The 144,179-nt window shown below is 44.9% G+C and overlaps 4 protein-coding genes and 2 non-coding genes across 8 annotated transcripts; 2 read left to right on the top strand and 4 right to left on the bottom strand.

Moving 5' to 3' along the window:
• Positions 1 to 30,968: 30,968 nt before the first annotated feature.
• On the bottom strand, positions 30,969 to 65,799 carry LOC8023978 (ankyrin repeat and LEM domain-containing protein 2). The gene is made up of 17 exons (XM_029988596.4): positions 65,583 to 65,799; positions 63,763 to 63,982; positions 62,240 to 62,395; positions 61,623 to 61,786; positions 60,565 to 60,753; positions 57,319 to 57,441; positions 55,641 to 55,707; positions 54,886 to 55,196; positions 51,507 to 51,673; positions 49,774 to 49,900; positions 49,349 to 49,550; positions 46,631 to 46,800; positions 39,737 to 39,979; positions 38,889 to 39,049; positions 38,357 to 38,479; positions 36,708 to 36,854; positions 30,969 to 34,062 (listed from the first exon to the last, which is right to left on the bottom strand). The coding sequence occupies exons 1-17, from the start codon at positions 65,667 to 65,669 to the stop codon at positions 33,873 to 33,875; spliced, it is 2,847 nt and encodes a 948-aa protein (XP_029844456.3). The 5' UTR covers positions 65,670 to 65,799; the 3' UTR covers positions 30,969 to 33,872.
• Positions 65,800 to 65,929: 130 nt separating this feature from the next.
• On the top strand, positions 65,930 to 67,024 carry LOC8023982 (transmembrane protein 107). Its single transcript, XM_002403748.5, has one exon. The coding sequence runs from the start codon at positions 66,360 to 66,362 to the stop codon at positions 66,774 to 66,776; it is 417 nt and encodes a 138-aa protein (XP_002403792.3). The 5' UTR covers positions 65,930 to 66,359; the 3' UTR covers positions 66,777 to 67,024.
• A 1,079-nt stretch (positions 67,025 to 68,103) lies between these two features.
• LOC8023981 lies at positions 68,104 to 119,813 on the bottom strand. Of its 3 annotated transcripts, none has more exons than XM_040502014.2 (11): positions 119,560 to 119,813; positions 100,416 to 100,841; positions 85,867 to 86,168; positions 83,003 to 83,320; positions 81,672 to 81,838; positions 79,301 to 79,539; positions 77,662 to 77,823; positions 76,647 to 77,063; positions 75,246 to 75,556; positions 73,107 to 73,226; positions 68,104 to 71,149 (listed from the first exon to the last, which is right to left on the bottom strand). In XM_040502014.2, the coding sequence occupies exons 2-11, from the start codon at positions 100,573 to 100,575 to the stop codon at positions 70,679 to 70,681; spliced, it is 2,667 nt and encodes an 888-aa protein (XP_040357948.2). In that variant the 5' UTR covers positions 100,576 to 100,841; positions 119,560 to 119,813; the 3' UTR covers positions 68,104 to 70,678. The 3 variants fall into 3 exon arrangements, with proteins under 3 accessions (XP_040357948.2, XP_040069287.3, XP_042145819.1); XM_040213353.3 differs by having other exon boundaries at positions 73,107 to 73,166; XM_042289885.1 differs by lacking the exon at positions 119,560 to 119,813 and adding an exon at positions 116,838 to 116,910 and having other exon boundaries at positions 73,107 to 73,166.
• On the bottom strand, positions 110,148 to 110,231 carry Trnal-cag. Its single transcript has one exon. It is a non-coding gene; the product is annotated as a tRNA-Leu (tRNA).
• Positions 119,814 to 120,815: 1,002 nt separating the features above from the next.
• Positions 120,816 to 120,897, bottom strand: Trnal-uag. The gene has a single exon. It is a non-coding gene; the product is annotated as a tRNA-Leu (tRNA).
• An 8-nt stretch (positions 120,898 to 120,905) lies between these two features.
• Positions 120,906 to 140,279, top strand: LOC120842303 (protein arginine N-methyltransferase 9). The gene is made up of 11 exons (XM_040213352.3): positions 120,906 to 121,415; positions 123,140 to 123,266; positions 125,754 to 125,990; positions 127,812 to 127,979; positions 129,983 to 130,087; positions 130,428 to 130,511; positions 130,600 to 130,771; positions 134,409 to 134,574; positions 137,331 to 137,829; positions 138,362 to 138,518; positions 139,895 to 140,279. Exons 1-11 carry the CDS (start codon positions 121,247 to 121,249, stop codon positions 140,261 to 140,263), a joined length of 2,253 nt encoding a protein of 750 aa, XP_040069286.2. The 5' UTR covers positions 120,906 to 121,246; the 3' UTR covers positions 140,264 to 140,279.
• Positions 140,280 to 144,179: the final 3,900 nt, after the last annotated feature.

Below are 144,179 nucleotides of genomic sequence, written 5' to 3'. Positions count from 1 at the left end.
GCCGTTTGCTTATCTTTGTACAAAAACTCTTCGAGTCAGAATATGCTGAAAGGCATTTGCCATTATTTTGTTTTATCGTATTTGTAACATAAGCAATTATTGTTCCAGAGACACTTCGCCTCGCTGGAATGATGATCGCAGTTAAGAGATCATCCCGGGTGTCTGCGACATTCTGCCCAGGAGATGCGCTCAAATAAATAAATAAACATTTTTATCTATTTTTTTTTTGTTTTTGTTTTATAGCCCCGCTTCACGCGGACGCATATTTTTTGATGCTGAAACTTGATAAAGAACAGACAAATAATATTGTGTCATTTGATTTAGGTCAAACAATAAAAAAAGTGGGACTGGTAAGACGGCCACTCACCGCAGCGAAGTACTCTCTTACATACCGCATTTACACGATTGTAAGTCAAGCCCCCCCCCCCCCACACACACACACATTGCACATCAGTAAAAAAAAAAAACAACTCTGGTTGTTATTTTATAAGCCGTTTGCTTATCTTTGTACAAAAACTCTTCGAGTCAGAATATGCTGAAAGGCATTTGCCATTATTTTGTTTTATCGTATTTGTAACATAAGCAATTATTGTTCCAGAGACACTTCGCCTCGCTGGAATGATGATCGCAGTTATGAGATCATCCCGGGTGTCTGCGACATTCTGCCCAGGAGATGCGCTCAAATAAATAAATAAACATTTTTATCTATTTTTTTTTTGTTTTTGTTTTATAGCCCCGCTTCACGCGGACGCATATTTTTTGATGCTGAAACTTGATAAAGAACAGACAAATAATATTGTGTCATTTGATTTAGGTCAAACAATAAAAAAAGTGGGACTGGTAAGACGGCCACTCACCGCAGCGAAGTACTCTCTTACATACCGCATTTACACGATTGTAAGTCAAGCCCCCCCCCCCCCACACACACACACATTGCACATCAGTAAAAAAAAAAAACAACTCTGGTTGTTATTTTATAAGCCGTTTGCTTATCTTTGTACAAAAACTCTTCGAGTCAGAATATGCTGAAAGGCATTTGCCATTATTTTGTTTTATCGTATTTGTAACATAAGCAATTATTGTTCCAGAGACACTTCGCCTCGCTGGAATGATGATCGCAGTTAAGAGATCATCCCGGGTGTCTGCGACATTCTGCCCAGGAGATGCGCTCAAATAAATAAATAAACATTTTTATCTATTTTTTTTTTGTTTTTGTTTTATAGCCCCGCTTCACGCGGACGCATATTTTTTGATGCTGAAACTTGATAAAGAACAGACAAATAATATTGTGTCATTTGATTTAGGTCAAACAATAAAAAAAGTGGGACTGGTAAGACGGCCACTCACCGCAGCGAAGTACTCTCTTACATACCGCATTTACACGATTGTAAGTCAAGCCCCCCCCCCCCCACACACACACACATTGCACATCAGTAAAAAAAAAAACAACTCTGGTTGTTATTTTATAAGCCGTTTGCTTATCTTTGTACAAAAACTCTTCGAGTCAGAATATGCTGAAAGGCATTTGCCATTATTTTGTTTTATCGTATTTGTAACATAAGCAATTATTGTTCCAGAGACACTTCGCCTCGCTGGAATGATGATCGCAGTTATGAGATCATCCCGGGTGTCTGCGACATTCTGCCCAGGAGATGCGCTCAAATAAATAAATAAACATTTTTATCTATTTTTTTTTGTTTTTGTTTTATAGCCCCGCTTCACGCGGACGCATATTTTTTGATGCTGAAACTTGATAAAGAACAGACAAATAATATTGTGTCATTTGATTTAGGTCAAACAATAAAAAAAGTGGGACTGGTAAGACGGCCACTCACCGCAGCGAAGTACTCTCTTACATACCGCATTTACACGATTGTAAGTCAAGCCCCCCCCCCCCCCCACACACACACACATTGCACATCAGTAAAAAAAAAAACAACTCTGGTTGTTATTTTATAAGCCGTTTGCTTATCTTTGTACAAAAACTCCTCGAGTCAGAATATGCTGAAAGACATTTGCCCTTATTTTGTTTTATCGTATTTGTAACATAAGCAATTATTGTTCCAGAGACTCTTCGCCTCGCTGGAATGATGATCGCAGTTAAGAGATCATCCCGGGTGTCTGCGACATTCTGCCCAGGAGATGCGCTCAAATGAATAAATAAACATTTTTATCTATTTTTTTTGTTTTTGTTTTATAGCCCCGCTTCACGCAGACGCATATTTTTTGATGCTGAAACTTGATAAAGAACAGACAAATAAAATTGTGTCATTTGATTTAGGCCAAACAATAAAAAAAGTGGGACTGGTAAGACGGTCACTCACCGTAGCGAAGTACTCTCTTACATACCGCATTTACACGATTGTAAGTCAAGCCCCCCCCCCCCCCACACACACACACACATTGCACATCAGTAAAAAAAAAAAAACTCTGGTTGGTATTTTATAAGCCGTTTGCTTATCTTTGTACAAAAACTCTTCGAGTCAGAATATGCTGAAAGACATTTGCCCTTATTTTGTTTTATCGTATTTGTAACATAAGCAATTATTGTTCCAGAGACTCTTCGCCTCGCTGGAATGATGATCGCAGTTAAGAGATCATCCCGGGTGTCTGCGACATTCTGCCCAGGAGATGCGCTCAAATGAATAAATAAACATTTTTATCTATTTATTTTGTTTTTGTTTTATAGCCCCGCTTCACGCAGACGCATATTTTTTGATGCTGAAACTTGATAAAGAACAGACAAATAAAATTGTGTCATTTGATTTAGGCCAAACAATAAAAAAAGTGGGACTGGTAAGACGGTCACTCACCGTAGCGAAGTACTCTCTTACATACCGCATTTACACGATTGTAAGTCAAGCCCCCCCCCCCCCCCCACACACACACACACATTGCACATCAGTAAAAAAAAAAAAACTCTGGTTGGTATTTTATAAGCCGTTTGCTTATCTTTGTACAAAAACTCCTCGAGTCAGAATATGCTGAAAGACATTTGCCCTTATTTTGTTTTATCGTATTTGTAACATAAGCAATTATTGTTCCAGAGACTCTTCGCCTCGCTGGAATGATGATCGCAGTTAAGAGATCATCCCGGGTGTCTGCGACATTCTGCCCAGGAGATGCGCTCAAATGAATAAATAAACATTTTTATCTATTTATTTTGTTTTTGTTTTATAGCCCCGCTTCACGCAGACGCATATTTTTTGATGCTGAAACTTGATAAAGAACAGACAAATAAAATTGTGTCATTTGATTTAGGCCAAACAATAAAAAAAGTGGGACTGGTAAGACGGTCACTCACCGTAGCGAAGTACTCTCTTACATACCGCATTTACACGATTGTAAGTCAAGCCCCCCCCCCCCCACACACACACACACATTGCACATCAGTAAAAAAAAAAAAACTCTGGTTGGTATTTTATAAGCCGTTTGCTTATCTTTGTACAAAAACTCCTCGAGTCAGAATATGCTGAAAGACATTTGCCCTTATTTTGTTTTATCGTATTTGTAACATAAGCAATTATTGTTCCAGAGACTCTTCGCCTCGCTGGAATGATGATCGCAGTTAAGAGATCATCCCGGGTGTCTGCGACATTCTGCCCAGGAGATGCGCTCAAATGAATAAATAAACATTTTTATCTATTTATTTTGTTTTTGTTTTATAGCCCCGCTTCACGCAGACGCATATTTTTTGATGCTGAAACTTGATAAAGAACAGACAAATAAAATTGTGTCATTTGATTTAGGCCAAACAATAAAAAAAGTGGGACTGGTAAGACGGTCACTCACCGTAGCGAAGTACTCTCTTACATACCGCATTTACACGATTGTAAGTCAAGCCCCCCCCCCCCCCCCACACACACACACACATTGCACATCAGTAAAAAAAAAAAAAACTCTGGTTGGTATTTTATAAGCCGTTTGCTTATCTTTGTACAAAAACTCTTCGAGTCAGAATATGCTGAAAGACATTTGCCCTTATTTTGTTTTATCGTATTTGTAACATAAGCAATTATTGTTCCAGAGACACTTCGCCTCGCAGGAATGATGATCGCAGTTAAGAGATCATCCCGGGTGTCTGCGACATTCTGCCCAGGAGATGCGCTCAAATGAATAAATAAACATTTTTATCTATTTTTTTTTGTTTTTGTTTTATAGCCCCGCTTCACGCAGACGCATATTTTTTGATGCTGAAACTTGATAAAGAACAGACAAATAAAATTGTGTCATTTGATTTAGGCCAAACAATAAAAAAAGTGGGACTGGTAAGACGGTCACTCACCGTAGCGAAGTACTCTCTTACATACCGCATTTACACGATTGTAAATCAAGCCCCCCCCCCCCCCCCACACACACACACACATTGCACATCAGTAAAAAAAAAAAAAAAAACTCTGGTTGGTATTTTATAAGCCGTTTGCTTATCTTTGTACAAAAACTCTTCGAGACAGAATATGGTGAAAGACATTTGCCCTTATTTTATTTTATCGTATTTGTAACATAAGCAATTATTGTTCCAGAGACACTTCGCCTCGCTGGAATGATGATCGCAGTTAAGAGATCATCCCGGGTGTCTGCGACATTCTGCCCAGGAGATGCGCTCAAATGAATAAATAAACATTTTTATCTATTTTTTTTGTTTTTGTTTTATAGCCCCGCTTCACGCCGACGCATATTTTTTGATGCTGAAACTTGATAAAGAAGAGACAAATAATATTGTGTCATTTATTTAGGTCAAACAATAAAAAAAGTGGGACTGGTAAGACGGTCACTCACCGCAGCGAAGTACTCTTACATACCGCATTTACACGATTGTAAGTCAAGCCCCCCCCCCCCCCTCCACACACACACAATGCACATCAGTAAAAAAAAAAAAAAAAAAAAAAAAAACTCTGGATGGTATTTTATAAGCCGTTTGCTTACCTTTGTACAAAAACTCTTCGAGTCAGAATATGCTGAAAGGCATTTGACCTTATTTTGTTTTATTGTATTTGTAACATAAGCAATTATTGTTCCAGAGACACTTCGCCTCGCTGGAATGATGATCGCAGTTAAGAGATCATCCCGGGTGTCTGCGACATTCTGCCCAGGAGATGCGCTCAAATGAATAAATAAACATTTTTATCTATTTTTTTTGTTTTTGTTTTATAGCCCCGCTTCACGCAGACGCATATTTTTTGATGCTGAAACTTGATAAAGAACAGACAAATAATATTGTGTCAATTGATTTAGGTCAAACAATAAAAAAAGTGGGACTGGTAAGACGGTCACTCACCGTAGCGAAGTACTCTTACATACCGCATTTACACGATTGTAAGTCAAGCCCCCCCCCCCCCCCACACACACACATTGCACATCAGTAAAAAAAAAAAAAAAAAAAAACTCTGGTTGGTATTTTATAAGCCGTTTGCTTATCTTTGTACAAAAATTCTTCGAGTCAGAATATGCTGAAAGACATTTGCCCTCATTTTGTTTTATCGTATTTGTAACGTAAGCAATTATTGTTCCAGAGTCACTTCGCCTCGCTGGAATGATGATCGCAGTTAAGAGATCATCCCGGGTGTCTGCGACATTCTGCCCAGGAGATGCGCTCAAATGAATAAATAAACATTTTTATCTATTTTTTTCTTTTGTTTTTGTTTTATAGCCCCGCTTCACGCAGACGCATATTTTTTGATGCTGAAACTTGATAAAGAACAGACAAATAATATTGTGTCAATTGATTTAGGTCAAACAATAAAAAAAGTGGGACTGGTAAGACGGTCACTCACCGTAGCGAAGTACTCTTACATACCGCATTTACACGATTGTAAGTCAAGCCCCCCCCCCCCCCACACACACACACATTGCACATCAGTAAAAAAAAAAAAAAAAAAAAACTCTGGTTGGTATTTTATAAGCCGTTTGCTTATCTTTGTACAAAAATTCTTCGAGTCAGAATATGCTGAAAGACATTTGCCCTCATTTTGTTTTATCGTATTTGTAACGTAAGCAATTATTGTTCCAGAGACACTTCGCCTCGCTGGAATGATGATCGCAGTTAAGAGATCATCCCGGGTGTCTGCGACATTCTGCCCAGGAGATGCGCTCAAATAAATAAATAAACATTTTTATCTATTTTTTTCTTTTGTTTTTGTTTTATAGCCCCGCTTCACGCAGACGCATATTTTTTGATGCTGAAACTTGATAAAGAACAGACAAATAATATTGTGTCAATTGATTTAGGTCAAACAATAAAAAAAGTGGGACTGGTAAGACGGTCACTCACCGCAGCGAAGTACTCTCTTACATACCGCATTTACACGATTGTAAGTCAAGCCCCCCCCCCCCCACACACACACATTGCACATCAGTAAAAAAAAAAAAAAAAAAAACTCTGGTTGGTATTTTATAAGCCGTTTGCTTATCTTTGTACAAAAATTCTTCGAGTCAGAATATGCTGAAAGACATTTGCCCTCATTTTGTTTTATCGTATTTGTAACGTAAGCAATTATTGTTCCAGAGACACCTCGCCTCGCTGGAATGATGATCGCAGTTAAGAGATCATCCCGGGTGTCTGCGACATTCTGCCCAGGAGATGCGCTGAAATGAATAAATAAACATTTTTATCTATTTATTTTGTTTTTGTTTTATAGCCCCGCTTCACGCAGACGCATATTTTTTGATGCTGAAACTTGATAAAGAACAGACAAATAATATTGTGTCAATTGATTTAGGTCAAACAATAAAAAAAGTGGGACTGGTAAGACGGTCACTCACCGCAGCGAAGTACTCTTACATACCGCATTTACACGATTGTAAGTCAAGCCCCCCCCCCCCCCCCCCCCACACACACACATTGCACATCAGTAAAAAAAAAAAAAAAAAAAAAACTCTGGTTGGTATTTTATAAGCCGTTTGCTTATCTTTGTACAAAAATTCTTCGAGTCAGAATATGCTGAAAGACATTTGCCCTCATTTTGTTTTATCGTATTTGTAACGTAAGCAATTATTGTTCCAGAGACACTTCGCCTCGCTGGAATGATGATCGCAGTTATGAGATCATCCCGGGTGTCTGCGACATTCTGCCCAGGAGATGCGCTCAAATGAATAAATAAACATTTTTATCTATTTTTTTCTTTTGTTTTTGTTTTATAGCCCCGCTTCACGCAGACGCATATTTTTTGATGCTGAAACTTGATAAAGAACAGACAAATAATATTGTGTCAATTGATTTAGGTCAAACAATAAAAAAAGTGGGACTGGTAAGACGGTCACTCACCGCAGCGAAGTACTCTCTTACATACCGCATTTACACGATTGTAAGTCAAGCCCCCCCCCCCCCCCCACACACACACATTGCACATCAGTAAAAAAAAAAAAAAAAAAACTCTGGTTGGTATTTTATAAGCCGTTTGCTTATCTTTGTACAAAAATTCTTCGAGTCAGAATATGCTGAAAGACATTTGCCCTCATTTTGTTTTATCGTATTTGTAACGTAAGCAATTATTGTTCCAGAGACACTTCGCCTCGCTGGAATGATGATCGCAGTTATGAGATCATCCCGGGTGTCTGCGACATTCTGCCCAGGAGATGCGCTCAAATGAATAAATAAACATTTTTATCTATTTTTTTCTTTTGTTTTTGTTTTATAGCCCCGCTTCACGCAGACGCATATTTTTTGATGCTGAAACTTGATAAAGAACAGACAAATAATATTGTGTCAATTGATTTAGGTCAAACAATAAAAAAAGTGGGACTGGTAAGACGGTCACTCACCGCAGCGAAGTACTCTTACATACCGCATTTACACGATTGTAAGTCAAGCCCCCCCCCCCCCCCCCACACACACACATTGCACATCAGTAAAAAAAAAAAAAAAAAAAACTCTGGTTGGTATTTTATAAGCCGTTTGCTTATCTTTGTACAAAAATTCTTCGAGTCAGAATATGCTGAAAGACATTTGACCTTATTTTGTTTTATCGTATTTGTAACATAAGCAATTATTGTTCCAGAGACACTTCGCCTCGCTGGAATGATGATCGCAGTTAAGAGATCATCCCGGGTGTCTGCGACATTCTGCCCAGGAGATGCGCTCAAATAAATAAATAAACATTTTTATCTATTTTTTTCTTTTGTTTTTGTTTTATAGCCCCGCTTCACGCAGACGCATATTTTTTGATGCTGAAACTTGATAAAGAACAGACAAATAATATTGTGTCAATTGATTTAGGTCAAACAATAAAAAAAGTGGGACTGGTAAGACGGTCACTCACCGCAGCGAAGTACTCTTACATACCGCATTTACACGATTGTAAGTCGAGCCCCCCCCCCCACACACACACACACACATTGCACATCAGTAAAAAAAAAAAAAAAAAAAAACTCTGGTTGTTATTTTATAAGCCGTTTGCTTATCTTTGTACAAAAACTCTTCGAGTCAGAATATGCTGAAAGACATTTGACCTTATTTTGTTTTATCGTATTTGTAACGTAAGCAATTATTGTTCCAGAGACACTTCGCCTCGCTGGAATGATGATCGCAGTTATGAGATCATCCAGGGTATCTGCGACATTCTGCCCAGGAGATGCGCTCAAATAAATAAATAAACATTTTTATCTATTTTTTTTTTTTTGTTTTTGTTTTATAGCCCCGCTTCACGCAGACGCATATTTTTTGATGCTGAAACTTGATAAAGAACAGACAAATAATATTGTGTCAATTGATTTAGGTCAAACAATAAAAAAAGTGGGACTGGTAAGACGGTCACTCACCGCAGCGAAGTACTCTTACATACCGCATTTACACGATTGTAAGTCGAGCCCCCCCCCCCCCCCCCCACACACACACATTGCACATCAGTAAAAAAAAAAAAAAAAAAAAACTCTGGTTGGTATTTTATAAGCCGTTTGCTTATCTTTGTACAAAAATTCTTCGAGTCAGAATATGCTGAAAGACATTTGCCATTATTTTGTTTTATCGTATTTGTAACATAAGCAATTATTGTTCCAGAGACACTTCGCCTCGCTGGAATGATGATCGCAGTTAAGAGATCATCCCGGGTGTCTGCGACATTCTGCCCAGGAGATGCGCTCAAATAAATAAATAAACATTTTTATCTATTTTTTTCTTTTGTTTTTGTTTTATAGCCCCGCTTCACGCAGACGCATATTTTTTGATGCTGAAACTTGATAAAGAACAGACAAATAATATTGTGTCAATTGATTTAGGTCAAACAATAAAAAAAGTGGGACTGGTAAGACGGTCACTCACCGCAGCGAAGTACTCTTACATACCGCATTTACACGATTGTAAGTCGAGCCCCCCCCCCCCCCACACACACACACACACATTGCACATCAGTAAAAAAAAAAAAAAAAAAAACTCTGGTTGTTATTTTATAAGCCGTTTGCTTATCTTTGTACAAAAACTCTTCGAGTCAGAATATGCTGAAAGACATTTGACCTTATTTTGTTTTATCGTATTTGTAACATAAGCAATTATTGTTCCAGAGACACTTCGCCTCGCTGGAATGATGATCGCAGTTAAGAGATCATCCCGGGTGTCTGCGACATTCTGCCCAGGAGATGCGCTCAAATAAATAAATAAACATTTTTATCTATTTTTTTTTTTTGTTTTTGTTTTATAGCCCCGCTTCACGCAGACGCATATTTTTTGATGCTGAAACTTGATAAAGAACAGACAAATAATATTGTGTCAATTGATTTAGGTCAAACAATAAAAAAAGTGGGACTGGTAAGACGGTCACTCACCGCAGCGAAGTACTCTTACATACCGCATTTACACGATTGTAAGTCGAGCCCCCCCCCCCCCCCCCCCACACACACACATTGCACATCAGTAAAAAAAAAAAAAAAAAAAAACTCTGGTTGGTATTTTATAAGCCGTTTGCTTATCTTTGTACAAAAATTCTTCGAGTCAGAATATGCTGAAAGACATTTGCCCTCATTTTGTTTTATCGTATTTGTAACGTAAGCAATTATTGTTCCAGAGACACTTCGCCTCGCTGGAATGATGATCGCAGTTATGAGATCATCCCGGGTGTCTGCGACATTCTGCCCAGGAGATGCGCTCAAATAAATAAATAAACATTTTTATCTATTTTTTTTTTTGTTTTTGTTTTATAGCCCCGCTTCACGCAGACGCATATTTTTTGATGCTGAAACTTGATAAAGAACAGACAAATAATATTGTGTCAATTGATTTAGGTCAAACAATAAAAAAAGTGGGACTGGTAAGACGGTCACTCACCGTAGCGAAGTACTCTTACATACCGCATTTACACGATTGTAAGTCAAGCCCCCCCCCCCCCCACACACACACATTGCACATCAGTAAAAAAAAAAAAAAAAAAAAACTCTGGTTGGTATTTTATAAGCCGTTTGCTTATCTTTGTACAAAAATTCTTCGAGTCAGAATATGCTGAAAGACATTTGCCCTCATTTTGTTTTATCGTATTTGTAACGTAAGCAATTATTGTTCCAGAGACACTTCGCCTCGCTGGAATGATGATCGCAGTTAAGAGATCATCCCGGGTGTCTGCGACATTCTGCCCAGGAGATGCGCTCAAATAAATAAATAAACATTTTTATCTATTTTTTTTTTTTGTTTTTGTTTTATAGCCCCGCTTCACGCAGACGCATATTTTTTGATGCTGAAACTTGATAAAGAACAGACAAATAATATTGTGTCAATTGATTTAGGTCAAACAATAAAAAAAGTGGGACTGGTAAGACGGTCACTCACCGTAGCGAAGTACTCTTACATACCGCATTTACACGATTGTAAGTCAAGCCCCCCCCCCCCCCCCCCACACACACACACATTGCACATCAGTAAAAAAAAAAAAAAAAAAAACTCTGGTTGGTATTTTATAAGCCGTTTGCTTATCTTTGTACAAAAATTCTTCGAGTCAGAATATGCTGAAAGACATTTGCCCTCATTTTGTTTTATCGTATTTGTAACGTAAGCAATTATTGTTCCAGAGACACTTCGCCTCGCTGGAATGATGATCGCAGTTATGAGATCATCCTGGGGAGTCTGCGACATTCTGCCCAGGAGATGCGCTCAAATAAATAAATAAACATTTTTATCTATTTATTTTTGTTTTTGTTTTATAGCCCCGCTTCACGCAGACGCATATTTTTTGATGCTGAAACTTGATAAAGAACAGACAAATAATATTGTGTCATTTGATTTAGGTCAAACAATAAAAAAAGTGGGACTGGTAAGACGGTCACTCACCGTAGCGAAGTACTCTTACATACCGCATTTACACGATTGTAAGTCAAGCCCCCCCCCCCCCCACACACACACATTGCACATCAGTAAAAAAAAAACAAAAAAAAACTCTGGTTGGTATTTTATAAGCCGTTTGCTTATCTTTGTACAAAAATTCTTCGAGTCAGAATATGCTGAAAGACATTTGCCCTCATTTTGTTTTATCGTATTTGTAACGTAAGCAATTATTGTTCCAGAGACACTTCGCCTCGCTGGAATGATGATCGCAGTTATGAGATCATCCCGGGTGTCTGCGACATTCTGCCCAGGAGATGCGCTCAAATAAATAAATAAACATTTTTATCTATTTATTTTTGTTTTTGTTTTATAGCCCCGCTTCACGCAGACGCATATTTTTTGATGCTGAAACTTGATAAAGAACAGACAAATAATATTGTGTCATTTGATTTAGGTCAAACAATAAAAAAAGTGGGACTGGTAAGACGGTCACTCACCGTAGCGAAGTACTCTTACATACCGCATTTACACGATTGTAAGTCAAGCCCCCCCCCCCCCCACACACACACATTGCACATCAGTAAAAAAAAAAAAAAAAAAAACTCTGGTTGGTATTTTATAAGCCGTTTGCTTATCTTTGTACAAAAATTCTTCGAGTCAGAATATGCTGAAAGACATTTGCCCTCATTTTGTTTTATCGTATTTGTAACGTAAGCAATTATTGTTCCAGAGACACTTCGCCTCGCTGGAATGATGATCGCAGTTATGAGATCATCCTGGGGAGTCTGCGACATTCTGCCCAGGAGATGCGCTCAAATAAATAAATAAACATTTTTATCTATTTATTTTTGTTTTTGTTTTATAGCCCCGCTTCACGCAGACGCATATTTTTTGATGCTGAAACTTGATAAAGAACAGACAAATAATATTGTGTCAATTGATTTAGGTCAAACAATAAAAAAAGTGGGACTGGTAAGACGGTCACTCACCGTAGCGAAGTACTCTTACATACCGCATTTACACGATTGTAAGTCAAGCCCCCCCCCCCCCCCCCACACACACACATTGCACATCAGTAAAAAAAAAAAAAAAAAAAAACTCTGGTTGGTATTTTATAAGCCGTTTGCTTATCTTTGTACAAAAATTCTTCGAGTCAGAATATGCTGAAAGACATTTGCCCTCATTTTGTTTTATCGTATTTGTAACGTAAGCAATTATTGTTCCAGAGACACTTCGCCTCGCTGGAATGATGATCGCAGTTATGAGATCATCCCGGGTGTCTGCGACATTCTGCCCAGGAGATGCGCTCAAATAAATAAATAAACATTTTTATCTATTTATTTTTGTTTTTGTTTTATAGCCCCGCTTCACGCAGACGCATATTTTTTGATGCTGAAACTTGATAAAGAACAGACAAATAATATTGTGTCATTTGATTTAGGTCAAACAATAAAAAAAGTGGGACTGGTAAGACGGTCACTCACCGCAGCGAAGTACTCTCTTACATACCGCATTTACACGATTGTAAGTCAAGCCCCCCCCCCCCCCACACACACACATTGCACATCAGTAAAAAAAAAACAACAAAAAAAAACTCTGGTTGTTATTTTATAAGCCGTTTGCTTATCTTTGTACAAAAACTCTTCGAGTCAGAATATGCTGAAAGGCATTTGCCATTATTTTGTTTTATCGTATTTGTAACATAAGCAATTATTGTTCCAGAGACACTTCGCCTCGCAGGAATGATGATCGCAGTTAAGAGATCATCCCGGGTGTCTGCGACATTCTGCCCAGGAGATGCGCTCAAATGAATAAATAAACATTTTTATCTATTTATTTTTGTTTTTGTTTTATAGCCCCGCTTCACGCAGACGCATATTTTTTGATGCTGAAACTTGATAAAGAACAGACAAATAATATTGTGTCATTTGATTTAGGTCAAACAATAAAAAAAGTGGGACTGGTAAGACGGTCACTCACCGCAGCGAAGTACTCTCTTACATACCGCATTTACACGATTGTAAGTCAAGCCCCCCCCCTCCCCACACACACACACATTGCACAACAGTAAAAAAAAAAAAAACAAAAAAAAAACTCTGGTTGGTATTTTATAAGCCGTTTGCCTATCTTTGTACAAAAACTCTTCGAGTCAGAATATGCTGAAAGGCATTTGCCCTTATTTTGTTTTATCGTATTTGTAACATAAGCAATTATTGTTCCAGAGACACTTCGCCTCGCTGGAATGATGATCGCAGTTATGAGATCATCCTGGGGAGTCTGCGACATTCTGCCCAGGAGATGCGCTCAAATGAATAAATAAACATTTTTATCTATTTATTTTTGTTTTTGTTTTATAGCCCCGCTTCACGCAGACGCATATTTTTTGATGCTGAAACTTGATAAAGAACAGACAAATAATATTGTGTCATTTGATTTAGGTCAAACAATAAAAAAAGTGGGACTGGTAAGACGGTCACTCACCGCAGCGAAGTACTCTCTTACATACCGCATTTACACGATTGTAAGTCAAGCCCCCCCCCCTCCCCACACACACACACATTGCACATCAGTAAAAAAAAAAAAAAACAAAAAAAAAACTCTGGTTGGTATTTTATAAGCCGTTTGCCTATCTTTGTACAAAAACTCTTCGAGTCAGAATATGCTGAAAGGCATTTGCCCTTATTTTGTTTTATCGTATTTGTAACATAAGCAATTATTGTTCCAGAGACACTTCGCCTCGCTGGAATGATGATCGCAGTTATGAGATCATCCTGGGGAGTCTGCGACATTCTGCCCAGGAGATGCGCTCAAATGAATAAATAAACATTTTTATCTATTTATTTTTGTTTTTGTTTTATAGCCCCGCTTCACGCAGACGCATATTTTTTGATGCTGAAACTTGATAAAGAACAGACAAATAATATTGTGTCATTTGATTTAGGTCAAACAATAAAAAAAGTGGGACTGGTAAGACGGCCACTCGCCGCAGCGAAGTACTCTCTTACATACCGCATTTACACGATTGTAAGTCAAGCCCCCCCCCCCCCCCCACACACACACATTGCACATCAGTAAAAAAAAAAAAAACAAAAAAAAAAAAAAACTCTGGTTGTTATTTTATAAGCCGTTTGCTTATCTTTGTACAAAAACTCTTCGAGTCAGAATATGCTGAAAGGCATTTGCCCTTATTTTGTTTTATCGTATTTGTAACATAAGCAATTATTGTTCCAGAGACACTTCGCCTCGCTGGAATGATGATCGCAGTTATGAGATCATCCTGGGGAGTCTGCGACATTCTGCCCAGAAGATGCGCTCAAATGAATAAATAAACATTTTTATCTATTTATTTTTGTTTTTGTTTTATAGCCCCGCTTCACGCAGACGCATATTTTTTGATGCTGAAACTTGATAAAGAACAGACAAATAATATTGTGTCATTTGATTTAGGTCAAACAATAAAAAAAGTGGGACTGGTAAGACGGTCACTCACCGCAGCGAAGTACTCTCTTACATACCGCATTTACACGATTGTAAGTCAAGCCCCCCCCCCCCCCCACACACACACATTGCACATCAGTAAAAAAAAAACAACAAAAAAAAAATCTGGTTGGTATTTTATAAGCCCTTTGCTTATCTTTGTACAAAAACTCTTCGAGTCAGAATATGCTGAAAGGCATTTGCCATTATTTTGTTTTATCGTATTTGTAACATAAGCAATTATTGTTCCAGAGACACTTCGCCTCGCTGGAATGATGATCGCAGTTAAGAGATCATCCCGGGTGTCTGCGACATTCTGCCCAGGAGATGCGCTCAAATGAATAAATAAACATTTTTATCTATTTATTTTTGTTTTTATTTTATAGCCCCGCTTCACGCAGACGCATATTTTTTGATGCTGAAACTTGATAAAGAACAGACAAATAATATTGTGTCATTTGATTTAGGTCAAACAATAAAAAAAGTGGGACTGGTAAGACGGTCACTCACCGCAGCGAAGTACTCTCTTACATACCGCATTTACACGATTGTAAGTCAAGCCCCCCCCCCCCCCACACACACACATTGCACATCAGTAAAAAAAAAACAACAAAAAAAAAATCTGGTTGGTATTTTATAAGCCCTTTGCTTATCTTTGTACAAAAACTCTTCGAGTCAGAATATGCTGAAAGGCATTTGCCCTTATTTTGTTTTATCGTATTTGTAACATAAGCAATTATTGTTCCAGAGACACTTCGCCTCGCTGGAATGATGATCGCAGTTATGAGATCATCCCGGGTGTCTGCGACATTCTGCCCAGGAGATGCGCTCAAATGAATAAATAAACATTTTTATCTATTTATTTTTGTTTTTATTTTATAGCCCCGCTTCACGCAGACGCATATTTTTTGATGCTGAAACTTGATAAAGAACAGACAAATAATATTGTGTCATTTGATTTAGGTCAAACAATAAAAAAAGTGGGACTGGTAAGACGGTCACTCACCGCAGCGAAGTACTCTCTTACATACCGCATTTACACGATTGTAAGTCAAGCCCCCCCCCCCCCCCCCACACACACACATTGCACATCAGTAAAAAAAAAACAACAAAAAAAAAATCTGGTTGGTATTTTATAAGCCTTTTGCTTATCTTTGTACAAAAACTCTTCGAGTCAGAATATGCTGAAAGACATTTGACCTTATTTTGTTTTATCGTATTTGTAACATAAGCAATTATTGTTCCAGAGACACTTCGCCTCGCTGGAATGATGATCGCAGTTAAGAGATCATCCCGGGTGTCTGCGACATTCTGCCCAGGAGATGCGCTCAAATGAATAAATAAACATTTTTATCTATTTATTTTTGTTTTTGTTTTATAGCCCCGCTTCACGCAGACGCATATTTTTTGATGCTGAAACTTGATAAAGAACAGACAAATAATATTGTGTCATTTGATTTAGGTCAAACAATAAAAAAAGTGGGACTGGTAAGACGGTCACTCACCGCAGCGAAGTACTCTCTTACATACCGCATTTACACGATTGTAAGTCAAGCCCCCCCCCCCTCCCCACACACACACACATTGCACATCAGTAAAAAAAAAAAAAAACAAAAAAAAAACTCTGGTTGGTATTTTATAAGCCGTTTGCCTATCTTTGTACAAAAACTCTTCGAGTCAGAATATGCTGAAAGGCATTTGCCCTTATTTTGTTTTATCGTATTTGTAACATAAGCAATTATTGTTCCAGAGACACTTCGCCTCGCTGGAATGATGATCGCAGTTATGAGATCATCCTGGGGAGTCTGCGACATTCTGCCCAGGAGATGCGCTCAAATGAATAAATAAACATTTTTATCTATTTTTTTTTTGTTTTTGTTTTATAGCCCCGCTTCACGCAGACGCATATTTTTTGATGCTGAAACTTGATAAAGAACAGACAAATAATATTGTGTCAATTGATTTAGGTCAAACAATAAAAAAAGTGGGACTGGTAAGACGGTCACTCACCGCAGCGAAGTACTCTTACATACCGCATTTACACGATTGTAAGTCAAGCCGCCGCCCCCCCACCCCACACACACACACATTGCACATCAGTAAAAAAAAAAAAACAAAAAAAAAACTCTGGTTGGTATTTTATAAGCCGTTTGCCTATCTTTGTACAAAAACTCTTCGAGTCAGAATATGCTGAAAGACATTTGACCTTATTTTGTTTTATCGTATTTGTAACATAAGCAATTATTGTTCCAGAGACACTTCGCCTCGCTGGAATGATGATCGCAGTTATGAGATCATCCTGGGGAGTCTGCGACATTCTGCCCAGGAGATGCGCTCAAATGAATAAATAAACATTTTTATCTATTTATTTTTGTTTTTGTTTTATAGCCCCGCTTCACGCAGACGCATATTTTTTGATGCTGAAACTTGATAAAGAACAGACAAATAATATTGTGTCATTTGATTTAGGTCAAACAATAAAAAAAGTGGGACTGGTAAGACGGTCACTCACCGCAGCGAAGTACTCTCTTACATACCGCATTTACACGATTGTAAGTCAAGCCCCCCCCCCCCTCCCCCCACACACACACATTGCACATCAGTAAAAAAAAAACAACAAAAAAAAAACTCTGGTTGGTATTTTATAAGCCGTTTGCCTATCTTTGTACAAAAACTCTTCGAGTCAGAATATGCTGAAAGACATTTGACCTTATTTTGTTTTATCGTATTTGTAACATAAGCAATTATTGTTCCAGAGACACTTCGCCTCGCTGGAATGATGATCGCAGTTATGAGATCATCCTGGGGAGTCTGCGACATTCTGCCCAGGAGATGCGCTCAAATGAATAAATAAACATTTTTATCTATTTTTTTTTTGTTTTTGTTTTATAGCCCCGCTTCACGCAGACGCATATTTTTTGATGCTGAAACTTGATAAAGAACAGACAAATAATATTGTGTCAATTGATTTAGGTCAAACAATAAAAAAAGTGGGACTGGTAAGACGGTCACTCACCGCAGCGAAGTACTCTCTTACATACCGCATTTACACGATTGTAAGTCAAGCCCCCCCCCCCTCCCCACACACACACACATTGCACATCAGTAAAAAAAAAAAAAACAAAAAAAAAACTCTGGTTGGTATTTTATAAGCCGTTTGCCTATCTTTGTACAAAAACTCTTCGAGTCAGAATATGCTGAAAGACATTTGACCTTATTTTGTTTTATCGTATTTGTAACATAAGCAATTATTGTTCCAGAGACACTTCGCCTCGCTGGAATGATGATCGCAGTTATGAGATCATCCTGGGGAGTCTGCGACATTCTGCCCAGGAGATGCGCTCAAATGAATAAATAAACATTTTTATCTATTTATTTTTGTTTTTGTTTTATAGCCCCGCTTCACGCAGACGCATATTTTTTGATGCTGAAACTTGATAAAGAACAGACAAATAATATTGTGTCATTTGATTTAGGTCAAACAATAAAAAAAGTGGGACTGGTAAGACGGTCACTCACCGCAGCGAAGTACTCTCTTACATACCGCATTTACACGATTGTAAGTCAAGCCCCCCCCCCCCCTCCCCCCACACACACACATTGCACATCAGTAAAAAAAAAACAACAAAAAAAAAACTCTGGTTGGTATTTTATAAGCCGTTTGCCTATCTTTGTACAAAAACTCTTCGAGTCAGAATATGCTGAAAGACATTTGACCTTATTTTGTTTTATCGTATTTGTAACATAAGCAATTATTGTTCCAGAGACACTTCGCCTCGCTGGAATGATGATCGCAGTTATGAGATCATCCTGGGGAGTCTGCGACATTCTGCCCAGGAGATGCGCTCAAATGAATAAATAAACATTTTTATCTATTTTTTTTTTGTTTTTGTTTTATAGCCCCGCTTCACGCAGACGCATATTTTTTGATGCTGAAACTTGATAAAGAACAGACAAATAATATTGTGTCAATTGATTTAGGTCAAACAATAAAAAAAGTGGGACTGGTAAGACGGTCACTCACCGCAGCGAAGTACTCTCTTACATACCGCATTTACACGATTGTAAGTCAAGCCCCCCCCCCTCCCCACACACACACACATTGCACATCAGTAAAAAAAAAAAAAACAAAAAAAAAACTCTGGTTGGTATTTTATAAGCCGTTTGCCTATCTTTGTACAAAAACTCTTCGAGTCAGAATATGCTGAAAGACATTTGACCTTATTTTGTTTTATCGTATTTGTAACATAAGCAATTATTGTTCCAGAGACACTTCGCCTCGCTGGAATGATGATCGCAGTTATGAGATCATCCTGGGGAGTCTGCGACATTCTGCCCAGGAGATGCGCTCAAATGAATAAATAAACATTTTTATCTATTTTTTTTTTGTTTTTGTTTTATAGCCCCGCTTCACGCAGACGCATATTTTTTGATGCTGAAACTTGATAAAGAACAGACAAATAATATTGTGTCAATTGATTTAGGTCAAACAATAAAAAAAAGTGGGACTGGTAAGACGGTCACTCCCCGCAGCGAAGTACTCTTACATACCGCATTTAGACGATTGTAAGTCAAGCCCCCCCACACACACACACATTGCACATCAGTAAAACAAAAAAAAAAAAACGTATTCGCAGTAATGTGGCGGATGCGGATAAAAAATAAATCAGATTTGGCAGATTGCGGATCGGATTGCGCACATCAGCGGGTCTGGATCCACATTTTTTGCCGAGGCGGCCTAAGACGGCCCATAAACGTGTGCGACCGCACAGTGTAGAGTGAATAATAAGTAAATGATGGTAAGGAAGTGTATCATGGAATATATTGCGGGAGCAGACTACTCTTTTTAATAAAAGGTTGCCAGTTGGGAAGAAAATTGTTCTTTACGTCAAGAAATATTTGATTCTTACCAAAGATCGCTTTAGAATGTTTCATCTCGCCAAAAATGCTGTCCCTATAAAAAAAAAAAAATTAAAGAATGCAGGAGTGTCAGTCGTCCCGGGAAAGCGCCTTCTTGTTTAACAGGGAAAGAGCGCAAAACGTTCTTTGGGCAAAGAAAACCCAAAAACGTACAAGCCACAAGAAAGTAGAATAGCCTGCAAGTGGCTTGTTCGTTATACAGGTGGATAAAGGAGATTGAATTCGATCCTCTGGAGTGGTGCAACTTGCGCCCAGCACGAATCTCCGCACCTCATTCTTGGAGCGCAGTTCGTGCACGCCATCCCACTCCCAGCATAAAGTGCATCAGCGGAGAGAGGCTTCATATTAGCGGGTATTAATTTAAAAGAGGCGAATCGCCGATCTGTCCGTCCGTATTAAAAAAAAAAAAAAAATTTAATACAGCGTGCTGAAATTGAGCAAAAACTGAAAACCTTCTCTCTTTCATAACTTATTTTTCAGTACTCGTACATGATAAAGACACAAACTTTGCATAATGTGGAAGGCAATGAAAGGTTCTACCCGTGGTATTATTTTAAAAGCGATACTAAACATAGTCGACTCAAAAACGATATTCGCAGTTTAGGTCACAGTTGTTCGCGGAGGCATGTTTGGGGATTTTTACGAAGATTGGAGCGACGGATAATGAATAGTAGTTATAATGTCGTTTTACCTACTTGCGTATATATCACAATAAAAATATATAGACGCTCTCTTCTGAATACTTTGAGATTGAGAGTGATTCAAAAACGCCACCACACGACAGTCGTAAAAGCTCGTCGTTCTTTCCCACTTCTTCGAGTTTTTTTTTTTTTTTTTCTGAGAAACTATACATGTCAAGACATTAAAATAAAAAGGATGGTTATTTTTGGAACATGCGCCACGAGGTGTAAACATTTGAAGCAAAATTAAAAAAAAAATACCACTGCACCTCGTTGCCTGAATCCAAATGAAACCGCCTATATATATATATATATATATGTGTGTGTGTGTGTGCGTGTGTGTGTGTGTGTGTGTGTGTGTGTGTGTGTAGATATATTATATATAGATATATTTATAAATATAATATAATATATATAGATATATTTATATAGGTGAAGTAAGGTAAATATAAAAACAATGGACCGGGAAAAGTTAATAAGTCAAAGATACGTACTGTCGGCGTCACTGTAGGGCAGATTGCCCTACAGTGCAGGGAGAAAAAGGGGAAGACGCAAGAAATCAGGAATAGGTACACTGTGGTTCCGTATTTTCACGAGGTGTCCCACAATCTTAGAGCATGTGCAAAAAAATATGGCGTGGATGTCGTATTCAGCACGGATTTTAGGTTAGATAGATTGACACCTTTTGAAACGGCTCAGAGGGGCTGTCAGAAGGCGCATAGGGAAAAGTCGGTGCCGTGTAGCGTAGGCGTGGTGTATGAGGTTCCTTTGGCGTGTGGTTTTAAGTATGTAGGCCAAACCTCTCGGTGTTTAAACGATCGTTTAACAGAACACAAAAGGAATGTTAAAAATAATGCAGCAAATTCGGAGTTGGCTAAGCATCTGGAGGCGTGTAGAAACTGCACAACGGATTGGTCTGGAACGGATGTAGTTGTTAAGGAAAGGAACGATGTTAAAAGGGTGGTAAGAGAAACAATTAGGATTAGATCGTTGGGAAATTGCATTAGTCAACCTTCCATGCAAATAGGGAACCGCTGCAAGCAATTTTTACAATTTTAAGTGCTTTTTTTTTTTTTTTTTTTTTTTTTTTAGTTAGTCATTCTGAAAGGCTTTGTTGGTGTGTATTGTCTGTGGTGTGTACCGGTGTGTATTGTCTGTTTTCTACAATTTTGGAGGTGACCAGTTTTGAGTGGGATGTTGTTGTTGGCTGTTGTCCTGTTTATTGTGAGGACACAAAAGAGTTGCTTGGGGCTTTGTGAGGCATATCTTCTGCTAGAACCTTTTCACTTGGAAACGTTGGGAGTGTCCGCTTCTTTTGTGATATAGTGGAACCTGTAAAGTCACGGTGCGAAGGACAAGTCGAGACAAGTCGTATGTGATTGGTTGTTGACGACGAAAACGAACTATATAAGAGGGAGTTTTTGAAATAAACGTGTAGCTGAGTTTGAGACCTGTCTGTTTTTTCTGTTTCTTCTGCTCTTCAAAAAAACCCCCCAGTCTCAGGGTAAACGACGAAATGGTTGACTTCCACCAGCTAGCCTGTACTTTGACTCTTTTCTCGTTTATTACGACGTTTCGAGCGAATAACCTTCGAATCAGTAACTCCGACAGTACGCATCTTTGACTATATATATATATATATATATATATATATATATATATATATTCGCGACTCCAGCGACCTATAGGGGGCGCCACCACCAAACAAACATGGCGGCTGAGTCCAGGTCGCGTTGGCTCGGCCGCGCGGCCTGAATGGGTGGCGCATTCAATTTAACAAATTTTCTTTTGTTGAATGCCCAATTTTATGGGTATTTGAACTGAGACAGTTAAGTGTAGCCGGTGCGCATAAACTTGCCGAGCATAGTTTTGTTTTGCCGGTGTTTTTTTTTTTTTGTTCTTTTCATGTCAAACTTTCGTTTCGGAGACTTCGATCGAAACCGAAACTATGGGCTCCGGAGAAACGGTAATTGACTCTAATTAGTTTTGATCATCTAAGGAAAGCGGCGAGGGCTACAAAATTGTTCCACCGATAGTAATTTTTAGCGAACTCGCATGCCTCGACCATGCGACTTATCTGACCGCGAAATTGAGCTTTTGTGCCTGTCCGCGTTTCAAGATACAGCTCCAGTCGTTTGCTCGGTCAAGAACACAGGCTGCAGGAAAATTACAAAAATTAAACAAGCGCTTCTTAAGCCAAGGAGCATGCCAACTCGCTGGCGCTTCACTAAGCAGCTGATACTCGTATTTCAATTCAGGTTTTAGTAGCAGTCAAGAAGTCATTTTGACGAATATGCAGATTATGTAATATATTACGTACTATGTCCCACTAAAGCGATATTAGTATATTCTTCGGGTTGAAATATGAACTTAGTTAACTATTAGATGAACTGCTGAATAAAAGTATATTTGACAGACAGAGAGATACTACTTAAACTTAGCCAAATGGTTCTAGCCGGTAGAACGGAGACGAGTGCGGACAAACTGAAAATAGTCTTCATTGGAGATTCACGCAGAACCTCTCTGCATTGAACTTGACTTCGAATCCTGAACGGATAAAATGAGTATTTTTTGTGGCTGGTCAACCTGAGCAATGTAGACGTATATTGCTGCTGGCTTCGACAGGGGTTATAATATAAATATTGGAGGCGCGATAGATCCTAATGTCGTGACAGCGTCTATAACTTTGGGAGACGCGTCCCCCACCTTTTGAAAGCAGATAATTTCCCTCGTTAATCATATGCAGCGAGCAGGTTTTCTGAATCAAATAATTGCGAAATTAGCCCAACTCCTTCAATGTGGTCTTTTTCGGCGAAAAGCCGCCAAGATGAATAGCCAACGCACCGGCCGGCGTTAGTGCCTAAATTAACTTGAAGCTAATCGAGCACAACCAAACTCAAGGAAAGCAGCTATCGAACCTTCCCATTCACTTGACTGCAACATTGGTGTTCTCTCCAGTGAAACACTTCGTCTGTCGACCTCAGTCCACTGTTCTACATCCGTATAAGGAAACCACTTATCAGTTACCAAGCAGTCGTCACTTTGAATGTGATCAGAGACAGACCAGAAATCAAAACGTTTTTCCGCGATTCCTCCTCATCCAAAAAATTGAAAGCACGCGACCGTGTGTTGTGGAGCAAACGGGCTTTCAAACACGTGACGGAAAGAAACATTCTACTGAGGCTTCACCACACTAATGAACACTCAGGCAAACTTGAGAAATTTTTGGACCTTCGTCAAATTACATTGCTCGCCCCCGCGCCGACAGCACGTGTCCGCGAAAGCCATCAGAGACGCGGCGGGGCGCGGAGCGACCTGGACCGACTGGTTCCCGGTTTTCCCGCTTGGCGGCGTCCGTTTTGCTGGAGTCGCGAATATATATATATATATATATATATATATATATATATATATAGAGAGAGAGAGAGAGAGAGAGAGGTGAACTACGCGATGCGACATGAGCCTTCAGAGGTGGCCCCCACACATCAGATATACTTCCGGAGCCCCTGACTATGAATATGGCAAGCATAATTGTATACAAGTCTTCTGGAAGTATTATACCATCGCGACTCCAGCAAAACGGACGCCGCCAAGCGGGAAAACCGGGAACCAGCCGGTCCAGGTCGCTCCGCGCCCTTCCGCGTCTCTGGTGGCTTTCGCGGAGCCGTGTTGTCGGCGCGGTGGCGAACAATGTAATTTGACGAAGGTCCGAATATTTCTTAAGTTTGCCTGAGTAATCATTAGTGTGGTGAAGCCTCAGTAAATTGTTTTCTTTTATTACGTGTTTGAAAGCCCGTTTACTCCACAGCACACGGTCGCGTGCTTTCGATTTCTTGGATGGAAAGGAATCACGGAAAAACTTTTTGATTTCTTGTTCTGTCTCGAATCAGATTCAAAGTGACGACTGCTTGGTAACCGATACTGGAGGGAACATCAATGTTTCAGTCAAGTGAACGGGAAGGTTCGATAGCTGCTTTTCTTGAGTTTGGTTGTGTTCGGTTAGCTTCAAGTTTGAGCCACCCACGCCGGTCGGTGCGTTGGCTATTCATCTTGGCTGCTTTTCGCCGAAAAAGCCTCTGGACCACACTGAAGGAGTTGGGCTGATTTCGCAATTACTTGATTCACGAAAACTTGCTCGCTGCAAATGATGAATGAGGGAAATTATCTGTTTTCAAAAGGTGGGAGACAAGTCTCTCAACGTTAGATGCTGCCACGACATTTTGACCAATCGCACCTCCAATATTTATATTACCAGAACGTCGAAGCCAGCAGAAATATACGTCTACATTGATCAGGTGGACCGGCCACAAAAAAAAAAAAAAGAAGATACTAATTTTCTCCGTTCAGGATTCGAAGCAAAGTTCAATGCAGAGAGGTTCTGCGTGGATCTTCAATGAAGACTCTCTTCAGTTTGTCTCCGTGCTGCCGGCTATAGAACCATTTGGCTAAATTTAAGTAGTATGTCTTCGTCTGTCAAATATACTTTTTTTCAGCAGCTCACCTAATAGCTAGTCAACTAAGCTCATATTTCAACCCGAAGGATATACTAATATCGCTTTAGTGGGACCATAGTACGTAATATAATACATAACCCGCTCGTCAAAATGACCTCTGGATTGCTACTAAAACCTGAATTGAAATACGAGTATCAGCTGCTTAGTGGGGCGCCAGCGGGTTAACATGGTCCTTGGCTCAAGAAGTGGTTGCTTAATTTTCGTAATTTTCCTGCAGCCTGTGTTGATGGCCGAGCAGACGACTGGAGCTGTTTCGTAAACGCGGATACGCACAAAAGCTCGATTCCGCGGACAGATAAGTCGCATGGTCGAGGCATGCGAGTTAGCTGAAAAGTTACTCTCTGTGGAACAATTCTATGGTCATCGCAGCTTTCCTTAGACGATCAAAACTGATTAGTATATTACCGTTTCTCCGGAGCCCATAGTTTCGGTTTTGAACGAAATCTCCGAAACGAAAGTTTGACACGAAAAGAACAGAAAAACACCGGCAAAACAAAACTATGCTTTGCAAGTTTATCTGCACCAGCTACCATAGAGATCATATACTAAATCTAGAGGAAAAGGTCCGCCATTTTCCCATACATTCTGGCTGCCGCAAGCGGCGGACCATGCAGGCAGACACTCTGGGTCCCAAACACGGTTACATCATCAGAGCAGTTTCGTGAACTTCAACAATCCACGAACTTACCGGTGGAAAGATACTCGCGTTCTTTTCGAAGGTTTCTTTTTGCATAGCGCGCAGATGTACGGCCCCGCGTTAACGCTAAACTAAACCATATACCCGGCTTCGCTGGTGGGGCGCGGCTGGGCGCGGTTGAGGAATACGAAACTGCGCAACCACCAGATTTCCGAGATTTCGACAGAAGGGAAGTTAGTGCAGCGTAATGACTTTATTGCTTTTTATAAGCGTTAGAATAGCTCAGAATTTAGTTTACAACGTTAAATTATCACTGTTTATATTGCTGAGAGTTTTCACTCTCCGTGTTTACCATGGCAACGTTGCTTTCTTTCTCTCGTGTTCTGTCGCTCTCTTTTGCGATCGTTCACTCGGGACCCAGGATGTCGGCGCACGGGATTTGCCACTCCTCCTCACCCACCTTTACCCCCCTGCCAGCTACACTTCACCGTCTCAGTTCAAATACCTATAAAATTTGGCATTAAACAAAAGAAAATCTGTTAAATTGAACGCGCCACCTGTTCAGGCGGCCCGGCCGAGCCGCCGCGACCTGGACTCAGCCGCCATGTTTGTTTGGTGGTGGCGCCCCCTACAGGTCGCTGGAGTCGCGAATAGGCTTGTCAGACATGTTGGTGTTTTCTGCGCACGCCTCTTTGCACTATGGTGTTCGTGTTCATCGTGTCTTTGTGCGTGTTCTATCATCACTGAATCAATCGAACAAAAAAGGCCCAGTGACTTTTAAAGCTGCTTGATTAGTCCCATTAGCTCGTAACGTCGGCTGCGTCTGGACTTAAGCTGAAACTAAGTGTAGTCAGAATGAAGAATAAAAATGAAGATGATTGAAATCGTGGTTCACATCACGATTACAAAGTTGTGATCCAAATCACACCAGTTTTGGTGTGATCGAATTTTTCCCTCGTAAATAATCTGCTTACAGTTCGTCTCATTTCATGCCTTCTATGTGCGTTCGTTTTGTATCTAAGTAAAATAATCAGCAAGCAAGAAAGATTGCAACAGGCTGGTCGCGAGCAAAAAGCACTGCTCTTCTGACCAAATCGGAACATTGAGCTTTCTTTCACTTTCTTCGTCAATCACGTGGTGTTTTATTACAATGAAATTCCAACGCGAACGAAACGAGGTAATGGCTTATCGCGAGCCAATGAAAACGTAAAGAAATGCGATTACAAATGTTTTACTTACTAAAAACACGAAGGTTGTATTTTAATTATTAAAAATTGTAAATTAAAGTGTAACTTAAAGGTATACTACAACGAACTTTCGGCGCTCATTTTTTGGTCTATATGTGTTCAAAGGAGCAGTATCACATCGAACATACCAATATCTTGTTAAAAATGTCTCGAAAAGGAATTTGAAAACGAATTGAACGATTAGCAAAGCGCACCTGGTGGATGTCACTAACGCTTCGTTTGTAATGCTCGTCTAGGAAACTTGGCAGCTAGTGACGGAGGTTGTCTCGTCTCCGGCCACGACGAGAGAAGAGGGGAACGAGGAACTCCCCTCTTCCCGGGAACGCCTTTTGTGTGTCGCAGAAGTAGCTGTTGTCCCCCTACAAGATTATAGAAGATTAAGCCGTCACTCAAAATTCGTACAAAAGCGGCCGCTTCGGTGGCTGGAACGACTAGGCCATCCTATCGAGTCAGCATCGCCATAGCTTTGCTCGTCCTGAGACGACCTACGTCACGATTGCGTTGGATGTCACGTGGTCTCCGCTGGGCCTTCTCCGAGCGCTTGCCAGAGTGGGCCGTTTATAACGAAAAATACAGCCACCGGGCTCAAAGTACCAACGTGTGATTGTCTTTTAAGGATGTTGTGGATCATATTCAACCTATTTTTGAACACGGCGGGAATATTTAAAATTTCGTTGAAGTGTCCCTTTAAATGTACAGGGAGTTCCCGAGAAAAGAAAACCGTGTTTTCTGCCTGGATAAATATACAATGCGTTGCCAAAAAAAAAAAAAAAAATTTAAAGAGGCACTGACACCCCAAAGGTCGTATTTTTTTATCGTCTAAAACGATGCAAGTTGTAGTCATAAACACGCAAAAAGAAAAAAAAAAAAAAAAACGCATCGCGAAAAAAAAATTTCCCACGCGCGCGCGCGCCTTTTTATTGTTGGCGTTTTCCTCTCCCGCTCTTTGCCCCTCGCTTCTTTTGATTCGTGACGTCAAAAATCGTGAAATTTAGAAACTTTGTAGGCGACATTTCCATAACATTTAATAACGGCAATCGTAAAACATAAACGGCCTTTCTTTTTGAAATACCAAAAATCGGATTTTGGTGCGATGTCGCCATCTGGCACTGACGTCACATCGCACACTTTTGAACACCAAGTAAGAGGAGGAGAGGGAAGCTGCTTTTGTAAGAATTTTGAGCGACAGGTTAATCTTCTATAATCTTCTGGGGGGAGAATAGCGACGCCTGTACAAATCCGGGCGGTACAAAGGAGGGTCCTGATAAGAGGGGAGCTCCCTCTTCCCCTCTTCTTTGGCGGGCAACGGAAATGACGTCCTGTGCAAGGAGCTTTCTCTCTCCCTCGGAAAAGCATGCGCCTGGGCAGGCAGCACCGCCGCGCGGGTACTTTAATTTTAGCATTTGGAAATGTTTTTTTTTTTTTTTTTCCTTCACAAATACTGAATTTTCAAGTTTCGAATATTGAACGTAATGTCCCGGCATCGTTTTCAATAATTTCGGATAATAATAATAATAAAAACAAAAGATTTTGACGTGTCAGTGCCCCTTTAAAGGGCAACTCCGCTTCTTTTCCAGTAGTGCAAAACTATACAGTTCTCTTTGTTATCATCTACAAAACCCCCATGGCAAATATTACGACGGAATTCCGCCTAGAAGTTCATTAAAATCGCTGTCAAAGTTTGACAAGCACGAATCCGCTGGTTTTGGATGAGACGTGCAGGCCAGACAACACTGCCCGGCTGCATTTCCGCTTCCTCCAAATTCCTTCTCCCGGCACGTCCGCGACGTCATCAAACATGTACAGCTTCTCTTTTTTTTCTTTTTTTTTTTCATTTTTTTTTTTTTTTTTTTTTTTCCCGGGGAGAGCACGGGTGGCGCCAGCGCCGTGAAAGACGTGAGTGACGCGCTCGGCCGGCCCGGCGCTCGACTATTGATACTACTGATAAGCCGATCGCCTCGTTGAGCGCGGCTTGTGTTACATCGCATACTTTTGAACACCATATAAAAGGAGGAGAGGGAAGCTGCTTTTGTAAGAATTTTGAGTGACAGGTTAATCTTCTATAATCTTCTGGGAGGAGAATAGCGACGCCTGTGCTTATCCAGGAGGCACAAAGGAGGATCCTGATAAGAGGGGAGCTCCTTCTTCCCCTTGTATATCACGTGGGTGTACATGCTTAGTGATGCCGAATATACAATGTTGTCCGGCTTTGCCACCGTTTCGGTTTCGCTTTGTGATCATGGCTAGAGTAAAATTACACGAAAAATATTTTATTTTTCGCGAAACAAAAGATTGGGGATTGTTTTTGAATGCTTCAGAAAGCAAAATCGGCCACTATCTCAAAAATTTTGAAATTTAGCGGAGTTGCCCTTTAAAGGGATGCAGAACCGAAATCTAGATTCCACAAAACACGCGGCAAAAGCGTGCAAAGGGATGCTACAAACATAAAAACATCACTTATACAGCGATATATGGAACAAATGACTGTATCTTAAAAAAAAAAAAAAAAAAGGAGGCGCATTGGATTGATATGTTCTCGTCTTGTTTCTTTGAGGAGAGTCGAGAAGGAGAGGGAACGGCCTCGCGTCTTTTCCGCCTCGCCGCCTTGAGGGGACGAAACGAAGAGAGGACACGAGACGTCACGCGCCCCGTCGGCCTCGTTCAATCTCGACCTAATATCGCCTTACGAGTAGCGTTGTAGGGATCGTAGCGTCCCGCCTACAGCCCCTGCATTGCTTTCTGAAATCCAAATTTCGGTTCAAACCAAAACGAACATAGCCGCTCCGTGCTTCGACATCGTCCGTCGTCTGCTCGCATCCCTCCCCCCCCCCCCCCCCCCCCCCCCCCCCCCCCCCTTCACGTCTGTCACCGCACTTTTAATCACAGGTCCAAAACCTCAAACAATTCAAGGAAAAAAGTCGACTGCTATCGGGCTTTCTGTCTGAGGAAGACCGGTCTGCATATAATATTTATTAGCACAGTTTTTAGCACTACCTTGCACGTGTCCCATTCTGGGTGGAGGGCAGTATAGAACACAGTTTTGTTCGAGATTTTTACATTTTTAGAAGTGTTAGGATAAAGTGATGAGAAGGGTCTTTTACACTATATTTAGGACCATTAAACATGTTCCTATATGCCCACCAGGCTACACAAAAAAAAGATAGCATGTAAACTGTCCCATTTTCCCCCACTCATATTGGCTAGAGGAAGCACAGCCTCTGGCAGCAGACATCCACTACATTCCGTCCGTTCCATTAGCTCCTCCCACAAAAAGCCCTCCACTTGAGCAGAGCAAACGCTGGAAACGAGGAGTGGAAAGGAGGAAACCACTAATCATAGCGAGCAAAAAGCTTTGTGGGAGGGGCTCGACCTGCTCCCAAAATCACCAGTAGAGGCTGCGAAATACTTTTTGTTTAGAAGTTAAGGGGATAACAAAAGCTTATCTTTTCCGAGTATAAGGTTTTGATAATTGCATGAAACTGCGCGGAACCAGATATGCTCCAAAACAGATTCTCCTCCGCTCAACCAAAAAGAAAGAGAGTAAATGAGGGGGCAGTGGTGCTACCAAATCTATTTATTACCAAACCCATATTTTGCAAAAGGAATAGGTTGTTTGCAAATGACGTCAATTCGCCATTTTGTTGTTAGTTTGTTTTTTCAAACAAATTTACTACATTGAAGGGTTACATCGTAACCGGTTGAAATGATGTCACTGGTGCTCACGCATTTGAGGGGGCATGCAAATCCTTGGAATGCTCGAGTTTGGCACACGCCAGACAGCTCACAACAACAAAATGGTGGACCAAATTACGTCAGTGAAAACACCCTGTACAGGTACAGTTTTCAGCAATGTGCTCACGGTGTGGAGTCATACCATCAGTTTCTTTGTACGTTGGGGCAAGGACTGCGGGAAAGAGACCCCTTCTAAGCCTCACTTGCACACCCACTGTGTAAGGAAGCGAGTTTTCGATAAAAGCTAGAAATCCCCGAAGTGCCGCAAGCAAAAGCAGACAAGTTTCACAAGCCAGTCTTTGCCAGTTTTTGTTCGAACGAGACCATGCAAGCCATGGTACGCAAAATAAGCGACAGAATGGCTGATGAGCAATGCCGCTATTTAGCAGAAGTGCATCTACGATTATCCATGTCCCAATGAATGCGGACCAACGACTGCACACGCAGCCCAAACATTTCTTGATTGTGTCCGAGACACTACAGCAAACAAACGAAACACTGAAACACGCATTTGATTTGTATAAATTAAAATTTTTATTTCCATCTATTGTTCGATGCTCAGCAGTGTTTTCCAACCTCAAATACAAACAAAAAGATGACAACATGCATATCCAACATCGCTCGCAATCTGACAATGTTGAGGTTGCAGCAAAACTATTTCCACCCCCCAAGAGAGGGGGGGTGGTGGGGGGGGGGGGGGGGGGTTTCCTCCTACTCTACGAGACAACTTCAATCCTAGATCAAGCACTAAGTCTCATTATGCAAAAATACTATAACACAGGCGTCAGCCCAGGTCTGGTAGAAAACAAGTTTCATTTCTTCACAGCATGCCATCAAATCCAAGTGAAGCATTCACAACAGTGGTGTAGTCAATAACTTCTTCGGAAGGTGGTTGAAATCCTTATAATAGAGAGGGTGGGGTGGGGGTGGGGGAGGGGGGGAATCTCTGAACCCCCACCACCACACCTAAGCCGCTGATTCTCATTGTCCAAACTCCTCAGCAGCCAGCAATTTACTTTCCAAACTTTCTCCACAAACTCGTTCATAAGTTAATCCCGCTGCAGCTCTCAACGCATGCTTGGCTCAATAAAAAGATGCTCGAACATTCTTGCATTTGCAAGACGATTGAAATGGACATCCTGGACAAGGAAGGACACAACTTTCAGCTTGCCAATATGCAAGTGCCAGTAAACCTTGAATTACATTTCTAAGAAAGTTGAGGAAGAAGAAATTTCTGTTCACTTCTTGGGACTCTAATTTTTTCAGGAAAGCAAAGAAATTTTGTTTTTACGACATAACATGGGGACCAGATGGTCAAAATGTTCAGAGAAAGTTGCATGAACATACATTCTTCTAGGCAACAGAAGGCTGCAAGGCCACAAATTGAAACAAAACGACTACATGGGGACAAGGCAATCCTAGCAAGAGGATTTCAGACAGGACCTTTTCTGCCTCAATCAGATCCTTGTATGGGCCAGCACATGGGCATTAAACACTTTTTAAATATTCAAGGTACATGGTGTGTAAACAAGTGGGACAAACATTCTGCTGCAGTTGCCCTTCCAATATGGACAGCACTTTTTAGAAAGTTGTCAGTGGTACCGAAAACAGAGCATCTTTGCTCGACGTATCCGACGAATGAAGGAAAGTTTTGAGCCCAGCTGAAAGACCCTCTCACATCTTCCTCATCTGAACACAGAAGGTCCCAGATTAATTTTTTTTCCCCTCTTCATTTGTGCATTGGTCTTAGAGAGAGAAAGAACAGCATCAAAATAGCATGGTTGGAAGACTTGAGTTTTTGTATGCATACATGCAGGTCACGCAGCAGCCAACCAATAAATTACTAAACAGCCATAAAAGGTAAAATTTTCACACACGCACACACACAAAGACAAACCAAGAGTTAGGAGAGTCAACAAACTGCAAGAACAAAATCATCAGCTTGGAGGCGTCCTGCCATTTAGCGTCTGTGATTGCACCCCCTACATTCTCACAGGCACACCGAAGTCTCCCGCGATTCCTTCAGCTGCAACTGCACTTCGCAGCTGCGTATACAAACACTAAAAGGAAGGCGGCTGTAGAAGTTTCGGTGTTTATAAGTCATTCGCACAAACATTGTATTTTCAAGAAATAAATTGAAAATCTTTTTCCCACATATTAACCTCCGTTTCTTTTCAAAGAACAACTAATTAAGCAAATTTTGACGCATCATGTTGCTCCATATGTAAGTTAGTTAGGAAAATAAAAGCATTTCCACGGATCCTTTAAAACTTTCTACTTTTCCCGTAATCGCCTCCGTTTCTTTTCAAAGAACAACTAATTAAGCAAATTTTGACGCATCATGTTGCTCCATATGTAAGTTAGTTAGGAAAATAAAAGCATTTCCACGGATCCTTTAAAACTTTCTACTTTTCCCGTAATCGCCTCCGTTTCTTTTCAAAGAACAACTAATTAAGCAAATTTTGACGCATCATGTTGCTCCATATGCAAGTTAGTTAGGAAAATAAAAGCATTTCCACGGATCCTTTAAAACTTTCTACTTTTCCCGTAATCGCCTCCGTTTCTTTTCAAAGAACAACTAATTAAGCAAATTTTGACGCATCATGTTGCTCCATATGTAAGTTAGTTAGGAAAATAAAAGCATTTCCACGGATCCTTTAAAACTTTCTACTTTTCCCGTAATCGCCTCCGTTTCTTTTCAAAGAACAACTAATTAAGCAAATTTTGACGCATCATGTTGCTCCATATGTAAGTTAGTTAGGAAAATAAAAGCATTTCCACGGATCCTTTAAAACTTTCTACTTTTCCCGTAATCGCCTCCGTTTCTTTTCAAAGAACAACTAATTAAGCAAATTTTGACGCATCATGTTGCTCCATATGTAAGTTAGTTAGGAAAATAAAAGCATTTCCACGGATCCTTTAAAACTTTCTACTTTTCCCGTAATCGCCTCCGTTTCTTTTCAAAGAACAACTAATTAAGCAAATTTTGACGCATCATGTTGCTCCATATGTAAGTTAGTTAGGAAAATAAAAGCATTTCCACGGATCCTTTAAAACTTTCTACTTTTCCCGTAATCGCCTCCGTTTCTTTTCAAAGAACAACTAATTAAGCAAATTTTGACGCATCATGTTGCTCCATATGTAAGTTAGTTAGGAAAATAAAAGCATTTCCACGGATCCTTTAAAACTTTCTACTTTTCCCGTAATCGGGAAAGAGTCAAGAGGAAGCGGGGATTGATGCGGGCAGGTCTCTAACTGCACTTGTCGATTAAAAATATAAAAATTTCTGAGAAATGACTTGCACAGAAAACAAGCAAACAAACGAACGAAAGGAACATTTTCCAGAAACGAGAAAACATACAAACTAAGAACTAGGCAAACAAACATGCAAACATGCAGACTCGGCGCAGCCGGGCGACGTTGTCACAAGGGACCCAGACGTCCGAGGGAAGTGTTCCAGAGCGACTTGGGACGCATCGCTTTCGGACCGTCTCTGAGTGGTGTTCGATCCAAAGTAGGAGAAGCACTGCCGTTGCTCGTTGTCTGCGGTGAGTTGGTCGGCAGTCCCAGGTTATGACGGCTTCTGTACCTCGCTGCATAGGGACTTGGCCAACTGGAATGATGCAAATGCATGAAGGTAAGTTGACGTGCGGGGTACCCGATTTTAATTCAAACAGATCCTAACAAAAACAAAGAGGGGCGAGAGTTACACGAGTGCCACCTTGAACACATTAATCGAGCTCCGTCGGCATTAGGCGGGGAAATAACCATCGTGGTAAGCTGCTCAATCAACTAACATCTGTTCATCAACTTTTTAAGTATCAGTTTCGTTGTGGGCCTCGTCACAATTGCAGTAGCGACAGCAATCACTACTATAGTCGATGGCAGAGAGAGAGCGACACGGAATGGCGGCAGTATTCTCTCGCTGCATCAACCAGCACATAGAAAAGAGCGACCATGGGTGCAACGAACGTGACGAAGTTCCACCAATGCAGCAGTCATTTGCTCTTTGGCAGTGGTGGAGTGCAGAGGACGTCTAGGCCAGGGGTGCACAACTAAAAATTTAGGCGGGCCAAAATTGGTTTATTGAAAACTGTGCGGGCCGCACCTATTGCGACGTGCTGCACATTTTGGCTGCGGTCAGGCTTCCAATATCATGTGTCATCTGACTCGTTGCAGTCGACAGCACATCTCGCAATGTCATGTCCGCCATGGAAGATCGAGGGCAGTTCTTGTTGAGAGTCATCAGTGAAAAGGTTTGCTCACAGACATACGTGCTCCCTAAGTGTGACAACAATTTCTAGGCGTTGTCCACCAGGTTTCCGTCCTTGTTCTTGTTCAGGTTTTTGGAAAACTCGTGCAGCTGAAATTCGCAATGAACAGTCTTCAATGCAGGTGGACACTGGAGGTCGATAAGCTTCAGTTTCATCGTCGGATCACAGTCCTCCAATCCGACGATGCGACCCCTAACTGTCCCAACGAAAAGGGAGAGGGTTGATAGCGTCCGTGGTGAAAGATGGAAGGGATCTGTTGAGAATGAGCAACAAGTTTTTGCGTTTCGTGTACAGACATGTTGAGACAGATCCACACCATGGACAGGGACAGCTGCCATGGTGGCAGCTGTCCCTGTCCATGGTGTCTCAGTGGGATTAGTGAAGAGGGAAAATTTGAATTGAGAAATCGTAGTTACTTCGCCGAAGACAGAGAAGTAGGTCAGAGGGTTTCACTGCTGCTTGCCAAGCGGAGCTGGCGCTCAATGGATAGAATGGCATAGTAAGCGAGTTTCTGTGCTGCTGGGCCGCGGGCCGTATGTTGTGCACCCCTGGTCTAGGCCATGATTTCTTCGTTTGTTGAAGTACCGTATTTACTTGAATGTAACGCGAGTTTTTTTTCAAATTTCCCTTACCTAATTTGGGGGTTCGCGTTATAATCGAAACGCCTCAAAATTTGCCTTGGCGGTGTCGCAGCACAGGCCCTTTAAAATGTCTACGACAAATCTCGCGATCTTTCAATCTTGTACTGGCAACATACACACAATGGAAACAGCCAATCCAATCCTATTCTTGTTTGCGACTCGTTGCGCCCATGTTAGGGTTACGGGTTACCTTCACAACGCTTTCTCTTTCTGTTAGGGTTACCGTACCCATGTGCCCGTGTTGTCAGTGTTTTGTGAGCTTCTGCTACGTGCTTCCGCGACTGGACTCGAGCAAATGGCGGCACGACGAGCTCAGTACGACGCCCGCTTTAAAAGAAGTGCGATTATGATGGCTGAGGAAATCGGAAACTCTGCCGCGGCTCGACGGGTAGATGTGACAGAATCGACTATCCGTGGGTGGAGGCTCCAGCATGAAGTGCTCTCCAAGTGTGAACCCGGCCGAAAAGGCTTCCGCGGACCACGTTGTAGTACTTTTTAAGGTACTTTTTTCCCCTCACTTAACTCGCGTTACATTCGAGTTCTTTTTTTTTTTTTCTTTTTTTTGCGCTGTGGAAAGTCACCCCTCGCGTTACAATTGTGGTTGCGTTACATTCGAGTAAATACGGTACATCCAATACTTGTTCAAAAAGCACTTCAAAAAAAAAAAAAAGAAATTCTTTGAGGCATCTTTTCTCTTTTTTGAAGTCAAGTCCTCAATTGTAAATGACCGGTTAATTTACGCTAGCCATTGAAAAGGTAAGACGGCCATTGCCAGGAGTACCAGACGATGCCTGCAGTCGGCGTTCAGAAAACGGATGCCAACTTAGCTGCTCCCTTTGTGCGAGGAGCAGACTACGCTCCGACTGGAGATGGCGTGGCTAGAGACTATGGTGCCTAGAACGTGTCTCTGACTGGTTCGTTGATTGTGTCCTAACAAGTGGTCGCTCAATTTCCACATGACGACAAAGTCGAAGTCGTACAAGCGGCACATCGTCGCCAGCCGTGATCCTGGCAGTGTTACAGCAGCGCTAGGTACATGTGGCAGACGCTTGTTCCACTGCAGGTTGGTCTAAGACTTGGCAGCCCACCGAAGCTTCCAGCGGCTGGGAGTTACGGCACCGCAACGACAGAGAGTCGCTTCTTCCCACGCTTTTCTGCTGAATTTCTTCGCCGAACCGCCAGTCAGAGACACATTCCGGGTGCCGTACTAGAGACTGAGGCTGCCCACCATCTTCTCGGTTAGACCTCGGCACACCAACATCGCCGCACCCGCTGCGCTTGAAGTGGGCGGGCTTGTCTCGTTCCATTGTCTTCACGGCGCGGACGTGTCGTGACCGGCTTACCTGGACATTGTCTCTGCGGGGTGGGAGAGGACCAGCTGCAACCACTGATGAGTGCAGGGGTACACTTCGGGGTCCGGGACCTCGTGCTCCAACAGGTAAGGCTCCAGGGCCCTGACCACGTCCATGTCCACCTTGCTTGGCTGAGACCTGCACGCACCAAGGACCAACTTCATTCCGCTTCACATCCAATCGGGCCGCAGCCAATCCGACGGAGCCGATCGAGTGGTGCCAAAGTGCATCATTGCGGCGCTCGTCGTCGTATTCCACGATAAAGTCGTGGGGTACGCAAACATAACTTTATTATGTTTACAGATGTGCACGACCAGGACGAGTCGGCGCCGCATCTTCAACCGTTCTAAGTGACAAAGCAATGTTTATAGAGAACTGAGGCACATACATATGATGATGGTTTTTGATGCACATGAAAGGTTTGGCTTGTGCATATCTTAAAGGGATACTTCAACGAAATTCGAAATATTCCTGTTGTGTTCAAAAATAGGTTGAATATGATCCACAATATCCGTAAATGACAATCGCATGTTTGTATTTTGAGCCTGGTGGCTGTATTTTTCGTTATAAACGGCCCACTCTGGCAAGCGCTCGGAGAAGGCCCAGCGGAGACCACGTGACATCCAGCGCAATCGTGATGTAGGTCGTCTCAAGACGAGCAAAGCTACGGCGAGGCTGACGTCGAGAGGATGGCCTAGTCGTTCCAGCAATCGAAGCGGCTGCTTTTGTACGAATTTTGAGTGACGGGTTAATCTTTTATAATCTTGTAGGGGGACAATAGTGACTTCTGCGACATACAAAAGGCATTCTCGGGAAGAGGGGAGTTCCTCCTTCCCCTTTTCTCTCGTCGTGGCCGGAGGCGAGACACTCACTGTCACTAGCTGTCAAGGTTCCTAGACGGGCATTACAAGCGAGGCGTTAGCGACATCCACCAGGTGCTCTTTGCTAATCGTTTAATTCGTTTTAAAATTCCTTTCCGAGACTTTTTTAACAAGATATTAGTATGTTCAATGTGACACTGCTCCTTTGAACACATATAGACCAAAAAATGAGCGCCGAAATTTCGTTGTAGTATCCCTTTAATCTCCCCAGTTCCATCGTTTTTTATTTACGCATTCCTATCACAAATATAATGATGGTTTCTGATGCATTTGAAAGGCGTGTCCTTCGTCTATTTTAGCACCATTTTGCTTTTTTTTTAAACATACACCACCTAGCCCAACCTAATATGCCTTGCTACTGGGGAGAACCTAGGAATTGAGGTCGGCCCCTACCGATCTTGATCTTTAGAACCCGGCCAGGCTAGCAGTCGTGCCACACTCAAAAAACTAGCTTCAGTCGTGGAAACAATTCTGTCATGTACATGCTGAGACAGCGGACAGTTAGTAAACAGTTTCAACGGGCATCCGGTGTCTCTGTTGTAGACAATGTGCAGCCGGTGCAGTACCACCGCTAGCCTGCGGTCTTTAATGCACATTACGCAGTACACGACCACACACCGGTACGATGCTTATTAATATTGAAAGAGCAGGGGCAAAACAGTCGGCATGAACAAATTCGGCCAGCTTGGTGCCGCCTGTCCAAAGTCAATGTCAAGACAGCCTAAAAGAAAAAAAAAAAAAAGAAAAAAGAGTACCTACCCTTGCAAGAAAACGGTAGGCCCTTCTTCTGGCGTGCCTGCCTGCGAGCAGCTGTCGCTCGAAGAGCACGGACTGGTGGGCGGGGTGAAGAAACGGTCCTCGTCGCCGTCCGTGGAAGATGTCCTGCCACAGAAACGTGAAAGAGTTCCTCTCTATGGTCTGTTGCAATGCAAGAAGAACAGGTCAAGCTCCTCCTACCAAGCCCTCCACCCTTTCGCGTTTAGCAGAGAGAATGCTAGAGAGGAGGAAACCATCAATTACAGCAAGCAGAGAGCTGGGGGATGAGCTTTTCCTGCCATTTTTAACCTGCAACAGTCCACAAGTTCGTCGCTTCTAGACATTCCACGACAGTCCACGTTAAGCTTCGGCAGTCAAAAGAGTTGGGATGGCACGACACTCATTCTCTCACAATTTTTTTACTTTCAACGTATGTGAGGATTGAGACGCTAAACACCAGTGGGAGACCTGTTCCAGACACTGCAGCAACGTTCCCGGGTGTTCACAAACTCCGGCGGAATGTGAGTGGACTCACCGATCCGGATAAGAAGCCTTACGGTCCGCCACGAGCCGAGACCAGGTGCAGCAGCAGCGTGCCGGACCAGAATCCTCGTCGGAGTCGACGAGAGTGAAGAGGCACTGGAGCACGCACTGCAGGTGCCTCCTCAGGGCCCTGCCGTGCCGCCGCTTGGATGGCTAGACGACACAAAACCAGTTTGTGCCTTAAAAACAAAGTACAAGGTGTGCTAAAAAAAATGTTCATGGCGCTTAGTTGCAAAAATAGACTACCGTAAGATATCAGGGAAGTGCATGCCCACTACGCTTCCACACAAAGCTGGGTCAATCTAGACACGGGCACTCATTTGGTCAAATCGGTGAATCGGAATGGAGAAAGCACATTTTCGTTTGGTCAAATCAGTGAATAGAACCTGAGAAGGAGCATTTTTACGCGAACTCCCCGTCATTGCCGCCAGTGGTCTCTTGGCCACCAAAACGGGGTGAATATTCGTCTTAGAGGGGCTGGGTGCCTAACATATACTAATTTGCAGATTTCCCAAATTTGCCCAATGATAATGGCGGGCCCTTGTACAACGTGGGTGCTTCCACGCCATTTTTCAGCATGGATCGTCGAACAGCCAGTTTCTGTTGCAACGTAGCGGTGGTGGTCCAAATCGGATGACAAAGCTTCAGAACAAATGCTATAAGCGATTTTCAGAAAATTAACGAAATAATCGAGCCTGTTCCCGGTACTTTCCACTATTCGGCCCCTCATATTCGTGGGCTTTATCAGCAACAAATTGTGTTTGACAAAAACCATGATTCGTGGTCTTTGCTCGAAGGTTCTGCTGCAAAAGTGCGGCGGTCCCACGACGGCCCGCATACCTTGCGGCAACGCCAGTCGTCTGCCCTGGCGCCATCGTCGTTCTCGTCGTCCGTCGAGGAGGGCGAAGGGACCAGCGACCAGAGGGACAGCTGCGACCGGAGACCACGGCAGAGCCCCAGTCGCTCGTGGCTCACCAGACTGAGGCGCAGCGAAGCCCACACCTGCTTCGCCAGCTCGGGGTGCAGGCGGCTGAGCTGCGATGGTCCCTGTGCCTGTTCCAACTGGTCGAGCTCTTTGAGAACCTGAAAACAGTCCACAGAAACTTTTGGCTCCTCCAGCACTGAAAAACGCAGTCATTGGACAAGATGATTGTCCCGGGGCGACGACGTCTCTTGTCCGAAGCTAACTAACGTGACAAAACTATGCCTCAGAGGAGGGGGCTGTCAGATGTAATGGCCTGGAACCCCTAGCCACCCTTAAAGACGCTATACACATGCGCAAAGGATGCACTACCCATCTATAAGACACCTCATTCACCTTTGAAACATTCCTCATAGTTTAGCAGACGAGCATAGATTTCAAATCGTCATGACCCTGCAACTTGCATAGGTCAGGTTACCCCAGAGCAAAGGAAATCCCCCCAAAACAAAGCAGGGTGTATAATAAGCCTTTGCAAATGGGGGATTTTGAGTTTGAAGCGAATTCTTAGTGCTTTTGGCCTAATATTTTTGAATCTAATTATAGAATAGTCTTTCCAAGCCTTTTACTACTGTGCACCATGTTTAAACAAAAATGCAGTTGAACTCGTGAACAGGGTGTCGATCTGTAGCCGGAACTGAAACGGAACTGCTTATTTTGCCCCAAAAGGAACAGAACCCGAACCAAAGTGTTTGGCGCCATTTTGGAGCAGAACCTGAACCGGAGCAAAACAAAAGAACTGTTCCGATCAGGTTCGATAAAGTGTTCGGGAACGCATTCGCGCTACTATTCCGTGCACCGTGTGCCGGAAATTTCGAGAGACTTAGTGCTGCAGAGCAAAGTGTTCCCACTGATGCAGATATTTTTGTAAGCATATTTTACAAAGATGAAGGCCAATAACCGCTGTTACTGACTGTCACAAAATCGGCCTGACCTGATCAAAGCCGTCGCGCCCACGCGCCTGGCAAAAAAACCACCGCCACGCGCCGACGGGATGATGCACCGAGAAAACAATGCGTGGGAACAATGCAGCATCAAATTTGGGTTACTACGGCTGATTGAATGCCATTTCACTGAAACAAGCCTTAGAGAACAGGCTCGGTTTGGAGAAAGCGGAGCCTCAGTTTAGAGAAATGCCGTTTATTTGGCAGAAGTGTTCTCAACGTCAACAGAAGCAAGCCCTGTAAATGTAATTTAAATCAGACAAGTGGTTCAAACATTCACTTTTTTGGGTAGTGTCCCCCATTAAGGAGTCAATGTATTCTGCTTCACTGAACTCGGGCTAACCTATGTCCTGCTGGGAAATATTAGGACCGACCGATTGGAAGACCGTTTCAGGAAGTACTGGCGGCTGGCTGGCTCGAAATATTACGTATCTATAAGGCAACTAACTCTATGAAGGTGAAAATGACTGCGACTGCAGAGTATGTTGCCGACAATCACGTGTGAAGACGAGCGATAAAGGGAGCTTGAAAAACAAGTAGACAAGCCACGGTTCAGCTGCAACATAGTTGTCTTGTCAAGGAACTGAATCAAGGGGGGCTTATTTATGCAACTATGTTCGTTGCCAATGCCGCGAGACACAATCACGTTGTTGCTTAAGAACTTTCCGAACCAGAGCCAGCTCATCACCAAGCTCACAATGGAACTACTGTCTAGTCAATGTCATGAAAGCTACAAAACGACATCTAAGATGCTTGCTTTTGAATTGTGTCGAGCTATGCATACAAGAAGAAAACATGGATACAAGAGAAGATACAATTTGAAGCTTTCAAAGGTGAGAAATGTATTCACAGCTTCTATCCATAGTGTAAATTAATGTAGGTAGTTGTGGGCATGAGGCTCCCACACATGTGTTCCTTACTGAAAGTTATGCTTTAAGTTTCCCAAAGTTGCCTGCACTCAGCTCAATCAAAGCTTTACACTTTAATTTAGACAGTGTCCCTCCCTCTTTCTGATGTCTTTTCTGCGTTCTCGTGCCCCAGTCTGATTAATTACTCTGCTAAATATTCCTAAACTCACTTTGTTTATTTTCAAATTATGTTTACTTCTAAAAATTACATATGAACATTACATTTTTCACACTCCAAAAGAGCATCAGGCCACAATTTTTTAATACTCTTCTTTTGAAGAGTAATCTCAATTTATTTTGTTTACTCGCACTTAATTTTTCGTTTGTGCCCCAGTATCAAATTAATTATTTTTTGTGAAACATTTCCCAGCTCGTCTGCATTTAATTACTTCTTTACTTCTGCTAAAAATTACATTTGAACACACTACATTTTTTGAGCTCTAAAATAGCATCAACCCACAAATTTCAATACTCCTATTAATTAGCTCCACAAATGAATTTAGTAAGCACACATGTGCAAGCTGCACTTACTTGACTGTTGCTGTTATGCATTTTGGTGGCTCCCTTCACTTACAATAACGTTTTGGAGCAATTATTCTTTCTTTCTTTGCATCTACTCGCTCTAGAGAAAACTTAAAGAACACATGCAAAGGAAAAAAACACTTTTTTTAAACGGCTTAGATGGAAAAACGACGCCATAAAACGATTTTACAACGAAGAAAAAAAATTTTTAGAGCTATATTTACGGCGCAAAACGAATTTGTAGTTGGCGCCCACGGGCACCGCGGAAAAGTGGTCCGTATTTATCACGTGACTGGTCTTCATTATTCACGTGGTGCTTGCGTTCTTTCGGAAGCTTCCTATGGCCTCTAAAAGTAACTTATTCATCTTTGTTTGAAGTATAAAAAAAACTAAGATGAATAAGTAACTTTTAGAGCCCAAAGGAAACTCCTGAAAAAGCGCAAGCAGATGTGATAGACCTGCGCGCCGGTCAGACGATGGCGGCGGCGCCCCGAAGCAGACGAACTTGTGCAGCGGCGGCGACGGCGGCGTGGAGAAACGCGTTGAAGCGGCGTTCGCACAACGCTCAGCGTGCGGCAACGACGCAGCGCGGCGGCGCGCGGGCCTACCACGTGACCAGCGGCGGCTCCCGCGAGCGCCAACTACAAATTCGTATAGCGCCGTAAAAATAGCTCTAAAAAATTTTTTTCTTCGTTGTAAAATCATTTTATGACACCCTTTTTCCATCTAAGCTGTCTAAAAAAAATGTTTTTTTCCTTTGCATGTGTCCTTTAAGCACCCGTTGGTTGCCCCCCAAAACAAGAAGCCATCTTTCGAAACGTCAACCTCGTAGTTGTATATCATAATAATTGTACGTCCTAATAAGCTGCTTCCGGAGTAAAACATGTTTCCCAGTCATATAAATGTCTATAACTCCCGCTTTTCCTATAAACACATGTTTGTGTCAGCAAAAATGCAGTCGGTAAATCGATGCGAGACGCCTTCAGTCCAGCACTTTTCCACGGCGCTTGCCAGCCAACTCGTGCGACCTCACTGACGAGCGCTGGTGCCTTCAGCTCTAGGTGGCGTTGGCAGATCTGCTGTTCTGCCCCGGAGGAAGTCTGAGAACTTCCTGGGATTCTAGCATGGAAAACCCCAGGCCTTTCACGAATGTTCACAGGCCGCATGCTTCATCGCCAGCGTGGCAAAAGAAAACAGTTACTGAAGAAATGCTGCGCCGGCGTGGGGCTTCCACCTCATCCCCGCTGCTAACTTGGAAAGGTGCCCTCTTATGTTGTGCTCCTACCTCGTGGTTCCCTTGTTGCCGGGATGATTGTTGTCGGTGGGATTTTGTGCAACGCCACGAGAACGAGCTGGACTTCCTTTCTTGGGTAAAGCATGCGCATCAGCAAAATTAATATTGCCAGTGCATGTAACCGTTTTGGAGAGATACTCGTCCATTCTTCCAGTAGATATACAGTGTAGACCGCATATAACGTATGTCGCGGGAGTCGCGAAAATCCGCACTATAAGCGGTACCGCGCTATAACCAAAACATCAATTTTTCAGGCCAAAATACATGCCATGAGGTAACTTACCTTTGTAAAACAATTTATTTTATATTAGATGAAAAATAAAGCTTAGTTTGAGGAAAGTCTTTATTTCACCAGACTAGTACACTTCTCTCTCAAGTGTGTCACACATTTTGAAAGAAATGAGTGACTTTCGCCTGGCGCAGCCTTTTAACGGCGTCGCGAGTTGCGGACGGACGTTGCGAGCGTTCAGGATTGCTAACCCTAATCACTTTTCTCCGGAGATGAAAACGCGTGAAAATTCGCATCCTTTATACGGTACGCGCCAGTAATACCTTCAACTTGAGCACAGGCATGGAATGCTCCCAATAGACCCGTAGCTCTCAAGTTTTGAGCAGCGCTCCAGGCGAGCAAAATAGAATATTTGGCTCGCGTTTCGAACAGGCATGCATACGCTTCCCCACTAGAGTTTTTTATACTCCGTTTCATTATAAGTGCCAGCGTAGCAGAGGCTACAAGAGCGAGCTCCGGGCTTTCAGTATCCCTGCCAAGCACGCGCGCTCGTGCAGTACGAGCATCGTTTAGGGGAACATGCTTTAGCAAGAATAGCTTCGGCTTCGCTATCAAGTAAAGTGAAGCATACGGGCTCACGGGAGATATGAAAGAGATCAATAAAATAATGAAGCTGAAAGGAATGTTTAATGGGACGCTGAGGCCGCGAGCAGCGCAATTTTTTTTTTATTTTAGCTTTTTTTTTAGACGTTTTGTTATCGCACGTTTACAGATGCAGACAGATGCTTACATTCGAACGTGACACGTGCAAAATCGAACGTTACAGCGCCACCTGGATGGTGCTGCCAGCATAACATTATCGCGTCTTGCGGACGCTCTCGCGCCCTCTGCCCGAGAGCAACGGGTCTATAAGAAATCCGGGCGATGTTCAAAAACACAAGTGCTTAGAAAGCACCACTGTAGTCGAAGTATACAAACACGACGACACGGGCCTTTCTGCCGTCTTGAGAGTGCCGCCACAACATCGCCGAAGGAGTAGGTGGATCTTCCCTTCTAGTACGTGCTGGGTTATCACAGCGACACACAACGAAAATTCATAGTCAAGGATAGCGCTTTTATGCGGAACAATGAGCTTCCACCACGCCGTCTACGTCGACGATCACAACCGACGCCATGTTTGCGGATAAAAGCCGCCGGCCCGCGACCGGCATGCAACGCGCGCGAACACTTCTCCTCGACCTGCGATTGGTCTGTCGTTGTGCTTGTTTCCGACGCAGCACAGGGACGAACGACACATGCATGCGTCCCTCCATCGCTATGGCAACTGAAGCCACTCTCTTCGCTTCTCCCCGCTTCTTCGAGCAACCGCCTTGCCTTGCTCTAGGAGTGCCGCTTGCGCGGCTTGCGGCTCGCGCAGTTGCACAGGGAAGCGTGCTCGCTGCGCCGGTCGGTGCGGTCGGCGGGTTGTTTGAGAAACCGCACTATAACCAGTATTTCCCTTCGCGTGCCTGCATTTTAAGCGGTATGTAATTACATGGAGTTCTATGGGAGGCGAACCGGTGGTTTAAAAAAGCCGCGTTATACCCGGTCCTGCACTATAAACGGTTACGTTGTAAGTGGTCTATACTGTATTTCATTTTGTGTTTCGTGAACAAAAACAATAAATGAGGCCCTATTTTATACCATAGTAATCCACTTCATGGCAGTAAAAGTGTGCGAATATCCGGTTAAATTTTTCACCTTTTCATGAACCATAACATGAACCCGTATGATGAGCTTGTTTAAACTGGTTTGAACCGCCATTTTTTCTGTTCCAGAGGTAAACCTGAACCGAACCGAAAAAGGCTCCAGGTACACCTAGGCACTTCTTACGAGTTGTGAATGCAAAAGCATGAATGTCTTTCTTGCGCGCGTCCTCGTGAAGTTGCTGCGCCGCGCTGACATCGACCGTGAGGTCGGCAGCATGGCTGCAGGAACCGGCTGCAGGAATCGGTTGATGCGCGGCCGTGCCGCTGCCCAAGGGTGCCAGCTGATTTTTCTTGTTTCTGTGCTGGCGGCACGGGCTTGCAGTGCCATGGGGGTTGCTAATTGAAACGCGGCGGCCTCCTTCAGCTTCACTAACTTGTCGTTTTGTGTGGCTTCAAAGCTGGGATGTCTCAGATTGAGACTTCATGAATTTATCTGCCGTTTGGCGTGGCTGATGATGCCTGCTCGCTCCATGAGAAAAGGTAACGCTTTCGCATTAATATTTAAACTGTAACCTGAACCAAACCGAAAAGAGCTTCGTTTCGACGCCCTGCTCGTGACGGTTGTTCCGAACGTTCCACTTGTCCACTTCTAAGCTCAGTTAGCTTTAGTATAACTACATTTATGTAATGTGGCATGCAAACATCAAATTTGTAGCAGCTTAGGAAATTTATAAATATGCTGGCCATATGCAAGATCCTTTTTTCAAATTTGAAGTTTTACAAAAAAAAATTTGCAAATGATGAACATGGGTTGGTAAGACATTGCTGCATAACATATGCTTTTGCATAATTGAGGTTGGTTAGCCCTGTTGAGTGAACTTCTAATTGAGCACCTGTGCACTGCAGGGCAGCAACACTGCAGAGCACACTTATTGACCGCCATCAAACTTCGCAATAATGAATAACGCAGATTATCTTCAAGCAAATATCGAATAGCGTACTACTCAAAACTACCATTAGAAAATTTGAATATTCACACAACACTAGAGTATAATGAAGCAGAGACAGTGCAATCCCTAGACACATAGGGGAGATTGAAGAACCCAAAGACTGCTGAAACCTAGTTTTGTCCAAGAGATGAATCTGGCAGAGACCACTTTTAAGACCTACCTGGTCTACCAGTTGGCTGCTCAGATCTGCTTCAGGGCCAGGCCCCTCGTCATGGGACAGGGCCCAATCGTAGAGCACCCGGGACAAACGCTGTGCCGCCATGGGAAGGTCGCTGTCGTCTGCGGACTCCGACCTCGACTCTGTGTCGCCATTTGCATGGCCTCTCCCTGCTGCAATACAGGACAGGCCTGCTCAAAGCTAAGCTTCATAACTTCGCTGAGCTGCGACGTCTTAGGACCACAATTTAGGACCTCGCAGATGCACTCAAAAAGTTTTGAAGCCAGTAAAAATAAACCAATACAGTACAAGCTCTCTGGATAAAGACCTGATAATGCAAAGGTGAAGATGATTGTACAGGAACTGGCAGTTGAGGTACAGACATAGACATTGATAAATTTACTCTACAACATGGGTTTCGATGCATCGCAGACATTTACGACACCACACTCACGTGCGAAAATTTCAAGCATAAAAGAAAAATAAAATCCTTAGGCATCGTGCTGCCAAGAAATCAGAAATCAAGAAATCGCCATTTATGTTCCTTAAAGGGGTTATGACACGAAAATTAAACGGATAGCTTATTCTTGAAAAGGAATGCTCATAGGCTACTTAGTGTATACACCAAGTTACTCGATTTTTAAAGCTATAGTAATTGCAATAATCAATTTACGAATTTTTATCATTTTCATCTGGCTACCAGGTAACACTGCCCGAGCTAGTCACGCCATGGTGCCCATAAACCCCGTGACCATGAACGCTCTCTCATTCTAAGCGCCCCCATAACCGCCCAAGCTCTCCTCGCCGCGGTACGATCAAAACCACTCCTAACTCACCGTCGCTGGAGCTGGTCGCCAGCGGGTTGCAGTCAAAATGAACAGCTTCCAACACCTCTTGATAACAATCACTCTCATCGCTGCTGCGATCAATGTCGAACACTTTGACAAGGTGAGCGATGCTGTAGACGTAATCGTCACGGACCGCATGCTCAAAACGCGGAAGGTAAACGAGGAAGCTGAAGCTCGAGACGCCAAGAGAGCCAAGTCTGTGAGTGCGTGCAAAGGAACACCGCGCGGGAGGCTGGCTACGTAGCCAGCCTTTAGCTCCGCCCGGTCGGCCCCTCCGAGGGATCCGCACATAAATCGATTTATCCACGAAACTATCGAGCCAATTTTAATACAAATTTAGCAGGATTATAAGAACATACCATGGGTTTTAACAGTATTGTTATCTCATATCTTATTTTTGGCGTGTCATAACCCCTTTAAAGAAATGCCAGATTCTGTCACAGCTGTGTGCGTCGTCGGAAGCCTTAAGGCATCATACCGTGGAAAAAACAATATAAGATAACTACGCCTCTACATAAAGTGGCTAGAACAATGTTCGCTGCAGGCTGGCAACACTAGGTTCCTATCGGGGTTGCCTGGCCGCAAGGCACAAACCAGACATTAGATTTAATTTATGCTGTAACCAAAGCTCTGGGAATTCAAAGTCTTTCCATGCATACTAAACAAACAAAAGGTTTTCCATCAACTCTTAAAATATTTGTGAGGCAACCCCCTTAGAGGGGCAGTGCAACGATTTTTATGTGAAAAGAATTTGCAGCTTGTATTTTTTACTTTGTTTTTGCTTGGCAAAAGTGAGAGAAAATGCACCAACCTCCCCCAAATACCGCAATTCCACCATGTAATCACAAAAAAAAAAAAATGCAGATGTCCCGATCTGCAGTTACAAAGAACGGTTGTGGGTACCACAGCTTCGCATTACAAGGAGCATGCATCTGTGGTGCCATATAACGCAAGTCAACAAAACCGATCCCTCTCTGCTGCCACCCTCCCCATAGCGAAGACATTTGTCTGGATCGCTCGCTGCGAGCTTCAGCAATGCTAAGCGGGCATGGTGCTCCCTTGTGGCAAAACCGGACCTCTGAAAGTCGACAGTTATGAAGAGAGTGCTGCATGCCCCGAAGACAGAAATCAAAGGGAAACCTTGTAGTACCTCCTGCAATGTTGCACAAAAGACAGTGCGAATTGTCCAATTTTTAAAACCTAAAAAACTAGCACACGCAAAAAAAAAAATTCATTCCATTCTTCACTCTATGGGTAAGAGACTAATCCCTTTAAAAGCAGCAACAGAACTGGGAAGACCAAAAAAAAAAAATTGCCAGGCTTCGGCATTTCATTAAATATGGCGAAGGTGCAATGGCAAGAATATGGAATTTCTACCCTTCTGTGCAGTGGAAGAGGTGGGAGGGGGCAGACAGAGAGAGGAAGGCATTATCTAACAACTCCTAAATAAGAAAGCCTTAGTGCCGAATTTTCCTGCACCACCGAAAAGGGGCACCGTAAGGCACGGAGTAGAAGAGTGCTGCGTCAAGAGTTCGGATGCAACTCGTGCCGATGCATCAGTGAGCACGAGTTTTAGCCGAAAGCCAGCGCAGCACTCGTGTACAATCTGCGACCTACATGGGCCTTCTTTAGCGATACAGGAAAATTCAGCACCAAGGCTGTCTCATCCAGATATCACGCGAGCACGCCACTTCCCCGACTCCGCCCGACACAATGCCACTGGTCGCACGCAATATGTCAAACCAACAGCTGCACTCCGTCGCAGACACTTTCTTCCATGGCCCCGCTATGCCGCGACCAACACCGACACGAGCGAACGTGGTCCACGTGGGGTTCCCACAAAAGGTCGTCGCTTCGACAAAAAAAAACTCACCGAAAGCGGGGTTTGCTTTTCCTTCCATGTTGCGGGTCTTGGGAAAGCGAGGTGGGCTGGGATGCCTTGCCGACTGGCGTGGTGACTCCAGGTCCAGCCCGTCCAGAGCGCGACACAGCTGGCTCAGCGGACTCTGGCTGCCCCCCTCCTCGGAGACGGGTGATGGAGAGTTCCTCTCCCTGGAGCGCCACTCCGTCAGGACCTGGGGTCCGATTTCGGTTGAAGTGGGAGCATTTTCGGCTGTTGATTCGACGCGGCACTGCAGCTGGCCCGTAATTCACCAACGAGACATTTTGACCCATTCATTATTCATTCATACTACGGCAGACAACATTTTTGCCATAGCGTAAATGGCAAACGCAAAAAGCGAGCTGGCAGACAGTCTAGTATGCGGAGCAATAGGGACAAAACTGGGCATTGCCTACCTGCAGCCTTCTGGCTCGCAGGTGGTTCTCCAGCTTTTCCAGCCCCTCGGGAGTTGCCAGGTTGCACCAGCAGCCGAGAAACGGCCAGTACTCCGTCCACGGCACCTGCAGGTCTCTGGCGATGCTCCTGGTGTCCGAAGAAAAGAATCATAAAGAAAACTACCCTGGGTGACGTGCTAAGCTGAGCAGATAGGTGGTAAACCGTACGCGACACACCTGCCAGCCAGTCGAATGCACAGCGAATGCACAGAGTAAAACAAACGAGAGACCTCTCCTCATTTCTTCGCTGCTACAGTGAAACCAGTTTACAATGAACCCACACACAGCGAATTATTGTCGATATCGAACACGCAAAAGATTTAAATAAAAATGCATGTAAAAAGTACTTCTTATAACGAACAACATATTGGCTAAATCAAACTTTTTCCCCCCGGGAAGGCTTCCGAGAATGTGCAAAAAATCATCTTCAAGCCTGTCCCTTCCCTCCCAAAAAAGTAGGAAAGAAAGAAAATTTCAAAAGCTCACGTTGCAAACAAAATTAAGCAAAGAGAAGCGATTCGGAAGGGGAGAAATCTAAAGAATACAAACTCTGCATGCATGCAAAAACCAAAAAAATTTCCAGCGCATTGTTATAAGGCGGAAGCGAAGAAATGAGAAAGAAAGAGAAGCTATCGCCTTACAACGAGTGCATCGTGGAAGTTCGTGGTAAATGGTTTTTGCTATATCGAATTACTTGCTATATAGAACTGATCGTAGCGTTTCTCGCTGTTCGTTATAAACGGTTTTGACTGTACTTGACAGACGGCAGAGAAAACGGAGCAACGAGTGTGAAATGCAGCCGTGACAACGTTCCACTGCAAAGTCGCGATTAGGTGCCCACCCACGGAGACGAGAAAAGGGGAGGAATATTAGGGAGTGCTCTATCGACTACATGACGGGGGAACGAACACCGCAGATGAAGGACACGGCAAATTCCCTTTCTGCGGTGCGTTATACATAAGGGAACTCGCTACGAACTATCTTGTCACAAGTGCCGATACCACGGAACACGCAGTTCATCCGATTACTGTTAAACATTCAATGGGAGCTGGGGGTGGGCGACGTTTGAAATATTTTAATCTATTCATGCATATCTAGAAATACGGGATGAAAGATTTGCTGAGGAGGGCACTCATACAGCATTGTATGATACTCCGATTGCTAAAACCAGGCACAGATTTTGATGGGCGTTCTTCCATTCCAAACAAAAATATTTCATGACAATTCTGCAATAAACCACGGATTTCTCTTTTCTGCGGCAATGCGCAGCGTTTTCCCTACTAGTTGCCAAAAACAAAAGTAGGAGTCCTAGGTGAGCATACACCATCTTTTCACGTGTGGCCAAGCTACCTTTCTGAAAAGGTGCGACGCAACACATCAAGCATGCAGGAACGCTAAGCAATTTGTGACGTCAGTTAGTCCCATTGGAAGCAGGAAATGAAACTAGAACGACGCAAATGGCAACTAACGTTAATGTTCTTTGCGGGCATTCACGTCCTCACTTGAAAATACCAACCTCGCTAAACGTCCCACGCACGTGTGGCACTGCCACGACTGGTCCACAGAGCATACAGCAGTGCATGAGTTAGTTCGTACCGCCGTCTGTAAGGGTCGTCGCGCGTGCAGAAAGGAGTTCTCCCAACACTGTCGAGTTAACGCGGAGGACGGCTTAAAACATTACGACGATCGCTTACCGACCGACGCATTCCAGGCCTTTTTCGGAGTCTGCACGCCGCAAGTGGACAGGGCTGACATCCATGACACTACGACTCGGACCACTGGCACTTGGGCTCATGCCCGTCTGGATCAGGGAGTGGCAGCTGCCGAGCCGAGTCTTGTACTGGTGATACATCGTCTGTGCCTGTGTGGAGACAATTTCATTTCCGTTAGGCTAAGACTTCGGGGTCGGTCGCGGAGGAAATGCGTGAACAAAGTAAAGCATCTTTCCCTCCTTTGTTTTACTTTGTCACGGACGTCCTCCAACTAAGATCCTCGGCCACGTCATTCGGGTGGGATGAATGTTAGCTATCGTAGAGTCCGTGTCGGGGTATTTGAAGGGGTGGGTGATTCTTCAGTGTTTTTCTTTTTGGAATTTGGTATTGGCCCAAAAAATAGGGTGGGCGATGACTCGGGGATGGGTGATGACTGTTTTACCGAAAACCCACACTCGAGAAGTGTAAGTATGATGAATGCACCGCCCAAAGGCATTTTAGTGAAAAGATTTGATGCATTCTGTCCATTGGTTTAATTATAAGAACGTTTTTATGCCCGAAGAGTGCTCAGAAATGCCCTGTAGGTCACTGCAAGCAGACCCGTTACTAGTGCACAAGTTTCGTTAAAAATTGAAGCGATTTCCTGAGTTGCTCCAGCGACCCAGTCACAATTCTGAATGCTCCACTGTCCCAATATTTTGCTCCAAGCATGCTTGAAGCAATTCGGAAGACTGCTCTTTGAATCACTCGCAACGAACAGTCACACTCTTTCTCAGCCCACACTCCTTCAAGGACTGTTTGAAATATTCAATCTTTTCCTCAACAATCAGACTGGTCAAAAGTTGCAACGGTGAATACCATTTGTTTGTGGAGTAGCTAGGGCAAGCTTGCAACTGACATCTGTTTGCAGGGAAAGGTAATGCGGGGGGTTTACAATGTTGTTGCTTAGTCATTCATTCCTCGCTCCTTGCAAGGCCTCCAGGGAACTGGGAAACATTAATAGTATATCCTCATTATAATGGATCTGGTTTCAGCAGACATTTGGTTAAAATGAACAGACCTGTGAAGGCTGCTCCATCTTCCTATCTATGCCACTCACCCAACCTTGCCCATTAAAGATTCTGTTATAAGATGCAATTCGAATATAATGGACTACAGTTGAACCTCGATTTAGCGAAATCACCGGGACCCGCTAACTATTTCGTTAAATCGGGAACTTCGTAATATTGAGAAAGTCGTTCTTCGGGCATAGGCTGCACGGGGAATCCGAATTTGTTCGTTAAATTGAGTAATTCGTAAAATCTGGTTTTGTAAAATCGAGGTTCAAGTGTATATTGGAAAGTTTGCAAGTAGTTCCCCATTCTATTACAGCAAACTGTTCGAAAGTAGTCATTATATCTCCGACATTACGCGGCTTTGGTTTAGTACCGGTGATGTCAGTTTTGCGAACTGCTGTCGCTGCACTCTGTGCCTGGCAAGTCACGCATGACCTAAAGCAAGCAGTGATGACGATCTTCGGTACAGCTGAGTAAAAAATCACAACCTTTCCAAGTTCGCAGGTTTCAATAATCCAGTGCTTTTCCATTATCCAGTTTGTCAGGCTCCAGTCGTAATCTACATCAAAGTCTGTAGTAAGCACATATTAACTTGGAGCGGGTTGGTAAAGGCGATTTGAGAACAATGAAAACATAAAACATGTAGGCATGAAGACGGACAGTACATGAAAGAACTGCGCTGTCTGTCTTCGTCCCTACACATTCGATTCCTCAGCTTTTTTCAAATCTATATTTAGCAAGAGTATCTGCAATCTCAACTCCTTTTGCCACAAACCAAAATCTTTGTTACTACCAGGGGATGCTATAACGAGTTTACAAAGCTTTTTTTCTTGTTGGTCATTGTCACGAATCGCGTTTTTTTTTTGTAAGCTTTGTGTAAGAACTCTCGGGCACACCAGCAGTGCACGATGCATGGTGTCAACTTTCGGCCGTGCCTGTTCCCATGCGGGTGTTTATGAAACTGGGCGGAAGAACCCTCTCCCCAGGTGAGAGAGGACATGGGGGCGCTGGATGGTGTCTCCATTCTTCGAAAGTCGAAGCCGATCGAGAGCATTGGTTTGTTGTATTTGTTATTTTAGTTTTGCTTGTTGACCGAAGCATCTCAAATTGCGTTCACCGCCGCGCAGACGGGCAAAGTCTCTCGCGGATTGTTTCTCGGTACTGTACTTTTGTATTTTTAGTTGCTTTGCTAAAACGAAGAGCGGTGATTGGCGCTAAGAAGCTCACTGCTGATTGGTCAGATTACGAGCCCTGAAAATGCTGCTAGTCTCAATATAAAGACGTGGACTGGTGGGAAAAAGAGTGGTTCGTCTTTGGGGTTAAGAGTGCCCAGAGCTGGCCGGGACTCCGCTCGTCATTGCCTTGTTTTTGAGTCACGATTGTATTTTCTGTACGTATCTGTGACCCTAGTTTGCCTGCGGGCCTGAGCTTATTTTAGCCTTCGGGCGTGTTTGCACTGCGGTGCGTGCACGTGTAACGCGTCGGGTCGTCTTTGCAAACAGCGTGAAGATTCCAGACCCCGTGACGACTCCTCTTCATCGACCAGGGACTCCAAGACAGGCTTCGGCAGCGTCTGGACTACAGATAAGACTTTTATTCTATGTTGCGATTGGCTAGGACCAACGTGTTTGATCAATTTTAAGTTTGTCTTATCGAGGGTTGTTCGGGAATGTTTTTAGCGTTACTAACCGGGATGTTAGTGCATGTACTCCCGAGGGTTTTTGGATAGTTCGCTAAGTGATTTCTATGTTGTTCCTACTTTGTCGCCGCACGCCACCGACTGCTTGGTGTTAAGTCTTATTAAATTTGTGTTTTGTTTTTGACCATCCACGTGTCGTCGCCTCCTTACTTGACATTGCACCGGGCGTGGACCTATCGCCTGCCATCGGTCCAACCTAGAACTTCTATTCTCTTTTTTAAAGTAATTTTTGTTGGCCTCGGAGTGGGCTATTATTTTCATTTATTGAAGATTTTCCCCACTTCCGTGACAGCCATTAAACAGCAGAAACACAATGCCCTTTTTTTCCTTCTTCAGTTCGGGTGTTATATGGTTTCGCTTTGGTGTCAGTGCAATAGTAGCCCACTGCTGAGCATCGTTGTGCTTGACCTGTCGTAGCATTTGTTTTGAACAGCAAGAAAATGTTGTTTATCAAATTTTACCATGTCCTATCTGTACAAGTGCATGTTGCTTAGTTTTATTTTTTGTTTTCTTTTTTCCAAGAAGTTACTCTTCTATCGTATTCTCTACAGGGACTAAGAGTACCTCGAAGTAAACAAATCACGAAACCCAGCTTAAGCTGGCTCACCTCGGTCGGAGACATGGGACCAGCAGCTGCCACGATGGACATGGGTGCATCCCTTGCATTCCTGACGTTAAGGAATGGGCTCATATCCACACTGCCAGGGCTCCTGCTCTCGAGGATCGGGCTCAGGGCTGCGAAGCTGACCTGTGCACCCCTGTCACCAGGGCTCGTGGTACCTAAACTCGTTCCAGCTGGGCTTGTGCCCTCCAGCATGAAACGAATGCCCATGGGTGGGGCCTCGGGTGAAAAAGGTTCTCCGACCAGGGCAGGCACAGAGTTGTCTTCGGAGCGAATGATCGGCACGATGAAGTGGTCTGCGGATAACCAAAACAAGCTCTCAAATGTGCCCGTGCCTTCGGGTTGGTGGGAACCCTCTTATTGTGCCGTGCTATGCAGGGCGTTTCTTTAAGCTTTTAAAATATGTTAACAAAAAAACAAAACAACAAAACGAAAGCTACACTAATGCAATCTGTGCAGGCGAGGTATGCGACCAGGAAGACAAAATGAAGAGGCTAATCGTCACAATAATGCTGGTAATTGACCGAAATTTGCCGATTCACCTTTTAGTTAGCGAAAATAAACATGGTTCCAATTAGAAACTGGTCGAGCGTGATCGAAAACCACCAGATCTGTCAATTTTAGAAAAACCGAGAAGATGGGAAGCGTGGTAGCCAGCTGAAGTCAGTTTTGCGTGCGTCGCCTACGACAGAAAACTGTACCGAGAAACTGCACCCTTAAAAGAAAAGAACGACGAGCACCTTCGAACAGATTGTCCATCCGTTTCTTGACCTGTGCGCCTGCATCCGTTTTCCTCTCGCAGATCATCTACAAAAATGAGAAGACGTGGAATCAGCTGCAAGTCCGATCGATTTGTAATATGGACTTAACCAAGAAGCGAAATTAATCGCCGGTGTGTTGCTAGCACGTTTTAGAGTCCTCCATAGTCCCAAACAGGATTAGAATGGCAGATAGGAGCTTCAATCATCCTGCCCCCCGTGCGAAAGCCTCCTACCTTCGACGACGCTTTGGTGCCTTCAAGGCTCGAGTTTGCCCGCTCTGTAGTTCTCATCCTGTCTGCGACTATATTACGCTGGAAATCTAAACCCTCAAAATTTTCACTACTACAAAACGACCCGTTGGTAGGACTGCCAGCCCTTTTGCACAATTTTTAATGGTACAAAACGTCAAAAGGCATCCACCACCACAATCTTCTTCTCAAACTTCCGGTCAGTTTTTTCGAAATTAATTGGGCAAACTGCAGCTTCTGTTGTCACACCGCTAATACGTCGTACAATACATGACTTGCAACACTATCCGAGGCATGTTTCTTCCTCATATGACAATCTTTTCAAATTGATCATACAGAAGCTGTCTTTATAAAAATGCTCAAAGCATACATACACTAATCTCTCGTTATAATGAAATAGTTTTGTTTTAATTATCGCTTTTATCACATAATCCCGACTGATTGCATGCATTTCGAACCGGATTATTTGATGTGTATCAGCAGCCGACAACGCTTATTACGAAGGCCGAGGTGCCGAAAGCAGACGAGTCTACATGGAGGCACATCGAGACCCTTGTGTTCCCTCCCCCATCTCCGCAGAGGCAAACAGCAAACTAAGAAAACCACAAAAAAAAATAATTAGCAAACAGGTGAAGGCAGAGCGTGCAGAGCTCCACGTCTGATGTGCCGGAATGGGCAGGGACCATTGTCCACGTTACGACGCTACTCTCAGCGCCTGCGGCCGACACTGCCCGGCCCCTTGCGCACTTCGGGAGCGCTCGATGCATGTGCATGTGCGGGCGTACCTGCAGCGTACTGCGTGCACACGCGCGTCATATGTTGCAACACCGAAGCCGTAAAGGCGGGTCTCGACATGCAGGCACACGCAAAAAAGCCGACAACAGGGCACCACAGCCGAGGATATAACGTTCAAACCGTTTGTTACTACGACAGGCAACTCTGTGGTCACTGACAGGGTTAGAACGGCCAAGAGGAGTTTCAGTTGTTCCATCTCAAGTGAGAGCTTCCTACCTGCAATAACGCTTCAGCATCTTAACGAGCCACTAACATGCATGTGCAGCCGGAGTGCAACGAAAGGCAACGAGACTGGGCATTCGAAGAGGTGCCCTGCTGTTCTCGTTCTGTTAGTGAATACCCAACAGGGTAAGAAAACCCATCAGGCGTTCTCAGCCAGATTGGTATTCTCACAGGTACTCTCACCCCCAACAGGTATTCTCACAGGTACTCTCACCCCCAACAGGTATTCTCACCCCCAACAGGTATTCTCACCCCCAACAGGTATTCTCACAGGTACTCTCACCCCTAACAGGCATTCTCACAGGTACTCTCACCCTGACGGGTATTCTCACAAGTATTTTCATCCCAACAGGCACTCTCAGAAGCATTCTCAACTTGAAAGGTATTCTCACCTGTCGAGCAGTCTGTCCAAACTTGTTCAGTGCGTTGCGGTCGCACAGGGGTTGGGCCAGCAGGAGTTCCACGGCCCCAATGTGGCCAAACTTGCAGGCGAAATGCAGCGGAGTCTCGCAGCGCTGCAGCAACAAGAGACACTCAATAAATGGACATGTAACGGGGTCCGATTATAAAAGTTTGCAAGCAGCCACGCTTCAAAAGCTAGTCTGGACACTGTGGATGGAAAATGCTCTGTTTAGGTGCCAGTCTGGCAGCCGTGAACAAGCCTTGGCGAGGCTCAACTAAGAGACGATCTACACACACTAGCAGCAAGATGGCAATGCCCATGGGCTGTGCTCACAAGCATGTACTCTCCACACTTTTGTCGATTCAAGACAAAGAAAATCTGGATCTTTGGATGCTACAAAGAAATCCCCGATTGTTACATTGGCGTATTCTAAGGAAATAGAGTTTTGGATAATTCAAAATAAAGCAAGCTCGAACAAACACAATTGCTTCTTTGTTTTCAACCATCTCTCAGGCACTTGCCCATCCCCTGTTGCAATAGCTGATGATAAAAAAAGTCTAAATGCCTACTAAATTCAAACAAAAACCAGATATACCATAAAATACTGAGCAAGTGCCAACTAAAAATTTAGAGATAATCGCAAAAAAAATGGGGGATGGGTGCTTGTCCAGTCATCAATTTTACATATCAATGTACGTACTGTGCATATTTTCTCAGATCTTACAAATTTGGGAATATGTAGGCGGATGTGCAGTATTCTACGATATGAACTAAAAAAAAGGAACCCCATTCCTTCTGCAGTTCTTCACAAAATGTAACGAGTTCCCACCCCACCGATGAAAGACGGAACGGTGGTGTTCCTTCTATCCTCTTAAAAGGTCTTTCGTGACTGTTGTACCATACCAATACTGCTTTTGACAGATGCTGAAATCTTGGCATTGCTTCAGGGAAGCAGCGACAATGACACGAAGATGAGTATAACCTCAGTAACAAGAAAACCTAGGGAATTTATACATACAAAGCCTAGCATATTTTTAAGAAATTCACCTGCAGAACACCAGTCCATGACCTACTACAGAAAATTAAATGAGTAAAAATTAGCAGTCTACCCCTCTCTGTAGTTCAGCACAGGATGCAACATGTTATTCCCTTACATTAAACAAAGCAGTTCAAATTTTTCACAAGTTGAAGATTTCTTAGTAGTAAAATTCCCTAAAGCATGGTCTCACCCCCTCCCCAGAATAAAAACCCACTTAAAGGGATGGTGAACCGAAATTTGGATTACAGAAAACAATGCAGGAGCTGTAAGCGGGACACTACAATCACTACAACACTACTCGTAAAACACAATCTCGAATGGACAGCCTATTTTGGAAAAAAGAGGTCGAGATTGAACAATGTGGACGAGGTGCGTGACACTAAGGTACAGTTAAACCTCGATGTAACAAAGTCGGTAAAAATCGCAATTTACTTCGTTACATTGAAATTTCGCTAAATTGAAATTTGGCTTTAGCATGCAAAAATCAAATTCCGAAACATTTCACGGGTATGAAAACTCACCGAAAATGACATTTATTTAGGGGCAAAGTAGTCCGCGAGTTTTGCTTGCGCCTTGTCCGACAGTAGCAGCGGCGTCATACGGCGTTCGAGCGGCCAGAGCGCTTGCACGGCATCTTGCTGCCCATGCGACGCCGTGTACCTCCTCAGTACGTCCATTGCGTCGAGCACTTCCCGAGTGCTCGTGATCTTGGCAGTTTCTTCAGGATGGCGTCCAAAACGTTTGCTTTCTCATCCAAAGAAATAACTTTGCGTTTCCCTATGGCAGCAAGCACGTAAGTGAACCGCCGAGTTGAAAAATAAAGCTGTTTAGTTTAGGCGGTGCCAATGTTTCCAACCTACACAGCACTCTTGCCCGGGGCCTTATTGCCCGCACAGTTTACTTGCCCCCTTGCGCCCACAGTGTGCTTGCGCCTTTGCTTTACATCACGCTCGCAAGACGATAATCCAGCGATAATTGGTCTTCTCGGTCTTCTCCTAGATGGCCCTGCCCGTGCGGTCACGCTAGAGTTCCTGTATATGCTACCTACGGTAGCAGAGTTGCGCATTCAGCCTCGGCGCGTGGCCGTAACGCCGGATTTCCCGCACGAGCTGGATGCTTTGCTCCTCACGTGACTAAATTTGGCGAATAGCGGCGCTGCGCGCGCTGCCGTGCATGGGAAACAGGAGAGGAGGAAAAGGAGGCGGAAAGCAGGGAAACATACGCCGGGGCAAGAGAAACGTCGGCAGAGCGACCGTAAAGGTGGCTTTCTTGCACGCCAACGGATGCTTTGCTTTTCACGCGATGGATCTCGGCGAATAGCGGCGCTGGGAAAACAAATGCGCAACTCTGGCTCCCGTAGGGAGCCTATACAGGAACTCTAGGTCGCGCCATCACGTCACTCCCCCGCTGAAGTTGGCTCCCGCGCTACCCGCGGTACAGTGGACTATGATGATCAGTGAATGTCAGAGGTGATGCTGTTATGCCGTGTTAACTTTTTGCTCGGCATTTTATGGCCAGCCCCGCGGAATCCGCTTTGCCGCATGCCTCGCCGGCGCTACCGGCGCGGCATCCTCGGGCAGCCTAGGAACGTTGGAAGGCCTGTCCCCGTGAAGTAACCTATCAAGCGCTCGCGTTTGTGAATAATTTTTTTTTAACCACAATTTTTTTGCGAAGTTGTTTTTTAGAGTCTATTGATTTATTGCCTTCTATGGCAATGGCGCTTCGTTATATTGAAATAACAGCAAAATAGACTTTGTTATATAGAGACTAAAAATACATGGGGTCTATGGGCAAGAAATTATGAAAAATAAAAATACTTCGTTAAATCGAGGATTTCGTTACATTGAAGTTCGTTATATCGAGGTTCGACTGTATCTTGTTTCCTTCTCTCTTCGCTTCGCTCCCTAAAGGCGGCGAGGCATAAAAAATGTGAGGCCGTTTCCTCTCCTTAAAAAGACAAGACAAAAACATTTCTGTCAAAAGCACCTCCTTTTTTTGAAAAATACGGTCATCCGTTCGAGATATCGCTGTATGAGTTATGCTTTGGTGTTTGTAGCATCCCGTTGCACGCTTTTGCCGCAAATTTTGTGGAATCCAGACTTCGGTTCAGCATCCCTTTAAGGGGTGAAGCTGGTCTTGTGCTGCGATATTGATCTGGACAACCGAGAAATGCGAACAAGAGCCGACTGCATTCACCCCTTTGTCGGGCGTGTTCAGGTACAGGTCCAGAATGTAGGCCATGCGTCGAAGACGAACGTCCGGAGCGTCATCGGTGTACAGGAGCTCCAGCAACCTGAGGTCTTGCAGCGTCTCCAGAATCAGTTGCACCAGGATGGACTGGCCCTTCATCGAAGCCACGTGCAACGCGTTGTAGCGAAAGCCCTCCTGTGTATTGAAAAAAGACAAAAAGAAAGAAGAGCTCGTTTAGGCGCACATTACTATATTTCGTTTCACCTTAAAGTCCGAACTCGGCAAACGCTACGAGCCAATGAGACCAATCAAACAGCATCAAAAGCTGAAGTCACTCGGTGTCCTTTGTTGTGTCTATAGATTGCATTGTCAGCATCAGTTCTACCATTCTCATTAGTCTCCTGCCCTGTCGGAACAGCCAAAGTTTCTATGCGATTTGGTTTATGCCTGGCGAGTTTTCTGGGTCCCGATTATTTATCGTGCAACGTCATAATTAGCTAAATATTGAAATTTATAAATAAAGTAGATAAATTCACCCACCTTATATTCTTATTTTTTAATGTTTACTCCACTTTTCAATTTCTTATTTAAAGGCTTACCTATAGGACGATATGCAAGTTTTCCTCATTTATATTGACTTGTTTATTTTCTGGCCCGAGAGAGAGCGACAGATCCCCCGTTCGGCCTTTTAGTCAAAAAGTTTGGAGACCCCTGGCATACACATTGTAATATTCCAAGGAATTCCCCAACCTCATACGATAGCCACGGTGGCTTCTAGAGTGGGGTGTCTGGCATGTGGACTTTTTTTAACCTTTGACGACTGTCGTCCCCGTCGGGCACTCTAACCGAACCGAATGAAGCACTGTAAAGGTACACTAGCATTTCCCAGTTAGCTTTGTTTTGCATTCGGGGTTTTATTTTGTCCCACAGGGCAGCATGCAAATTTGACCTTTTCGTTACAAATGTGGTCGCACTACAATAGAGTAAACATGGCACGGTTCGCAAAAAAAACATGCATTCTGCACAAAAAAAAAAAAAAAAAAGCCGCGGCAGAGTACACACACCTGAACGATGGTCGGAGTGTCGCCACCACTGACGAGGTAACGTGGATTGGACCAGACCGTCTGCTGGAAAGCCGCGGCGTTGCCGGCTTCGATCATCTTCCGAAACAAAACCAGGTCTTGAGACTTTGGACCTCTGTATGGACTGCTTTTCTCGCCCATTAGGACTGGAATTGGGGGAAAAACGTTTTTGGTAACAAACTTTGTACCTTGAACACAATCAAAAACACTGGCGTCCTGCAAAGACTCCTTTAGGCCTAAAAGCGTGGCAGAAAACTGTCGAGGAATGCCCAAGAAATCTCTACAAAACCGGGGCACATGACAGTCTGTTGCAGGTTAGAAAAGGCGGGATAAACCCCACCCACAAAGCTCTCCGCTTGCCACCCCTGGTAGTTCAGTCCTTTCCAGCATTTTCTCCGCTAAAGTGGAAAGGGTAAAGGGCTTTGTAGAAAAGGGTTGTGCTGCTTTCAATGACCGACTATAGACTATAATGATGCCAAGCTGAGGGAGGCTAAAATTTGATTCGAAAGCTGTTTAGGCTCGTCACAGTTAACCGATGACCCCATATAATTAGAAGCAGAACTAAGACACCCTTGGAATGTATGTAGTACTGAGCAGACCTGCGGGCACTTCTGAGGTCTCCACGGGAACCGCTGCAAGTTGCATACTAAACTGTGCAGCTTCCTCCCTCGATGAGAAGGTCTTGAACCGCGCTCCGCGATACTTCTTGACGCACCGCAGCGCCAAGGTACGGTCCGCGAAGACGAGTGGCAGTTCTGTAACGAGGGGCATTACAGCAGCGATGAAGAAAAAGTATCTAAATGAAAGCATAAATGTCTTACTGTGGGAACCACCAATGAGTAAATATAAAATTCTTGGGAGGCAGACCTTTGGCTGCCACAAGAAACTTAGTTTGCATCTATTCCACTGAGAATGTCTGGAACAGCTCTTCATTTGTGCTACACTTTTTTCCTTCCCCACGAAAACTAAACCTTAAAAATTGCCTGAGCAACATGTTTTGATTTTTTTTTTTTTGCTTTGCTGTTGAAGCATTTCTAAATGTACAATATTCTGCTTGCCTGTCGATAGAGTTTATAGAAAATATTGTGTTATTTCATTTACTAAGCGGCATCGAGGCCTCGTCAGACAATTCGGTCTTGTCTTGGTGCCGCAGACATTGTGCAATGACTAAACAAGCAGAAAAAAAAAAATGCAGAAGATGTTGTCTGTGCGGTAGTTATATTTGCATCAGTGATTACTCAATTTCATACCTTTAGGAACCTTCACTCCTGGTTACTTTTTGAAAAGATCCAAACTTGACACGCTCGTTTGTTGTACGAGAGCAACAAGCACCATCTGCAGTTTGAACACCTACGTACAGCCGACAAGGAGCGACGCACGACCACTCAAACATTACCCTGTAGTTAGACTGCAAAACAACAAGAAACATGTACTATAGCTAGGATATTGCATTTTCAAAATTTTTTTGTAAATTTCTGAGTGTTTTTTGGATTTTAATTTTTGCCCAAAATTTAGAGTGTGTTGGAGGTACTGGTTAAGATTCCCAATTTTCCTAAATTCGGAATTTCGTAGCATTTCCTAGTTTACAAAAATAGGAATATATCATATCCTGGTGTAAACATGTGCCAGGTTAAAAAAAAACTTGTGTCAATTAATGTATCCTCACTTCCATTTGACATTGCCGCACTTGCCATTGGCAATACTAATCTGATCTACAACAAAACTTCCAAACAAGTGCTGCTATAATAAATGTTTACACCTTAAAACCCTAACCTCCCTGGAGGTAGTTGCTGGAAGCTCATTTTTATCCCATCCCATCACTGTACACCCCGTGGCTGCATGGGGTAGAGCGGAAAAGGATGTAACATAGGAGCCTTTATGCACCCCCCTTTTATGAAACCTTATGTTCTATAACTATGCTCCAACCAAACTTTATTAGAAATAGTTTTGCTTTTTTTTTTTTGTATTGGGACATTACAGGTTCTTGAATAAATCTAAGGCAATTTTGTCAAGTGTTTTTCTAAGTTTTTCGGAAAACACGGAACAATAGCCATGTCATGTGGATAAAAAAAAAAAAAACTAATTGAGTAAGTAAACACTAAGCAACGAACTTGACATATACCATCGTCATCGCATGTTGTCGTGCCTGCTCCGAGGGCAATCCCGTAGTACAGAACTGGCGGCGCTGCCTCTTTCGACGACGCGCCGTTGCATTTTGATGTCAGTGGTCGTTCAGAACCGGCAAAAGCTGCAGTGGCTGGCCCGTTGGCAGCGGAGTTGCCGTTTTCCTTCGTCATGCCCATGCTTGTCATCGTCGCATCTCGCACCACCTCTGCAGCTACCTGTTTTGGGAAGGAAACAGGCACAGCCAGACAAAAATTAACAATGTAAATAAATCTGAAAAAAAAAAAAAAAATCTTTCCAGACAAAAACTACAAGGGGAAACCTCACTGAATTCAAAGAGTGTTTCCATTGCACAAGCCTCCCAAATCAAACAAATAAATCGGTTGTAAAACACTTCAAAGGCTGTGTGCAAAGTGCACTGTGAATGATGGGAATGTCCTGCACCACAACATACACCACAATAGAGAGATATGGCAGCACAGTTGCGCAACTGCCCTCGCCTGCCGGCATCGACTTCATCGTCTGCTACAGTCGGTTCCTACAGCCAGTTCCCGAAATTCCTTTCAAGGCCGCGAAGGGCACTCCCCATTTTGCAACAAGTGGATTCAGGGTGGAGCCCATAGCCTTCACACAGTGATTCGAAATTGAGTTCAAATTGAGCTTTCACAATGTCAAGAAGCATCACGAGTACTTACATAGCGCACTATCTGTTCGCCACACTGCCGCGTGGGCGACTAAGTTGTACACGTGAATCACTATTTCAAAGAAATTATCCGATGACGACAAATTATAAATGCCTGGCAGCGGCAGCTGTTGGTCCAGTAAAAAGCATTCGTTTGTTTACTTGCCAGGCTTGTCAAACATATTAGTAACGCTACTTACGAAATGCAACGCTAAATGACATTCTTGAATGCAAGACAATGACAAATTACCCGATGAACGATGCGTTATACTTCGGCCGACATACAGCTGTGCCAGCCGAGGTCGCAGAAGCTGGCAGGAATATAATTCGATGGGTCCATATCACAAGAGCGAATGACATTTTAGCGAACGGCGACATTTGAGCGAATGGTCGTTTTAGCGAATAACGGGGGCGCGCGTTAACCCATCCGTCGCGCTGCGCTTTACGCCGCTTCGCGGCGACAGTCTGCGGCAACTCATTACAAAAATATGAACTCACTTGGCCCACCCGAAAACGCCGCTTCGCGGCGTCCGACTATTCGCTAAAGTGTCATTCGATGAAACTTGGGCGTTCGCTAAAACGTCATTCGATGAGTGCCTCCCCCCTCTGCCTATCAGCCCCTTTTGCGAACTATGCCATCTACGTTAAGGGCTTCTCTTGAGCTAGTTAGTTCACATTTGTTAAAGCTAAAGCGGACAGCTGAATTTTGACGAAGCGTGAAGTTAGAGGAATAGAGGTACAAGTGGACACAGCGGCGTTTTTATACACTCTTTTACCTTGGCGTGCTTCGACAAAATTCAGCACTCCATATTAAGCCGTGCCATCCAACGGCCGAAGACCTAGCACGCCGTTCCTAACACGTCAGAGCAAATTGAAGCTTACGTTGCTGTTTAACGACCAAAGCGGCTCGATGGCGAGCATGGGAGTTGGGCTGAAGGCATGTGCGACGAGGCGACCGCAAAGTTTTTGTTGCCAAATGCAAGCGCAGAAGGCGGTGGTAAGTAGGCGAGCGTAAGAACGTGCGTGTGGCTGCGCTTTTGAATTCACAAGTTTATCATCGTAAGGTGACAGCGCGTGAAACAGGTTCAAAGAAGTATGTACCTCGTCTGTGATAAACAAATTAGCGTATGACTTACCGCAGAAGAGTGCGTGCTGCAAGACGACTGTAGCTCAGATCGCAGCTCGAGAACGCAATGCAGGCAGAGAAGTCGGCCAAGTAGCATACAATAAAGCGACAAAGTCACTGAACTTAGGGATGCTCCCCGTGACGACGCGAACAGCTGACTTAACTCGATGAGCACACCGACCGAGTCGACTGAGTGTCCAGAATCACAGCATCACAAAGCGCACCCCCATTTTCTTCGGGACTGTTGTGACGGCTCAACTATAAGTTAGCATTTAATTTTTTTATTTTTATATTATATTATTTAGAATATTTGTTTAAAAATTATTCTGTAATGAACGGCGTTTTTATTTGAACATTTATTTTAGAATAGACGCGACGCGACGGTCAAGCTCGCACAAGATTGGCTGCAAGAGGCGCGGCCCCACCTCTATATCCATTTAAACTTTGGCGGCCTTTTGAAAGATTGACAGATGATTATCGTTCGTTCGTGGGATGTCGTTAGTCACGGCGGTCACGGCGGCTTCGAGGTCTTGTCTATCGTCATGCGCTCCAAACAGTTGCTGCATGTGGTCTTGAACGATCTGACGCCAACTTCCAAACGCACTCGCCATTGCTCGTTTCGTGTAAGCGGTAACGCTTCCACGGAGTTTATTTTACCTTGTTTACCATGGTTACCTTGGTTACCATGTTTTTCTGAGGGCTTGCGGTGCGCGTCTTGTCCTCGCCATTCACCGCACGGGCAAGCAGTTAATTCAACGCACTGCCTTTTGCCCATTCTCGAAAGGACATGAGAAACGATGCCTTAGTGCCCGCCCGATTTCTCACGCTGTCCGCACACTTCGTGCTCCTAGTGACGTTGCTATGGGCGCGCGAAGACAACATCCGAGCCTGCCTGCCGTGGGGCTTCAGCGACGCCGACTACGCCAGGAAGGACACCGAGATCGTCGTGGGACTTTCGCTGGCCATCCTGTTGGTCGTCTTCGAGCTCGTCGGATTCTTCTCCGGTATCTCCATGTTCTTTCCGAGTCAGGCGTTGCTCTCGATCGCAGCGCACTGCGCGGCCAGCATCGCGCTGGCGTACTACGTCGTCGAGAGCTGGGGATGCGCGGGCTACTGGTGGATCTTCGCGTTCTGCAGCGTACTGCCCGCGTTCGCCGAACTGTGTATTGTGGTGGGCGTGCTCGTGCTAGGAAGGACTCCGTAGTAAACAAGAAAAACAACAACAACGTCGCAATTCTTTTGTATATATATGTATATTGAACAATAAACGCGGACGTAGCGTTGTTTAACCCCTTCGTTGTGCTGTCGCATGTGTTATGCATGAATTAACCCTCTGCGGTAGGTGCCTTCATGCACCTTGTGCATTTTTAGGGTCATGGCAATTGCTATGCGGAGCGCAAGTTATTTCGTCTGCTTCTTTTGCAGGGGTCATGGTGACGTCAGAAAGACGCCGAGCTCTGATTGAAGGACAGTGGGTAGACCAGGGTGTAAGATAGACAGGTGGGGAAACGGCCCATAGAAACCTACCGCAGCGCCGTGACCCGATTGTGTACTCGTCTGCTTGCGGGTGGCTTGCGGGTACCCCCGATTTACGACAGATGGCGCTGCGGCGAGAAGAAAAAAATTGGAATCGAATTTGCATGGCACTTTATGGGAGAGTGCGCAAAATAAACTGAGAGCACGAAAGTCCTCCATTGAAAATCCACGAGAAACCTTCTCCGTCAGTTTAGCCGGTCGCCAGCGTTCGCCCACTCGGAGTGAAAGTTCGCGGTACTCCACATAGATGGCGCCACAGAAAGAGAGAAAACCGAGGGGGACACAATTCGGTCGCTCATTTGGCTCTCGTTTCACCACCTGTCTATCTTACACCCTGGGGTAGACCTCGAGGCAGCTTGCTTTGATGTCTACCTACTAGCCTTCTAACCAGAGCCAATCAGAGCTCGGCGTTCCGACATCACCAGAACGCCTGCAGAAGAAGCAGACGAACTTGCGCTCCGCTTGATGTTGGTGACCTGTAATAAGGTGGGGTCCAAGGAAGAGGGGTGTGGCTCGGTGAAACGATAAGGGCCGGCTACAGCCGAACCTGGGCGAGACGAACATTATGAATGAATAAAAAAACACGAGGACGAAGACCTGCACCTGGAGCCGCGATCACATTACCTATACCAAGGACACTCTGCAGACAATAGAGAGTTTTAGTGAACCGTATTTGCGCATCCGAGGCTATGTAGGAGCAAAGGGGGCTATGTCCTTAGCCCCCTTTGTTTCCCTTCTCCAGGGATTATTTTCGCCATCCTTTACATCCGCGTTGATACCTTCTGAAATTTTATTCTCGATGACAAGATCCGTTTTTCTCTCATCCTATTGTCATTTTGTTACGAAAGGGAGGGTATATCACCTGAATGCTTTGACTTTGTTATATCATATGGACTGCTACAAGGACTGTGACGAACGAAGTGATTCAATCATCTGTTATCTGAAAACAAAAAAACAAAAAAATCAAGAAAGAAACACTGGTGCGCATGCAGTTATTTCTAGCGTTGCAGATCTTCCATAGAAGTCTTTATTTTTCCATGTTGTAACAAAATTCCTCCGGAGTTTCTGGAACTAAAAGTTCACCCCTGGTACTCCGCGCAACACACTGAACCCGCACTTGTGCCAGCTGCTGCAGTCCTTCACGATGAAGAGTCTCGGTAGGCAGATGCTTCGAAGCTGTCGTGCGATTCACCGCAGAGCGTCATGACTAGAGCCTGGCAGAAATTGCTCATTAAAGGTTTACAGTATTCGTTCGCTAACTCTATGACGTGTATACTTTCACCCAGCGGTTTGTGACCGTTTTTTTTTCTTTAAACAAAGACTAGAAAAATCTTTTGAAAGTGCCACTGTCAGGTCAGGATGAACTCATTCAGTAGTTGTGACCTCAAAATTGCCCTCCCTCGAAAAGCTTCTGTTCACAATGTGAATTTTCTTTCACCCCGAAGTTTATACAAGAATTTTTTCTCCTATCTCAGCTCGGCCAGCATGAAATAATAGTAATAATAATAATAATTTACTCCTGGACTCAAACTTTAAAAAATATATAAAAAAAGGGTAATTTCCGCGACTAGGTGCTGTTCAAGGTTGCTATGCCATCAGGCGAATTTAAAATAAGGCTATATCTTTTTCAATCAGAAGTTAATCTCAGTGTACTACCGCCGGCAATACGAGCTGCGACAGCCCTCCATGCTTCTTTACTTTCCTGTCAATTTTTAAAGGAGGTTTGTTTCAAACGTGACTTGGAACGCGAAGCTAAGTTCTCAATCTTTGAACTCTTTGACAATAAGAGAGAGAATGGAGCTTGTCGCGACGGTCAGCGCAGCAGTCGTCCAGATCAGGTGCTCCGGCTCATAATCTCCGGGGGTGTGCATACAAATCTGGCTGTTTATAAGCGACGGCACCTTTGATAGCCGTTGCAACAAAAAAGAACTCAGAACAACAAATCATCAAACAAAACAAAACAAAAACAACAATACATACAAAATTTCCCACGAGCCTCCCCCAGAACGACATTAAAGATTTTTCTCGTTTTAAGGCATCTACGTAGTAACATCAGTCAAGCAAGCTTGGGTCGTAGCTTGATAGCAAATCATGTGACACCGCCAAATACAAAATATACACACAGTATATACAATAAACATGAACTTACGAGCTCAATCATTTCTGGCTTTCACTTCAAAGTTCTTTGAAACAGTGACAATTCGTTCGGGGCCCTTTTCCCCGCGGAAACAAAAGCTAGCACGAAAATAAAATGCCAGGAGTACTCCATAGTTGAGTATTACTATAATCATTTTCACCTGATGAACTGTAGTAAAAAAAAGTCAGGCTCCTCGCGGAGAATTAAGATATATGTAGTTGCATTTTAGATTAAGTTGGTGTTATCTTATCAAGACGTACAAGTTTCAAATGCCAAAAGCACCGCTTCTTCCCCCGACAACCCATTTTTGTAAGAACTATACTTCGCGCAGCGTATGAACTTTGCGCAAAACTTCCTTTTTTCTTGAGGTGAAAATGAGGATAGCTTAATTTTTCAAGCTTCGGAGCTTCACTAAAACGTTCCTATGATACAAAGTGTAGTTTCGCGCGCTCTCAGTGATGTCGTTCTAGCCATATCACAGAACCATGCCATCGTGCTGAGTTGGTCGTTTCCTGAATTTCATTAAAGTCGAACACCGTGCATGCTTCGGATGATGATACATGATCGCACTCCCCTCAAAGCAAGAGTGCAGCAGTTCGGTGAATAGTCGGGCGAGCGGTAAAAAACTCTAAAGCAGTCGATCCCAGAAAGGTTCGATCGGACTAAGAAAGAAATATGGCGACATTTATGGGGTTCTCTTTTTTCTTGCACCAGTCTGTACCAGCAATTTTAGAATAAGATAATGCTATAAGGTAGAAATCGCATCTCAAGCCACTTTTTCATTACAAAATAAATTTACAATATAAAATAGTTTTCTCCATTGGATCATCAGACTTTGGAAGTGTATAATCAAGTTTTCAAAAATACCTCTTGGCCTTTTTTGTTTTGTTTTGGTTTGATTGTAAATGCATTGATATAAAATACAGGGTTCAATGATTGGTCCTATGTCGAGGTCATTTAGGCAGAAATGTGATAAGATGACGACGGTATCTCGGTTTTGATCAACATTAAGAAGAGGAATTCAAATATACAAAGAAAAGGGGATGACGATGTGAATGCACAACTACCCTATTGGTGTCCCAATGTTGGTTGCAGAAAAGTCGCCCAGGCCAAAAATGCCCCGCCAGACCCAAAGCAACTTAAAAAAAAAAAAAATCGCTTTGTCATAGAGATGTCGCGTCCTTTGCGGCATGATCTCCTGCATCACAACACGAGCAGATGTTAGCATCTCACTGATGGTGACCAGTTGCAGACTTCCGAAGTCAAGCGCCTCCACTCTTCAGGCTCTCTGAGGTGCTTGTTGACTACTGGCGCGACGACACACAGCGCTACTCACGTCTGCTAACACGACTGGGAAGACGCCAGCCCCACGCTCTATACCACATCTACTTTTCCGAGGCTGAAGTCAGTTACAGACCCCGCGGAGCCCATGGTCACTGTTCTTCTTCAGACTCGTTAACGTGTGTGGTGACCACCAAGTCCGTCTCGGGTGGAGGCAACGTGTAATGCTGCAGCTGCAGCTCAAGCAGTTCATCATCCGGAGGCAGGGGCAGGAAAGGCGGCCATCCGAGCACCTGGGCGCTGAAGAACGATCCCGGAACGTCGTGACAGCCGTAATCATAGTAGTCCAACTCGAAGCCATCCTCAGTGCCACTCGTGCTCAGCTCTGACAGCGAGGCGGCCAAAGGAACGGAACTGTCCCTCAGGCCGCTGGTCGTCGCAGCTACCTTGAGGGTTCTGCGCGAGCAGCAGGAGCTCTGTCGTCCTTCCAGGGACTCGACTGAGTCCCCGGCGGGTTTCAGGAGCGACTTGAAGTGCCGATGGTCCCTGAGCGGCGGGCGGGGCGTGCTCAGCCGGCTCTGTGGTTGTGGGGATACCGTGGCCACAGGAACTCTCTTCTTGGGCTGCGTAGGTTCCCGCGCGAAGAGTTCAGTAAGTTATGCGCACCGGGACCGCACCTTGAAGATATCAGAACGCATTCGTGCTCTGACAAAGACGGGCGTATTGTGGTAGACTTATTGGCATATGTCTGTAGCTACAGTCGGTGACAGTTTAAGAGTTCAGGGAAGGCTCCTTCCAACTCTCTCCACTTTTGCAGAGCGAACGTAGGAGAGAAAGTTTCCCCCTCTCTAACGTTCGCCCTACTAAAGTGGAAAGAAATGGGAGGAGCATCCCCTGAACTCTTAACCTGTCACAGTCTACAATCGCCAAAGACAGCGGGATATTATATATATATATACAGAATGTTTCAGAAAACGGAGGCCAAATCGCTCCTGCAAAAACTACTTATCACAACAAAAAAAGGCTTCTGGCGTTTTGGTCCTGGGCCAGGGGCCCATTTAAGAAAATTATTAAAGACCCGGATAATTAACTTGCTAATTATTTGTGCGTAATTAACTTCTTTAATATTGTGTTTAAGGGCATGGTTTAAATTAGAAAATTGCTCAGCATCATCGAAAACCACTAAATCAACAAATTGCAGAACAATAGAAGGCACGCGAAGCTTTTTACGGCTTTCTGAAAAACCGCACAAATTCCACACGTGTTTAAGTTTCGGTTTGTTATCGGAGCGCATCTCCGCCCCGACGGCACCGCGCCCTGCGAAGAGATAGTGCAACCAACCTTTGCTGCACTGTCATCGCGCGACGCAGCAGAGTCTGGTTGCATTATCTCTCCACGCGGCGCGGTGCTGCCGGGGCCGAGATGCGCTCCGATAGCAAACCGAAACTTAAAAACCCGTCGAATTTGTGCGGTTTTTCAGAAGGCCGTAAAATGCTTCTCGTGCCTTCTATCGTTCTGCAATTTGTTGGTTTAGTGGTTTTGGATGGTGCTGAGCAATTTTCTAATTTAAACCATGCCCTTAAACACAATATTAAAAAAGTTAATTAGGCAAAAATAATTAATAAGTTAATTATCCCGGACTTTAATAATTTTCTTAAATGGGCCCCTGGCCTAGGACCACAACGCCACAAGCCTTTTTTCGTTGCGATGAGTAGTTTTCGCAGGAGCGATTTGGCCTGCGTTCTCTGAGACACCCTGTATATATATATATATATAATTTTAATTTAATAATTTTCCTAAATAGGCCCCTGGCCTAGGGCCAGAACTACACGTCTTTTTTTCTTTTTTTGCTGCGACGCGTAGTCTTTGCAATATCAAATTTGTCTACCTTTCGTGAAACACCCTGCATACTGTATTTACTAAAGTAATAGCCGTACTATTTATGAACAAGGCCCTTGCGTCTACTTTACCGCAGAACACATATACAGCCAATCATCGCGTTGCGCATAAATAACATAGCGAATAACCAAATAGAGAACACGATTCTCCATACAAAAGCAATCTTCACCGATGATATCTGCGGGCGAAGACGTTATCTCTGTCCTGTAAACCGCTAGAATCATGCTGCCGATCGCGGTGATTGGCAAGCCGCGCGCCCCGCGGAAAAGCGAACCCTCAGGTTTTCTTCATAAACAGTGCGACTATTACTCGAGTATATACGGTATATGTATATATATATATATAACCACTGGAAGGATGAGAACGGCACGGCGTCTCATTTAGATGTCCTGCCTCCAGCAAGCGGTCGTTACCTTCTATCGTGCTTTTGCTGCATACGCGCGCTCGAAGCTCAAGAAATGCCGAAGTGTTATTGAAGGCATGGAAGCTCACGCTGGCGGCGGTGTAACGTAAATTCCCCTCTGCCGTTTTCATTCTGTCGGTGACTGTATATCACGCTTGAGACTAGCTGAGGTCTGCGTTCTCTTGACTTCAAAACGTGACAGCTTTGAAAATCATCGAAGAATGAGATCAGAGTCATCTGACTGACACGAGATACCATTATTAATCAAGAGCACTCACCACTGGCGTAGACTCCACTGACGCAGTGCACACAGAGCCGACAGACTTGAAGAGGCACGCCTGGTCCATGAAGTCTTCGGGACTCTCGCCGGAGAACTTCTCAGGAGTCTTAAAGGGGCCCTGCAATCATATTTAAGCGTCTACCTTTTTTGCGGTTTCCACGTCTCTTGGGGTTGGGGCAAGCCAGCGGGCACGGAGAGAGTAACTAAATATCAGTGCGTCATATTTTAACCGGACGACGCGGAAACCTCCTCCACCGACGAGGGCGACCCGCGGTACCGAAAGCGCGCAAAATGTGACGTCTTTGGTCCTGGGCTTGCCACTGGTCAAAGCCGCTAAGAGCTTTTTTTTTAGTCGAGATACAAAATATAAGTGTCGTGAACCGTTTCAATTATGTATGAAAGTAGTTTTTGTTCACTATTTTAGGTCAGAAAAGAAACAAATCCAGTTTAGAAAGTACGGAAACGAGAAATGACCCGTCGACATACCCGCCACCAAGCAGCGGAAAAAAACGGCGCATACTAGAAAAGGCTAGTGGGATGAGGCTACGACAAACGAGGAGCGTAGAAAGGTCCCGGATGTACGCGGCGGCGCTGTGGTCGTGTGGTCGTATACTGGCTCAAGAATCCGACCGGTTCCGAGCGTTCCGAAGGCCTTCGGCGCGGGCCCTGCTGGCGATTCGGCCATTTGGCGGTGCGTCAGCGCGAAGTGGCTCTTGTTCTGAACTGATCTTTACCCCGTGTTTGCTGTCGTTTGTGGCCAATGAAATGTTAGGCCGAACTAGTGTTTAGTCGCGCTGCAAACGCAATACGAGCTGCCCTGGCCGTCCGCTTCATACAGCCTATCCAACACGTGCTTTAGTGGCGCCCTCTCGAGCCGTCGACACGGAGTGCGGCAGCCGTGTGCGCTCGATGAGCTCACTACTCCTCCTCTAGTTCAAGGCTACTCAAGGCAGGACCTACGACGTCATGAAGGAGGTTATTTTTTGCTTGTTTTTGTAATTCTAATTTGCCTATAACTTTTAAAATAAAGCGAAATTTGAGAAAAGAAAAGTTGGATTAAGTTACTACGTTCAGTACGCTCATGTTCAGTGCAAATTAAAAACCAGTCAAAAAGTCATTGCAGGGCCCCTTTAAAAGGATTTTAAAGTAGAAATGAAAAACTAAACTTCTTAGCTCTTTTGTTGTCCAAGACACCCCTGTCGTATCTAATATCTGTATTGTGTTTAATGTAAAACAAATGTCCCCATTTTATTAATATTATTATTATTATTATTATTATTACGATTAACATTAAGCGTTATCTGCTCAACTTGTAACAGAAATCGGACAGCTTTCCACTCGTACCCTATGGAGACAGCAGCGGGTCTCAAAGAATAACAATAAATATACATAGTGACAATCACAAAACAGCACCCGAATTTTGTAATTTCTCCAACTGACTAACTTCAATATGAAAGCGACTTGGCTTCCGGCTTTACTAAACTAATTTCATTTGTTTATACTGTCAACCCCTAATAAGGTTTTTACAGGAATGTGTGAGTAAAAAAACAAGAAAAACAACAATCACATGCACATTATTGTACAACCGAAAACAAAAGAAGGGCATCATAGAATAGAACGTAAGTAAAAGACGCGAATTCAAGCGAAGTTGGGTAACCAGAATGCGATTGATTTGGCCGACACTTATACAGCAATTAAACCGGAAGAGATATCGCTGTATAAGCAATTTATAGGAAAGACCGAACACATAGAAAGGTTATCAGCCAAGCATATATAAAGGTGACAGTTCAGACTTCCAATGCAAAGAATGCCTAAAAATGGAATCCAATAACCAGATAAAATATCGAGAAGAGAAAGGGCGTATCATAAAACACTACATTCTCTATAACTGTAACAAAGTTTACCACAGAGTCAAAGAAAGTTGTGGCGTGCCAGCAACGTATACCCTTTATAATTTTAACCAAGTCATTGACTGGTTAAGAAAGCTATTACGTATCTGAAGTACTATACTTTCTATAATTTCACAAAGTCATTGACAGAGGTTAAGAAAATTGTGGCGTATCAGCACTACACTCTATATCATTTTGTCGCATTCATTGACAAAGGAATATAAATGTATCAGACGGATATGTACAACCTCCATCGATGCAGCTTCATCCTCGAGCGAAACCTCCGAGATGGACGTGAGGGATCCAGCTACACCCAGGAGCCGAACCGTGGGGCGGTGGTCAAGCTCATCCGAACACAGCGACTCCGAGACCAAGCTACGGTCTTTGTGGCTAGGTTCCGACCAGCAGTTGCAGCAGCAGCGACTGCGGTAGGCGACAACCAGGACCGCCGTCGTCACCAGTACTGCACTCCCCAGGAAGGCGAGCATGACGTGGACGGATGAAGGGAGCAGGGACGCGCCAGGGTACGTCCTCCTGGAAGAACTGTCCAGCGTAGAGTCTGAAGGGCGTACAAGAACACGGGAAGGGTGTTAAGACAGCGCCCAACCAGACAATCAAAAACCGTTCCACGCTATGACTATGTAATTTTGCGGCACTTATTACCCCGGGGAAAGAGGTCGAGACACTGGGCTGTGGACGCGTGCGCGGCTTTTGGTATTTCCCTGAAGGCAACACATGCTCAGAACCCATTCTAAGGGACGGTAGAATTTGACGACAATGCGCAGAAGGGAATTGCTGGAACAGCCTATTATGGCTGCCGTCTACAATTCAAGGCAGTTCCACGTGATGACTATAATGGCTGTCGTATACAAGCAGGCGGCTTCCGTGCACCTCTGCGATGCCCGCTTTGTGGCGCGACCACACTTGCCTACACACCTCCTAGGGGGGGGGGGGGGGGGGGAGTGTACACCCTCCCCCCCTTGTTTTTCTGAAGGCATCCCTTAATTCGCAACGACTCCTCTATTCTCAATTCTCTCGCCCCCTCCTCCCCCCCTTTCCACCCTAAAGATTTAGATACAGCTTCTAATTTCAATTCCTGGGGAAACCCCTGCACGACCAAGTGCTTTCACCGGAACTAAGTGTAAGGCATTTATATCATAATACCCTTGTCACACGGGCACCCCTAACCGCAGAAAAGTCATCCTTAAATGCAGTTACGCTTATCACTATACTATACTCTCGAACAGATATTTCAGAAGAAGTGAAGAGTGCGCGTTCACAGCTTTGATGGGCGCTCAAGATGCCCAAGCACGCGTACGCCCATAGCTTTGACTACATAGCCACAGAAAATTGTCGAAGTGTAGTGTGGCAGTTGAGGTAAAGCGCAACTGCAGTTAAGTGTGCTCGTGTAACAAGGGTATATCTCATCGTAGGGCAGAAAAGGCCACTGACCGTTTTCGGCCAATGGTGTTTTCAAGAAGTCAGCGCAAGCCAAAACTAACGAACGCCTCAGAATTTTTGGAACGGAGATATCTAGGTGAGGAACTATAACGTTCCTCGAACTCAATTCGCTTTTGTCTTGTCCATATTTAAGACACCTATCTTTCGCGTTCTTTCTTTGTTGTTGATGTTAAACCATTTGTACTTACTATCTTCCCAGAAAGAAATCTTGAAAGTTGCCGAGTCACCGTCCGGAGGAGGGTGGCTGCGATTTGCTGGCGAAAAGTCAATCCTGATTGGCCCGGAGAGAGACGCAATCCTCAAGGGGCCTTCGTCCTCAACGGATGATTCCTCGTGAGGAAGGGAGGCGAGCAAAACACCGAGGGACGAGGTCCCGTCCCTCACAGAGATGGCTTCGAGCTCGCTTCCAAGGTGCACTTCTGTAAACTGTACCACTATCCTGGGCGCCGAGAAGGGCTTGAAGATCCAGGACACCGGTCCATCGCATGGGGCCGAGGCTGAGTAACGGATGGTTTCTTTCCTGAAGACTGACAGGGTGCAGCCACACAGACAGTACGTGGACGACAAGGGCGTCGTGGTCGTCGTATCGGGAGCTAATGTAGTTTCTGAGGTAAAGAAAAGGGGCAGATGTGTGCGAGTCAGCTTGACGCACCGAAAATATATTTCTAAACAAATTAAAAACAACGATGTGCAGAGATGGGGCTCTAAAAGGTGTTCGAGAGAACAGAATATAGGACCTGCGCAGGGAATTAGATCTAATCCATTCATGACACGTATTATTTTTATTTTTTCACATCCTGTATCTTTTTTAATACGCTTCTAATATTCAGAGTTCCTAACATCTATTCTAATATTCAGAGTTCCTAATTTTGCATCTCAGGCTGAACCTCAGCTCTCATTTCGCCGGTAGTTCAAGGGCCCAGTTTTGCCAGACAGTGGCTGAACAGTTGTGTGTCAGCTGTGACTGTCCGCCTTTGTTCCCTAAAACATGCTTTATTTTTCACTTTTCACGTTGCCCTGTCAGCTCTCTGCCTCCATTTCTTGCTAACAACATGAACAGACGTCTGCTAAAAGAAAGGTATGTCTAGGCGGTTCTTTAAAGCAACAGTCTGTGTGATCTCGCTTCCTCTCAAAATATTACAGTGTAACTTAAAGGCAACTATATAACAAGAAAGCAGAACCCCCGTGCTCGGTTCCGCGTACCAGGGCAGGGTTCCAGAGAACAGGTCCTGGTGTCGAAGGCGCTGCCTCGGCAAACTCCGTCAGGTATACCGCAGAGCCGGTAGCGACTCTGGGTGCCCCGGCCACAAGAGCCCGTGCAGAAACTCCACTGGCTCCAGTTTCCCCAGCCAGAAACCCGGCCACCTGTCCGACAAAGCCAACCGCAGCGCGTGACGCAATTGGAACAACAACAACAACAGAAAACCCGATCATATTCCTCATGCTATATATTTTAATGTCATGTTTTGCACACCGATAAGAAAAACGTATATCCTCGGCCATGTCGCTGTGGAAAACCCTTTACCGAAATTATTATATTTCCATGTCAAACTGATTTTAGGACGCGGGATTGCATTTCTTCGTGGTGAAAAACCTGCGGGAAGGTGGCACGAATGAAACAAGTCATCTCTCCTCCTCACTACATCACTTCTGAACCTCACACTACCGCAAGTCAAGGTCTCGACGTCACCGTCTCATTCCCGTCCCTCTTTCCCCCTAAATCGGCCTGAATAAACGTTTTCCACTATACTATGCAATACACTTATAACGATAATGACAAAATCTAAAAGTGCAATCGTTAACCGATTACGTTGTATTTTGACTGGAGATATCCCATGCACGAAAAAACGCATGATCCGGTAGAAACTCATCGTTATAAGCGGTACATCGTTACATATAATATCGTTGTAAGTGGATTTAACTATAGTCACCGAACGCTTAATAAACGAAGGGCGTGGCTTATTACCGCCACGTTTCATCGTAATTGGTTTCTCTGCGTTCCTTTTGGCTAATACTGCAAGCTCATTGGCTTGTGCGCGGTAATGAGATGCTCGGGGATTGCTACGCTCTGCGTTTCTTCAGCTATCAGTGAACATACTGTAATCGGTGACAGGTTAAGTAAGAGTAAAGTGGAAGCTCCTCCCACCTCTTTCAGTTTTAGAAAAGCGAACGCGGGAAAGGAGGAGCTTCCACTTCACCCGTAACTTTTCACCGACCGTTGTACTGAACTGCGTAATAACTTTATGCACCAACATGCTAATGCTGATTTAAGTCTGTCCACGGGAAGTTCAGAAAGAAGGTATGAAGTAAGAAGACAGGAGGAAGACAGAGAGGCTTACCTGGATATTCATAATGAACCCGAGACAAAGGACTAATAAAAACATTTAAAAAGAAATGGACAGAACAACGAAGTCACAAACGGAACTTTGCCATGAACTGTCCTTCACCAGCTCGACTGCCGTTCCTTTCGCTATCTTCACTAACCTGGGTAACTGTCCCGGTTGGCTACTCCGGAGAGGTTAAGGAAAAGGGTGAAAGAGGAGTGGAAGGAGCAGATAAAATCCGTAGAAACTACAAGTCTTGAACACTATAAACATTGCACTGTTCACGATCTCGGAGGTTCATCGTCTACAAGTTGATGTCCAGACGTGTTTCCTTTAGGAAACAAACATGAGCTTTCGTGACTGTCGCTCATTTATATTGCTCCTTCCAGGAATCAAGCGCCTTTGCCACAGAGAAGGGTCGGTTAATGAAGTAGGAGCGTGCTCTTGAGGTTATTTCAGAATACGTAGAAGATAGGTCGGTCTGGTCTTTCATGGACGTCTTGACCCAAAAGACGGACCTGGTTCGAGCGTCCATGGTCGGCACTGCTTCTGGAGCTCGAAGACGGCGCCGTTGCGAGCGACGCTAACGTAGACGAAGCAGAAGCGGGCGTATCCCTCGGGAAACAGGTGGCAGCCAAGGGTGAGCGCGTGCTTGCCCTTGGGGAGACGCCGCTCGAACAGGTACCGCGCCGACGGGGCCGCCCCGGTCACCCCCGACGTCCGAGGAAGACCGTAGACGCGTACCTTGTCGCGGTCTCTGCGTTAAAACAAGCGCAGTAAGAACGGTGACGAGATTGTTGGTTACATGCGTTAGCATTTATTGCCATGATTCATACTTAGCCGTCTTTTGTTTCGACGGTCGTGGTTTGGACTGAACTGGAATGGACTGATTTCATGAGCCCGCGGTGCGGTTCCCGCCGTGCTCTTTCGCTTTGTTCGATCTTTACGTCCCCGTTCCCTCTTACAAAAGGAAAATAACCTTCTCCAAGCTTCTAGCGAGGCGCCGTGAGAGCGGGAGAGGAGGGGATCGAGCGGCCGTGGCGGTGGCACAGTGTACGCAGCAAAGCAAAACCGAGGTGCAGCGACGACCCTGTTTGCGCGAAACCGCCCACACCCGGGAGGAAAGATTGGCTCTTCGAAGACAACAGCATGCGGACCGCGGCGATCGAGGGAAGCTATGTTGGCTTCATACGAAATCGCCGACGCCCGGGAGAACATACTGGCTCTACGAACACAACAGTATCTGGACCGTTGCGAGTTTGGAACCACCACCATTCGCAGAGTCGGGTGCTAACGCATTTCGTAGACAACCATCATAGCGACAGCAGCAGTTTCGGCATATTTGTCATTTTCGTATACTTCACTTTTGTCACACTGGCATCTCCTCGTTAAATGTCAGCCGAATGGGGATCCACTCACTCTATACCAAGAAACTACATCTCATGACAGATATCATACACTTCATACCAAAGACATCTTATTCCAAAACGTTTCATTCCAGGGACGTTGCATATCCGGTTCAAACGTCTTAGGATGAAATGTCTTTGGTATGAAGTTTCTGGGATGAGATATCTAGGGATTGAATGACCTGAAGTAAGTTATGCCCTGAAACCGCTTTAGATGCTTCATGAGCCCTTCTGGCAAATAATGTTCTGGTATATGATATGTCTCTGGAATGAAACGATAGTTTGGTAAAAACAGCCAAAGAAATGTCTTCGGTATAAGATGTCCAAACTCTGGGGCTCAAAAAAAAAAAAAAAAAATTAAAGCGGTTTTGTATTTGAAAAAAAAAAAGAAAAGAAGAACGCGTCTAAATTATCTTTATTTGACCTCCAAGATCTTGAACATTTAAATTATTATTATTTTTTTATTTGGTGCATGGAGACTGCAGAAAATCATTTTCAAAAGAACCGCTGAAGGCCCTTCTTCATGGAGTGTTACGTCACAAAAGACGTTTTGGAGTCTCCGCTCTCGCGCATCTTCAGCGCCTATCAAAGTCAGCACGCGTACTCTTGATATTTAAAAAAAAAAGGCAAAAAGAGACGTCACGACGGGTACCAGTGGGGGGGGGGGGATATATCTGGCTAGCTGGCAAGCGCATGCGCGGCCTTTGAGCGACAAGTGCTTGGCGGCCGAAAGATCCTCTTATAACGTCACGACTGATTGCAGGTTCTCCGTGTTTTCTTGCGTTTAGTTACATCTTAGGGGAAAACGATCATGACATTCAGATTCACGGGATAAAACTACATTAGGATCAACCCCTTTGTCATTTTTTGAAAGAAGTGTTTTACCTTCTCCTGGGATTAAGTGTGATAGAGTCCTCTTATAGTATATATATATTTGTATTTCATAAGGGATGTTGAACCGAAAATCGCATTTCAGAAAACAACGCAGAAACGACAGGCGGGACGCTACAAATCCCAACACGCCACTGATAAAGCGGTATCTCTAACGGATCGTCGTGTTTTTGCAAAAGATGAGCGCGCTCGCACAAGGCCGAAAATACGCGTGATATCGCGATTTTCATTTCCTCCTCTTTTCGCTTTGACTTCGCGAAGGCGCGGAGAGAAAAGGGAGCGAGGCCATTTCTCCTCCTTCTCACCTGTTCTGCGATAAGATGACGTCAACATTTTCCCTCATTGGCTCCTTTATTTTCCAGAAATACGGCAAGTCGAGATATGGCTATACGAGTGATGTTTCGTGGTTTATGGCGCCCTGTCGAACACTTCTGCCAGCTCATTTTGTGAAATCCGAATTTCGGTTTAGCATCTTTTTAAATGATTAATCCGTGAACCTGAAGCAAAAAGGGTCTTCTTCACCTAGTAAGAAGTTTCTGGTAAGGTAATACTTTCTTGCGGTCTAATTAAGAAAAAAAAAAATAACACTTACTTGCTGCAAGTGGTCGGGTAGCGGTAGACGATGTTGATGCCGTCGTGGCAGCTGGCAATGAGACTCTGTGCCACGTTGAGCATGTACCGCGAACTCCAGACGACTCGCACAGGAACACTCTCGGATATGACGGGCAGGGACGTGTCGTCGGCGCAGGTTAATCGGACCTGTCGATGGCACGTGTCTTGCATAACCAACTATCGCGGTAAGAATTGACCACGTATCCCTCTTACACACACACAAACACAGATACGTTTTGGCATCTTAAGGCGGGACAGTAATTAGGTGCAATGTGAATGAAGTTGTCTGGCTTGAGTGGACTATTTCCTCAGGTGCCATATTGTAATGCACACTCAACGAAAATTTTACTTGTTTTGACTGAGTGTAATAAGCCAGTAACAATAATGTGACTCGGGCCCCTCCAGCAACTTGGAAGACTTAAACAGTAGGAGCCCCCTATTCTAAAATTCTATAAACTTTCTTCCAGGCCAACACAGAAAACATATGCGCTCGTTTCTCACACAGTCAAGCACTGTTCGTGTCAGCGACGCATTGCGAACATCCTTGTTTCGATAGCGGTGCCCCGAAAATTATCCGGCGACTCTTCGTGATCTCGTTTTCCCCGAATGCGACACACAGACTATGTCTACTATTTCTAAATATCAACACGTAAACCACAGAAATTCGTATCACCCGAGGAGGCGACGCCATCCAGCGAATAAAAAACTCGAAGGAGTGACCGCGAAAAGGGACCGCGTCTTTCCAAATGCGCAGCAAAAACTGACGCGGCCAGGCGGCCGAGATGTGAAAGAGAAAAAAAGGGGACTAAGTGGCACGCTGTTGAAACTGCAACGAATGCATTTTCTCGAGTGCTTGTGAGTCAAGACCCAAGCAAAAAGTGGTCAGTCACAGGGCTATTGACGCATGCGTGCCTCTGATATTTCACAGAAGAAAGCTAAGGAGTAATTGTAAGCAGTGATAGAGTGCAGGTGAGCTGGTAATTAATCGACAGCTTGTAAACCCTGAGAAGGGAACTCTAAAAAAACGAACGATTGTACATAACTGGAATGTATTGCCCATTCCAAAAGTCGCCTTCATCGCACTGCCATCTTTGTCTTCCAGGCTATGAATATAGAGAGGCCCATAGACCCCTCCAATAGTGACCATCAGAGCGGCACCATCTTTGTTTTCTCGGCTGTGGAGCCCATTGTGAGCATGCGCAAGCTCTCTTCTGCGGAATATCAAACGCCACGCATACGTCCACAACCCAGTGACTCGGCCTTTTTTTACCCAGGTGATAAGCCCTGCAAAGAGGCGTAGTTTCTGCCAACCTGATAGAATCCGGCCTTGTCGAACGCCTCGCAGTCCAGCGTGACGTCCTGCCCTCGAAGCGCAGCCCAACTGGGCAGTCCCTTCTGGTCGACCACGGACTCCTGGAACCAGGACTCAGGCTCGGAGTGCGTGCCGCGGTACACCAGGGACACGGTGAAGCCGTAGTTGTCCTGCTGGAGCGGCGGGCACCGCAGGTACGGAAACTCGAAGGTGACTACCACGTCCGAACCGTACGTCTCCAGGATCAGCGGGACGTGACTGACCACCTCCGGCCAGCGCACGACGGTGTCCTGTTTCGATCGCGCCAGCACAGTCTCCTGGGCGAATTCAAGGTTGACCATTACACCGTCCCGAATGAACGCCCACCCACAGTCAAGAGGCGAAAGAAAGAAACAACGCGCCATTGAGAACTCGTTGTATTCTACAAATTAGATATATAAATTATAACAAAAAGGTATCACAAAATCACTTTGTAACAGTTCAGTTGCTAGCTGTCAGAGTTCCTATCCGTTTCCTATTGGTGCCATGCAACGTTAATAAAATAAAAAAAAACAAAAAAAAAACAGGGGAACTTAACTCAAAAGTAACGTTCGTTATACATACGAAGTCACGGGGAACTATATTCTGTTACATGTGCAGGGCGGTAACGAATCTCAGTAACGCGTTGAGTTTCGACCAACAAACGGGTAGCGCTATTTCGTTTCTTAATTTTGGTAACAGCATGACACACTACAAAATTATTTTGATACGGGTGGCGAGTTTCACACATTTTCCCTTGCAATGACAATTGCGTGACATACCAATTTAAAATTTTCGATTAGCAGTTCACTCCACTGACCAGCGTCTTCATCTACAGAGTGAACTAATGTCCCCACATCATAGGGGCAGACCTCTCGCTGTCTTAACATTCACCTCTTATTTGTCTTTTTCTTTTTCTCGATGGAATCGAAATCATTCGTTCCAAATCTGAAAACAAACTAAAACCAATGTGACGTGTTTTTGTTTTATCTTTTTAAAATAGAAATGCAATTTTCCGGCCCCAAGTTACTGACCAGCGCTAGAGCACTAAGGCCAATTATAGTAGTCAGTGGAAACGTAATAAGCGAAGCCGTGCCTTCGATGCGGCCTGAAAAATACACCAATGCACTTAAAAAAAAAGGGGGGGGGGGGGAGGATAAAAAATTTTTCGCGCAAAGTATGATGGATGGCCTTGTCGCATGTTCGTGTGGTCCGCGCGCGGCAGTTTCGGGAGTATTCTGGTAGCTCCTCCAAGCATACAAAGCAACGAAGCGTGAACTAGGCATTCCAGACCCTCAAATTTACGTCGGAAAGAAAGCGAGCTATAGGTACGGAATAAGAGCGAACAAACAGATGAAGAGTACACATTAAAACAAAATCAATTTACGAGCTCGTTTCTTATCGCCCGACCAGGAGACAAGCACATGTCGCTCCGGTGCATTAGATAACAAGCGTAAATATGTGCCCAGCACCTTATCTGTACGAATGAATGCTCCTGAAGTCAAATACCCGTGTAGCCAAAATCGCCCCTAAAAAAGAAAAAAATTATCAAGAAAAATTTTTTTGGCGGTTTGTCTTTAGGCAGCGTAAGGTCTGTTTGCCTTTGGGGAATGACGACATGAGTTCACGCTGTAGATGAGAACTTTAGCCAGTGCAGTGTGAATGCTATTTTTGGTATTTACATGCATCAAGCGGTAGCGTATGCACGAATACGTACTGTATGTACCTCTACGATGCTCGTTCACATCGAAACGGATAGAGTCGGGGATCGAGCCCAAAATCCCTTGGTCAGACAAGCACGACTTGTTCATGTTGCATCTTACTTCCACATGAGCGAGGCCTAATACCTATTCTAGTTTTAAAAACATAGAATGCATTTTTTAATCGAAGGATATATCAGGCGAACGACAGAACGAGAGGATATCACGTGAACCACGACGTGTCACCGTGACTGCCCGCCATGTGACCACGTCGTGTAACGACAAGACACGTGACCTTGTTGTGTGACGGTTCATGGTTCAGGAAGTGATATGCCTTCCGTTCTTTGGTGTCATAGCTCAACGGTAGGGTCATAACTGAACCACTCGCGACTGAACCGATGTCATTCGTGCAGCGAACTTTAAGGTGCTCGTTTCCCTAATGGGGACACGCAGAAAAGGAACACAATGAGTAATGGCATCCTAAGTGGAATTTACTATGAACACACGCTGAGATAAAAGCAATAAAAGGCGGCGGCTCATTACGGAAATGCGAACCCATTTGGCCCACCCGAAAACGCCGCTTCGCGGCGTCCGACTATTCGCTAAAGTGTCATTCGGTGAAAAGTGGGCGTTCGCTAAAACGTCATTCGATCAAGTGAGTGCCTCCCACGTCTAGACACCACTGGTTTGGTGTATTCTAAAAACATTGGAATGGTCGCTCCAATAGTCACTGAGCGTAAGGCATTCGAAGCATCTTACTATCGGCCCTCATTCATTGACATTGCGGCATGAGCCGATAAAAACAGCGAAGGACCAATCGCGAAGCTAGAAGCAATAATAGGCCGCATCCTGCGTGGCTTATTAGGCTGCATTGCATGCTTTATTGAACTTTTAAGAGAAAGCTAGCCGCCGGTAATTGTTGGTGACTCTGGCACCAAGTCAGGCATTCAAGAAAGTGTGGCCACCGCGGATGAAAAACGCATTGTTTGGGCACCAGCCTGGAAACTCCGGGCGCGCTTCAGCAAGGCTTAACACTCAGCAGACGGTCCACAGTCGCTCAACACGCTGCAGAAACAAGATGGCGGCGCCCAGAGGTCGTACTTGCGAACATCTATACGAAGAAGTACGGTTGAGGGCCAACGTACCCCATCGGCGGCGACCAGCTGGAAGTAGTACCTCCCCGCCTTGTGAACGAGGCCGCATGCGAAAACGATCCTTCCGGAGTCCCCTCTTCGAGGCACGTCCGTCTTCGCCAGGATCGTGTCGTCCTTGAAGGCCAGGACGTGGGCCGTGAGGCCTCCGGGACCGCTGCCGGCCGGACCTCCGACCGAAGGAAGTCCGTACTCGACCACAATGTCCCCGGATAGTGAAATGTACTCCGGAGGTCCCCGAAGCCAGTAGCTGCCGCTGGTTACAGGGGGACCTCGAAACAGTGCAGCTGAAACGGCTAAAATATAAAGAGAGAAAAGAAACAAAGTGTTACATCTGCATTTGTATTTGTATTTGTTTATTTTAAATGTCTAATAACGGCTGAAACCTACGCATTGGTGCACTTGTTAGTAAGAAAGCAGATTACATATAAATAAAAACAAGGTTACATCATGTCACACATTTGTTAAAAAAAAGAAACAATACAAGAATTGAATAGCTACAAAGCATAAACATTATTTCAGTACATGTTGCAAGCACTTCCTGAATTGAGGTAAGTCAGGGTTGAAGGTGTCAGTGTCGTTTGATTCCAGACGATTGAAATAGTTTTGCAGTCGGCCTGTGGGTGACGTGAAATACGTATGATTGACATGGAACGTGCGATTATGACGAACATTTTTGCCGGGTGTATGAGAGTTAATAGATAACACCGGAGAGCCAATATCCCAAGAGGTATATATGCATTTAAACAAGAATATAGGGTCGCGAGGACACCGTCTTGATACAAGGGCAGTAATTATCAATGGTCAAAGTATTTCGCCGTAGGCATATGAGTCATGTGAAGATCTAAAATGATACATTCTGGCAAACCTTTTCTGCAGACGGTCACGTTCGACATTTTTGGAAGCTGTAGCACTGAGGCTATGCCATATAACAAAGCAGAAGTCATGTTGTGGAAAAACTATACTTCTATAAAGTACGATGAAAAGAAAGAAAAAACACCCAAAAAGACACGTACTAAATCTTAAAATTCATCTGAGAAGACGAAAACATGAGCTAAACAACGTAGGATGCGTGTGAGTTAAAGTTAAGTTCGGAGTCAAGCATCACTTTAAGATTTTTCACAATCGCCACGCGAGTAATCATCGAATCTTCTAAGTGGTACACAAAATGGCTTGGATTAGTCTTACGGGTGAAAGATAATACATTTGTTTTTTCAGTGTTAAGATCAAGCCTGTAGTTTTTACTCCACTGAGAGATGGCATTGATATCTTCCTGTAGTAGAGCGCCATCATTTAGTGACGAAATGTTTTTTTATAGATCTTGAGATCATCCGCGAACTGCAAGAGACTCGAATGTGGAACGACGTCTTGGATATCCTTGGCGAATATATTAAAAAGAAGAGGTCCAAGACTGGAACCCTAAATACGCCAAATAATACATAAAAAAAAAAGAAAAAAAAAAACAGACTTTACATTTGCGTAGCCGATACAGTTTTTCTTGCAGAAAGATAACTTTCCAACCAAGAACAACACTCATCACTGAGACAATGCATAAAACGTCTGTGTAACAGTAGCTTATGATTTATTACACGATCGAATGCCCTGCTACAGTCGAAATACACGGCGTCAGTCTCCTCTTGAGAACAGACCCTGGGGTCCACATCATTTAAAGAACACACAAGGTTAGTTTCAACAGACCTGCCGCTCATGAAACCACGCCGCGCATCGGGTATTACGTGCTTAAAACAATATGTCAAGTGCTTATGGATGATTTTTTTGAACAACTTCGAAAATGCGGAAAGCAATGATATCGGTCTATATTTTTGACATTTGTTGAGGTGCGTGATTTAAAAAGAGGGATTACTAAGCCCTTTTTCTAGGTGGTCGGAAAAACAGATTGCTTCAGCGACCTAAAAAATTATGTGATGTAAAAAAGGTCGCTCGGCCAGTCTATGGACACACACCTTTAAGGCCGATGTACACTTTGCGCTTTCCAGCTTTTCCCGCCTCCTCCTCCTTCTCCTTAATCTCTCCACTTTTTACCTTGCCCCAATTTGGCTCCCCTCGCAGCTAAGGAGAGGGAAGCGCTAAGAGGATTTTCTTCCCTGCAGAAAACCGAGGTCGTACGCCGGCCTTTAACTATAAAAATCGATGTGCCATCAAGGTCACATGATTTTAACACTGGCCGAGCGACCTTTTGTTGTTTAAACAGCGTAAGGTCTGTCTGCCTCTGGGGTATGGCGACACTGGTTTACGTTGTGAGGTTTTGCCAACACAGTACCACCAATAGTCTGGGGTCCTTCACACGTATTACGCAGTAGTGATTCACGAATGTCCGCTGGTACGATGCTCATCCAGATGAAAACGGGTAGGGATGGGGATTGAACCCAGGATCTCTGGGTTCTGCAGCAAATACAGAATTTGCTGCACGTGCTCCAAGCTGTTGTGCACGAACACACTCGGCCACCTACCCCCCGCCCCCCCCCCCCCCCCCCCAAAAAAAAAAAAAAAAATTAAATAAGAAAAAAACAACCAGCATGAAAAAAAAGGAAGGATGTAATTATCTTTTAATCAACGCTGTCTGTAAGTTTTCGGACTTTCTGGACTTAATGGATGTCTGGCCGTCATCCGTAAAAACTTTCATAAACTCAAAACCTTTACCTTCATGTAAAAAAAAAAAAAAAGCAATAAGAATTTCACAAGAATACCTGGTGCATGTCTTTTGTGATAAAGTTTTTCTGGATAAAGAATTTCAAGTTTGTACTGGCAGAGGGAATTGGTTTTCTGATTGAGTTCTGAATAAAAGAACGGTTATATGTTGTTACACTTGTAAGCTAAGCAATATATTCTCTTTTATTGTAGCTTACGAGATTTTATTTTAATCGCCAAGCACACGAACTAATGAGAGTCACAAAGAACGCAGTACTACAACTAAAGCCACACATCAGGATAAAAAGGGGACTAACGAGCAGGGTGTATTCAGATGTTTCTTCCACGAGAGCGATCGCATGTACAAAAATTAAAATTATATGTGCCCACTGTCCGCCCTTAATATATTAATATCTTCAAAAACTACCCACGGAAAAAGATAGATTACACGCTGCTGATCTTGTCTGTCGCTTTTACCAGTGAACTTTTTCAACTGTTTTGTTTTATTTTATCCCAGTTACTCGTTGGAAGGGCGCAAAGGGGCCGATATGCCACCGCCATTTCGCAACATGGGCGATCAAACGTTACTCGGACGTGTAACGCCCGGTAGCCACACCCACTGCTACAACAGCATCTCTAATCGATAATGAAGCGCGGGTACTCGGGTTTCGCCATCGCCAAACCCCTGAACAGGTATATAACTCCGTTCACCCCTTAGCTGACAGTGCGGCGGAAGCTACAAGGTCGCCGGACCAATCAAACGCCTCGCCTACATCACCTGACCCCGCTCTGTGCGCGTGGGTATGGGCGGAAGCGCGGTCACGTGACGAGAGGAAGAGGTCTGACTGGTCCAACGAGCAGGTAGCCTTAACTTCACTGTCGGCTTAGGGGTCAACGAAGTATACTATTATATGCCGCCGCCACCCCGGCTGCCGCCACGGGAACCTGACACCTGCGCTTTCGGGTGGGTGGGTCGCACCGTTGGTAAGCGATCTGCACTCGCCATTAACGTTATGGCCCGGCCAGCTTTCGCCCTGGCTGATTGCGCGCGCTTAGAGCGTTTTCAAAGACGGGGCGAACTTTCCGACGCTAGCTGAATCGCTGAAGCACTTTCAAAGGAGGGGGCACGCTATGCCATAAGGAGATAAAAAGAGAAAGAGGCTCGTTAATACCGAAAAAGAGAGAGAAAGTGAGGGAAGATTACTACCTTTTAGGGGTTTGCGAATTCTGGTCCGAATCGAATACGTAGTGTTGCGTCATTCATAGCCTTCACAGTGCTGGGGAAACCCGCGACTCGCCCGTCCTCTTTGCAGCGTGGAAGTCAGTAGGGCGCCTTCATGTGCGCTTTGCTTAGGAAGAGGAAATCTAGCCATTTTGTCCTGAACGTTTATTTTTCTTTTTGTTCTGAAGCGCGTGAAAGAGCGTCTCCGCGCACGCGCTCTTGGCGTTGACTGTGCTACGGAGACATTTTGTTTTCGCCTATTCCTTTGTATTTTCCCTGCGAGCACGTCATGATGGCATCGGGTACGACAAAGGATGTCATGACCCTAAACCAGGGGTCTCCAAACCCCGGCCCGCAAGAGGCGTTCCGGCTGGCCCGTTGTTGGCCGTGGTCTTTCTAGTAACGGGGCCAGCCCACGGCCCGCTGCTACCGACGCAAAAAAAAAAAAAAATCAACGCTCGTAAAAAAATCAGCGGTGCGACATTCAACAAAAGCTCGAACGAAGATATCAGAAAGAATGAAAGAAAACTGTGTTGTGCGAATATTAAAATTTTCAAATTGTAGCTTCGAATAATACGCTATTCGATATTCGCTTTGAGTTAAACTCTGATATTCGTATTTGTCGAGGTGTTGACCGCTGCGGGTTAGTCCCGTTGAGCGCGTTTCTTTCTGAGCACCGGTGCACTGCGGAGGAGCAACACCCGTATAGCTCGCTTCCGCGAGTGTTGCTTGTCTGCAGTGCACCGGTGATCGGTAAGAAGCGCACTTAACAGGCTAAAAGGCCGCGATCAACACTTCGAAAAGCACACATATTGTTAAGACGAAAGTCCACTTTCAAAGCGGTGTGGTGCACGCGTGGTACTTGTAAAGAGAAACGGAAACTCCGTGAGTGCTAATATGCACTACAGTAAAATTTTCAAAATTAAACTGTGGCTATCATACAAGAGTATATGTTAGGCACACATGTCCTGACAACCGTTCATCATTCATGATTGCCTTCTGTTATTTTCTCAAATTTTTAATTTAATAAAGACTATTTGCTTATAGCAAGAATATTTATAGATCCCCTCAATTAGGTATAACTGGTCATCTCCATAGGTTTAAGTTTACGTCAAATGCGCGGCTTACCTTGCCTTCCTATGTAAGCAATGGACTTTCTGAGGTCACAGTCCATAAATATAGCTAGTCCAAAATCCGCATAGCTTAGATATGGACAAGTGGAAGCACGAGAACAACATTCACGAGTTCAGATTGAATTTCGTTCGGACATGGTGCAGTAGTGAAAAGCTTGGAGAAACTATTAAATATTCGAATATAAAATATTTGGCCAAAACCACTATTCGCTTCAAACTCAAAACCGACTATTCGAACTCGCCTACACTCTACAAAAAGCCCGTGCGTCGACTTTCCCGCACAACACTATAAGAGCCAATCACCGCATTTACGGAGGCAGCTCAGCGAATGACGATGCCGAAACATATGTTTAGACCAAAAAACGAAGTCTGAGTTGGGCCGCATTAAGCACTGCAAGCGTGACGTTTTGAATTGCTTAACGTCAGAACTCAGACCGCGTTTTTTGGTCTAAACATATATGTTTCGGCATCATCATTCGCTGAGCTGCCTCCGCGAGTTCCGGTGATTGGCTCTCGGTTTGTTGTTCGGGAAAGTAGACGCACAGGCTTTTCTTAGAGTGTAGAAAACTGCATCAAAACGCCAGTTCTCTCGGCATATTATTTCTTGTACATTGTCATAGGCAGAATCACTATTCGTAGTTCCCTGCTTCAAGTCTGCGCAACTATGAAAAACATTCTTTTGCGTTCTCGCGTATATCGAGCATAGTGATCTGGCCTTATCTACCATTTTCATTAGTCTTCCGCCCTGTGTGAGTTTTGCAAAGTTCCCACGCGCTTTGATTGATGTCGGGTGAGTTCTTGGGGTCGCAACTATTTCGTATTGTTATAAATAGTAAAATATTGTTCTTAAAACTGAAGTATATCTATCTGTACACCTTACATTTCGTTTCGCAGTTTTGCTTTAATCTATACGCTTCTGTATTTAAACGCTCATTTAGGCTTTTTTATTGAGTATTTTCCCGTTTATTTCTTCTTTTTTTTCAATATAATTCTCGACCCTAGAGGCTGCAACAGGTCCCCGATCCGGCCCGCTAGCCTAAAAAAAGTTTGGAGACCCCTGCTCTAAGCAGAAGGACATTAGCGAGTTTTAGAATAGGGGGCCCCATAGCTTTGGGTGGCCCCAAACAGCTTGGGGCGTCCCAGTGCGCACGCGCAGAACTTCTGCACATGCCTATTGCGATGCCCCAAGCTGTTTAAGGCACCCAAAGCTGTGGGGCCCCCTATTCTAAAACTCGCTAATGAGGCAGCTGCCTATGCGGAGCGCAAGTTCGTCTGCTTCTTTTGCAGGTGGTTGGGGGTGACGTCAGAACGCCGTGCTCTGATTGGCTCTGTTTGAAGAATAGTGGGTAGAGCTCAAGGCAGCTTGCTTCGAGATCTGCCTACAATCTTTCAATCAGAGCTCGGCGTTCTGACGTTACCACAACCACCTGCAAAAGAAGCAGACGAACTTGCGCTCCGCATAGAAGTGAGGGATGACTCCGCACCATTCGATTCGAAGCAGTATTCGGACACCCCTACTTCTATACTCCGTTTATTTTTAAGTCCCTCAGCAGCCAGCGAACCGATAGACCTAATTGAGCAGCGCCAAAAGTGTATCGTGGTGGTGCTCGTCGTCATTGTACGTTAGCTATCCCCGGCTAGACCAATCACGCACGGTGAATGATCCTGCACTTTATTTTAAATGACCCGTGATTGGTTTAGTAAACGCCGAAAGACGACGAGCGCCGTGACGTCACACTTTTGGGGCTTCTCGACTGGCTCCATCAGGCTCCATCGGGTCGTAGCTATGGTTGCGGCTGAAACGGAGTGTGCACACCTACACGGTGTTGAGAAACAAGTCCGCTTTGCCCACACCGGGTGTGGGCACTGCGCGTGCGCAGAAACCAAATTCGGGGGGAGTGAAGCATCTGCGCATGCGCAGTACCGACAGCAGCGCCACCGCAGTGGTGCGATCCGTCGGTGAGTTGAGTCGGTCTATAGCAGCTGAGGCCAAGCTGCGGCTCGCGAGCCACATGTGGCTCTTTCCGTGTTAAAGTGTGGCTCGCGGTTCCCTCCCCTATCCACTCCCCCCCCCCCCCCTTCCCTGCCTCCCTCCCGGTCACATGAGCACTTCACGCAGAAGAGAAATGGAACGCGTTTTAAATGGAAAGACAGGCTGCGGTTTGGCGGTCATCTGCTACAACTACCTTATGTACAGTTGAACTGTTTTTGACTCGGATAGAGTGAAAGTAGTTTGAGTTTCGTTTATTGCTCCAAACAAAAGTTTGCCCCCTCTCCCCCTCTCCCCCCCCCTCCCCCCGACGGGAGCTCGTTCTGAGCTTGCACCCTAAACATCGCCCTCAAATATGGCGCCCAGGGAATGCCCCCATTGGCCAAAGATGGCGGCACACAGAGGGCGAATATTTTAATGGCATACTTGAAAGAGGGTTATAGAGAGGGGGCGAGAGAGAGAGAAAAATAAAGAGGGACAAAGTGAGAGGGAGAACTACTAAGGTCAGAGCACACCGTGGGTCAGAGACAGGTATACGCTGTGCGCAGTGAGATAGGGTGGGCACGATTCAGTTCCTATCTAAAAGCAATATATATTACAAACTCGACAGGAAAGATCGCCTTTAAAGTATCGGGTGACTTTCTTTTCTTCAGCCAGGTTTTTATTGTCATCTTGTTGTTAGGTGGTCGCATGCTTTGAACTAAATAAAATTTTAATGAAACGATAAGGTGCCGGCGCAAGAGCCGAGAAGAGCTCTTTCTGGTTACTCGAGCGAGGTCTAGTGGAATTCGGTCGATAACGTGTGAAAGGGGAATAGAATTGATGCGAGCGTTGTGTCAGAGTAAGGCCAGTTCCGATGTCTGTTTTATGGATGTCTACAACTTTAGACCGCGCTCTCCCATCTACTTGAATGTGACGGATTGTTTCTAAGGCGCCATGCTTCACACCCCGCTCACAAAGTGAAACAGCCCTGCAATTTGTTGTACGGAGTTAAAGCAAGGTGGCTGCAGACCCTTCTTATTCTTCGGTACCCAAGATTTCTCGCGTTTTGACTCGAGTTGAGGGTTCGGACGAAAAACTGTTTTTTTAAAGCTCATTTTGCTCTTAAGACCTGTTTAAATATAAAACCAGAAAGTACAAGAAGACAAATTGCCTTATAGAACTTCACGAAGTTGAGACTCTCGTACTGGACGATCAAAAGCTAAAACAAATTCGTGTTTCACATACGTGACTTCAAGTATGTGATGTTCCCTGGAGGTCATATAATCTGATTCCACAGATATCATATATGTATGTGACTCCATACCTGCTATTCGTAAAGGTGTTGATAACCGTGGAGTTGATATATGCGGCTTTATGAGAGTCTATAGTCACACATGTGACAATTCTTGGACTTCATATTTGTGACTCCATAAGGGTTCATATACTTTCATGTCCGCTCTGTAACTCACTTTCTCCTTTTCAAAAAAAAAAAAAAAATGTTGGTATATAAGTCGCATTTATGTATTTATACGGTCTGCGCGGCAAAACTGTATTGCAAAGCCCGCATCTGAGTAATATGATCGCGATACATGTGAAATCGAGAGAGAAAACAAGTTAAAATATTCTCGTTAACGAATCGAACGAGAAATATAACCTCCGTGTCAAATGTTAGCAGTTAAGGTCCAAACTTATATATAAATTCGCGATTTATGCACCCAAAAGAAGGTGACATATCACGAACTCCATATTTATAAATCTACTAAAAAAAAAAAAAAAAACGTTTTCGAAAAGTTTTTTTGACGCCCGAAGAACTTTTTCAGCTCATGAAGAACAGCTCTCCTCAAGCACTATCGCCCCTGGCAAAGGCTTAACTGGCCGATGAACAACTCTTTCGCATCAAAAAAACGAGCTTAAAAGAACCCCTATAGTCTTCCACAAAGAGCCCTTTTAGAAGGTGCTGAAAAGAACGGTTTAGTGCGCAAATACGGACAAGCCGAAAAACCCCTAAGATTTCTGCTACCACCAGATTTTCCTTAGAGTGCACGAAGTGTCGCTCCGCGATCCGCTCTAGTGGGATACACCAGTAACAATATTGTATTCACGTAGCACAAACATTCCTCCTACACTTCGCCCGCTAAGAAAAGTGAACAACGGCCCGATCAGATTCCCCGTTCTTTCCCCCCGCCAATAAACGCGTCACGCTCAACGACCCCGCGGGCGTAGGGTTCTCCCCCAACCAGACGACGTCATGCACGCGTGCGCGCAGAAATACAAACGTACACGCGGACAAAAGCAGCGGTTCCATTTACCCGCACACGCTGTCATTTCGAACGCTTTGGCATTCCCGTTGCTAAGCTACCGGTCCTCACCGATTAAAAGTGCGCGGAAGTCAGCACCGCGTGCGTGTGGCACTCATCCACGCCCGCCTCAAGGATCAATACCAGACGCAGACAGGAAGCTGCCGGTTCCGTGACCAACAAAACAAACCGGACGACTGTCATCAAGGCGGCGCCACGTCCTGGTATGTCCTGGTTGAAGAGCCACAGAGGGACTTCACTGTCTCTGCCATAGCCGAGCGTGTAGCTAGTCAGCGCGTGCCGAGGGCGAGCTTCTACAGTTCTTTTCCAACGTGCATTCCGCACCATCAAGGTTACCGGTCTTGGGAACCTATAAGTGGGAGTTCGTTCCGAGCATGCTCAGTGAAAAGTGCACTCAAGCGCAAGGTGATTGCTTTGATAACATCACGGCGTCTCGAGATCCTCGAGTGTGCACGTGCAGCCAAAGCAAGGCGGAAAGCAACGAGAGCAAGCAGGATGGCGGTCCTCCACCAGAAAGAACGTGCTGTTCTCATCCTGTCAGAGACTATGCATGACTTGCACTTACGTCACAGCACCTGCCATAGTGCTGGCCTTGCTGCTGAGCCCGCTTACAAGTTTTGGAGCGTGCATTTTGTGCCCTACTAAATTTGTCCTCCTCTGCAAAAGCAGGTAGGAATGATCAACAGCATGTTACGATGACGTCCCGTGCAAGACATGCGTAGTGAAGAGTGTCTCGAGTGACCACGTGGCGTGAGGCCCCCGCACTGAATTGTCCCATGGGGATGACACGTTGCAGACGACCCTTCCGGAAACTGGATGCGGCGACCGGTGTCTGTCCAGGCGACCGAGTGCCGCGCCCCTTGAGGTTGGAGGGGAACGCGGACATCGCGTGTTGGTGGGTGGATATCGATCGCCGGATACCTGGAAAAGCGGCTGGTCCCTCCATTCATCTAGAATAGTGCGAGTTGCGACGGCGGGGCACGCGCGTGCAGGCCGATCGTTTTGCAGCTGCGGATTGCTTCTTTATTTTTTTTAGCAGTAAGTGAACTTGCAGCAGATTTTTTTTCTTTGTGGCAATGGTACATATTGAATTGTACCCTTGTTGGGCAGCATCCCCAATCACGTGATCGGATTACATCTGGAAGTTGATGGCAGAGAGGCGTGGCAGCACGTCAAGTGCGGATATAGCCGCCGAACATCTACCGGACAGGCTGTGCTATAGACAAATATTTTACTTGGTCTAGAATAAAAAACAACAAAAAAACTACTGTGGAATATATATTTATATATCTTTTTTTGCGGAATTTGCCGCTTATAAGGGCTACGCTCATATTTGTATCAGAAAATAAAAGACAAAGAAATAAATTATGCTGACACGCACTAAAATGGTTATCAAAGTGTGCAGTGCGGTTGAATGCTATCAGACTTAAAATAGCTTGCCCTATATGAGGCAGTTTCGTACTGATCATAATCTAAAGTTGACGATATAACCGGCGGTGATAATTTCTCCAAAAATAAAATTTGTGTCCGAAATATACGTAATTGAAAGACCACGTGGAAGAGCATGGCGTGTTGTTGCGTACTAAGCAGAAACTATGTATAGTTTGTTGCGGCTTTAGAATAGCAGCTGGAGCCCTTTTCACAAAGCCCTGTTCTCGCCATGACATGTAATTTCCTCGCCTCCACCCTCCTCCTCTCCAGGTTTGCTCCGCTAAATTGGAAAGAGTGTAGGACTTTCGGGGACGAGTTTGCAGCGCTTTTCTCAACAAACTATGCATACACTTGGGGAGACAGAACTATGCTTGATGATGGTGCATGCGCATGAACCATTGGCAAATGTAAGTAACACCACAGCAACAACATAATAGCGAAGCCAACTAATTAATGTAGGGGCTATTCAACTGTCAGTGAATGAGCCTTTCAGCCTTTTCTCAAGTCCAAGATTTAAGAAAAGGCTCACACCATCCCAAAACTATATCAGGCTGCTCTCTGAGAATACTCGTGTCTACTTTTCAGGAAAGCACGTGAAAGGGTCAATCGCTGCAATCCACGGATGAAGATAGTCGAAGGACAAGGCTAAAAATATGTTACTCCCCCCTTCTTTTTAAGGAAAAAAAAAAAAAAGAAGAGATCTATAGCTTGCGCTGTGGTATTGAGCATGATGTTTCACGCGATCACGTCGTTCTCAGTGACGGTTACAACTCAGACCGCTTTTCTTTTTATAGGTCCAGACATATCTGAGTCTCGTGATTCGCCGAGATTCGTCCTTAGTACATGGTGATCAAAAACAGCTCAAAAGACAAGGACAAAAGAGGAACATGCACGACAGGGCAAGTACTTTTGCCCTTGTCCTTTCCGTTGTTTTTGATCACCATGTACAATAACTACCAACTAGCTCAGCTTTCACCTTCTTCCTTCGTAGACTGCAGCGATTAGATCTGTAATCCCGAGTGCTCTGCAGGGAAGTAGATGGACGACATTTTTTTTAGAGTGCATGAAAATAACGACTACGCGAAAAGCGTTATTAGGAGAAACTCTGGCGTCCACTTAGCACGTTCACCGACGCTAACTGCCGAATCAAATTGGCAAACCGAAAGTGGCATGCGCGCCGTAAAAGAAGAAGCCGTTCATTACGAGATACATCAACGTATAACAAACCAAACTTAAAGGCAGCGACTAAGACGCTATAGCTTTCCCACTCTCCAAGGGCCCCAGAGCGACAGTTTGACCGATCGCCAGATCGTGTCTCGACCATAAAACAACATCGCCAAGATAAAAGACGAACAACAAACAACAAACAACCAAACGACCGAAACAAAACCAAAGACAAGTAGCTATCGCTACGTGCTCCAGGCAGAGCTGTTGGTATACTCTGTTCGATCTTACGATGGACCAAAGGGGACGTTACGTGCTGTCGAAGCCAATCCAATCCAACGGCGTGTGTCACAATAGAGAGGAGCGCAGCGACTTGCGACGTGGTCACGTGATATTGTTCAGAGTGCTGGATTGGCTAGGGATGGCTCGTAACGTCCTCCGCGCTGCGTCGTAAGGTGTAATCGGGTATAGACAGCCTTCGGTCGCATTCTTCCAAGGTGCGATCCGAGGTCCATGGTTGGTTCTAGGATTCGCCGCGGCAGAGTCGCCGTGAATCGATAAAACCAGTTTTCTTTTCTCCGTTGAACCCCGTGGAGTGAGATAGACGTCTGCTGCTCATTGAGACCCGCAGAGCGGAGGGTGCTGCTGCGTGATACGGACGGTAATGCTTATTTATACATGACCCCCTACTGACATGTGTTATCAAATCAGATCACGTGGTGGCGTCCAAGTGCGCGATTGGTCGCAGGTTTTGACAGGAAGATCCTCCCCTGCCGCCGCGGATTATTTCCACTTGATCGGTGATCGGATAGCCATCTGACGGTAAAAGTTGAAAACCAATTCACGTTGCGACTTGTAAAAAAAAAAAAAATAATAATAACAAAAAAATAATAGTAAAAAAATAACACAACAACGACACAAACTAGTATTGTTCGGTTTCTATCGAACCAACCCTTTAATTACAAAAACGAACCTGTACATGCTCTTTCTTGCCTATACACGCTCTTTCTTGCAAGTGCGCTGTGCGTCTACTTTCCCGCAGTGCACTAGGAGAGCCAATGACCGCAATGTACAGACTGAGCTCGACGAATCAAAAAGCCGTGTCTTTAAACCCAAAAATGGGGTATGCGATGTGGCGCTGAACATGACGTGAAACATCATGCTCAATGTTTCAACGCAGACCCACTTTTGGATCTAAGCAGTTTAGGCAGCGTCATATGATGGCTGAAAACAAAGTTCTACATCAGTCGTCGAGCTCTCTTCGTTGATCGCGGTGGTTGGTTCTTTGCGCTCTCTGCGAAAAGAAAAGCTATACAAACCATTTTTAAGAATGTGACAGTTCCAATTAGGTTCTGCCTGCACTGTCAGCCCATCAGGAAGCCAAGACATAAAACCTCCTGCTATTAGTGTTTGAACGGTTATAGGTTATTTACACCGTCTTCCTAAAGTCACCTCATATTTTCATGCTTCATTCTTCATGTAATGTTGTGTCTAATTAGTTTCTGCAGAAAATTGCACCCGAAATAAAATGGCTCGATTTTTTTTTTTTTTTTTTCTTTAAGGCCACAGTTTTTGAGACAAGAGCGTTCTTTAATGAACTAGCAAGAGCTCCGGAGCCGAACGAACTCCGTCTGGTCTTCTCGGGTCATTTCCCGCCGGGGTTCCCACCGCGACTTTGGGAAGTGGCTGATACGCTCGGAGAGGGCCGACCGAGACCACTTCTCCGAACCCCCCTCCCCGCCCACCACACGTCGACGAAGCCACCCCGCATCGCGTCACTCGCGGCACCACTTTCAGAGAGCCGACGAGCATGACTCGTCGTCGCCAGCCCGGTTCGTTCTTAACTCGGTTGAGCGAGATTCAATTGCGTCTTGTTGTTTTGTGTTGTTTCGACGTGTTCCGCGGGCAACATGAGCTGAAACAACTCTTCATGATTCTTGGGCTTTCCTGCCAGTTTTAAAGTTTATTTCAAACAAGACTTGGAACGCGAAGCTCAATCTTTGTACTCTTTAACAATTAGGCATAGTGAATGTCCAGATAAAATGCCTCAGTAAATTTTATTATTTTTTTTTTGGGGGGGGGGGGGGGGGGTAGAGGGAGGGGTTACTGCGTAGGGGGCAGAAATGGTGGTCTGGGGTCCGGCAAAGTCTTTCACCCCCCCCCTCTAGGGGACCCCCCCCCCCCCCCTCTATCTAGAGGATTTAAAGAAGGGGGGGAGCGGGGGGAGGGGGGGGGGGAAAGGCGGCCCCCTCTAAATCCGCCCATGCTAGCTTGAGGGGTACGCGCTCTCGCTTGACCGCCCGCTCGCATACTTTACCAGAATACCCATTTTGAGCCGTTGTTTGGAAACTTTGGACATTCTAACTCATTGAACGTTTTAACATGGTGGAGTCTTTAACTAGATCGGTGGAATTTTTGACTCCTTGGAAATTTTGAGTTGTTGGATATCCTGCATCGGCGGACATTTTGACCCCTTTGGACATTTTGTCTCAGTGGACTTTTTGACCTCATGCACGGTTTCGGCAGGGCGTTAACGAGAATGCTATTATGGCAACCTCATGCTTTGAGAGTATTGTTGCTGTTGCTGGCCATGCCCTCCGTTTATTACTACAATCTCATGTACAATAATACAATAAAGAATAAATAAAACTCACGGGTAGACGTGAGGTTTGCAACAGTTGGCTCGGTTGAAACCGTCGTAGTCGTTTCGGGGACTACCGCCGCCAAAGATGATGATGACCCGAAGAGTACCAGGATCAAGAGTGCGGTCTCGAATCGGGGCAGCCGGCCGCGGGCTACGGCACCCTTGCGCATCCCGGCCGGCCACCCCCGAAGTTGTCCCTGCCCTGCCCGCCCCTTCAATGTAGGGGCTCCCCGGGGGATCCTCGGCGGGGTTCACCGGGGACAAAAGCTCCGGGTGGGGTTGCCCCCCGTAGCGCTGTCCCCCGCCGAAACAGCAGCACTTCCTCGTTGCCTGTGGAGGAGGGCCGTGGATGCCTCGCTCCGTCTGAAGTAGGGACGTCTGTTGCTCTCTGGTTTCTTTTTCGAGGCCATGTCTCTGGCTGCCGACTCAGGAATGCCTGCAAATAAAATGACAGCCACATCAGACAGGCTGCGATGACATGTGAATTACAGTATGTTTTTCGGTCAGTCGCCTGTAGTTTCGATCTTGCGACACAATGTAGACATATACGGTCGTGTGGTCGACTCGGTAGCTCCGAGGCAAGGCGTCGGCCAACGTATCCACAGTTGACGGGTTCGAATCCCTACCGATCTGCCCGCAATCTGACCGAGGCTTTTTACGAAAAAGGCGCCACGTAACTGAGACTTGGGTTGCACATCAAAAGATCCCGAGGTGGTCCAAATTAGTCCTCAGACTTTTGTTTAAGCGTGTCAAAGGACCCTCGCTGGTTTTATGATTTTTTATTCTTTATTTCGGTCTATTCAGACAATACATTTTGTCTGCAGTACCAAGGCAAAAAACAAGAAGGACTGACAAGGTCTCGGTGCCGCTACATAAATGAAATATTAAAGATACAATGAAACTCGTCGACAGCAGAGCACACTAAAACAAGAAGCGCTCTTAAACAAAATATAATGAATAACAAAATATACATATCAATGACATTTCTATAGTACACATTTTTGATACTACAAAAAACTATACTATAATACGACAAAGCAAGGAAGCATGCAAAAAAAAAAAATAAAACAGAGATAGCAAAGAGGATAAAATCAGATTTTTCAGATCACTTTGTTACATTTGTGGGCAACAGAGCTCCTTTCACTATGCCTTGTATGCGTTTAGTGATATTTTTGACGTAATAAGTGTATTAAGATAACTGTGTGTATTAGGGAAGTCTGGAATTTGAAATGATAGTATTTTTATGCTCATGTTTTTCCTGATTTTGGGGAGTATATACTTGTCATTTCGAATGTTGTAATGGTGGTCGGGACTAGTGCATGCAGATGGATAGCTCGGTTGTTGAAGTCTATGGTCATGGAATGTGTAGAGTGCAAGCTTATAAATGTAGAGTTGTTCAAAGCTCCAAATTTTATACTTCTCAAAAAGCGGAGCTGTATGCGCATCATAAGCAGAATTGCGCATTAGACGAACAGCTTTTTTTTTTCTTTTGTAATAAATGCAGATGTGTGATATTTGTCTTTGTTATCTGACCCCAGACAAGAAAGCAGAAGTAAACCTTGGTATATATCAGCGCATAATATAGTTGGTACTTCAGCCATTCCAGTAAAAGATGCTTTTCACATGAAATTTGGCCTATTGATTTTGAGATTTCGTTTCGCATTTTATTTACATGGTGTGTCCGATTGAGGCGTTCGTTAAACTACACTCCAATAAACTTATCGACACGGTCAATTAGGGCTCTTTCTAACTGCAGTTAAATATGTGTATTGTGGTTGCGATTTATTGAGGAAAAAATTACATATTTTATCTTTTTTGTATTTAGAGATAAACCGTTAGCCACCAGCCAGGATGAAAGTTCACTTAAATTATTTGTTTATTCTGGAACGCAATACCCAAAGTTTGGTTTGGTCAGTGACGTGGACTGTATGTAGTCAATCGATGTGACGAGCTAGCACCAAATCTACTAAAAGTTTGGACAACCGTCTCAGGTTTGATTCCAATGAGAACAATGACCAGTTCGATTCATTCTTAATGGAACACTTAAAGGGCGAAGCTGTGAAAGCACAGTCACGCGCAACAGCGTTCATTGCATTAAAAATTGAGCTAGAAAGTGGTGATCAAATCAGTAACCAATGAAATGTTTACAGAAGCAACTAAATCCACGTGTTTACTGTTGGACTAAGCTAATATGTGAGATTAGGGTGCCCGTTTGCTCGTCTGCACCTTGAAACCTTGGTTTCTAGATACAGGCGCACAAAACACAGGGGTGCACCCGCACAAAGTAAAGAAGATTGACGCCAGAACATGAATGTGCTTAATAAATGCACGCATAAGACGCATACACGACGGTAGAACACTAATAAAATAAGAACAGACGCAGGAATTCACCAAAATCCCAACAAGAGATTTTCAAATAAAAACCCTCTTTGCGAAACGATAAAATCCTCGTTCATTACACTGTGCAGCCACCAAGCCGCGCCCCGGCACTGAACAGAGCGGCAGCTTGCGCTCCGAAGCCGCGAAACTCTCGTTGTCATGATATACGAGCGATCCGTGCTTGCAACGGCAAGTGCTCTATACCCATCTTTGAGTTTTTGCTGAATCCCCCAATTGTCATAAAAAGAGCACAGATGCACTTGTGCAAATAACGGAAATAGTCGTTAGAAAATGGAAAAAAAAAAAAGAAAAAGTAGCTGGCAGAACAAGCCTCATTCGCGAAGTCGTTAACGGTGCTGCTTCTGAACGACGAGCTGCTCCCTTGGGGGTGCTAGTAAATCACAGCAGCCCTGGGGAACTTTGCACACGCAGTCGAGATTAGAGTCTCTGCTCGTATAAACGCTCCCTTACAACTTACAAGCGGCGAGTGTTGCTCAAAGAAACCTCCGCAAAACCGTATTTCGTCGTTTCAGTGTCACGCACTGCGCCACAAGAAAGAGTCCCACGTTCTCGGTAGATGTCTGTATTTCAGTTCCTAAGCGTGGTTGGAAAGTACAGTTCCATAACACAAAAAAAGCACTGAGAGATTTTCTGAAGTCCCGGGCTCCAGACATAGTACCTTTACGCTGTAAAACATGCTTCATCCCCGAAATGTTTACCGTTTCTCTCTTTTACAACGTAACAAACTTTAACCAGCCGCTGGTTAATTCATGCACATTGCTTCTACTAAGCGTCAGCTGTTACTGTTGCGCAGTCAACATTAATTTGCATAGTAGGCACAAGCAGACGGATGACGTTACTGACGCCTCTCAGCCGACCACGAAGAGGCGAGTTGATCGAAGCTTTTCGTGTAGCTCTGGCTACGAGTCCTCTTTGTATTCACTAGTACCGAGCATCTAATTATCGCTTCGTAGCCAATCAGGTTGTGGCATTAGCTGGTGAGAACGCCGAAGCACGAATCATAAAGCGGGAGGCGTGATCATAATACGCCCCGCCCTGCGTTCTTTAAGCTGTCATTAGCTATAGAATGTCATTTGCATGTTCCAGTGTCCGAAGCAGGCTATTGACATCAGTATCTCAACCAATCACAAAAAGATGAGTCGGGCGAAATTTTTTAGTGAAGCCTTCACTGCGAGTCCTCATAGAATATATGACATTTGTGTGTCACAATCTCAGAAAAAGACTGATGACTTCACAGAGAAGCTTTTGGCGAAGTCTTCATTGTAGATACTCGAAAATATATAAGATTTGTATGTCGAAATGTCCGAAGTAAACTGATGACTTCATGCGGCAAAGCTTTTGGCGAAGAATTCATTGAACGCACTCATAGAATATATCACATTTTGTATGTTACAATGTCAGAATCAGACGGATAACTTCACATAGCGAAGTTTTTGGCGAAGTCACCACTGCAAGTCCTCATAATAAATCACACTTGTATGTCACAATGCCAGTATCAGACGAATGACGTCATAGAGGTACTCCGACCAATCACAGATAGACAAGTATAGAGCAAAACTTTTAGCGAAGCCCTCGTTGCAACTCATCTCTGAAATATTACGTTATCAACAGACCGAAGAAAGCGAATGGCTCGGAGAAAGGCCCCGCACGAGAGGGGGCCATCTGGCATTTCTATCACGGCGGCGTTTTGGGCTGGAGGGGCGTTCTGGGACGTCCTCTTTCGCGCTGGTCTTTGGGTCAAGCCGACCACGACGCCCGTTGTCTCGCGGCTACCTGGAACTGACAAGATTGATGGTCACCGCCGCCTCCCCCAGACGCACAGGAGTAGAGGGATGATCACGCTCCCTCGCGTTTCCTCATGGAATTCCAAAACAAATTTCCTCAGAGAGCTTCTTCACTGCATTTAATGACGTTTTTAATTAGGATCTGCCTTTGTTTAATTTAGACAAGAAGATGTACCTCCTGCCACCATCAAGGAAGGAGCTCGGTGTAAGGTACCCAGCCGTTGTTTTCTTGAAAGATGTCCAGGAATTGCGGCGTATATTAATATAATAAGATAATGCACTGCCGATGAAAATAAAGCTTTCTCATTATCGCATCTAGTTCGATTAGTTGTATAGGTCAGTGGAAGCTTTCCTGTTGTCGTTATATTTTTTTACGTTAATAAAGAGGGTAGTCTGCCATAAGGCGGTAAATTCTGCATTATTGCATCAAGTTAATTCAGTAGTATAGATCAGTGCTGCGAGTTTTTTTGCGTTCTTTTTTCCGGTACTAAAGCGGAGAGTCCACCGGGAGGAGGTAACTTTTATAATACTTCGGAATGCAAGGCGAGGGGCGCTAGGGTGTTTCTCGTGACCTGACAAGTTCTTGAAATGAGAGCTTAACTCCTCCCAGTAAATAGCCCCAAGAAGCATTTATCTCTTCGTTTCTTTTGGTTTGCAGTTTTTTCTTTAATTCAACGCTTAAAGGTTTATATATTCTATAAAAATATCGAGGAAAGAGCCACGTGATTCGGGTAAACTGGTGGAGTTTATACGAAAGATGTTGCTTCTGTGGGGAACTTCCGAACACATGTGAGTAGTTAAAAGTTCTACGTACGCTGATATATTGGAGGAGCGTACTGTGTCCTGTCCGGTGTCAATTTATGGACGGCTGCTTGATCAATGCGATTTCGCTACAGCCTGCCGCCGCTGCCGCTCCAACGGAAGATGCAAAGAATTAGAAACAGAAATCCAATCGTGCTTCCTGAGTCCGTCGCTAGAGGCGCGGTCGAGCGGCAATGTTGGAAATAACGCGTTACAACTTACAAATAACGACGTTACTTGTAGCACATTAGGTTTTTCAATAACGTTCTAACATGTAAAGTAGTTTCTTTACTCTTTTACGATATTGTTTTATCAAATTACGTTGCTCATTATTACTTAACGGTATTGTTTACTCACTTACGTTGCTCGCTACCTCTTTCCTTTTGATGGAAAATGCGTCACCTTTTCAATTCCCATTAAGATGTCAAGCGCCATCAAGAGTTAACAGTTCTACAAATGTGATAAAAATATTAACATATTACTCTCTAAAATTTACTTGCGGTCGAAGCTCGTAACTGTGGCTTATCACTGCCAAACCCCGAAGTGTAAGGTAAAGCAAAAGTAACGTTCATTAGGTAACCACATTTTGTTTCATTTGCACGACAGTAACGAATCTCAGCAAACGCGTTAATTTATTGACGAACTAACAAGTGACGCTTTTTTGTTACTTATTTTTGGTAACGGGCACTACACTGCCACACGGCAAGAGCACGAGAATCGAGCGGCCGCGGTCAAGCCATTGTCCCAGGCCTGACGCGGTCACTGTCATTACCGAGACCGAGGGACGTAGTTCGTGCCGTGGTCGTTAACGCGTCGCCAAGCGGATAGGTTCATATACTTTTGCTTACGAAGTCACCGAAGTGGACCAACACGACGGCTTGTCGGTAACAAGATCGGCATCTTTATACGCTTTCGTTTGCAATACCATTCGCGCGTCGTTGCCAAGTTAACCCCCCTCCCCTTGCCGTCCAATCTACTCCACTTGCTCTTTCAAGTTCCGCCAGGGGCCTACAATCGCCGCCGCGTCGACTGCGGACCTATTATCCACTGAATCCGAGCACGATTCATTCCCCACCGTTGCACGAACCGCTGGTATAAAGCAGCCCTCTTTTCGTACCCCCTTTCCCTCTCCTGGAACATTACCCTTTCCCCAATGGTCTTTCAACTTCCCCACGCCACGATCCCCCTTCCAAGTTCCCTAGTCCAGCCGTAAGCCTAACCAACATGGCGGCGTCGCGTCGTTTGTTCGCTGCCGGGTTTGCCGTCTGCTAGTTACTTCTTCGGACCCGGTCTGCTGATTCACGCAGACGCCATTTTAGGGCGATGGGGGAGAGCGTTGGAGGGGTGTTCTGGTTCCGACCGCTGCCGGGGTTCTTGCGTGGGGTTGCAAAGAGGGCGCCTGGGTGTTGGTCTGGGCCAGCACCGATGAGGAGAGGGGAGGCTCGCGTGTGTAAATTAAAAGCGGCGTGGAAGCGTTTGTTTGGGGCGGTACTCCACACCGTTGAGCGACGCGGTAGGGAGTATTCCCTCGGTAGGAAAAATACTCGAGGAACAAAGTTCGAACTCGGGTCTAGCGGTGAGCGACGTCGATGATGGCTTCTTTGCTGATTTTGCCTGGGCTGCAACGTCAATAAAACCCGCTATGCTGGAATTCTATTTTGGGTATACTTTAGTTCCTCAATGTGGACCCCTCACTGCTCTGAAAATGGAAAGAAATGCACTATTTGCAGTTTTCTGCACTTCTCACTTTGTTCACCTATTACGTTCGGGAAGAGATGTGTTGGGAAATACGAAACTTGGATAGGGGGCGGGACACCCACGGGTGTCGTTGAAGCAACGGCTTTTGGGCGACGCCATCTTCCTGCTGGCGTGTGTAGATTGTCCGCTGAAAGTCGAGCAATTCCCAAGGCTTAACGATGGTTATCAGACTGACACCGAAACAAAACATTGTTGACCAACGGAGGCCAGACTAACTTCTGAAATGCGGCTGATTGCAAACGTTTATAAGCAAACGCGACAAAGAAAGAAGTCCCATTGTTGAGAATGATTTTCAATGCAAGGACCAGGCCCGAGGAAAGGGAGGAAAGATTTGTCGGAATTCCCGTATGTGGATTCTGGGTTTCATCGGGGTTACATCTCTTCCTTTGTCCTCTTTTGCTTAAAGCTTTCTTTCCTCCTCTCCTCCTTTCGGAAGATTTGAAACGGTAGTAAAACCTCCCCACCGCCTCGCGTGACACATCGCCAACTGTTGGGAAGGAGATCCCACCGTTTCGCCACTAGCGGCTAAGTTGAGAACTAAAGTAGTGTGGACAGCAACAACATGAAACACTTGTTTGTTTGTTTGACGCAGCGCTCGGCCGACGCAGCTCTGGTGCCCAATCCATGCCCTGGACTTGATCGAGAAGGATGACGCAAAGAATCCAGCCCACGGTCCCTGTATTCGGTAAATGCCAATCTGTGTCTAAACCAAGCTGGACAAAGTAGCCTCTATTGTTTGATATCCTCGCCAACAGCCAAGGCTCAAGTTGACTAAATGCCTGCTTATACTTAAAGTCGGAAACTCAGCACAGCGAACGGACGACACGGCCAACACAAATAAATTTAAGTATCCAAAACATAAAAAAAAAAGAAACAACGAAATTAGTTACAGTTTTACCGTGGCTACATCTGAGACTCGTGCCAATACAAGGTAGGCATATACACGCGTGTACTTAGTTCTGTCGCTTTCACTGTGTCTCATAACTTTATGTATAGTTATAACAATATTTTCCTTTGTTTCCTTTATTGTTCTCTTAGATCCCAAAGGCGCACGCACTCAACATTCTCAGAATGACTTTTCACAACTCTGTTTAGTGCATGCGAGCCCTCAGCTGTCATCTGTAAAATTCATCATTACGGTTTAGCAATGACGTTTTTCGTGTTTTATATAGGCAAATGTTGAATGCTTGAAAAGCTTCGAAACCTGGCAGTCTTGACATGGTCCGTGGGACACCGAATAAAGATGCCGAAGTCCACATTTGTTAAATCGTTTCATCCCTCTAATTTTTTTTTTTTTTTTTGTTGCTGTTGCTGTTTAAAAAGCAGGCGGTAAAGTTGGCCCGGAAAAAGCTTTTGTGGCCATTTTGAGCGGGATCTTCCGCTCCGTTCCGTTTGACGTGCTTTCCAAAGTTGAGGGGATCACAAAAGCAGGGTGCTCAAATTCCGACCTTTCTTTCCAACTTCCCCCAATGCTATTCAAATGACGCCTCGCTTTTTCTGATATTTTTTTTTACCCCGCACCTTACATACCTCCCTTCTTTTACCCGTCTTTTCAAACTGCGGCACCTGTGTTTGCGCGCTATTGACGGCAAATGCTTTCGCCCCAACTTTCTTCAAGATGCCACTTAACCCAGCTTTCTTCAAGATGCACTTTACTGCTAAGCCCGATATTTGCAAACCATCGTCCCAAAAATCGTTTTCTTTTTTTTTCCAGTGTCGCAAGTATTTACGCTTTTTTTGGTGAGTGCCTGAGTGTTTTCGGTGGCTGGTGCGTAGTATATGCACCAACCCTTTTGTTCGTGAACAAGCGCGTCTGCGGGCACAGCGCGTGCGCGGGAACCTTGACCTACCCACTAACGCGCGGCTCTACCGTCGCACCATTGCGGTGGCGCTGCTGTCGGCCCAACGGCTGCGCGGGAGCTTCACCCCACGCAGGTCTGATTTCTGAGCACGCGCATTGCCCACGCCCGATGTAGGCAAACGCGAGCTTGCTTGTAAACAGCGTGTTGGTCGAAACCACTAAATCGCGGCCTCATGCGTTTGGCATATTGGACAGGTCTTGGCTTTTGAAGACGCCGCCCGAGTAAGAATTGGGACTTTAGCCGTATCCCCTAATCCGTTCAACATTTCCATTTTTTTTTCAGGAGCGAATCATTTACGCGTGCACCACTTTATTTCGAACTTCGTCTGACGTCAGTGTCACGACAGCACCTTCCTTTCACACGCCGGACGTTTACTCACTGGGACAAATGCAGACGTAAAAATACATACATATAAAAAATACAAAAAAAGGATAGCGTACCACGAGCATCAACATAAAAACACTGTGACAAGTGCATATATATATATATATATATATATATATATATATATATATATATATATATATATATATATATATTATAATATATATATATATATATATATATATATGCGAATATATATATATATATTCGCATGTCCTGGACATCAACACGAAGAGCGCCTTTAACAAGTTCAGTCATATAGAAAAGACTGTTATATTAAAGTGTAAAAAAAATTCCACGTTACCTGTATATATATATTTTTAGGTAAAACAGGTGCCAAAATACCGCTAACCGGTTCTATGCACATCTTGGTGCTGTTGCAACGCGCTACGCCTGCTGGCCAAAGGGGAAAGCTCTTTTCTGTAGCAAACAAATTGTCTATATCGTATACCGGCGTGGGGTGTGCTATTATTTATTTATTCAAAATATTCCTAAAGGCCTTCTGTATGAGGGTATTACATAGGGGAAGGGGGGGGGGGGGGCAAACAAATATATCATAGTACAAAAAAAAAAGAGAAACACGCACAAAAAGTATACAAATACAATACGAGAACAAAGAAAAAAAAATCCTAAGTATTAGAAAACTGCCCTGAATACGGCTCTTTGTTGCAATGTTAGCCGGTAGGTTGTTCAGTCGATTATGGTTCGTGGCATCGTGGATCGTGCATAACTAGGTGAGTGGCAAAACAACTTTGTCAGAACTGGGATTCGAACCCACGCCCGGAAGACCGGACTGCGACCTGAACGCAGCGCCTTGGACTGCTCGGCCATCCTGACAGACGAAGGCAGGGCGGCATAACATATAAAACAATTTCCAGGACTCCACGTCTTTAATTGTATATTTTTTATGAAGTATATTACATAATTATTTCGACCTTACAATCGCTTTGCATCACAGTCACATCAAATGCTAAAGTGATTGACTGTGGAAAACAACAATACTGCCTCCTAGAATAACAATGTGTGCGCCAACCAACAAAGCGTGCCTCTTTTCTTTTCCCAGGAAGTTTTCCGACACCCACCCCACCTATTGACCGATTAAAAAAAATATATTGATCGCGATTAAAGCACTAATAGACTACTCACAAAAAGATATCGATCAATTGACGAGCCCTATAGTTATTATTATATTCTAACAATCGTCATTAAAGGGATGCTAAACCAAAATCTGGATTCCCCAAAACACGCTGCAAAAGCGTGCCACAGGATGCAACGGGATGCTTATATAGCGATATCTCGAACGGATGACCGGATTTTTAAAAAAAAGAGGCGCATTCCGCAAAAATGTTGACGTCATGTTTTTCCGAGAAGGAGACGGAACGGCCTCGCGTCTTCTCCGCCTCGCGGCCTTCAGGGAGCGAAGCGAAGAGACGAGGAAACTAGGTATCTTGACATCACGCGCCTCGTCGGCCTGGTTCAATCTCGACCTCTTTTTCCAAAACATTTGAGATATCGCCTTACTAGTAGTGTTATAGGGATTGTAGCGTCCCGCCTACACCTCCAGCATTGTTATTTTTTTTTTTTATTTCAAATTACGGTTCACCATTCCTTTAACAACAAACCAAAGTAGCTGTACAAAACAAGCTTGACGTATCCATCGCTTTATTGGGTCTGAAGCGTTTCCTTATCGCGGACAAACACTCGCTTGCCCACAAGTTATAAATCTGGGGTCTATTATCTGCTCACAGGTCGCACGATCGCTTCAGGATTAGGAAGCCATGCACGCTCCCATTCGGAGGGGATTGTCCGAGGAATAAGCCAGTTTAAAAATATAACCACAAGAAATTGAAAAAAAAAAATTTTTTTTTCTTTGTTAAAGTGAACAGTGAGCAGTACTATCTATCTTTGGAGTATATACACTTAGGTTGTGGGCATGCTTCGAAGCATTTTTTTTTAATTGGTCGAAGTCAAACATAGAAAGTTTGTTGACATTTGGCGCTTCACGATTGCTTTCTAATTGTTTTCATCGACCGGTGCTTTGATCCCATTGGCTGCTCAGCAATAAATGAAAAAAGGAAGTCCATTATCATTAGCATTACCATGATCGGAGCAGGCTACTTCCTGTGTTGTAGTCATCAGGCTATCAATGAGTACATACGGAGTGCGAAACAATATCAAGTAACCACCGCCTCACACTTGGCTTCTCTTGAGAGCCGTTCGGACTGCCTACGTTGAACCTTGAATAATTAATATTCCGACCCTTACAAAAATATTAATGATATGGATAGGCGTAATAACCTCCAAAGATCAAGACAAATAGTACTTCTTTTGTGTGTGTGTGTGTGTGTGTGTGTGCGTGAGTGCGTGCGTGCGCGCGCGTGTGTGCGTGCGCGTGTGTGTGTGCGCGCGCGCGCGTGTGTGTGTGTGTGTGTCCAGGACCAAACACAACGCCCCTTCGCTGGCGCACGAAGGCATTGGGTCTCTGTTGTAGGTAATTTGGGCAATGCGGTACGACTACACTCCATTTCACCGTAAGTCTGAGGCCTCAAAGATACACAAACACGTACATCAACACAAAAGTATAAAGGTGCAAGGTCACGGCGAATTTTTGTGTTCATTGGATGTGCCACGGCGATAAAAACGTAAACAGAGACAACGAAAGCAATGACGTTGCACTTTGGGCACTGCTCAATTGTCGGGTGTGCTATCAACAATTTTTTCATGGTCGCTGATTTGCCTCAATATTGGCTCAACACACCGGTAGACGCGGCTGCACTAGTTCCCCTCGTAATGTGTAAAAAAAAAAAAAAAGAAGCGAGGTTATTCAATTTTTGAATTTCGATTTCATCGCCTTTCTCAAACCTAGAGCCCCTACTGGCAACAGTGAAGTGGGACGACAGAAATAGGCGTTTACGGTATGGGCGACGAAATATACTAAAATGTTTCAACCTGTAACTAGTAAAAAAAAAAAAAAAAAAAAAAATAAAGGGGAGGAAAAACGATAAAGTGTGACGGTTACGCTTATATCCTAAGTGTCTTCTACTGGCGTGGAGACGGCAAAACAATGTTTTCGCCCATACTGGAAGTGGCGACAATTGGAGATGGGGCAGAAATTTGAATGTTGGTTTCGGCGTCGTATTAATTTGCGATTTTCTCAATTGCTATTTTGAATTTCCAGAAAATAAATAGCATATTGTGAAGACTAAACTCCGGGTATTCACAAAATGCAATTTGTGTGGGTAGCTCAAAAAACGGCCGGAGTACTCTTTTAAGGTGCAACAAAGTACCATTGCCATGGAGTCTTTTTAACGTCACGCAGCAATGATTACACGAAACCGGGCAAAATAAGATTTGAGTTCGCGTTTGAATCTGCTACTCGACCGCGAGCTCAAGGCTTGAAGCGATTCTAGGTACTCAGGATCCCAAAGAAATTGCCGAGGAGACGTTTTGCTGTAAAAAACTACGATAAAAATAAAAGAAGAAAAGACTTTCCCACCGAGCTTCAATGACATCTCCTGTTTTGAAATCCACGAGTCACTCACCGCGAAGTCGCAAGCTCCGATAAGATCCGAGCGTTTTGGGGGGAGGGCGTCCGGCAAAAGACGTCCCCCGGATGTCAAGACGCACCGACGTGTGTGGCCGTCAAAATGACTCCCCCCCCCTCCCCCCCCCCCCCCCCCCCCCCCCAACACCCCCGGTTCTTTCAAAAGCAAAAAGAAGCACACACGCAACGGAACACATAAAAACTTACCGTCTCAATGCACGACAGAAAGTTTGAGCTGATGCCGGTTTGTTGTTTTTGTTTAACTGTTTGTAAACTCGACTACAGCAACAAAATTTACGTTGTAAATCAATACAGATATAAATATGAAGGAAGCGCCACTACACTTGAGCCAAGGTTGCGCGTGTACGGTATCGAATTACGCGCCCTAAACCAGTTCGATAAGATAACGCGCGACTATCAGGAAAGAAAATGTCTTACGACGAATTAGCGCTGAGAAGAGAGTCGAAGAACTACGAAAGAATACATTTCGAGGACAGTAGGATTATCAATTTTTTTTTTTTATTACGTAGGGGGTTGTTTTTAGGCATAAATGTCTTATATGCATGCTACAAGGCCTGTGGTATGGATGAATTGAAGCAATGTTTTGTGATAGTGGTTGTCATGCAGCCACTTATGGTAGCTGGTGGGTGCACAGTGTTGGAGACCTGCAGCTCTAAGTAGGCGAGTGCGCTCGCCGCTCAGTCCGTAGGCCAGGGCAGGTCCATATAAGGTGACGCACATCCGCTTCCGTCGCGTCTAGGAGACACTTGGGGCATGTCACCCGTCGTGTGCCGGGTGGAGAGCTCCATGTGCTTTTTTTTCCTCCACGAAAAAAAGATGGCTTGGAACGAGAAAAAATGTCCACTTCGGCTCAGTATCATCCACTGTAAAACCCATTCGAACGGGACTCCAAACAACGATTGTCTTCAAACCTTCACCCGCCCACCCGAAACAGTATTCCGAGGATAAACCTCGCATTTATCAGAGTCACACGCGTCGTGCACATGATAAATAAACCTACGTCGAGAGGCACGCTTATAAACCGCCCTAATTTATCACGAGCTGTTGGCTTTCTGTCCCAGACATACCAGTATACGATAAACATAGATTGACTACATTTCTCCCGGGTCTTTGCCAAAACATATATATATTTTTTTTTCTTTTTTATAAAGACGGAGTTTGCAAAGGAATGGCGTCGCTTACCCTCCAATCTCGAGTTTCCTAGACGCGGTGGATAAACGGGAGTATTATTTTGTCATCGGGGAGGTGGGAGCTGTAAATGGGGGAGGGTGCCCAAACTCTAGTCGGGGGACAGTGGGAGCCGCGCCCCAAAAAAGCTGAGCGAGACAGGAGAGAAAGAAGACCTGAATTTTTCATGAAGGACGGGCAACCACCCTAGGGTTGGACCATTCATTTGTGGTGGGGCGCTGCCTTGTCTGCTCCACACAGCGGCTGTTCCCATCTGCTTGATTAAAACCTATCACCTGAGCCGCACGCTGACACATCGTCGCTCATTGAGACTACACAAAGTCACTGGATGTACGAAGAGTTGTTCGAGTGGAGGCACGGAGATTCGACAGTCATGCGCACTGCGTTGGAGAGAATTAGAACCACAACCATAACAATGTGGCCTCCGAGGTTCCTGGCGAGCAATGTGACAATCTCCGAGGCCATGATTTTAAACCGAGACATCAATGTAGCAATGGAATTGTCTTGACATATGAGTTGCTTTTCACAGCAATAGAGCTGTGAAAATTGCTGATCTATCGTGCTATTCGCCTTGAGATTTGATCGGCACTCCTCATGTGATGAAAAGCAGAACTACGGTTTATTTTAGACTTGGAGAAATACGAATGCTACGGCCGCAAGGCCGTAGCCACTGAAGGCGCCAATGCAGCGCTCGTGCACTGGAATCAACTGGTAAGAGACTGTGCTCCGTACTCTTGCCCGGGCTTTGTGCCGCTAGAGGGGACAAATACTTTACTAGGGTGATGCAGACCACTCCCCGAGAATACATAAAACAAAAGACGAAAACGAAGATCCGCGGAAACACGCTTGACGGCGGCAACGGTACAGTCTTCGCATCCGCAACCCCGCCAACCGCTTCACGTGCTCTGGCGGCGAGAGAAGGGGTGGGGGAGAGAGGCGTCGCCAAATAAACCACTCCGCCAGGGGTGGTTTATGGCGCGGCAGTCGTTCTGTCTAATGAAAATGAGGAGAGTGTCCTGTATTCCCCTAGCTACAAATTCGGTGTGAATGTTTTGTCCCCACCTGCCTTGCAGACAGAGGGAATCACCACGTGCCTCATAGAGGACCATGGGTAAACAAGAACACGCTTCCCTAAAATTCGATCCGAGTCTCGCGAATACTGTAGGTCACAAACACCTGCAACGCGAAAAAAAAAAAAAAAATCGAGCGCGAGCGCGTGGCTGTGGAATTGCAATAGACCTTTTGCAAAACCGAAGCGACCTAGCGGCGTAGTGAAAGCATATTGGGTACCTTTCAGCCTCAGTTTTGTTTGGCCAACCCCAATCCACGACATCCCGTCACGAACAAATACAGTGCATGAACTTTCGAATATGTGACTTTCCTTAAATTTATGGTGTTGAATCTCAATACGGATAGAACGCTGGAGCACGTTTTGGGGGGCTCCCGACGTTATATCGTCCCAATAACTAGGCTTTTTAAATGATTTGTGGCCCCGGAAGGTCATGCTACACTGTGAAGTGGTAGCCGGGCCACCAGAAAGGTGTTGTTCGTGGCAGGACTTACTCCAACTCCTCGCTAAAGGGATGGTGAACCGAAATCTGGATTTTAGCAAAAACAATGCCGGAGATGTAGGCGGGACGCTACAATCCCTACAACACTACTAGTAAGGCAATACCTCGAATGGAAGGCCGTATTTTCGGAAAAACAGGCCGAGATTGCACCAGGCCAACGATGCGCGTGACGTAAACATATCTCGTTTCCTCCTCTCTTCGCTTCGCTCCCTCAAGGCGGCGAGGCGGAGAAGACGCGAGGCCGTTCCCTCTCCTTCTCGGAGAAACATGACGTGAACATCTCTGTCAAATGCGCCTCCTTTTCTTAAAAAATAGGGTCATCCGTTCGAGATATTGCTGTATGAGTGCTGGTTTGGTGCTTGTAGCATCTCGTTGCACGCTTTTACCGCGTGTTTTGTGGAATCCAAATTTCGGTTCAGCAGCCCTCTAAGTCCAGGCGTGTCCTTACGGCCGCCCGCTGGAGGTCCGTGTTTGAACGGGGACTCTCAGAAAATGAATGAGTGGAATGCAAGCGAGCGCTCATTTTATTTTACTTCATCGCTGAAATGCACTACTTCGTCAACGGTGCAATCGAAATCAAAACCATGCCACTCCTCTCGGTGGCCAAAGAGGTCCCATAATGCAGCGCGTGCGCAGTATTGCATGGAGGAATTTTCGAAAGTAGTAAATTGCGCTTTGTTTGTTTAGACAGAGAGTAATTAATGCACTGCAATGGGCGTCTGGTGTCCCCGCTGTAGATGAGAAATTTAGCCGGTGCTGTACCACTGCTAGCCTGAGGACTTCAATGTGCATCGAAACGGCCAGGTGTGGGGTAGAGCCACTAAATGAGCTGCGCTTAGAGTATCCGCACTCTGTTCCCCGACATTATTGTGGGCGCAACCATTTTAATTCGTATGCAGAGCAGACGCAACTGCTGATCGTCATGATTCAAAAGTGCGACTTCCTCTAGATTCGGTGTTAGGAAGCTCATGTATTATTGACTTTCTCTGTAGCGAACTGTTTAAACATTTCCGGAGGACGAAAAAAAGTTTCTTGTAATATCAGATAAAGCTTCAGATAACTGGCAACTATAATTTTAAGCCTTGGCATTACGTCAATCACGACAAAAACTTCACCCACCTGATGAAGCCATATGGCATCCTTTAAGCAGTGAGCAACACCCCAAGATACCGACAAGGCCCGCTTATTCCCCCATGACGTCACATATAAGAGTCCGATAGCAGGTGGCGCGGCTGTTGACTGGTTCCCTCTCTAGGAGTTGTTGGCATATTTGCGTGACCTTGTTGTCGCGGCAGCCAGCCAGCGGTGTCCGGACACCAATTGGTCCGTTTAGAGCTCTGCAGAGAGAAGAGTGCAAAGGCCGTGTATCTATACAGTCGCTGCCATCTTAAGAATCGCAGGGCGTGGTTTATGATATGACCACGCGCGTCGCTCCGTGATTGGTACCTCGGCTTCTTTATCGGCGGATGCTGCAAACCGATTGGTTGCGGAGGGATGGTGAGTGATTGCAGGTGGTATTGCAGTGATGCTCCGTGCTCTGAAGCCAAAGTCAGACCCTTCGTACAGCAAACAAAAGACACGGTGTTTGTTGCAGATATCATAACATCCGTGGACGCGCCTCCTCAAGCATGCTCGAAGCCAGTGTTGTGAAGTACCTCAAGTGCATTGTACTTAAAGTATACTACCTCAAGTAGGTTTAGAAAACTCCTACTTCAATTGAAGCACATTCGTATGTACCTGTACTTAAGTTTTTTTTTTTTTTTTTTCTGGTGTTTTCCGAGGAATGTACAACTCCCGACTTCAAAGTACGTCCCCCAATTTCGCTCTAGTTAAATTTGGATCACAAAATGATGTTTCGTCAACTATGAGGAAATACTGTGCGGGATGTTATACTCTCGCCAGAAACGCGAGCAGGCGACACATTGCTCCGTTTGTACTGCGGGCGGCTTTCCTGCGGCATTTCAAACTCTCGCTACTTCTCGCTCAGTTAGTGCGAGAGAAAAGATTAAAAATATATACGTATATATATATATTTGCAGATAGCACTCCTCACGACAGCAGTGCTTGGTGAAGATACGGGAATGACATGGGGGAAGGAGGTGCTCTCTCTTAGTATACGTCTAACGCCCTCAAGTGCAAGCCAGTACACACGGCGTTAAATTAAGAAGACGGAGGGACGGAGGGACTCGCAGTCCGCGTCCCAGCAAGTCGCGGGCTGCATGCGGCCCGCGCGGGTCGCGTGTTTGAGACCCCTAGCTGATATAGAGGAATGAAAGGGCACCATGAAAGATTGCGGTGAAAAAGTATACTTGTTCTTTAAATTCGAAAGTACATTGTATTTACAATACTACTCTACTTGGAGTACATTGCGTCCAGTGTACTTAGTAGTACTTTACGTTATGTATACATAACCTCTAATTTAATTTGTATTCTACTTCAAGTACTTTTTAAGTGCACTTTACCCGACACTGTGAAGCAAGGTTGTTTCATATATATCTACGTGACGGGGCCATCATACAAGGAAGGTCTTGGACATCGTCTGCAAGCTGTCTGTTGTACGATGTGATATAAGCGCGAAAGCGGCTCGAGGGGACGGAGCACTACGAATCCCTTTGGAGCACAGGTTACACGACGGATTTCGCATACTACGCGCTGTGGCTTCTGAATATGGGAGGTCGGTAAGACCGGATTTTCGTGGTACGCGAAAGATCGCGAGAAACACGAGAAAATGCAAAGCGCTTTCGTGGCACGCGAGAGCACTGTGCTGCAGATGCTCTCGCGTACCGCGAGGACAACTGCACGGAGTGCCTCGGGACGGAACGCACGGAAAGGGCGAACATGTTTCGACGCGTGTGCAACCATTGCGATGACAAAACTCAGATCGCGGCCAAGCGATCGGTACACTGCTGTGCAACAGTGTCCTCGACAAAAGCCTTTGGATGTCGCGTAAAGCCGGGTATAGCGCGGGAAGATAAATACAGGCTTTGTTTTTGACCAGGAATACTTTGTTTTTGCGTTAATTGAATTTTGTGAACACGGCTTTTTTTTTTTTTAGATAACGAAACTTTCAAGAATACAGGTAAATGGCATAAAACTTTGTTGGAGTGTTTATTTTGCTTTTTTGATGTTAGACGTTCACAATTCACAGTAATTTAGGTACTCTCGCCGCGCGGAATCTTAAGGCCTGTGAAATCCAATGGCATTTACCGACCGAAAATGGCACTCACGTCGAAGGGCATTATAAGTCCAGCAAACTTTGTGAAACTCCTTCTGACTCCTAAATACCGCGCATTCCTATCGCGCGTAAAATGAGTACAATCACAGAGAGAAAAAGAGAGTACACTGGACAACAAAGAAGAATAAATAATACGTAAGTACGTATGCGATCACAAAAACAATCGTTCGACAACGCCACACAGCCAAAACTAGCACAAGCCCCCAAAGGAGGCTTCCCCGCTCCATACGGGCGTCATGCGGCGAAGCACGCTTTAGAGAGCGCTCCCCCAATCGAATCTGTTCACACGAACCCCCGGGCTGCTTATAAAGAAACAACGCAACTCGTCGAACACTAACTTTCCGCCGGGCCAAAGTTCGGCTCCGACAAATCGACTCCACGATTCTGCGAACCGACAACCACGGGCAACGCGAGGCACCACTAAAACGCCGCTACGTTCGCGTCTGTTTCTTTTTTGTTTCCATTGTGTGGTCGTCACGCTTTTAAATTGACGCTAGCTCTCCGGAAAGACTCACATTGTTAGCGCGAAAACAAGCTACAACAGTCCGGCACAAAGATACCAATCGGTGCGCGGAAAGTCATTGTTAAAAAGAGCGACGAACTCACGTAATGCGAAGCGTCGGTCAGTCACGGTCGATTCAATGCTGTCGGTATCCTACGCCGGTTGTTGACACAGTCGACTCAGTAGCACTGAGGGGTACGGACAACTCATTGCTGCCGCTGTTTCGTGGCGTCGCCGTCTAATGCCAGCAACATTTTTGTTCTCTCTTCGCTCTCAAACAAACGCGTACTTTCAAAGGCGCACCAAATAAAGAACGAGCTCGAAACACGAACCGACCAACGAACTTGGCGTCGTTTCGCCGACTGAAGCCGAGCCAGCCGAGCAACACCTGTCGCGGAGGGTGTGGAAAGAGGCGGTGTCACGTGATACTCCGCGGACGGCTTTCATTGGTAGGATTCCTGTTGGGGGTTGGGAGACGACGTCGCGCCGGGTTGTGCGTGCTCTTGCTTTGTGTGCGTGCTGCGTCCCGCCGCTCAAAGTAGTCACCGCGTTTGCGGCGCGTGAAACCGAAGACGCGTAGCATAAATAAAATTCGGTCATGCGGCGTTTCACACAATTCTTAAAAAAAAATAAAAAATAAACGGGGCGGTTTGGGGGATAGGGGAGGGGTTGACCACTGATACCCGCCTGCGGGAGATTATATCAAATGTAGGTCTATTTTTATATCAATTGATTTATAAGAAGAAAATAAAACAAATAAGTTTGAACAAAGTTTGAGGGAGAACGTTTTTCCCGAATATATTAAAATTGCACATAAATCGATCTACTAAAAAGCAAATCAGAAAAAAAAAATACACAACCAGAAATCTTGTTTGCAGTTGGGTAATCATATTTCGATTAAGGTATACGAAAGGGAACTGTGTGTAGCTAATCTACCTGAGTTGTTGGGTTCCTGTAGACTATTAATTTTCTAGTTTCATCATCTGACCGATACTGAAAAAAAAACAAAAAAAACAACAACTTTACTGACAGGACAGTTCATGGTGATACTAGTGGTAATATCATAATGAATCCAATTAACGTTGTGTTGAAATCTCCCTGTTCAATGGCACCTGGGTCTTCAGAAAACTACGATTAAATTAGTCGTGTCTGTCTAAAATTCATTTGCGTTTACGACTCGAGTTTTGATGAGCAACGCATAAACAGGAGCCTGTAATGTATGTAGTAGACACAAAAAGTATGGATATCACTACTGAATCATGAAATAAATAAATAAACAAAATTGATAAGCAAAAGAATACCAAACAAAAGCCGCGTATAAACGACACTTCGAAACCAAGGTTATAACCAAAAGCTCGCATGGCAGCGGTGGGATTCGAACCCACGCCTCCTGAGAGACTGGTGCCTAAAACCAGCGCCTTAGACCACTCGGCCACGCTACCGACGGATAATCGGCACACTATTCACGGGTTAGGAATATGCCTCAAGCAACAGCTTTATTATCCGTTGTTTTTGCGTCATTTAATAAATCACAGGTTTTCGCATCAAACCATGCCGAAGAACTTTCAATTCCAGTCCTAATTCGGTTATAAACTGACAAAATCAAAGAGCTTTCGTGAACAAACACCGGCTACGTCAGAACGACATGTACCGTGCTGGCTGCCATTTAAACATGGGCGCCAATCGTTTACAATCCACTTCGTCAGGCTTTCTTGGTCGATTTAAAATGTTTTAAGTGTATCGTGGCGGTTTTAAAAGATCAAAAAGCTTCTAAAAGGCGTGAGAACAGCTATGTCGCTGTCGGGTAATCGAAAGAAACTACTGCAGTACTCGCTCGCACAGATTGAAGACTGTATTCGAAACGAGGAGTTTGGTCGTGCTCTCGCACATTTCTGTGTCGTGTTCAAGCTTCAGCCCACCGCCAAGGATGAGCTGAAGGAAGCGTTCCTGCTTGCTGTCGGTGAGTTGGATCATCCCTCTTAACTGACGCGTGGTTACCCGGAGCTCGTGTCATATCGGTCATCGTATAGTCGGAGAACCTCGGGGTCTGCCATAGTTGCGTTGCTTTCAACTTTTTGCCTGTGTGAACTGAAACTCGGAGCATTCGATGATGCGTAATAAGTACTCTGAATTGCGCTGTGGCACGTTCCCTGGCGTAGTACGAGTGCTGCGAAAACTGCTACATGTCTGAGATTTAGCCTAGCATTGTACGATCTAACGTATTGTTGCGCTGTGTGCTGCTCTAGACCCTCCTCAGTCTGTGTACGGATTCATTCGTGGTCAGTGTTTTGAGTTCAGGCGGCGGGCTACCTACCGGCAGCTTGTGCGGTAGCTTGGTACCTAACGTTGCCCTACAGAGGTAGGAACGTGCCAAGTTGCATAGGCGTGCGCACAGGGGGGGCAGGGGGGGGGGGGGGGGGCGGCCGCCCCCTCTAATTACCTAGGGGGGGGGGGGGGGCCCAAAGTTGACCGACTCGAGGCGCGACGGCATAAAACACCGACGCCAAAGTTCCCTCCCTCTAGTGCGCGCAAATAAAAAACAACCATAAAAATACGCCGCGACGCAGTCAGTCATCGAACAGTTCACGACAAAATCGCGTAGAATTTTGCTTTAGACTTTTCACGATTGGTGAAAAGTACTATATCTCCGACGTGCTACAGATTTTTAGTATTCTGGTCATAAAATATTTTTACCACCACATAACATACCCATTAGTTTGTATAATGTTTGTTGAGCATGACATAATGCGTGCGTGTTATCTTGTTGTTTCTATGTTTCTATCAAGCGCCAGAAAGTAAGATTATCAACTGTACATTTGGATGCTCAGAAGAACAAAAATAGCATGTCATAGTGTTTATCTTCAATACTTACTAAATATTGTAACTTGCTGTTTGTCATATTTTTAATCTGCGGTATATTCTCGTGCTTTTAAGCTTTGCTATTACGTTGTGTATTGGGTGGCGTTTTTTGTCCTCTGCATGAACGTTGCAGATGCCATATGACAGCTTTCGTCATGTGTAGGTGCACCCATGTGTTTGCCCTGTATGTATACTATATTTTCCATACTAGCAGAGTCACATTGAGGCAATATTTTAAAATATTCTGTGCTGTTAGAGATGGCATATGTGTCGTATCTTTCTCTGGTTTTGAAAGAATGAAAATTTGTTTTATGCGCGTTGTGTCACTGACGCCTCAGCTGCACAGGGACTGCCTTTCTTTGCGGACGTTTCACAAGAAAGTGAAACCTACTGCTTAATAATATTTTGTATATGTTACAATATATGTTACAATATGTTACAATAAATGTTTCATAAACATATATCGTCTCAGCACTACAATATGAGCGTAAGGACATCAGTGGGAGTGCGTTGATAGAAAGCGAGGGGGGGGGGGGGCGGCGGGGGGGCTCTGGGGAAACCTCGCCCCCCCTAATGAAAAATCCTGCGCACGCCTATGCCAAGTTGGCTTCTTTCGTACGGCAACACTGTTTTTCTTCCTGCTCACTGATACTGTCAGTTTTGACCCCTTGGAACAATTTCTGTTCGATGAAAGGCAAACGAGATTTGCGATACGGCTGGCATGGCAATCACAGATTTAAAACATCGGTGTCTTTGTAATCGACCCAGTTTTTATTTTTTTTTTTGTGTTCATCTGATACTCTGCATTGCCAATCTTATGTCAAGGAAAGCACACAGCATACCTGGAGTCAAGGGAGAAGTGGAAAGAGCTGTTCGATTGCTACGAAGAGCTTCTTAAGGCGTACTACACCTGTGAAGAACTCCATCATTCTCTGGGGTCACTGCTGTTCAGGTAAGCAGATGTCATCACACGAGGTGGTGAACAGGTGAAAAGTAATTTATCGTAACTATTTGACACCATACCAGAAATGCATCTCCAGTCAATAAACTTGAAGTGCTTGTGCTTCTCCTCCCATATTGAGTCACAATGCATTTTGTTCACATGGATTCACTGCGTTCATGGGCGTCTGCAGGACCTTTACCTTTTTCAAGGGGGGGGGGGGGGCAAAACCTTATTTTTCTGGGGAAGGGGAGCATGGGTATGCAGAACATGATGGTAAACCTTAGACTGGGGTAGGAAAAGGGAACCGCAGAGGAGAACAGAAAAAGAACAAGTAACATTGCTTGTTCTTTTCTGTCTTCCTTTGCAGTTTCCTTTTCTTACCCCAGTCTCAGGTTTACCATCATGTTCAACATACACCAGCTCGCCTGCACCCTATTTTTTGTGGCTACGCAATTTTTATCTTGACAGGAGCAGTCCTCGAATTATAGCGCAAAATCATCGCTGTGGCAAGTCAGCATTGGCTAAAGAGGCACTATAATTTTTAAAGGTTGTTTCATACAGCACCGGATTCTTACGTTGCGTAAAAGTCACCGAAACATTCGTGTGTTGCGTGTCGGGCTATCTCCTTGAACTGGTAGCTATGCTTAATATGAGGCATAGATGCCCCGGCAGTTATCTTTAGTATCACCTAAAAGGACCACATGCAAACAATCTCTATCTATTTCCCCCTGAAAGTTGATGAAACTGACAAGCAAAGTTTGAGGTGTGCGATATTACCAAAATTTTCTAACTCTAGTGGGCGAAGCCAATGGAGCGGCAAAGCCAATGGCATAGTCAATACCACTGTGTTGGCACAGCCCACCCTGCGATACCTACGTTGTGCTTGGGGCTCCCGAAAAGATTTGTTTGCTTGCTTTGTACCTTTTTAAGCAAAGCCTACAGGTGGTGCTAGCAGCGCGCTCATCGCTGACCTCGTGATTTGCGAAATCCGCACGCGCTATGTGCTCCCGTGCAAGCATGCATCATTGCCGTCTGCGTTTTGCTACATTGAGCACGGTGTACTTCTACAAACCCATCACGACATAATCAGGTGTGGTTTACCAAACTTCACTTTCCACGAATGTTTTAAAAACAAGCCCTTAGGAACACTTGCCTTTTCCTGTGCTACAACGCAAGCTGCGGCCGCGGTAGTACACGTATCGTCGGGTGTGGCAGCCAATCGTAGCAGACGACACTTTCACCCTTGCTCCTAATGCCCCCTGATAAGGCATTTTTTTCAGGTACCACCAACTATTGTCGTAGAAATTAACAACACACGTGCCACGAATGGGTGCTCCTCTGCCATTCGCCTCCAAGGGCCGCTCATTTCAGTGCTGCACCGCTCGAGACATGGGCCTTGTGCGCCGGCGTATTTGTTGCTACTCGGAAGACAAACGCAATTACATTGAGGGGCTTCACTTGCGCCGAGCTTCCCTGGCCACCTGGTATGTGACGTCATGATTCGTGCCATGTGGTTAGAGACGTAGGTGATGATGACACAGGGGCAATGTTGCCCGCCGCAGTCAAGGTTTCGGTTTCGGTTTGTGGTGAACTTTCAAGCGAAGATTGCACGACAAATATTACCCTTCTTTTTAAAGAAACGACTTAGAACCGCTTAATACTCTCTCGGGCTGTATAATCAACTGTTGACTCAGATTTCTTAGTTAACTGGAGCTTTCCTTTTAATAACGTAACTCGAGAAAACGGGTCTGTGCGAACCAGCCTTCAGTCGGATCAGAGCTCTGGTCGTATCGTCATACCTCCGTCGACGGTAATAAGAGCAATCTGTCGGACCGTCAACTTGGAAGGGTGTCGGTTTTACGAACACGATGGGGTCAAACTTTCGCCGTGCCTGTTACATGTCGACTACCGTCGAGCTAGTCGTTCACATATCATAATCCTAGTCATACAGTCACACTTCTCAAACGCCATGCAAAGGACACGGTATCTTCTACAGGCATGATGACAGGTTTATCTGCAGACCCACCTCGTGCATGTCCGAAGTATGCTTGGTTTATAAATATGTGCGCTTTGAACATGAGTAGAGACTTTTTGTATGAGCAATGTGACCGTCACACAAGGAAGAAACATGCTCCAGACGGTGTCTGCAGACTGCTATTGTTAGATGTATTAGCAGTGTGACCATGACATTTGCGACACCCCCGACGTTCCAGGGATGTTGCAACTACCCCTCCTTTCACCCCCTCTGGAAGCCCATGACAGTGCTCGATTTCTGACATGTAGAGCTATAAAAACAAAGCTTTACATATTGTACTTTCTCTTAACCTCTTCCCGGACCACAGGCCCACGCCAGTTTTCCCAAATTACCCACTCAAACTAAAAAAACAAAGCTTGCGTCCCCAGAGACCGTGCACCGTACGCAAGACGCGGGGCAGATTGCAGTGCGCGATCCCGTCCAAACCGGTCGACCGCCAAGCTACGCCTCGTCTCCGACAGGCACGGCCACGTGAAGGAAGCCGCGTCCAGCATCCGAAAAGCACTGGAGATCAACCCCAACTTCACGGCGGCCCGCCTGAGCTTGGACGGACTTCGGACTTCTCTGCTGGAGCGATGGCACTTCCAGATGCTCAACGACCGCTCTAGGAACGAGGCGTTCCGGGACGCCGTTGCCGCCGCCGTCGCCAGGGGTCACAGGAAGGTGCTCGACATTGGAGCCGGCACGGGACTGCTCAGGTTTGGTTTGCTCGTTCCCGCTCCAACTCTTTTTGGCGATATGCGCGAGACCACGCTGCCTGGAAGTTACGGCTATTTCGTGCGTTTGCATTTCAGCACGACGGACTGCGTTCGACCGCTTACGACGAGAGAACATGCTAACGCCATCTGTCGTTTGGCAGTGGAACACTTCAGATCACGTGTATATTAAACGTTAATCTTTCACCGTGTGCTTGAAATGATTCTGACAGTGTCATGAGCGACCATCTCTTAGAGATATCGCGCACATTCGATCTTGCGAGTACCACAAAACTTTCCGCCTAGTTATGTGCAGATAGTGTTCCACGGCTAGTCGATAGATGGAGGCAGTGTGTTCTCTCATAGTGGGCGGTCACAAGCGGTTGCAACGCAGTCAATCGCACTCAAACGCAAATGTGTGAAATAGCTTCTACTGTGCACGTAAGAAGGCCCAGCATTGATACAATTTCTTACACATCCTGATTGTTGGTTCTGTGCGTTCGTGCGCAGTTCTAATGGCATTGCCCTTACAGCATTTTCTAAAAGCTTGACGGGTCACGAGCCGACCAAGAAAGCTAATCTAGTCGTTCTTAACACTGGGTCGTTTGTTACAAATGGCTTTCATTCTCTGACACTTTTACAAGTAATATTTTAGTGACCGCTGACTCGGGTTCAGATATTAGAGAACAGCAGCACTCCTCCTTACCTCGATTTCTGTACACCTGTTTCATTGTATAGTCATCAATTGAATAACCTTGTAATTTACTCAAAGCTTCTTTTATTTTGTGATTATGTTCTGTTAACAAGTGTTTTTGTTTTTATGATTATAGAGTGCACCAGTGAGATTACCAGTGTGGCTGTTTTCGGGCACTGAAAGAATAATAATAATAATATAATAAGAATAATCATAATTTTAATAGTAATATCCTAAACTCGAAAATGTGACAAGTAGAATAAGTAGAAGTTAAAAAGAGAGTGGCTCTCTGTATTCGTCCTATGCCGTTTTCATTGTTTCCAGCCGAAGTAATCGTATTCGCAACAGTGTTTTCACTTTCCAGCGTTTAGTTGTCAAAGCAGTTGGACAAACGAGTTTGCTTGCCTCAGTCTCTGACTTCTGAAACATCTTTCCTTGTCAATCTGGTTTGGTTGTCCTATGAGGTACAGCAAGCACTTGTTAATATGTTACCTGCTTTCAACTGAATGCTTGCTGCAGTTATTAGGCAATGGCGCCACAAGCACACAGGACTCTGGGGCAACTGAATTGTCTGCGTTGGACCCTGTCGTAGAAAATATGAAAAATATTGTTCTAATTTTTCAGACGAATGTTAAAATGCGCCATTACCATGCTACTTTGATAACACTTTGAGCTGTCTGAGTGCAGGTGCAGATTTTTCTGGTTCGTTTTGCAACCAGCCCCTCTATTTGTTCTTGCCTATAAATGTGTTTTGGAACACATTTATAGGCAATCTGCTTTATTTCGCTTGAGTTGTGCACAAATATTTGTTATAAAAAATGCTTGCAGGAGCTTTGTGCCTTTTTTTATGTTGTTTGACATGAAAAAAAATGTTAAACTGACCATTTTTTTTTGGGAAGTGTCCAGCATTCTCTCAAGTTAGTATCTGAAGATCTCCAAAAGGCACTAGAAGGAGCTCACAACTTTGTCAAGTGCATCGGGTTGGGCCAGCACGAAAGTTTAACGCACTGCTGAGCTTAGAGCTCTGACCTTGGTACCGAACGACCGGACGCCAAAATAATTGTCCGGGGTGTTTCTAACATACTGCCTATGTGATGACCTCGCTTACATTTGTTCTTTTTCCATTCCAGCTTATTTGCCCTGTCTGCGGGGGCCGATAAAGTGTACTCCTGCGAAGTGTCGCCAACATCTTCCGAAATGGCACGGGCTATATTTGAAGAAAACGGCTTTGGCGCGGAGGCCAGGATCATCAACAAGCTTTCCACAGAACTCGTCATACCTGTGGACCTTGACGAACGGTTCGTTGATGACTTCTAATTTAAGGAAACGCATAGTGCATTGTCCACAGTTTTTGTGACTGCTTGAGTGTTTTGACTATAACTTGTGCCACACATTCAACAGCAAGAAAATAATTCCCGGATCCTTGCCAGATCCCGGAAGTGTAATGCGGTGACAGCTGAGGCGCTTCACACTCGGCCAAACGCTGCTGCACGCAGACTACTTTTTATACTCTGTACACAGACATTCTCCACGACCGTTCAAAGCTTATCAGCATGCAACGTGCAAAATATATTGTTACATGACATTATGCTACCAGACGTCATGTTAAAAGGAAACAACAAAACTCTGAGTCAGCAGCTTGATGGTCTTCAGTCACATGGTCAACCGTTGATTTCATTAAACAGTGTTTGTACAGTTTTTTTCATGTTTCATGGATTAATTGGTCAAGTCTCATCGTCATCATAACTGAAAAGCTAAATTGAATGGGGAAACTTTCCCACTACATTTAGTAGAGAACATTCTTTGCTAAATTATGCATATAGTAGCAAAACCTCGTTTGTATGTTCCTGGTTCATACGATTTCCCGGTTCATACGTTCACGAGTGAGGGCACAGGTAACATCCCATAGATTTGCACTGTTTTTTTCTGGTTCATCAATCCCAGATAACACGACTTCCCGAAAAGAATGCTCACCATTCTGCCACATGTTGATCAGATTATACGTTTCTTGGCCATCAGCGTTGCACTCGCACATTCGGAGCTCCGAACATTTGGTCTCGATGAGCGAGTGCTAAGCAGCCGTCCTCAAAGACATACGACATGGCGCACGCGTGTGGAGCAGCCTGCCTGCTGATCTCCTCAACTTCCGAGAGCCTTCCGGGTGCACAAGGGTGTTTTGATTGGAAATACAGAACATACAGCGCGATTTTATTGTCTTAGCTCATTATTAGATTAGTCTCGATTGCAACTCCGGCGGCTTGAGCGAGAACCTCGGCACTCTTCGCCGGCGTACTAACCGCTCGTAACAACAGCTCATCATCTGATGCTGTCATTCATTTTCCTCTTGTCAAGTGCTACCGCTGGCGAATGTGGTGCGAATGTTGTCATCCAAAGCAACCGAAGCAGCAGTGTAAAAATCGAAACCCTAATACTGCTGTCTACTGATCGACCTTCGCCTGTGCGAGTGCATGTTCACTTCAGTTGTCAACACCGGAACAGTATGTTTGCTTATGGCTTTTCAAGCGTTTGCAAACTAGGCATGCGATTATGTCTCACTCTCGGTAACTCCAGCAAGCACTTTGATTCATTGTTCAGAGGGTTGAAAGCACCGATTGCAAGAGTGTGTAAGAGTAACTCTAGACTGGGATGCACGAGGGAGTAGTAGCGGTAGTAGTAAATGTATGAATCTGTCATCTCTTCGTTTCTTTCTTTGCTTTGGTTCAGCTCCAGTTGCTTTAAATGTGTGGGTTCAGACCGTGCCATCCTATTTTGCCATTTTTCCTCTGCCATCTAGGCTCGTTTCGTTCTGCGATGGCATCCGGACGCCATCGCAGAACTGTTTGTTTTGAACTATTGCTGGTTTCTTGTATATGTGTGTGTGTGTGCTTAAACATGGTAAGTTTGGATCATACGTTTGCCCGGGTAATACGGTACGTGTTTTTTTCCTTGCGGTTTCTTCAAAACGTACCAACAATGTTCTACTGTATTTAGCGGAGAAGTTTCCCAGCCACGACCCTGCATGAAACACAATTGGCATTTGCTGTGAAACATTGCCAATAATGGCTGTCGTTGTACAAACCTCTCAAACTTGAATGCTGCTCATGCATTCGTGTAGCGTCCAAGTTATCCACCACGAAACGTATGGGAGAGTGTGCTTTACGTTAGTGATTTTGGGGTGTGTGTAGATTGTATGCATACTGAAATTCTAAATTTGAATTCATGCTTGTTTAAATCGTTAGCTGTTTATGTCACCCTCTTTCTTTTGTAGTGACATGTTTTCAGTTCTTTTTTTGCTTTCCAGTGTCAGCCTGGTGATAACAGAGACCTTTGATTCCGGATTGTTTGGTGAGCACGTCCTGAAGAGCCTGGCACATGCCTGGGACTGCTTACTAGAGCAACAACCACAGTAAGCACAACCAGCACTGGCATGAAAACAATGGATTAACTAAAAAAAAGGTTTTTAATAAAAACTTCAAAGTTCAGCTGCATAAACCTAACAGTGCTTATGCTGCAACAAATGCTTTTTGTTTTTTTTATAATTCATGTCCTTCTGTGATGATAATCACAGCACTGAACAGGGTCCATGGTCCTGCACACCTTAGATAAATCTCGATAAAGCACGGTACAATTTTGCTGAAATTCTTTTCACTTCCCCTAAATACCTTTACATACACTTTCTGTGACTTTCAGAGAACAGACGCGAAAAACATGCATGTTTTTTACTTTTTGTCTCACCAATCGAACAGGGGGGCCCAGCCGGAAGTAATTCCAGGGAAGGCCGAAGTGTTTGCCTGCCTCATTGAAAGCGAATGGATTCGGTTAGGAAGAAGGTACATGCACATAGTGACATTTTCAATCCTTGGATTACAACGAATCCTCCTGCAAAGAAACTGAAAGAAATAATCTTCTGTATCTCAGAGTGTCCGACCATCTAGTCAAGGACACACTCAAGCTGCAAGAATGTGACCTAGTTTCGGAGGAGAGTGACGAAGACCCTTACACCACAGAGAGGCTGAGTCGGATCAAGCACGGATACAGGTGTCTTTCGGAACCTCTCAGCTTGATCTCTGTCAACTTCAACGACCGTCAGGTGAGCTAGGCTTGACCACAATATCGTTACTGAAAACTTGAAAGATCCAGGGCATGACTTTTACGTTCGCAATTCTTACTTCATGATTCATTCTTTGGCATTCATGTCTGGCTTATTGACTTATGCCACAACCTCATTGGCTATGGATCAATCCTAGGAAGCTCAGGAATCATCACGCCCTGTGTTTTCTGAACTGTCTGTGATTATTGGCAGACAACCAACACTGCTCGCCAACATTGCAAAGGCGACTCGAGAAACCTTATAGGGGATTGCCTTGTTGGCGACTTGAGAAACCTTATATGGCACTGCTCTGTTGGCAATTTGAGAAACCTTATATGCGAGACTGCTTTCTTTACAAACGTGTCCCTTTGTGGCGTGACATGGCATGGCATGAGCCTGTGGACGTCTGACGTTTCAAGTCTCTGACCGAGGCACAGGTGAGGGACCAACAAACATCCTGACATGCCCCTTTTCCTGAAATATGCAAGTTGTTTTGTTCTTGGCTTTGCGGTATTTTTTTTTTAAAGCTGCGAAAGCTACACTACTATAATATTCCGAGATATAGCCCATTTAAAATCTAGAGCAAATCTGGTGACGATAGGGAGTGGGCTAACTTTCAGTGTAAAATTAAGAAAAGTAAAACAAAACACTATTTTTAGATTACGTTTATCTGCCAAACTTGTTATCGTTGCGAGGGACAGTGAAAAGTTGACTGTACTTCTCAGTCAGCAATGTTCGCTTATATCTCGCCATAGCTACCTATGAGCATTTACGCCGAGGTTATCATTGATCCGAACAATATGATTACTAGGAGTGGGCTATCTTTCAGTGTTTAAAAGACAATAGCAAATCAAGCTAAAAATAGGGGTGGGTTATCTTTGGGATGGGGCATCCTCTGGATATTATGGCAATGCAGTCTTGGCAGGTTAGTTAAATGACCAGGAAGACATAGGTAATATGGGGGGCTAATTGTTACAATAAGCGGATAATTAACTAAAACTTGTTATTTAGCTTTTTAATAATTGAAAATAAATACATGGTTTTAGTTAAAAACTTGATGAGTGTCATCGAAAACCACTAAATCAGTTTGTTTTAGCGAAACTTTGAACGCTTGGGAAGCGCGGCGGTGCTCTAAAGTTACCTCTAGTGCAACTGGCGCACGGCCAGGGTGCGAAAACATGCCCGCACAGTTTTTTCGTCTCTTGTCATTTGCGGCTTTTTGCAACACCAGCCTTGCACCTGTTGTACAAGTGACAACTTCAGTTCACTACTGCGCTTCCCGCGTTCTCCAAGTCTTCCTAAAACTTATTGATTTAATTAAGGATTTTCAATGATGCTCAGCAAGCTTCAAAATGAAACCATATGTTTATTTGTTCTAATTAAAAAGATAAGTAACAAATTTTAGTTTGTTATTCAACTTATTGTGATGATAAGCCCCCTTCACAGACTGCATTAGTGTAGCTTTGGCGGCTTTTTTAAAACAAATCTGTAAAGCCTAAAAAAAAAACACCTTATACAGACCAGAAAAGGGGTGTGAGACTGTTTGGTCGCACCTTGAATAGGAAAAAAGCGACAGATGATTATAATCTTGGGTTTCTCAGGACTCCTAGGGTGTGCAGATTGAGCTATTGCCATGAAAAAACAAACTCCCACTTTGGTGCCCCCTTAATTAACAGATCATGGAACTGCTGAGTTGGTGGTCTGTCCGTTCAAGGCTTGTTCACATACATCAGACCAGTCGATCAGTGCTATATACATGGTCTGGTGACCTTGCCTTTTCTCTTGTACGGTCATATGAGCTACCACAGTGGAGCACTGACTGGAGACGTAAAATTCCCGCATGGGGCGCTTCGAACGTTGCCGTGCCTTGGGAGCCGAGCTTTTCGAAGCTACTTATTCCGATATCAAGGGAGTGGACAAAAGTTTTTATTCACCTTTCCAATTTTGAAACGTGACCTTGCAGCAAGGCCCATGACAATCGCATGTTTGCTTGTTATATTTGTTTTCTTTTTATAAACCATTCGAGTAGGCGGTATCTTGTTTTTCCTTTCTAGAAAGGAAGTGCCAAACTCAGTTTCCTGAACAAACAAAAAAAATCTTTCGTCAGCAGTTTTTAAGTTAGCCCACACTTTATACAAACACCTTAAAGGGGGAGTGCAACGATTTTAAGATTAAAAGAATTTGCATATCGTAATTTTTACGTTGTTTATCATGTCCCGAAGGATAGAGAAAATATCTCCTTCACTGAAAAATGTTGCGATTCCGCTGCACAATCGCAAAGCAAAAGTAGAGCTTTTTCCCTCACCTGCAGCTGCGAGTGACAGCCGAAGGAACTACGGTGAGAAGCTTATGTGACCTCGCTCGGCTCTAAGCTGCAGCATAACGCCCGCTAATGTATGCAGAGAGAGGGAGAGGAAGCATCTTCTGAGAGAACACACGGGAACCTACACGAGACTCTGAATTACGTCACTGGGAGGGCGACCAGGTGTGACCCTGAAGATTGGGAGTGAGTTGAGGGGTGCCAGAAATGCATATATATATTTTTTTTTTAGATGACAACTTGGACACGCAGCCGAAATCGGTTTTATGTCCTCTACTTCAGAAGTGTCGGTGGACAACTTCCACAAATTTTTGACCGAAGTCCGGAAATCGTTGCACCTCTACTTCAGAAGTGTCGGTGGAGAACTTTCACAAATTTTTAACCGAAGTCCGGAAATCGTTGCTAAAGGCCCGTTCACACTCTTGCAACCGAGTATGACCGAGAGAGACAAGACTTGTTAAAACCTCTCAATATTTCTTGGGACGAAAGAACACACTGGCACGCTGGCACCATCTATGTGATGACCCTGGAACTGCATTTCGCAAGAGCGAAGGTTTTACGGTATTTCCAAGGTCAAATGTGCGTAATACCTGTAAGAAAGGCTCGTTTATAACGTTGACAAAAGGTTTCTGAGTCAAAAAAGAAAGGATGATGCGCTTCATAAATAGAAAATATGCTGGACTGCCAAGTTTGCACTGCTACCCAATAGATGGCACCACTGTGTCCTCTCGTTGTAAGAGGTTTCAAGAAACCCAGTTTTAAGAGGTCGCAAGAGTGTGAACGGACCTTAATAGGCCATGCTGCAGGCTCACTTTATAAAGGGGGAGTGCAGATAACTTTCCTGCGCCCACACTTCGATAACAAAGTGAGACTGTTCCATTACCACTACTATTAGGGCACGACAATGCCCGAAGTGCCCCATGCGGGATTTTTCCTGCCGTTGTCAGCGCTCTGCTGTGGTAGCTCATATGTCCGGAAACTGTACACATGCAATGCAGTGCTAACTCAATACTGAGTCAGATCTGAGAGTAGCACTGATGCGGTGCTTACTCTGCATTGTCTCAGCGCTGCACTTCATGTGTGAACCAGCCTTTCCTGAGAGGCAGATTATCTCGTTCGCGAGAAAAAGCAAGTTATTCAAACTCGGACAATTTATGTCCCATACTGAGGTTTCGTGCCAAATAACACAGGAACCAAAAGTGAGAGGCAACACGGGACAAGGCGTTCCTGTGTCCTCGTTTATCGATGCTTGTAGCCTTGCATCGAGTGATATGTTATAATTCAGTCTTCATTTGTTCCTTTACGCACTCATCTCAGGACGTCCAGCGACTTGTGGATGGAGTGGAGTGGACGGAGGAAGTGTGCTGCAGTCAGTCGGGAACACTAGACGCGGTCTGCGTGTGGTTTCGACTCGAAGTTGGAGACACCTGGCTGGACACTGGACCTGCGACCGAAACCTGCTGGGAGCAGGCCATCTACCCCGGTGATAAATACAAGCTTTACTGTCAGCTTTAGAGTGTGGACGGTGCGTCCATTGCGGTTCTCGGTCCACGAAAAAGTGCCCGAGCTCTCACTAGCACGCGATTGTCACGAGGCTTGCGGCATCGGCTGCTTAGTCCACCTGCCGGTGGCGCCGGTACATAACACCCGGTACATCTTTTGCTTTGGCATTCGCTAAACCAATCTCTGAAAAAGCAATATTTAATTTCATATGGGTTAAGGCTTTTTGTGTTCGAGAGAGTTCGATGAGGGCGGACAGCGTCCCAAGCGGGCTCTAAGAAAATTGGCATGATTTCGACCCTACAACAGGCTGGTTAGTCTTTCGAGCTTCTAATCTTGGACACGTTTGTGATATAAGGAACATCACACGTGAAAGAATGAGCCATATTGCTGGCATATATAGGCGATTGTGTCAGAAACCGCACAATTTTACTGACAGGCCGTCTAAACTGGTAGAAAGATCCTGAAACTGAATTTGTTGGATGTTTCAGAGTTTATTATATTATTATTAGGAAGTTTTAGTCTATACTAGTTTTGGCACCCCCGCTATGCTATATGCTAAAGCGATGACACTATTGCGCATGCCGAAGCTAGCAAAGACGCACTATTTTACAAAAGTTGCAAGAAATGTAGCGCGTGTACCGGGGTGCCCTAGCGTGGGTCTCGCGAGAATGAGTCTTGGCAAGATTAAAGAGAGCCAGCGAGTGATGGCAATTCAAGATGGCCACCATGCCACGCCCGGTCTGTTCGCTTGGCGATCGTGGTTCTGAGAGGCGGATTGTATCTTGTTGCTGCGAGAAGTAGCCGCAACAAAAGCCAATTCCAGGATTTCAGCAGGTAACAATTTATGGCGGACATGCTAAATACGGCCACGGGGAAAAAAAAAAAGCTTCACAATCCGTGGTGCTGTGAGTGAAGGGTGCAGCCTCCTTCTCGGCCGCTTTTGTGGCGAGGACAGAACCGATCAAGGCAGCGAGCGAGCAGGAAAGTCTGATGAATTTCCGTGGCGTTTCTTATTCGGTGAACAGTGAGAAAAAGAAAAGACAGTCGCGACGAGAGAGCATAGGAGCTACGGTTGTTGTCATTTAGTTTTGAAGACTTCGCTCAATGGCTTTGGCGTTTGACCAATATCAGATGGGCTCATACAGCTTGGCTGTCAGTTGTATTCAGTTACAATTATAATAATCATTTACTTAAAGAGCAACTCTGCTTCATTTTTTATATTTAGAAAAGTATGTAGCCCTCTTCAGTATCATGTAGGAAGACCCCATGTCAAATATTACGATTTAATTCCGTCTATATATTTATTAAACTGGCCAGCAAACCTTCAAGTGAGCCAAGTCGCCAAAGTCTGCCAACTCTAGCGTGCGATGTGAGGCGCAATCGTCAGTGCAGTCAATGCGACGGAGTTGGAGCGGCCACTGTGGGCCACTGCGTCAGAGGCATGACTACGTCATTCTCACGTTTTGTTTGTTTTTACTTCTCAGAGCAAAATTGAACGATGACATCATGAGTTCCTTCTTCCAGTGTTGGCTGAACGGCGTCCACGTGATCACCGTAACGCGGATGCGCTAGTTTACGCTCCCTGCGCGCTTATCAGTCTGTTTTTCCGCTCCCCCTCTGCGCTTTCGTCCTCTCCCTTTCCCCCTCTCCCCCGGGCCACTAACGTCCACGCCATGCGAAGCGACCTGCCCGCGTCGCGTGTCCTGTCCCTCGCCTCCCCATGAACGTCACAGGACCACGTGGTTCGACGTGACGTGGCCATGACTCTGAGGACACGTGACCAATGTTGCCCGACGCAACCGAAGTTGCGGTTTCGGTATCAGCTGATGTTTAAATTAAGATTACACGAATAATATTCCACATTTCGCGAATCCGAAGACTTAGAGCTGTTTAGTAGTGCTTTGTGAAATGGAATCACATGTAAGCCTATTTTTTTCAGAATTGAGCGGCGTTGCCCTTTAAGCAAAGAAAGGATTAGCACTTTATTCGATAAAGAATGATTAACGTCACTATTGCTTCACAAACCTTTGTTTTATGCAAGCCTTAGCATTTGAAGGAGCCGCTAGTGGCGTTACATTGGCTCTTGTAACGCAGTAATCTCTAGCGGGTTGCGAGCATTCTACTAAAACTTGAAATGGCGGTTCCGCTAAGCTACGTATAGCGGATTGCCGATAGCGTAGCGGGAATGACTGAACGATCTACTAAAACACTGTATTATTATTAGCTGAATGACAGTCGAATAGGACGCCGCCGATAGACCTCAGTTTCAACCGACTTTTTACCCGGAGCCAGATAGTTGATAACGCAAGTGCCTTTCTTCCCCGTTTTTTTTTTTAACAGTGGGGAAGAAATGTTGCCTCCTGATCAGGCGTGCCGAATTCAGTAATACAGATAAAGTTTCCTGTACACACATCTATGCAAACAAAATGTATTAGCAGGTGTAGCCACAGAAAGAGCTCAAATTTCTATTTTATTGTAGGTAACATTTTCATACATTGTAAGTTTATTTTTATAAACTTATGCTTGTATCAAGTGAACATTTGTTTGGTTTTCTTCCACTTCCTCAGCACTGATTGTGAAACTGTGCACATTTCCACAAAAACGGGAAATGGCGCTTGATAGGGACAAAATGATGTGAATGCAGAACTGAACCTCTAAATCAAGGTGTCTGGTCCTTACGCTGACCCTGTCATCTGCCTTACAAAATACCTTACATTTTCATGCTTCCATTTGCAGGTCCTGGTGTCAAGGTCGATGCAGGTGATGTAGTTCAGCTCCATATGGTTTGCAAGGGGCACCTCAGCATAAGCTACTCCACCAAGCAGCCCAGTGGCCTCACCCTATCCCCGGCACAGACAGTCCGTCTTCCGAGTGACACGGTGCGCGCGCTGAACGGTCAGCTGCGCTCTTCAGCAATGCTCGCCGAAGAGATGCTCTCCTCGGGGCTCTCGCAGACCTGCAACGTCCTGGACCTCTCGCAAGTCCCTGTCCTGGGCTTGATGCTCGTCCGAGCGGCTGCCTCCAGAATGCTGACCTGGATGCCCAACCAGGATTCTAAGGCGTTTGTGTCAGCGTTCGTCAAGGCTCATGAACTTGAAGGCTCTGTCAGTACGGCGACGGAGTTGGACACCTTGTGTAAAGAGGAGGGCGGGAAGTATGACGTCCTCATCATCGATGCGTTCGAGTCTTGTGGCCTACTTCGGCACGGAGTTCTCGAAGACGTGGCTCTTTTGAGGTATGTGTCGGTGCTGTATGCTGCTGGGTGCCTAGAAGTAAAGTTCTCTGTATTGCACGGCGAGCAAGTTTACAACAGTGCATCTCTCCGCGTATGAGAGAGAAGGCACTAAAAACGGGGAGGGATTGACAAGTGTGACCAAGTTTCGTGCTAGCATACGACATTCTCTTTAAGGGGCTAACAACCTATCCAAAGTTGCAAAGGGCTCGTACTTGGGCCCTCAGGGTAAATTTTTTCAGGTCAAACAAAAAAAGTCTTCGCTCATGAGGAACCAGTAGATTTGCGACATCCACAAAAAGTGCAAGCCATTCCTTGCTATGACAAGCAGACAATGCTGCTGTCACAAAGTTTGTTTACAACAAAACGCGTGGAGGTTCCAATTGGGTTGTTTGCAGACTTTGGTTTGGGTAGGATACACGGCAGTGTTGAAGGTATCTTTTTGTGGTTAGTTGCTTAAGATGAGAGGGTCGTGGTGGAGTGTTGGGGCCTGGGTCAACTCTACCTTTCGTTGTTTTTATCCTTTCCAATGCAGAAAAAGTTGCTTGACACCAACCGCCATCATTGTCCCGTGCACCATCATGGTTCGTGCCGTGCTTGTTGAGAGTCAGACTCTGGAAGAGCAGTCCCGCCTGGTTTCCAATGACCGAACCTTGAGCTACGCCGTTGCAGACAGCATCAACGTGTTTGAGGCAAGCAAACATTTCTATAAGCACGCAGCTTTCGCGGTTTCTCTCCTGCTGCACAAGGGTTTGTGCAGCCGATGTGCATCCTAGGAGCGTTTGTTTCTTGCTTTATAATGAAGTAACTGCTGTCATTATCAAGGAAGACAATTTCTGCAAATGGTACACCACCTATTATGTCTCTCGCTGAAGCCTTCTCTGTGGTGGTTGTAGAGGCTGGATCGCACTTTGGTGTTTGGGTGTGGTCGAGTGCATTGTGCTCACTTCTGACCACTTGCGGCGAGAAAACACTGCCACACTGGCACCATTCATCGGCACGCATGCATATTTCTGGCCTGTATGTGTATTTCCTAATTTGTTGTGCGTCTTTCTTTCAGCTTGGGCAAAAAACGTTTTTACAATGTTATAAATGATAATTTCTCGTAGATGACGCATACTAGATTTCATCTTGCAAATACTGCAAAACCTCAGGCAGCTCTGGAAGAGTTCCAGAGCTGCCTGATAGATGGCGGCGGTGTGCCGGCATCTTCTCTCATCGTAAGTGGTTACAAGCGAGCGCAGCACATTTGATCACACTGAAATGCAGATGTGTGAACCAGCCTTTAAGCTGAAACAAAGTATAAGATGTGGCATGGGCACGTGGGCATTTAGAAGGATACAAAAGAACAGCCTTGCCAAAGTGACCTGTGCCTGGTCCAGAACACTCTGTGGTAGATGTTAAGTTGTATATATAAAATCGCAGAAAACTCTCTCCATAATGTACTCTTATGAAAGTGACCAAGAAAAACAGGATGAGAGCTGAAATATTCTGAGGAAGCTTTGCTAGAGGAGGCAAGTTCATGTTGCATTGGCTAAAGCGCTCTTCCAAGGTTTTGATTGTTTCTGAGTAAACCTGCAGGGTGCTCGTTCTTGACAGATTTTTTTAGGACTGTCTTAGAACGGTTGTTTTATCAAATATTATGGTGGTGCAAGTTACAAAGTGGTGGCACTTTGAATCCTGACTTTCGAGATTTTTTCTCTTTGTGGTAAGGCCATCGTAAATAATTTAATCAATAAATTATTTATATTTATTTTCAAGGCAAGAAGCAACTCTCCTTGAAATGTCCAGAGGTACAAAAGGTGAAACAATGTCCCCAGAGGTGACACGCTTGCAATCTCTTGGCGCTCATGAAGCATAAGCACGAGTGATTGCAACTTTACCAAAGAGACCTTCGTGTGCTTGCTGCATGTGCTTGAGGTTGCTTGGTGTCGTCTGTTTCTGTTGCTCACTCTAGTGGTATACTAGGGCAGTAAGTAAGGCATTTACACTGCAGTATGATTGAAACTTCAGTTTCAACTGGTCTTGTGCCATGATTCCTACGGCATCCTCAATCTTGCCGCACCAGGTTCGGACACAGCAGGACGTCAACCTGTCCAGCCTTCCCCATCGCCAGCTGACGGACGTCTTCACCCTCTTCGAAATAAACTTAAGCGACGTCGGGCTGGACCTCCCAGTCATCTCCGCCGTTCGTGCGGTTCCAGTCACGCAGTCGGGGCGGGCATCGGGTTTCTGTTACTGGTTCGACGCTGAGTGCCAGGGAGGCCACGTCATCAGCAGCTACTGTAAGGAGGGCACGACGTCACAGGCCGCTGTTCTACTCCGCGATCCGCACTCGGTTCAACCCGGAACGTGCCTAAAGGTGGTAGGGTCCTGCACAGACAGCACTATCGACATCTGGTTGGACAGCGTGAAAGCTACAGAAGCCGAGCATTAAAACTTGTCATTGAGAAGTGCTCTGTCCAGTGGGTTTATCTAAGATTCTGCATGCTGGTTCACACATTTGCGCTTGAGTGTTGTCAAGTGAATTGCAGCTGCTTACGACTGTTTATGACAACTATGATGATGCTCCCTGTGACTATCCCCTTTTAGTCGCATGGTCCCATATCTGCCGTGTCCACGCCTGTAGGCGAGAGACCACGATATATCGAGGGGCCCTGGAACACTTCCGACCCACATATTATTTCTAAATCGGTGCGCAGCTTTCATTTACAGGAAGCTTGAAATAGCTCGGGCAATTTTATAACTTATAAACGACCGTTTCTCATAGATATGTGTAGATTTCACCTCGCACATTCATCGAAACCTTCAGTCAAGTCGTATGCAGTTCCAGGACTACGTATAGATGGCGCAGTGGGTTCTTTAGTTGTAAGCGGTCACAAGCCGTCTCAACGCATACACTCACACTGGCACATCCGCCAGTGTAAACCAGCCTTAATGCAGATTTCTAGAAGGGAACGTTCTGGGGTGATGTGAACACCGTAAGGTTGCATACTTTGCATACAAAATTCTCGGATGGGGCGCGCATAAATCAATGACTGTTGAGATGGAGATTAAAGGGGTACTCCGGCGATTTTTGAGCTACCTCAACTGACTATATTTTCTGACTCCCCGGCCTTTACCCTTTCTGGTATGCTATTTAGTATCGCGAAATTCATAATAGTTATTGCGAAATCGGCAAATGAAAATGATGCAAAAACCAACATTCAAATATACCCACACTTTTCAGTGCCGTGACGTCAGTGGAAGGCAAGCTTGCCAGTCGGGCGAGCAGTCTAAAAAATAGAATATGCCAATCGTTTGTTCCGTGCTGGAGCGCGGTGACTGGAGCGAGCTTGCAAAGCATTCATTTTACACCATGAAACTGCTTCAAATCAGTTGGGAACAAATTCTACAGTCCAAAGAGTGAACCCCTGCACTTCTACTGACGTCACGTTTTCGTTGTTGCCAGTAGAGACTTTCAGTTTGAAAAACACGGTGAGGACCAAAATTGTAAATTCAATAACTTCGTGAAAAAAAATTTTTTTTTTACCTAATATTTGGGATACTATTTTGGCGATGTTTGGCGAGTTCAGAAAAATTTCAAGCAAATCGGGGACCATGAAGTAATCGGCGGAGTACCCCTTTAAAGGGGCCCTGCAATCATATTTAAGCGTCTACCTTTTATGCGGTTTCCACGTCTCTTGGGGTTCGGGCAAGCCAGCGGGCACGGAAAGAGTAGCTAAATATCAGTGCGCCATATTTTAACCGGACGCCACGGAAACCTCCTCCACCGACGAGGGCGACCCGCGGTACCGAAAGCGCGCAAAATGTGACGTCTTTGGCTTACTACTGGTCAGAGCCGCTAAAAACTTCTTTTTGGTCGAAATACGAAATATAAGTGGCCGCGAACCGTTTCAATTATTTATAAAAGTAGTTTTTGTTCACTATTATTGATGAAAAAAAGAAAAAAAAAATGCAGTTCATAAAGTACGGAAACAAGAAATGACCCGTCGACATACCCGCCGCCAAGCGGTGGAAAAGCCGGCGCATACTAGAAAAGAGTAGTGGGATAAGGCGAAGAACGAAGACACGGAAAAATCTTGGATGTACGCGGTGGCGCTGCAGTCGTATGGACACGAGGATCCGACCGGCTCCGAGCGTTCCGAAGGCCTTCGGCCAGAGGCTTTGTCTTGCGGTTTGGCCGTTTCGCGGTATGGCAGCGCGAAGTGGCTTCCATTCTGAACTGATCTTTACCCCGTGTTTGCTGTCGTTCGTGGCCAATGAAGTGTCATGCCGAATTAGTGTTTAATCACGCAGCAAATCCCGCTGCATACAGCCTATCCAGAACATGCTTTAGTGGCGCCCTCTCGCGCCGTCGACACGGAGTGCGGCGGCCGTGAGCGCTCGATGAGCTCACTATTCAGTTCACGGCCACTCAAGCCACCTACGACGCCATGAAGGAGGTTATTTTTTGCTTGTTTTTGTAATTCTAAATTGCCTATAACTTTTAAAATAAATTGAGTTTCGCGAAAAGAAAAGTTTCACTAAGTTACTACCTTCAGTGCGCTCAGGTTCGGTGCAAATTAAAAAAAACAGTAAAAAGTCCTTGCAGGGCCCCTTTAAGGTTTCTTGCCGATCCTTCAATCTTTTCTCTCTTCAGCGATGAAAGTGCCATACCATTCATGCCATAGACAAAAGTCTGCCATCGTATCGCGCCACAATCCAAGTTCTGCGAACTACGCCAAAATAAAAGTATGTAAAAACAAAAAAAAAAAAAGATGTAACAGGAGTGTGTGGTCGTAAGGTATGTGCGCAACTGTAACCGAAAACGAAACTGCGGTTGTTTGGCTTCGCCTTGACACTAAACCGAATGGTCACGTGAAGCCTGCACTCGCGGCCTTTTAGGACGTTTCGTTTTCGTGAACACTGGCGCTGCGTCAATCTTCACTGCATCACTCCTTTGCGCCCGCGTCATGTTCTTTCGGCTTTGCCCCGGCGCGCGGACATCAGGTTTCACTTTGCACCGGCTTGTGCGCGTCCTCTTTCTCTGCTTTGCACCGGTGCACGCGCGTTTTTGTCTCGAAGCTTTTCCGCTGTTCGCGCGCGTCATGTTCACTGCCATAGCCTCCTCTACGCTCACGAAGCCTGGCAGTTTGACGACGGAGCCATAGAGTGCCCGGTCGCAGATTTGGAGCTCGAGGATCCAGTAGCACAGGGCATCAAAGAGCCATTTCTCGGGGAACCTGGACGTCAGCGCACAGCTTTTGCAGCGGCGAGGACCCGAAACACACTTTCGGGTTCTCGCGTCTCGCCACAGCGTCTCGCGGCAGCGACGAGGCGCTGCGCCAAGGTACTCCCTTGCCCTAGAGTAAGATCGAGTAAACTTAGAAACACGGCCATTTCCTCAATGCTTTATACAGCAGTGCCCGCGCGTGGAGCTCCACCGCTTTGCACCAGTGTGCTAGGAGAAGCGGCCGACGCGGAGAAGTAACCGGGTTAGCTTGATGGGCCCGGGATATGATATCTTTACTGTTCTAAATCGACCTGCTTTGGTTGGGAAAATAGGTCGAACCGACGCATTATACGGTGGCCGAGTTAATTCGATCAATTGTAAGGCCACCTCTGCTGATTGCTCCAGCGCTGCTAACGCTGCAGAAAAATTCGCATTGTCGCTTTTAAAGCGCATACTCAGGTTTTCGCGAGGCTGTGGGGTGTTCTCCTGGTTTATGGTAGTCACATCTTGGGTTTGGCGCGTTCATATACTCTCGGGTGGGCTTATTTTGATCAGTTAAATGTTTGAGTGAATGTGCTGTTTTTTTTTCCGTCATTTTACAGGAATGGTATTGACTGTATTACATAACACATCCTACTGACTGTATCACATACCGGCATACTAGCCTCTATTACATAACATATTCTACTGGCCGTATCACATACAGGCATACTAGCCTGTATTGCACAACACATCCTACTGCCTGTATCACATAAGACATACTAGCCTGTATTACATATAACACATCCTACTTCCTGTATCACATATAACACATCCTAATGCCTGTATCACATACAGGCATACTAGCCTGTATTACATAACACATCCTACTGCGCGATCGGAGTCACGTGGTGTTGGGCCGCATTTGCGATAGGAGCTGCAAAAAGGTGAAGACAGCGTTGACCGTCTGCGAACGTCTCCGCCCGCTTTTTCCCTCGCCACGCGCAAAACACAGAGCATGCGTACTTGCGACCAATCTCCGCAGGAGGCGTCCGCCATTGAATTGCAAACGCTCCCCATGGTTTGAGATGAGCCCCCTCTTGAGTCTATTGACGTGCTAGAGAAACCATAAGCTCCGGGGGGGAGAGACGCTTCATCT

Source organism: Ixodes scapularis, unplaced genomic scaffold (assembly GCF_016920785.2).
Source record: "Ixodes scapularis isolate PalLabHiFi unplaced genomic scaffold, ASM1692078v2 PGA_scaffold13__105_contigs__length_92229423, whole genome shotgun sequence".
Classification (NCBI taxonomy): domain Eukaryota; kingdom Metazoa; phylum Arthropoda; class Arachnida; order Ixodida; family Ixodidae; genus Ixodes; species Ixodes scapularis.
This window is presented reverse-complemented; position numbering and strand designations above follow the sequence as displayed.

Coding starts and splice junctions, on each gene's coding strand:
- LOC8023978 (XM_029988596.4), bottom strand. CDS start 65,669: ATGCTACTTGGCCGACTTCTCTGCCTGCATTGCGTTCTCGAGCTGCGA. Junction 57,442..60,564: donor TGAACACGCCCGACAAAGGG/GTGAATGCAGTC, acceptor TTGTTGCTGCAG/CGCTGCGAGACTCCGCTGCA. Junction 55,708..57,318: donor TTGGACAGACTGCTCGACAG/GTGAGAATACCT, acceptor TCATTTTTGTAG/ATGATCTGCGAGAGGAAAAC.
- LOC8023982 (XM_002403748.5), top strand. CDS start 66,360: ATGAGAAACGATGCCTTAGTGCCCGCCCGATTTCTCACGCTGTCCGCA.
- LOC8023981 (XM_040502014.2), bottom strand. CDS start 100,575: ATGCGCAAGGGTGCCGTAGCCCGCGGCCGGCTGCCCCGATTCGAGACC. Junction 81,839..83,002: donor ACAAGGCCGGATTCTATCAG/GTTGGCAGAAAC, acceptor TGCCATCGACAG/GTCCGATTAACCTGCGCCGA. Junction 71,150..73,106: donor CAGTGGAGTCTACGCCAGTG/GTGAGTGCTCTT, acceptor GAACCTACGCAG/CCCAAGAAGAGAGTTCCTGT.
- LOC120842303 (XM_040213352.3), top strand. CDS start 121,247: ATGTCGCTGTCGGGTAATCGAAAGAAACTACTGCAGTACTCGCTCGCA. Junction 127,980..129,982: donor CCTGTGGACCTTGACGAACG/GTTCGTTGATGA, acceptor TTTGCTTTCCAG/TGTCAGCCTGGTGATAACAG. Junction 138,519..139,894: donor ACAGCATCAACGTGTTTGAG/GCAAGCAAACAT, acceptor TTGCCGCACCAG/GTTCGGACACAGCAGGACGT.